We start from the raw sequence: 144179 nt of genomic DNA on the forward strand, positions 1-144179 counted from the left end.
ACAGAGGCTGAGCGTGCCCACTTCAAACACAGTGAAAAACATCATGAGAAACATCGTTCTCACCGTGGCAACAGTTCGTCTGTTTCTTGAATTCTCAGAAAGCATGAAAATGTGTTTTCTTCAAACAGAAACTACAGAAACTGAAAGGATCAAGTCTGTTTTGCTCAAGCAGCAACAAATGAAGCCAACGTGGTAGTGCAAAACCCTGCAGTTCGTCGATTGTCCACTTGAGGCCGGCTCCAAGAGTCACATATACACCCCATTAAAAAAACATTTTTTTACAGCATAAATAAACATGTTTACAGCCTGGTACAAAAAAGAAATAGGTCTGATGATTATTATTATTAGGTTATTGTCATCATGGGCACACACTGTACAGGGGGAGAGTTTTGTTTTAAATATCCGTTTTGATTTTTTGAACGATAGGCTACTTGTTATCCATAGTTAGGCGTGAAGCTGACATGATTGACAGGTGTGTGCGATTTAATGGTTTGTGAAGAGGCTTAAAACCCTCGTTAGCTCCAGCTCTCAGCCTGTCGTTAGGTTCACTGAAAGATAGGGTGAGGCAGGATTTCCAGGATGGCGGCAGCCGCAGATGAGCCTCCTGCAGTAACAGATCGGAGACTTCACTCAGGCTTTGTCCATTAATATTTACAGTCATGTTTGACTTCACAGCTGACTATACCGATCATTTCACCTGGATATGGTGAGGTGAGGTCTGTTGTGCTTGTGACTATTATTGAATTGTCCTGCCCTGCAACCTTTAATGGAGCCACAGCACACATTAATGAACTGCCAATGCACTGGGGAGTCCTTTCAGTTGTTGATTTTGAATGGGTCTGACTCAGAGGATTGTAGCGTTATCAAGGTATTTTCAGTAACACTGAGATCAATATGAGGAACAATCACTTGAAAATGTCAGGATTGTTGGGTCAGATCTTTTAGCTTCAAAGATAAGATGACTTTTAAAAAAAAATCCTGAATAGTCTTCAAAAACCAGGGGAGGAATTGATGACGTTGACGTTGGTTGAGTAAAGGTTTCATTGGTAATGAAACGTTTGTTTGAGTGCTCATTCCTTCACAAGAAGCGCTAATTAAAGCCCTTTGTATGTATCGTTTTAAAATGATTTAATTAGCTAAAATAATTACTGATTGAATAAACTTTCTGTGGACATTTTTTTAGATAACACCTTTTTAAAAATGATGATGTCTATGTTCATTTTAAGGCCTTTCACTCTTGATACCATGGGCGGTAGGTTCAAATCTTCCATGTGGGGACTTTTTGTTAGCATGAGTTAGCATTACATTATTCCACACCCCTGAATCGCCACCTACAGGTTGTTGTTTTTATTTTACCAGTTCATATCCTCTACCAACTAGAGCTCAGAATAGAAGTAATGAATCATTTTCTTTACACAGTGTTGAAATTCCACAGATAATCTTCTATACTTTCATGTAGATTTAAATGGTGATAGTGGGGCTGATTAGCTATGCTCATGAACAAAAGATGTAGTGATGTAATCTTAGAACACAATAAATTAACTGATTAAAATGCCATTCAATTTATTTTGGTAAAAGGAAAAAACGCTCTTATTATTTATAGATTTTTCAGAGCAAACGATCTTAAAAGGGACATATTATGAAAAATCAAATTGTTTTTTTCATTACATTTAAAGAGACACACACACCAAACAGAGCGTTCTGAGAGAGCTGGTTTATACAGGGTCACAAACCTCCTCTGGTGCTTGATTCATGTTATATTTTGACCAAAGCACAGCACAGAAGTTTCATTTAGACCACAGGGGACTGTCTGAAAAGGTGGAGAAGGGGATAATATGTCCTCTTTAAAAAAAAAAGACAGATTTTAACCAAGGATCTATGAGCTATCTGATTTGAAACTTGCTTCAAGCAAGCCTTTGTTCTTTAACACTTCATGTTCTCTATGTTGTTGAAAGGCATGTTAAACTGCTTTTAGAAGGAACGGGAAATTTCCCTTTAAGTCTTAGAAAAAAGGGTAAACTGGATGGCATGCAGCAGAGGTTATGGTAAGGACACTGTTATGTGACTTTTTGTGCTTTTCACTCGCAGATCTACTTCAAAGCCTTTCATGAATCATATCATTTATTTTTCTCTGGACTGTTCTCCAGATCCTCAAAGCAGCATGTGAATCATGAGTGTTTTTCTTTGGATCTGTATTTCTCTCTCCCAGCAGATGATGAAACACTCTGAGTAAAAGATCTCCTGCAGCAGCTATCTCCACAGTGAACCCCATCAGTGTTACCCCTGGAGTCACCTTTACCAGGTAACAGACACTCATCTACTGAGAAACAATGAATTGAGCTTCATTAAGTGCTAATTGTTTGTGTTTGGTCTCCATTTATAAAGACTGTCTACTTTCTTAACAAGGTCAATCACTCACAGGTCCATACATAACACGCCTGTCACTGCAAACACACTTCAAAATCTGGTTTCTATGTCCCAGTGCTCTGCTGTAACTTTTCACACCCACGCACCCTCTGCTCCCCAGATCCAGATAAAAACGCCATTGTTATCCAGCTGTGCTTTTCTCTCCCAAACTGGATTGCAGCTTTTAACATGGAAAAGAGGAGCTGGTTTGTAGGAGATGAGCAAACGCTGGCTGCAGAGAGAGCAGCAACTCACCAAAGATGGGTGGGTGGGGGGTGGGGGGTGGGGTGGGGGGTACTCTGAATGCTAATGTGAGGCTGGAGAAAGGGCAAACAGGCCTATTGGAATGCAGAGTTCACATGTTTTCTTAGGGTAATATTGGGGCAATGTTGAAAAAGCTCACATTATGAGAGTGAAAGGTCAATTTGATGTTGGTCAGCAGGAACAGTGGGAAGAGCTGACTATCAGGAATTGTTGCATTATCTGCCTGAGTGATTGACCACCTTAGTGTTTCAGCACTATTTCATGGTCACTCAGACATGTTTGGGGCTTGGGTATCATTGTGGAGTCATCAATCAGCACATAAGAATTAAAATAACAATATAATTCAGGTGCTCGAGTGAGTACGGTCTCCCCAGTCCAGTCCAATTTTAACCAAGCTGGATGTTGAAATTCCTCTGCCAGAGAGAAAAGCCTGAGACATGTCACATCGTTCAAAGCTCATTCACGTCTAATTACCATGGCACCGGACCATTTTCTTACCTTTTGTTGGCCTATTGAGTGGAGCGCCGGGCCCACGCTCTCCCATGCACACAGCTCCAGCATCCTCCTCCTGCTCCTCAGCAACCCCTGGCTTCCCCTGCAGCAGCCGCAGTCACACCGAATGAATGGAGCCGCCTGAGGAATGTGGACACAAAAGAAGGAATGTCATTCTGCTGAGTGCTACCCCCCAAACTAATGGACGTGTGCGCACACACACAACACACACACAGAAGCACCCCACATGTCCAGGCATGTTTAAACACAGGGGGTAAAAAGTCTTATTATGTCTTCTCTTTTAATGAAGGGATTTGTGTACAGGACTGGGTGCCGCATTTGATCAAATCATCTCTCCCACATTTTAAACTTTGTTTGACAAAATGTCTACATTTTTTATTGAGATGAATTCATATGATTATTGGGACAGAGAGGCAGCTGTGATGTGTTCACTTATGGTGATTTAACAGGCTGACAGTTGTGTCTTTTCACACATTATTGATGATTGTTTTATCAGTTACGTAATGAATAGCACTTTATACTGTTACAAGAAGAAAATATCTGCAAGAAGGGCAAAGGTCAGCGGCAGAAAGCTGCATGACAGCAGACATGACAAACTGCTGGTACACACAAATAAAACAATAATGGAAAAGTATGAGAGAAATAGAAGTGAACAGGAAATGAGTTATTCTTAGCAAGAGTAGAGAGAAAGGGCCAGCGCACATTTTTGAAGTATCTGTTGAGCAGATGACATTTTAAAAAGTTGAAATAACACACTCCCAAAACAGAGGAATAAAACAGATATTTCAGAACACATGCAGATGCACGTTTGACAGTTTCGGAGGTTTTTAAAATGCACACTATACAACAGCGAGATGCTGCAAGGATTGGTTTCAAAAACAAAAACATTTCAGGGTTTCCTCTTCAGTTCGTTATTTTTGACAATTTTATCAGGCGACATGCTCGTAGTGTTGTGTTCTTTATACAGCATATAAATAAGATGGGAGCCATATTGTTAAGAGTCTTTGTGTATCATATCTTGTGATTTTTTTTCATATGACTCAGCACCTAAATAAGTGATGAGCGGTGTTTGCTGACTTTTTGACACCACGACAACCTCAACAGTTTACTGTGGTTTACACTGCTGGTTGCACGGTGCGCTACATGGCAAGCAGCTGCATATTAGACATAAACTGCCTCGTTGCTAACAGCACACAGCCCCAGCCTGTGTTTGTGTAAGAACCAGGCCTGTAATTTGGACTCCATGGTTACTGTTACACTAGGCAGGTTTTTAATCTGAGGGTTTCAGACAAACTATGCAGGCTCAACAAAAATAACACATTCTAAAAAAATACATCTTCATGTGCTTTCGCTGTCTGTCATGTCATATAAACACACACAGACAGTCAAATAAATAAAGCCATGGCCTGAAATGTGGTCATTATTAAATCACATACATGGACAAGGGAAAATAACTTAAGTGGTTTACAAAGTAACAGTTTATGGTGTTAAGGATGTTTCAGAGCGGTCCAAAGCAAAGAAATAGAAAATGATTCATCTTACACCCAGGCTAATAATTTAACATTTATTTACGATAGGACACTGAGAGAAATATGAGGGCTCTGTTTAGTTCAAAGGATTATTATCTCTGCTGTTAACTCCACAGTGACAGTAAAACAACAGATAAGAAAGTTCTCTGAAGCCCAGGTCGACAAGGGGTCATCAATGAAGAAGAGATTTGTGATATAGGGGATTTCTGTCTTTTCCTTATGTCATGTGAACTCATATTTAGTCTTCATGTTATGTCACAGTTTAGCTCCACCTTTAGCTCCAGTCCTGATTTTCAAGACTGGTTACCACCAGTCTATAGACATTATATGGAAAGAGAGAGAGAGAGGTAGGGCAAAGAGAAGTCCCTGTTCCATGCTCCACCCCAGGTGTTCTTGTTTTCCACGTCTTTGTCCCCGGAACTTGCACTCACTCCTGGGTGTCCGCTAGGGCTTTTTTTTTTTTTTTTTTGCTCGCATCTGGATCCCAGTACGACTTAGCATACAGTTCGGTGTCCCGTCTTACAGAAACCACGGCCTCCTCAAGTTTGGACAGAAAGAAAAGAAAAGAAAGACAGAAGAAAGAACACTTTTTCCTCTCCACTCGTCCTGCTCTCTCCTCTCTCTCTGGTTTACAGTCAAACAGTCGTCGAAGTTGTGAAGCAGTGACTTTGTGTGATTCGGAAAATCTTTGCCCCGCAGTAAGAAAAGTTTTACGTGTTTTTAAAACTGTTTTTAAATACTTTCTTCGTGTTTTATACGATTGAGTCTGGCACTCGACTTTAACCTTTGGTAGCAAAGTTTTTGCTGTCGACGTTTTAGTAGTTTTTAAGGTTATTTTTTGGGCTATTTTCGGTGTTTTACCCCCCTCACTCAGAAGTGGACTCAGAGCTGCTGTGAATGAAGTATCTGTCTCCATGAGGAAACTCGGCGTGGGAGTCGCTGAAACTTTGTCCTAACTTACACACACCTGAGCGACTTTCGTATTGTTCATTTAATTTTTTTTGCTTCGTGTATTTTTTTTGTTGTTGTTGTCTTAAACTGAGACAAGATGAAGACGCTGTTGATGGTGTGTGTAGCCTGCACGCTGGTTGTTTTGTCCGTGTCGGGGACTGCGGAGCAAAAGTTGAAAAACTGCAACGAAGTCCGTGTCGCTTACAGCTCCAAAGGCTTCAACGTGAACGATGTCCCAAACAAAGGAGTCAATGGTGAGTTTATTTCCATTTTAAAATGTTGGCTTCAAGTCTTGTTTTAACCTTAGCAAACATATCATGAAGACTACTAGTTCCCAAAGTGGAAGCAGGGGCCGCCACACGGAGGTCTCTCTGGTTCTGAAGGGTTAGGTTAATGTAGACTAAGATAAGATTTACTACTCAGATGTTATCAAAGTGGGAAGCTCCTGCAATACAGCAGAGCTATCAATTATAAGTCAAGACTCACTTCAAAACGTTTTCCAAATGGTTTTCACGAAGTAAGAAACTTAATAAAATGTTTAAAGGAGCACTATGTAGATTTTGTAGTGAAAGTTGAAGAAGTGAAACAAGTCTATGCTTTATTTTCTGAACTAAATTACACATCATTTCATTCAAAGGAAAAAAATCTGTCCCTGGAGCTAAAAAGCTTCCAGCAGAGTTACATTTCACAGTTGCGGGTCCACCACCATAACTTCCCATGTAGCGTTTTATCTTCAAACAGTGTTACATGGACCACATCTTCCTCTGAGGTGGTGTTTTTATAGAGATATGAACATAACCCACAGAATCTGTACCTTTCTCCAACTTTCACATATCTCCACCAAAACTCCATAGTGCACCTTTAAGTTATTTATGTGAAAACGTAGCCTATAGAAAGGCCTACTTGCAGTGAAACTGTCAGTAAGGCCTACTAAATACAGTTTACGTGTGGTTACAAAGTCTACAGGACGACAGTCATCATTCAAACATGGTGCTTATTCAAGTGTTAAAAGTTACAGTACATTGTTAGGGGAAAGTAGATGTGAAACATGTGGGGATGGATTCTTCATTTGAATGTGCTGCTGGCAACACTCCACTTAGCAGCTCCGGGTAAATATAGCCTTCATAGGAAATACTTGTAGGTTATTCATAACAATAAAGAGGTATAATCAACACACACACTCTGCTCCCCACTGAAAGAAGCCAGGCCTGTGTTTATTTCCAGGCTTCCTTAACACAGTCTCCTGTGGCTGTGAACTGCAGGCTGCCCACAGTGGTTTAGTAAACACTCCTGTGCATTGGGAACAAGTCTCAGGGAGGTTTCTTTGTACTTTTGTGGGACAGTGGGATTTGCTTGAAGTATCACATGCTATGTTCGCACACGCCATTCTTCTACACCTCTGCAGGGCAGGATGCAACAAATGAAGACTGTCTAGTAGTAAATAGCCAACTTTATAGCAGTGCAGAGGTGAGAAGGCAAATCAATTTAGCTAATCATGTGTTTAAGGCCAAGTGATGGAAAGATACAGGGGGGGGTTTACAGTGGAGGCTTGTGGGGAACAGAGGAGAGGGGGGTTGGGGTTTGAAATTCCACTGTGCCTCGCATACTTTAAATCCCTCCCTTCTCTCATTTCCTTTTCATTTTTTACGGTGGTTAAAATGAATATGCACACATCCAGTCAGGTTTGGTGGCCAGTTTTTCTGTTTTTTTTATATCCCGTTATAGAAGTAGGCTATACAGCCATGTCTCTATCATGTTGGGGTTTTAAAAGTAATTTCCTTTATGCCAGTTCATCTCAGTGAAATTGTCTTTTTTTCTAACCTAAGGCTGAAAGCTCCAGACTAAATGACCATAATGTTCAACTTTGGCTAAGTGTTCAAGGCATTACTTGATCTGACCAGGGTGGTCAATTTGTCAGTGTCCTACTTATTTCTGATCTCCTTCATGAGTGTACTTTTCACTCTAAGAAGTAAAGACGGTCTATTTCTGTTGAAGCTACTCAGACTCATTTGATTTTGAATTGGTCTCCACTGTCAAAGAGGCAGAGAACACATTTTTTGTCCTGCATTTTGCATGAACCTTTAGGTCCTTTTGTTTTCTGTGTGTATGTCTTTGTGATGCTAAATGTCATTGAGAGTACCCCAACATGTCTGCAATGGTCAGATGTGATTGTGCTGCATGGCTGGGTTTTGAAAGAGGGTCTGAATGAAGGCAGTTTATTGTGCAGGTTTATGTGCTATACAAACACGTGCCTTTTCCTTACAATGGATTCCTCGTGTATGTCTGGGCTTTAAGGGCTGACATCAATGAGCAGCTCTTTGTCTTTTAAAGAGACTCAGATAATTGATCCATAGAAAGCAACACGGTCTACTGTCATTGAAGAGAGTTAGGGTCTCCAAAAAGCAAGAAACAGAGAAGCCCGGCTCTATTGAAATGTTTCATGATGCTCGGGAGAAATGGCTCCAGATGAGCAGTTACTGAGCGTCAGTCAGTTACACGTTGTTAAACATAAACTCTCCGCTAACAATAAAAGAGTTTGTGTAAGTGATGTGCATTTCATGAAAATTAATATTCCAAAGTCAACATATGTGAACCTCATGGACGTGAAGTTGATTTTCCCATGTCGTATGAGGTTCACAAGTGCCTGCAACTTTAACTTTACCTCTGTCTCAGTTTTTCTGTGCTCGTCGTCATGTGATGTAAACATGCCCTGATTTAAAAAAAGATGAAATTAGAAATGAAAGAGCCTGTGCTGTTATTCCCAGAGTTTCCACTTTCCCAATGCTTTCCTTAGCTCTTTCTTCCCTCCAGGCCTCCGTGTGACTGAAAGCTATGCATTCAGGTTTTATTCTAAAATATAGTTATATATTGTGATTTACATTAGGACACTAAATTATGGCATGAAATACACATGAATAAAGGGTTTGACACTTAACAAATTCAGATTAGTTTGAGTGAGAATAAAAGATAAAATGTGTTTAGTGCAGTTTTATTTAATAATCAATAAATTAACTGTCAGTCCTTTTGTTATAAACCTAAAATGTATTTTTTTTAAAGAAAAGCTAAAAAAAAAAGAAAAGAGAAATCAGAATGACCAGTCATTGCAATCGGGGCAATTGTACCAACTGCGCTGTGTTAAAATAAACCCTGACAGGTCACATCTCATGGTCGCATCATTTCCAGCATATTGAGATGTGGATCATGTATTGTAGTGGGCTGTGCACCAACAGTTTGTGTCCCTTACTCAGTCAGGGACTAGCATGTCAGACAGATAGATCAGCCTTATATCTCGTCCGTGAGTCATATTCAGTATGGTGTAAAGATAAATTCAAAAACTGTTTATTGATCAATGAACTGGGCCTCCTCCTTCACCGGTGTGGAGACCTTTTACTTCATCACAGCTCTGACAGTTTATATTTTAATGTCAGAGTGTGTAGACTAATGAAATATAATTTTCACCGGGCGAAGTTTGCACTCGTCCTCCTTTTCGATTGGATGTTCTTTGACAGCTGCATCTTTCTCCGGTTCTGAATCTCGCAGCGCCGGAGGTGGATGCTGGCATGAATGCTGTCTTCTTCTTTTGTTATTTAACGGCAGATAGAAAACAGCTATCAGATTCACTACAGCCCCTCTCTGGTGGGAGTACCGGGTTGTAACCAACAGTATACAAATATTTTCAGATGATATAATAAAACACTAGTTCATGGAAAATGAACTGAATATTCAAAGATCACGACCCATCCTAGTCTGTGCTTAAGTTGAACTGACTGTGAGGTTTTAAATGGGTTACACTATTTATCACCGGCATGTTTATGACAGTATGAGTTTAAAAAGTTACCATAAAAAAAATAGTAAACTAGAATAGTTACTTTTACACTTCCACATCTATACACCAGATGTATAGATGTGGAAATGCTTGATATGTAGAGTAAAACTTGCAATAAATAAATCTGTTCCCCTAAAGATTGTTGTTTTTGATCCATATATTTTTATTTAAATAGTAGGCCAATTATAACTGTGCACAATCATGTTGCAAAGAGGACATGCTTTGGAGATGTACCACACGTTTGCCAGCATGTTTATCTCCTTTGATATAGAAATCATAAACAGATTGGGGAAAATTGGAGAAGTAGGATTGGAAAACTAGATTTTCATAACCACAAACATCTTGTTGTTGTTGTCGTGTGGAGATAAGACACTCACAGAAAGACTCAGCTGACGCCCAACTTGAAAAAGAAATGCTGTTGATGTTTTAATGTAAAACTGAAATGGAATCCCTGATTGCTTTTGCATGGACGGAATAAAGTCCTGCAGAGGAAGAGCAGGCTCAGTTGGTAAATTCCTCGTTGATCCCATGGTATCAATCTTTTACCGCTCACATGGAAGCAGTTCAAGATCTCATTTCCAAGTTTCTTGTCTGCTTGAGGATGATTTGTTTAGGGCCTGTGGTTAGAACCATCACTTAAATGGGGAAATAAAAATCGCCCAAAGTCCTAATGTTGACAGCTGAATAATTTCAATAATCACATGGAATATACATGTTGGTTAAACTGTCTGAAACTCTCTGCTAATAGTGTTTATTTGTCCTAACAGTCACAGATACTGTGGTATCTCCTAAGTACTTTTGCAGAGTTGCATCATGGTCAGGCTTTATAAAAAGCAGAGTAGTCAATACTGTCAAGATTGGTATCAGCCATGTCAAAGGCTTCCTATTTCAGGGCTGGACAGACGCGGTCCGTCCCTTTTTACAACTCTTCAGCCCAAATCTGTTTTGGTTTACTCTGGCAGTCAGGCTTGATGTCATGCTACAGGTATGTGACAATAGCAGAGATCAAAGAGAAGAGGGTAGTTTTACCCCCTTCAGCACGAGGAGCATCCCCTGCTCATAATCAGTTCAATGCATTATGACTGAAACTCAAACATGCATGACCTCAACTCGTTGGCCTCTGGGTGAGCTTGAGACACTCTGCAGTCTCACTCTGTGAGAGCGCCTTTACCACTTAGCTGATGGCTGCATGCCCTGCATCATTATGGTTTGGGAAATAACAGGTTGTGTTATTGCAATGACATTCAGCAGATAAGATAAGACCAGGGAACTGGGGCACTCACAGTCTGCAGGAGTTGTTAAAGCTCAAAGTCCAAGACTCAAGTCGCCCTGCACAGTGGAACTGTGGCCTGGCATTTTAAACACCTGTAATAATTAACTAATAAACTGCCAGCCAAGTATCTTAATTTGCTTTTCAAGGTCAATCCCATAAAACTCAAACAGCCCTCTTTGTTTTATGTGAAACCCTGTGCAAGTCTAGCCTAAAGAATCACTGACGTGCTACACTTATTAAGACATTTAAACCCTTTGGTTTTTAGAAAAGTATAGAAAACAATCTCTGCATTATCAAAAGGCTACGGCAGCTGGCAGAAGTTATATAGGCAGTGCACTACTTTAATGCCTTTTAAAAAAAAATCTCTGTAGAAATGTATTACAGATTTCTCTAAGTTGTATGGATAAAGTACACAAGTTCTCAGGATTACGCCTTTGTAACAGAATATTTGATGCCTAGTTGAAACCTGCCTTCACATGTGTATGGACAGCTGCTATAAGCTCGTTGATTGATGAGTGTTGGTGTGAAACAGTCTGAGTTGTCATGATCTCAGGGAAACTCAACTTGATCACTAGGTGTGGTTGTAAATTGCAGATTCAGGCCATGAAGAATGAACAGTTAACCTACTAAGATAATGTTTTGATTGCAGCACCTGCAGCACGTGTTATGTTAGTAAGACAAAGCAACAAACAGTGAGCGTGCACCTCGGCTGAACGGATCACCTGTGAACCCCTGCGCCAACCGTTCCAGCTTTAGGTTAGCTAGGTTGGGTTTTGGCAACTGGAGCATTGAAACACATCTTTTTTCACCTTGTTTTACGTTGCATATATTGACTTACTGTCAGTCACCGTCGTCCCTCACTAAACTTCCCTCTGAGTGTGAAACGCAGATTACCCCGGCCCTCGTTAGGAACGCAAGCACAGCAGAGAAGAGACATTTGTCAGGACAGCGTAACACATAACAGATGCCCAGGCTCTTTGTAAATAAAGGAGTGCACGTAAATTACAGTGCATTTCATAAATTACTTTTTCCTTTCCTTAAGAGGGGAGGGAGGCCGCTGCCAGGTGTGGATTGATAAAACAGATTGAGGTGTGCCATTAAGGAAACAAAGTCCAATAAACCAACAGTAAAGTACAACATGAAGTCTGAGTCATTCTAGTGAAAAGGAGTACTCACGGTGCATAAAAACTACACTTTAGATTACATTAAGATGAGCAGGCACAATAATCATTGATCACATTCCTGTGAGATGGGATATTCTTCTGTGTGTCCTCATCTGAAACATATGAAACACTGTTTCTGTGTTTGGACATGCCAGTATAATAAGCTGTTTCTGAAATAGCAGAAGCAGGATCATCTCAGCCTTCACAGCTCCTGAAGCCTTTGTTTTCCCTTTTGTTCTTCAACAGGTGAGATGAGGATGGGGAGGTAGGGCCTCCTCGAAATGATGACCCTGAAGATCAAAAACTTTAGGGGCACTGTGTGTCATGATGTTTAATTTATCTATGTAGAACTGTGGCAGGTTACAGTCTCCAGTTAAAGTCCAACACTGATTCAAACAGGGAATCACAAGCATGTGAGCGATCTAACATCAGGCACTTTAGGCTACAAGCTGCACTAGAACAATGCTGGTTGTACATCTGGATCATTATTTGTGCGATAGTTTGCTTCACTGTATGTTAGGAGGAGAACGGCTGTCAGCTGGAGTATCTGTGGAGATCCGTTAAAGGCAGTGATAATGTGATGGTTCCTGTTGCTTTCTGTATAGGTATCATGAGGTGGAGGTCTCATAAACCCAGGGGGACTGGCCTTGTTGCTGTGACTTGCAGCTACACGAGCCTGTCAGCTCCTCCGTATCTCACCACTGTAATCAGCTCCCTGCAATCCCAGTGTAGCAGCAATGCGATCATGGGCTCTCTTGAGCCATTCAACATTATGCACTCCTGGTCTGGTTGTTCACACATGCACCTCACAGCGAGAGACATGGTAAAGGGGGTTTGGGGGAGTCTCCTGAGGCAAGACATGATGTAAATGTGGAAGTGGCGGAAGAAGAGAGATTACACTATACGCTATAATTAGATTATTTGTATTTAAATCAATGCTATGTGTAGATCAACAAATATACAATATCAACAAAAGAGAAGAACAAACATGGCGAACAGAAAACAAAATGGCGCAGTTTAATACCGTGCACAGAGATCGTAGCGGTCCCATGCAGACAGTCAGTTGTCGTGCACCCCATCCCACTCACTCAAAGTTAATTCTTCTGATACTATCCTGTTGTGTTCTCAAAGCAACTCTCTCAGACTTTTAGTGGAGAAATTACCCGGGGGCTGGCAGGATAAAGTCCCGGGTAAAAGTTTGTCTGTTTGCATTCACACATGCAACTCACACTGAAACCGTCAGGAGTTTAGTACAAGTGTGAACAAGGCTTTGAAGTCCTGTTCTGCTCTGCAGCAACATCTGCTGTGTCACATGAGGCTTATCACATAATGTAGGCTGCAAATGGAAAGACTTCAAGAATGGTTACATCACTGCTTTTTTTTGGGGTTTCTGGACATCATGCAGTAATTTCATCTTTCTGCATCCTTTTATTTGCTCCTCCCCTTCCTAAAAGTTGCTAAGTGAGCGGCAGATCAGTGGGGGGTGGATGCTCTGTGTGGGAACAATTGAGCACCCCCTTGGCCGGCCTGCCTGCCCCTCCTCATCACATTCCACGCCAGACCACCAAGACCCGCACAGGGAGCCCTGGAGCTGGGAACACATGGCAACAAAGAGCGCTGAAGGGACTGGCTGAGGCACACAGAAAGAGAGGGGGGATTTGACTGACAGGAAAGAGTTTTGTACCAGAGCTAGTCAAAGTGTGTGTGTGTGTGTGTGTGACACATGCTTAGAGAAACTGGGGAGGTAACTGCAAGCATACAAGCACTGTGACTCATCATTGCTCAGTCATGCAGGCATGTTCATACAGCCTGCTCCTTCCAGTAACCCTTATATGTATACATGTCTGTCGAACACAAGACAAGGTTTGAACACAGCGTTTGATATCTTGGGGTAGATTCTGTATGGGTCATTGTCTGATGCAAACTGTGAGAAATCCTGATCTGGCTTTGTGGTTTTCCATACTGTGATTTAAGAAAGACCCCCTGAAACTCCTTGTTAACACATGCTGTCTGAGGGTTGTTAAAATGTCTCTCTCGACTGACATGTCGGTTCATTTTGTTCCTGCTCCCAAGCAGCTCTTCTGCACGGCTGTGTTTCATTCCTAATCTTCACTTTCTTCATTTTCCCTTGGTGACCCCCTCTTTGCCTCTCTCAGTCAGTAGTGGTTTTGCTGATATAACTCTTCTATTTGCTAGTTTTCCGTTATGTGAAAAGCTGATTTGCTAATACATTTCCCATCTCCGTCCTCAACCGCTCTTCACCGTATGTCAGCTGAAGTCCATTTCTGCAGTCCGGGCTTTGTGTTGAATTGTTTTGTTCTTCAGATATTTGAGCCTCTGTGTGTCTCCTTTGTGTTAATCATGGTGGTGCTGGTGTCACTCCGCCAGCTGTGAGGAGTGTGGCAAAGCACCGCAGGCTCTGATCCCAAACTGCAGGGTGTAGGGTGAACCCCGTACTGAAGTCGTCTCATCATGTAGCTGCCAGTGTGGTTATGGCGAAGGTGTAACTCAACCAAGGTTAATTGATTTCCAATGAAGCGACAGTGAGCTTGATGTCTGCGATGATAGTCAAGATCATCGTTAGGATTTCTGCAACTCGCCAGAGGCCAATGTGGTTAAGGATAGCGGTGAGCGAGCCGAGCCAGGGACTTGCCTGGATGTTTGGGCTGAAACCCCAGTGCTGGGTGCTGGCCAGGTGAGCTGTAATCCCTGCTAATTACTCCCAAGGCCTACATCAAGTCTCCCACTGTTGAGGGAGTCACTCACACTTAGCTCACTTTTCCAAACTTCACTAAGATTTCCTAATATTTACTTAATCCCTCTGTGTGCTGTTCACTCTTGTATTTTTTTTCTCATATCAATTATATTGTTTAAGATCAAACCACTTGGTTTTTTTTCTTGGCTTTCTGTCAAACAAGAGAAAACCGACAAGTCTTTGGCTGCTTCACACAGCTCTGTGAATTTGACTGACAACTAGATGCCATGTGTTCAAAGAAGGTCATGAAGAGTAAAATTTATAACGTGAAGAAAACAATGCCAGATGTCCTGCTGGCTGATAAGCAAGGGAGGGAAAGAAAACACATGAAAGGATCAAATACTTGGTCAAAGGATGGCTTCAAAGCCACAAATCATTGGGGCAGTGTGTTTTCAGGGTGGTTTTTGCTGGCAGAGAGACGAGTTGTTATGTTGGAATGTGAGGTTTGAAATATTGCACATCATAAGAAACGGCAAGTAGCTTTGATTCATGAGCATATTTACTACATTTTATCATAACAGACTGAGCCATTCATGACGGAGGCTCTGTAAACCATATACCATGCCGTTAAGACTTAGGAGTCCCTTTGTCAGCCGGCAACGAGTGCTTCTCTTCCCACCGCCTCAGTCGGTGTCCAGTTTCGTAAGACCCGACAGGTATATCAGAATCTTTGTTGCCCTTTTGTAGCTTTGAGCTTCCAGAAACCTGATCATGTACCTGACCTCATTCTGCCTGGGGGGCTTTGCCGGGCCCCGTCCTGCCTCAACATCTGGTGGACTTGAGCTTTTTTTTAGGTGTCTGTTATAAACATTGTCAAAGTGCTCCCTGTCCTCGGGAGGGGGTTTGTGCTTGTATTGGCAGCAATGTAATTAATGATAAGTTAATTATTGTGAAGTCGGTGGAGAGGATGAGGTGATTTATGTGAAAAGGCAAACGTATGTGTATACACAGCCACAAAGACTGTTTAAGTAGAAAGCCTCTTTACATTTTGTAGCAGGAGGCCCTTGAGCAACATGTGTGAAGCACATCTTAAAGCAGGTCTATTTGTAAGCTATACAGTAGTCCATTTCTCCAACAGCACAACAGGGTTTGCACAGGGTCCCCTGGAAAAGCACTTGTCCTTAAGTAAAGAGTGTTTTTCATCTCCTCTTTTAAAGTCTGTGTTCATTTGTGTGCCACGAGTCAGTGGAAAGACACAGGGCTGAAGAAGAGGGACAAGTCGGGAAGGTCTCGAGTGCTTCCTTGTTTTCTCCTCCTCGCCGTCTCTTCCCTTGTGATAATCATGCTGTGCTGTAACTTGTTCTCTCTGTCTGAAAAAACCTCTGCCTGTCTCTGCGAATCTCAAACATAACAGTCTCGCGTTCTTTCACTAACTCGCATTTCCTTGCTCGCTCTCTCTCTCTCTCTCTCTCTCTCTCTGTGTCTCTCTCTCTCTCTCTCTCTCAATTCAATTGAATTAGTTTTATTGGCATGAATGTGTAGATATATTGCCTAAACATATAATAACAAAGAATACAATAATAATGAAAAGTGATAATTAACAATTAAATATTTAAATCTCATTGTTTTATAGTGTGTGCGTTTGTATGAGTTTAACACAAGTGTATGTGCATTTCCGTGTATGTGTGTGTCTCTCTTTCTCTCTCTCACACACTCACTCACACTTACACACACACACACACACAGGATGTATCCGTAGTATAAGCACTAGATCAAACACAGAAACTCTGCGGCACATCAAAAGGCACAACAACCTTTAAAAGAAGCTGTGGACAGTTTGAAAGATAAGACGAGTTGTTAATGTGACGTATGGCCCAGCCTCTCTATGATAGTCATTGTTGAGAAAGGACTTCAGCAGACAAAATCAACATTTTCTCATTACTGTGTTTTATGCTGTTTGTCTTTCATGCATTTGAGAAAGGCATTGATGTAAAAGTGACATGATGGGTTAATCTTTGGTCTTTGTAGATAATATAACGGTCTTTTACCTGCTCTTTTGTACAATGTCTTGAGGTAACGTTTGCCATTGGCTCTATAAAGATTGATTGATGTAGAGCACACAGTGAAAGATGTTCAGATTCACACTAGTCTCGTTTCTTTTTGAAGTTTGAATTGTGGACCATGTTATCATAAAAAATACATTCAGCGTCTGTTTTCACATAGCACGTTTCAACTTTATCATCTTCTTTCAGTGTCTGTTTGGGTTCTTCTTGATTTATTGAACACAAAATGAAAAAACGCTTAGCACACTGTGTTTTTACAAAAGTACAACATAACTGTAATATGAAAAGCTGCTTCATTGTAATAACTATATTTATATTTGTTACCAAACTAACAGTGAAGCCTGTTAAAGGACTACTGTTACTGAACATACATTTTTGATTGTTGTCACCCATAACCACCAGCTGAACCACGATCACGTGTGACCCGAGGCGTCAGGGTCTGATCTGAATGGAGCATCCTGAGCTGCTGTTTGCTCTCATGCGAGACAGAGGACATTTTTCTAGGTAGTTAAAGTGGCAGCCGCCTTGACTAAAGCGCCGCGGGAAACACGGGTGTTTGGTGTGAAAATATCCGCTATATGGCCTAAAAACATCTACTAAAAAATACAAATTCCAAAAAAAACATGTTATTTAATCAATAACATTCAAAAGCCAACTGATTTGATTAATGATGTCACCTGAATTTCTCTTTTGGGTTAAAATGCAACATGTAAACTGGTCTTCAAAAGTTCTGTTTGAGGGTACGGCACATGCACAGATGAGGCAGAGCAACTTCAGTAAAATACTTGTGGCTGGGTGGCACATACCTGGGGCCAACCAGACACTCTGTAGGAAGTAAACGAGGGGGAGGGTGTGAACAAGGGGCGCGTCAGAGTACGTCAAAGCGGAAATCTCGATTTTCCACAAACACGATTTATTGATCAAATAGTTACATCGCCCAGTCCTAACTTTTTTTTTTGAATGCAAGAGATCGCCCATGAAGTGCGTCCGCCATCTTTTGAAATCAGCCGCAGTAATGTGGCTTCTGACTTGTTGAATGTACTCGGGGAAGTGCAGGAGCAAGTTGAAACCCTGACAAAGCAGTGACCTGGGAAGTAGTGTAGGCAGGGAGCTTTTGTGTCGGGAGACAAAGCCGGAGATGCAGGGCAAGGACAGGAGAGGGAAACAGACAGAGCGAGAGGCCGGGCAATGTTGTGGAATCTCTCCAGGGGCTTCTGGGTAAATGTTCATGGATGACAGCGTTTTGGAATGTTCTCAAATGGAGAGTTTTAATTGGCCAGAGGCCCCGACTGGTTTAGTAATCAGTAATGGACTCTGGTGGCTGAAGGCTTAGATTTATAGATCCCTGTGTAAGCTGTGTGCTTTTTGAAAAATACGTCACATTACGCAGATAATGTATGAGATTTAGAGTAGTTAAAATGGAATCAGATGATTTACTTCTCTGACTGAGAAACCGTCTGAGAGTTTTTGTTTTGACAGTTTAGTGCAAAAAGCAGTTTAGAGAACTTGTTGTGTAGCAGTGGACAAGCCTTTCTTTCTCATTGTAGTCACGATGTGACAATAAACTGTTGGTATTTTTTTTACAGCTAAGCTTTGAAAGATATGTTAATTCCTTTCATTTGAGGAGAAATCAATTTATTGAGAGATTGTCGCGGGGCCTGTGGCTGACTTCTAGATAGCTGAAAATACTCAGTCCAGTCTGAGTCTGTACAAACCACCACTTCCTGCTTTATAAAAGGATGGAGAGCATTGTTCTTAGTGCAGTAAATCTCTCATGTCACAAGCACTGCTGGTGTTTCCCGAGCTCACCACCACTGAGAGGCTTCCTCCCAGTAGTAGATCCTTAAATTTATGGATGTAGCTGGTGCCCTATATGACCGTTGTGTTGTAATCCCAACACAGTTATATAAGAGCTGTCCTCAGTCCTGCCTTCTCATGTGAGAAATGGCTGCTATAAGTGGACAAAATGCTAAGTGTTTGGCCGCAGATCCACAAATGTGTCGAATATACTAAAGTGTAGCACCTGGCATCTATTATGGAGTTAGACAGTTAGCAGTCCAAACACTGGGGCTTTCTGAAAGTGAGCCGGCCTTAATACCTCAAAGATTTGGGAATGTGACTGGCGGTGCTCAAATGAATATTCTCAACACACCAAGCTTAAATCAGTCCTAAACTTTGCAACACCAGAGATGACTTATATTCCTCCATCTGAGTGAACTTTGTCATACTTTCATGTAATGAAGAATGGTATCGCTCCTTCAAATCAATCTCACACTTTTATGTTCTCTCTGTCTGCACACAGCCAACCTCCTCAGAACCTCGCTGATTTTCCAATAATTCAGTTGGTGGAAAAAGTCATTGAGGTTAAGTTTCATAAGAACAAAATTCAGCCGTTCTATCTTTCCTTCAAAATGCAAAATCAGTTATTGTTGGACTCACTACGCAGCACTTAAGTGAAACCCATTAGAGCTGAGAAATGAACACTGTTTGGCATCACTTTCCCAGCATTTTTACAATACTTAAGTCACATTTAGAGACCCCTGCCAGCATATCCAGGCTCTTTTAGATTTCCCTAATGAACTGAGAGCTGAAAAGCATTATTAGCATGGCCAAAGCTATTTATGAACATGGAGCTGAATCCCAAATCAAAGTATGTTGAAGGCCTCTGAATATGTGTTTGGTGTGTCAACTGTTTGTATCTTTGTGATTCAGGACATATTTCAGATTCTGTCTGACAATCAGACAATGAAGATCAACCAACCAATCAATCAATAAACTCTAATCACTCTTTCTGTCTAAAAGGATGCAGTGCAGAAACAGAGTAGCTTGATATCTCACCCTGCTCTGACATTACCTCCATATGAATACTTAATCATGGTTTCCATTACAGCATACGGTCTGTGAACATTTTCTCCTTTTGACGTACTTCTGCGCCAGCTCACAGTACATCCATTTATGTAGGACATTAGTGTGGAGGTACATTGATGTGGGCTGCATTAGGTTTTGAAATTCCTTTAAAATATTTCTAGGCTTTGAATGTTACGCATGCAGTTTGGCTGGAGAGTCTAATGCAGCTCTTAACTAACTTTTCCTCGTAGTGTAACTTAAACTTGTTTTGACTCGGCACAACTTTATCACATATTTTTACTAATGATCTGACTAGTTGAAATAACCAATATTTACACATTTGCAGTAAAGTTGTGACACGATTGTTTTGTACAGCCCTAATATGACAAAAATGTTTTTTTTGTTTTTTTTTGTTTTTTCTAGACTCATTTGATGTTTTCAAGTCTTTTGTTGTAGAGACAGGACAGTGGATAGTGTCAGGTAAAAAGAGAGAGTGGGAAAGGAACCCCAGGTCAGACTGATCCCAGGCCGCCCCCTTTTGAGGTCTACAGCCTCTGTAGTACATCACGTCGCCTAGAAAACAGACCAAAGCCAAGCGTTTATTAGCTTTACTATCAAGTGACAGATGTACCCATTTACTCATGGACGATCAATGTATCATAATTGTTTTCACATGAGTAACATGTGAAGGTGTTTTTTTTTTTTTTAATCCAGATATACAAACCACAACTGGGAGAGATCTCGTACAAATAAGCAGTGATTCAACAACATCTTGTTCCAATATAATGATTTAAGAAGGGAGCAGCTCAAAAAGCAATTGTGATCATTTTAGCAATCAAAAATATTCCGCTGTCTTGTAATCAAACCTTGCATTTGATCTTCACACCATGCTCCTTCTCTTCACATGTTTGAGACAGATAACATGTTTTCAGGCCTTTAACGTCTTGTATGTGAAACTTCACACTTCAAGAGGCAACATCATACACTTCTTTAAAGACAACATCTTCAGCTCATGTGATTGTGTACGGCAGGGTGGGATGCAGGACAGAAAGTTAACCAACAAATGGCACCAATCCTTTAACCCCCCTGCCCCTCCAGGCTAATTACACCCTAGACAGAAGTGAGGAGCGAGAGGAGAATGTTATGGCTGTAGGGCGTGCAAATTTACAACAGCCTGCCTGTGTGAGTAATGCTCACCAGACTGGCAGGACTTTCCTTTACATGTTACAGCAGGGAGCATAATATGCCAATTACCAGGCAACCTTTGTATTCACAAGTGGTGTTCTGCGTTTTTCACACTACGAAGTTTGGCCAGGGCTCGACTTTAAATGCTGGACTTCTGGAAGATCAATCACACCAACTTGGAGTATGTTCACACATTTTTCATGGTTTGAAATTAAACAGCCTCTGTGTTCATTGTCTCCAATGACCTGCATTCCAATGGGATTGAATTAGTATGCACACAGACTATAAGCAGCACACGGTCTATCATTTATTTATTTACCAATGTTGATGTTCTGAGTAAAAGCACAGAGTCTCAGGCCACCAGGCTCCAATTAGTGACAGACGTCTGTGATGTTAGTGACATGCAGTACCCCATGGTCTCCCTCATGCTTCCCTCACAAGTGTTAGTGATGTCTCCAGTTCAGAAATAATCCTGGAGAAACTTTTGTGGTTAAGATTGGCGTATACGAGTGTTTAAGTGTTCTATTTATGTTTTGCATGCGTCTGCGACTTCTATAGCCCTTAATTGCTTGTGTGTATTAGGGGGGAGTTTGAATGTGTGTTGGTGGATGTATTATTGGAGTGATTGGGGTATGGTGGTGGGAGGAGTGAGTTACTGTGTGTGGTGGTGGATGTGCTGGCTGGCGGACGAGGGGGTGGGGGGGGGCGGGGGGTCAGAGGACAGGACCTTTCTCAGAGGAGTGGCTGTTAACCCCTGACCTTGCTGGCTAAGCCTGCAGGGTGGTTGCAGTCGAGGCAGAGTTGGGGGCACCCTGAGGTCCGTCTGGTTCAGGGACACATGATGGCAAGAGGAGGGGGCGGTGAGGTGTCTAATCTGGTTTTTCTCTATCAGGCGTTTTCACCTCCCCCACCGTCCTTCCTCCGAGAACAGAGTTTGAGAGGCAGGACAATGTCAAAGGGAAGTGACTTATTTTATGAGCCATTTAAAGGAGATGGGGGTCTCTCCACAAAGGACAGGCAGAGAAGCAGGAGAGGACTGATGAATGCCACGGCACACAGTCACATGTTTATTTGCTCACTGCTCTCTTGTTATGACCACCATAAATGGTAGTTTTCTTATACTGAGGGACACTTGACCAGTGTTCTGTCTCTGTGTTGTCTTATTACTTCTTCAAGTACTTGAGAAGCTGGTGGAGGGAGAGGCCCCCCTAAAAGAGCTCCATAAGGCGACTTAGAGCCAGATCACCCTTCGTGAAAAGACTATTCATGCCAGGGATGGCAGAGAGATGACGGATGCATGGACTGACGGAGCTTATTGTGAAACATTGAGGCTGAAACATGTCACACAAACTCCGGCATGATGTTGATTTTTATAGGATCTAACTGTTCTTGTTAACTGTTCACTCTCTTGCATTCCAGCCCGACTCTTTTTCTGCCAGTGGTTTGAGATATTGGCTGCAAAAATGTTTTCACAAAGTATGCATTTGCAGAGAGTCTTGCGTTTTCAGAGACTTAATCCTTAGAGCTAACAATGTGACATTTGTACAGACATTCCTGTGAAATATTCACCATATCACTTTTATTTGTGTACTTTGGTAACTAGGGCTATTTTCCACGTGGACATAACCCTTTTGATTGTGTGCCTGTGCTGTGGGCAAGCAGGGGGCCCTGCTGGAGGAGAGACTGGCTCGCTGTTTCACCTAAAAGTTCAGTATGTGTGCGCGCACTGCTCCCTGTACCTTCAATCATGCTGGTACAAAGAGCCATGTGTTGAGTAGTGATGTGATGTGTGAATATGTTTAGGCAGTGGCTGCCATCTTTGCCTGGGTATGTGTGTGGAGTGTGTGCTCGCGTATGTACATAAGAGTTGAGGAGGGGATTGTGTGGAACTGGGTGAGGTCTAGAGGGGGAGAGATGAGTTTGGGGATAGCACTGTGAGAGAAGGTGTGACTTAGGGCTTGTTTGACTCTGATGCCAGACAAAGGGGTCTAGTTAATGGCACCAGGGTACATCCCTCCCTCGTGTGCCCTGTTTAGATGATTGTATTGCTATGAGTTATTTTTGACTTTATAGTTTTAGATGCTATTTCAGTCGTGCTGGGAACTTCTCCAAACATGCAAAACTGAGCTAGGCCGTGTTGTTTGCGGTGTGATTGTTCTACCGGCAATACTCTGGACTATGAAAACTCTAGAAACCTGATTTAGGAACTTTTTTCTATACAAGTGTATAAAAAAAATAATAAATAAATAAAAAAAAAATCAACAAGGTAAGTCCTAATAACGTAATAGAGGCCAATGGGTGTTTCAAGCATGCACACACAGACTGTACCTCAACATGTAACAGAGAGTAAACGATTATTGGCAGAGGTTATTATAATACAACGGTAAGGGCACATGAAAAATCCCCAATGTGTACGAATGATCAACAGTTACTGACAACATGAACGAAAACATAAAGCCATGTGGTTTAGATGAAGTGATCCAGAAATCCCTTGAGTCCCTTAGAACAAAAGCTGAAAAACTGATCTTAAGGTCCTATCTACACCTAGCATTTTTTCCGGGCACTAAAGCTCTGGCTGTGCACTCGGGAGCGCATGCATGAAGCGTTTGTGTGCACTGCACGGCCGTCCTGTCTCTATGACAACAGTCTGTTGACATTTGCCGCTGTATGACCGACACTACATACATACATTTGGAAATAAGCGGCATTGACATCAACAGCGCCGCACTGAAAAGTGGAAAGATTTTGAGCTAGAATTGCTCAGAGCGGCCGCACAAAAAAAATGCGGAGCAAAAGACGCTGCTGCGAACGTTCTCTCCTCATTGAAAATAATTGAAAAAAGACGCTGGCACTAAATAAAAGAAGCTAGGTAGACACAGGACCTAAGGCAGTGTGGGTGATAAAATAAACGACAACAGGGAATGATGATTAAAGATGATTAAAGATTCAATTTACACTGTTTGTGTTCAATTTCATGTTTGCAGTGGAACATTGAAACACATTTGACTTAATGTAAAGACATTTCAGGATCAACACTAAGGCCGGATTATTCCAGGAAGTTGAGTAAATCTTTGCGCAAATGTTGTAAAGCACTGCTGCTGAGGCTGAACGCTGCAGTAACCTGTGCATGGACTCAGGCTTTGAGTCAGTGAGCACAAGCTGCTGGGGAAAACTAAACAAGCTGCTGGTGCAGTGAAAGGATCCCTGTGTTCTCCCAGATTCCAACAGCCACATTTAAAACAAAACATTATTGCAGCTGCAACTTTGCATTCGTCCTCTCCTGACCCTCACCTTAATTGGCTGTTAAACTCACTCTTGACAGAGTTGACAGTTGCTGTTAAATCAAAGACAGTATTTAGCTTTAAATAATAGTTTTGATTAGAAAGCTAAGATCAGTTTGTGTTGAGAAGTTTTGGACTCATTTACCCGATGAAGCCGATCTGTTCATTCATTCGATTCAACTGCACTAAAGTGATGTCTCAAATAAAACACTTCACACCTCTTTTTTTAATTTGGCATGCAGCACTACTTGAGTATTCAGATCTTCACTGTTTGGAAGCAAAGCGTTTTCAACTTTGTTTACAGAGCGAGCATAAAAAAAACATCAACCATTTAAGATGGATCACGTGACAGTCAGATGCCTGATGTCACATGAGAATCATCTATATGCATTTTTAGAAGGTGCTGGATGGTACAACAGACAGAAGACTGTTGCTTCTCTGTATTTAAAAAAAGAAAAATCAGTTTTTTAAATGCTGCCTTTCATGAATGCAAAGTTGAATCTGCATCAGTGTGCACATAGGTGGACTCAAAGTGGGAGAGAAGCCAATCCTCTCCTCCTCTCCTCTTACAAGTCTGTTTTAAAAGGGCACAGCACTCGGAGCAAACCGAAACTCAGAGCTATCAATCAGGACAGGGAAGAGCCAGGATGAGAGCAGGGCTCTATAAAGTGTCTGGCTAAAGACTGCTCAGAGCTGAGGGTCGCAATTAATCCGCTTAAGTGCAGTTAAGTGTTTTTTTTACAGCCAAGGTGCAGTTGATTTGGTGAGGAGCGAAGTTGTTAACAGGGAAGCACAATGAATCGCTCAAAGCTCTTTTGTTATTAAAATATGAGAATATGCAAAAAAGAACTAAATTCATCACACTTTATAAGCAGAACTAATATCATGTAAACAAGCTGTGCTTTTTCACTTGGCATGTGTATTCTTCCTGTGGGTAGAGGGCCTGGGTATGATGGTCATGTTTTCACATCATGTTGGTGAAGTTGGTTACAGCTTCCCTCAGATAAAGTAACAACATACAAGAAGATTTATGGGTGAAAAAGTGCTTTTTGGAGATATTTGTATTCATGTTAGTGACATGAATCCAAATGTTGTTTAAACATAAAGAAGAGCAGACATATAAACTATGAGTAATCACTTAAATGCACATTTTCTTAGCTGCTGTGAGGAGATTTGAGCTGCTTATGAAACACTCTGAAATGAATACTGATGCATCGTAATGAACTACTTGAGCAAACAAGTTCATTTACATAAAGGATGTATCTACATGGTAATTTCTCATGCCTGTAACCGCGAGGTGTCTGACAAAATGAGGAACGACATGCTGCGGAAACAGCCGCTGTTTTCATTTTCTAATAGTCAGAGTGATTTCTTCTATTGAGTGTTTAAAGGCAGCAGGAAGAGATTTCACATGAACAGGACAAGATGAGCAAAGCATGTAGAGATACTGCTTCGTCCACGGGGGCACTAAAATTGACACAAACAGAAATCATCTCAGTGCAGCTTAAAAAATTGGTTTCTTTGTCTTAAACATTATCCCATTATTGAACATTTTAATGGCACAGTGAATATTTTTCTCCAATCATGCTGGTGTAATTCTTCATCAGTATTTTGAAAGGTTGTATCCCACACAAAATCAAGAGTGTAAATGTGTGTCTTAAACAAGTTCAAATCAGTTGAAAGTTAAATGTCCTCTAAAGTCGGCTAATGAATGATTTTAATGTCAGAGTGTTCAACGTTTGTGTTCTGTGTTTCTATTCCAGGGGCTCCGTTGAAAGTGTGTCCGCAGGGTTTCTCCTGCTGCACGGTGGAGATGGAGGAGAAGCTGAGCCAGCAAAGCCACACGGAGATCAAAGCTCCTGTCTCGAGGCTTAGCACCAACCTACGATCCACCTTCCGACAGAGGCACGACCACTTTGACAGTAAGCAAACACACTTACATCTGCAAACTCGCACGCAAATGCGAGTTACTTTTTCAGGCCGCATTGTGCTGCTTACCAGTGTCCTCATAGAAGAATGAGTGTTGCGCCATTTTTGATGGACGCTTCCACCTGCCATTGCCCTGCCTGGAGCGGAGACAGTCAGTCTGTGTCTGTTGGTCTGTCCACCTGTCTCTCAACGTCTCAACTCCCTGCCTCACTGACCCCCCCACCCCCCCCACCCTCCAACAGCCTGGTCCCCAACTACACGCTTTCCTTCTCTCCAGAGAGACATGCACGCTTCCTGACGGACCACACACATCTTCAGATTTAGTCTTAGTCTGTACTTCCTGTTCCTCTGTGTGTGAGCACATGTGTGTATGCCTGTAAATATTGGGATCAGGTTTCCCTGGAAGCGTATGGGAACATGCAGCAGTGCTGAGTCACCAAGGAAGTGGGGCAGCTTCACCTACCCAAAGCCTCCCAACTGTGCCTCTACTGGAAAAAACACTTTATATGACAAACAGCAGAGGACAAAATACTTTTCTAAAAGTTAGTCAACTTAAAAAGAATGAAAGTAATTCTTAATACATTTGGTATTTTTCTTTTAATGGGTGGTTATGTGCATGGTCAAAAGCAATTTTGGTGACACATCCCTGCCCATATGCGGGTCACAGGCCGCCAAATCTTATGTGTCTGTGAAAGGGAGTGAGGGATAGTCAGCAATGGAGAGCGTGTGTATTGCAGCCAGATGTGAACAGGAATGTGACGTGTCGGAATGTAGTGGCTGCTTGAGCCGGCCCGCCCCTCTTTTTCTCCTCTCTTTCTGCCCTTTGTCCCCATCTAATGCCTCACTCTCCAACATGTCTATCTTTCTCTGCTACATCTCGTCATTAATCAGATGTCAGTCCCTCCAGGAAGTTGCGATGTTGCGATCGCAACAATTAACGCAAATTCAACCAATCCCCGCAAATTCTGGACGACCTTGCAATTTTCTCTAACCACCGCAACTTTTCTGCAAACTTCACCGCAAAACACACCAGGAGAATGACTGAAACGCATTCATCATACAATTCATCACACTTTATAAGCAGAACTAATATCATGTAAACAAGCTGTGCTTTTTCACTTGGCATGTGTATTCTTCCTGTGGGTAGAGGGCCTGGGTATGATGGTCATGTTTTCACATCATGTTGGTGAAGTTGGTTACAGCTTCCCTCAGATAAATTAACAACATACAAGACAAATCACAGTGACAGAGGCTGTTGCATTCGGATCGATTGCAAGTGCTGAAAGAAGCAAGGCGAGTTAAATAAATAAGCATGGATAGAGCTTGTCTGATTGCAAAACACGGTGTGTGCGCGCTCGTGCGTGTGTGCGTTCGTGTATTCATGAAAGTAGTTAGGAATACAAAGTCATAAAATGTTTAAAGTGGTTTAAAAACTTAAGGCAACATAATAATTTGGATGTGTAATGAAATCAGATGAGGTGTGTGTGTGTGCGTGAAAGAGAGAGAGAGACATCACTGAGTGAGGCAGAGGAATATATAACTTCCCAAAGCTAATGGCTCTGCTCAGGTTTAAAATGTAGGCATCACTCAATCACATCGAAGTGTGTGTAAGAAAATAGTTTAGTGATTTAAAAAAAACTAGATTTTTTTACATTAAAAAAATCGCAACTAGTGTTGCAATTTTTGCTTGCTGCCGCAATTTGATTTAAAAAAAAAAAACATCTAAAAACATCACAACTTGCGTTGCAATTTTCTTGAAAAGCTGCCGTGAAATCAGTCATTTTAGGCCGCAACAGTCCCCAAAAAAGTCTGTGAAAATCCTGGAGGGACGAGATGTGTTGTGCTGTGTTCTGTCCTTCCTGCTCTTCACGTGTCTGTGCTGCTTTCTTAAACAGCTCAGCTGATGCTCACTGTCATGTTGGTGGTCTACAGCCGACATTTAGTCTCATCACTGATGAATCTGATGATAAAGTTCACAGTGAATACTTTTGATGTCAAGATGATGGAAAACTGAGATATTGGCCCTTCATGTCTTGGAGCGTGTGCTTTATGTTTTAATGCACATCATGTGACCCACAGTCCTGATCCCAAAGATGCAGAAACACACACACGCACACACGCGCGTTGTTCATCCTGGAGCATTGCAGGTCTTATTGCAGACACTATTAATTTTTTAATGAAATCAAGATTTCTTGTCACTGCTTAGGGCTTCAGGTTGTGAAGCATTTATCATTAATACAATATGAAACACTTTATTGTCCCCTGGTGGAAATGTGTTTTGGACTCAAATTGCTGCCAAACATTCAGCTGCTTTCACTAGAATCAATAAATATTAAAACAATAGAAAAACACACGCACATGTAAACAGAAAGTCACATACCGATGCAAAACAACACACAATATATAGCTCAAGATTTGCCAAACCACAGCACAATAACAGACAGTATAGAGATGAGTTTCTGTGCTATAATAAAATAATCTGACAAAGCGTGAGATTTAAAAGAGGAACTGATACATGAAGCACATTTTTCTCCAATTTTTTTAAAGACTAGAACGTGTAAGTTTGCCTTCAGCTGTAGGTTTCCTTTGCCTGATTATTCTGTGTTTACCACCAATATCAAACTTTAAAAGCTTTTATAACACAATTGTCATAACAGACTTATCACAAAAAGTCATACTGAAGCACAAAGCCTGATCATCTTAAGGTTTTTTTTCTGACCAGTAGGGGGCAGGCCTCCAGCTCACTGTCAAAGTCTGCCCTGCATTCCCTTTACCTTCCTCTTCTTTGTGCCCCCTCCTCATCACTGTAGACAAGTAGCTGCTGTCCCTGAACTGTTAGATGTGGGATCTTTTTTACAAAAGTCTGCTGTGCTCTTTTCCAGCTGGTCCATTAGACCATCCCTCTCACTGGATACAGTGACAGGCTCAGGTTGCTGTCCTATTATATCCTGTTGTCACACTGAGACAACAAGAAGAAGGCGATTCACGTCGCTGAAACTGCCATAGGAAGTCCTTAATATTGTATTTCCTGTTAAAAACCGTATCAACAGAGGGAGAAAGTCACGACCATGACATCTACTGCTTGCTAAAGTGGATGCATATTAACCCAGCTGCAGCTGGGCATAAAAACAGACGCAACAAATGAACTCACACACTACCAAACTCAGGAAGTGGTGTATGTGATTAGGCAGGCTCTCATCATGCGCCTGGAGCTAGGAGTCATGGCCAATTAAGACCTGGGCCAGAAATAGTTCTCCCCTCTCTCTGTGTTTGTCCTGGCCTCAGCCTGTCTGTCCTGATGCACTGACCCCAGCCAGCAGAGCAAGCCTATGTCTGGAATTTAAGCACTTGGATTAAGGCCCCTTGTCTCGAGTCACACACACACACATTCACAACAAGACACATCCCTCCGAAGCACTGAAGTACAACAGCAGGAGGGACGGAATCCTATCCCATAAGAAAAGGGAGAAGCACAGGGACTAATTGGCACAAATAGGATGCAATTACTGCCTGGGCTGGGATTGGGAGGAGCAGAGTTTATAGGGCCACAAGTTGGGGTGATGGGGAGAGGGGGAAGTTTCTTTGTGGAGGAAGTAGGAGGGAGCAGTGGGAGGAGATCGGTCAGCTCCTCTGTTCCTGTGATGGATTGGGCCTAAGATCAGCGTTCATAATTTAGGGCCTTCTATGCAACATGTGGAAACGATGACGAGAGAGGAAAAGACTGAGACTCAAAGAGGCAGGAGTTGTCCTCCTTCCTTATGTTTCGCTACAGCTTACACACTCTCCCGTGTAACCTTTCACCTAGATTCTGGTAGACCATTGGCTAGGCAACAGGCGCATTTTTTAATGGAGAAATCCTGAGGGAGTGCTCAGCTTCTCGGTCTGTTGGCAGACGGCTGTGTGTCATAAACTGTTTTTAATGACAATGCAAGATGCCTTTGTAATACTGCTCTTACTTCAGACCCTACACTAGGGCCAAAGAGCCCCCCCCCCCATCCACACCCTGCTTTCACTGCTCACACACCCTGATCAGGCCACTCTCTTTTAACCAGTAGGTTTGTTCAAACCCATTACAGGGTTAATCAGATAAGCGTATCGCCATCATCGCTCTAATAAACTGTAGAAAGGAAGTAGAGAAGTTTAGATTTGTTCTCCTGCTTCATGCCTCTCCCTCCTCCTCTACACCTCCTCCGTCTCTTTTCAATGACTTTAAACTTGTGGCAACTATGACATTCCAGTGCTGGGGGTGGACCTTTTGTTTTAATCTCTGTCAATGGAGCGTGGAACTTGGTTCCCCCTTCTCCCCTGGCTTTGTGTTTGTATATTTGTGTGTGCGTGTGTTGGAGGAAAAAGGGGGGGGGGGGGGGGGCAATGATGATGGGGAGGTAAATGGAGGGGCTGCAGTGTTTCCGGTATCCTTGGCGACACAGTGGGGATTTGGAGTTAAAAAAGCCCTCAACTTAACCCGCCTCGAGCCGCCCTCAGCCCTCCCCTACCTCATTTTTTCTTTTTAGTGTGTCAGTCTGAAGTGGAAGTGACAGCGCTACTAGGGGACTGTGTGTGTGTACTGGTGGCAGGGAGTGTTTAGTGACTCCCTCTGTGAGAGCATGGGAACTTTACATTTCAAAGCCAAGCAGAGGGCACCCAGAGAACCTGCAGTGGGACCATAGTGGGAGGGGGGTGGAGGGGGGGAGGTGTTGAAAAAAGATGAGTAAAACCAGGGTCTATGCTTCCATGCACACAAAACTCAAGGTGAAGCATTTTTCAGAGACTATGAGGAATTCTCATTTTGTTCAGATTAAGAAAGTCGGGGGACAAGGAAGGGTGTCTGTGGGAGAGGGGGCCTGGATTATTGGGGTGGGGGTAAGCGGTGAGGGGGGTGAAGGGCATTCCTTAGGATGAAGTAGGTCATTGTTCCCTGTCTCTAGTGAAGAGAGCTCTCTGAAGGAACTGATGAAGTGAAAGCAGTGGAGGGAGGGAGATGCCTGCCTGGATGGGGGGTACAGGTCCATATACTGGGAGGGAAAGGGGGGGGGGGGGTTGCATTATTCAGTAATCCTATTGAAAATGTCTCTGAAGGACAGTCCAAGAGAAGCTGGGAGAAAGGAGAGCGAATGGAATGTGACAACAGAAAAATGCCATTGATGGTGGTCAGTTTGAAGCGGCTTGATGTGGAGAGACGTCTCTGCTGAATGGCAAGTCTACAGAGGAGAGTTGCAAAGGCGCTCGTTCAGCCTGACAGAGATGCTCCGACTCCACCTTTCACCCCTCCTGCTTCTGTCCCCTCGTCTCCTTTCCAACCAGATCTTCCCATAGCCAATTCCATTCCCCTTTGATTCAAGATTTTATGCCTCGGCTGTTTCTGTTGAGATGCTCCAAATGTCAGAGCACGGACACAGGTGAAGTGGAAGGTCCGTCAACAGATTTCACATCGTAGCAGAAGGACAGAGTCAGAAGTCCAAAGTGAATGTGTGGACTGTGGAGGGCTCTACATGTTAAGATCTTTTGATGTAATATGACACACCCAAGTAGCAGTAATATTTCACTGCTCAGACTACAGCAGTTTTCAGTTATTTGTAAGCGGTGTTGTTTAAAGTCACCAAACTTCCCCAGTGCTCAAATCTGAGTCCTAGTCCAGTCCTCCCCATGATCTTAGTCCAAGTCCGATCACTCAAGGTTGAGTCTGAGCTGTGTTCCAGATGGGTTCAGTTTAGCACATTAAGTTACTTATTTATAATTTTAAGTGTTTCTGAGCGGAGCTGGAACTCTCTTATATCTGAGTGTTCATGTTTATACTCTGCCTCGGTCCTACAGGGTGAAATATTGTTTAAACACGGAGCCCAATTATGATTATTATTATATTATGTTGAGCAGTGCAGACCTTCCAGGTGAATCTTTTATTGTGTTGTTTTGATGTATGAATGTCTTCTTCAGCTAGTTAACTATTTACAACAATTTCTAAATATCGGAGAGAAGCTGTTAAATCAACTTTAAATGTTTCCATGTGTGCAGTGAGGTCACTGCTGAAAATATCACGGGACATTTAAGCAGCAAAGTTAAAACCACTGACAAAACCTCACGGGACAGAGGAAACTCTCCGGGCAGGACTGACAAACTTTTAGTATTTATAATGACACTTAGAAACCAGCAATGATGGAGCTCAGGATTTAAAAGGAGAACTGCAACTTCTCTCCAAACTGACTGTGTGTGACCTTTTGGATTTGTAGAAGACAGTTCATTTGTTAACATTAGATTCTGACCTGTCCTGTCGGCGTGTCTGGAGATTTCCATTGATCAAAAATGTTATGACGCCGCACATCACCACAACGTGTGAGAATGTGCAAGCAGATAAAAACTGAATCAATCATTAGGGCCTTAACTTACAAACCAATAACACTAATAATAATGAATACATCCATAAATAAACAATAAACATCAATTTTCCAAATCTGAAAGGGTCAATGCCAAAGTCACAGTTTAAGTCTGAGTCATCAGTACACAAGTCCAAGTCAGGAGGCAGGACTTGAGTGCCTTATGCATGTGATCATTGGTGGTGTAAGTCTAAACAAGACGACATCCTAAGAAGTTATTGACTTGAAGGTGAATAAACTGAACTCTCAGTCGGATGGAACAACGATATTCATCATAAGTTCAGTGTCTTTGTAACCTCTTTAAAACAGATCCCTGCTGTTGACTAACATGAGATGTGAATAATGTAAGATTGTGTGTTCAGGTTATTTGGCTGCTCTATGTTTAGACATCACACATCATTTTTATTTATTTATTTTTACAGATTTTTTCCGTGAGCTTCTGAAAAATGCAGAGGTCTCGCTGCACAACATGTTTGTGCGGACCTACGGGATGATGTACGTGCAGAACGCAGAACTGTTCAAGAACTTTTTCGAGGCCCTGACCCGGTATTATGTGTCCGGAAGTGCTGCTGTCAACCTGGACTCCATGCTGTCGGACTTCTGGGCCGACCTCCTGGAGAGGATGTTCCGGCTGGTCAACGTGCAGTACGAGTTCAGCGACGCCTACATGGAGTGCGTCAGCCGGCACACGGAGCAGCTGCAGCCCTTCGGCGATGTGCCCCGCAAGCTCCGCATCCAGCTGACGCGGTCCTTTGTGGCTGTTCGCACCTTCGTACGCGGCCTGATGCTCATACCGGACGTGGTTAATAAAGTTTCTACGGTAAGTGAGAGGTGTTCTTGTCTCTGAGCAGTTCCTCTAGTAGCAGACTCTGAAGAGTTGGTCCTGATAGCCCTCTGACTTCATATCTTTTCTGGACGAACTGAGGTTCCATTACAGTGTCTCTGATAACATAAACCACTTAAACTGTTATGGTATGGCATGTTTTTCCACTGCAGGGAGTGATTCATTGGTGATTAGATTATACTGCGTTGTAGGGCTGGCTTATAAAAAGAACGGCCCTGCTTTTTTTTCTTTTCTTTTTTTTACAGTGCAAGTCTTTGTCTGTGGTGGACTTGGAAAAGTGTTTGTGCTTTCTTGCAATAACAGACTGCTTACTGTCCCCTGCCTTCTCCAGGTCAGTGCATCTCCCAGCTGTGTTCGAGCCGCCACGAAGATGTTGTACTGTCCCTACTGCTCAGGCCAAGTGGCCCTGAAACCCTGCCAGAACTACTGTTTGAATGTGCTGCGTGGGTGTTTGGCCAATCAGGCTGACTTGGACATAGAGTGGAACAACTTCGTTGGTAAGCGACAATCATAAATAAAATAGGTCTGCAGGTATAATTAGACTGAGCTGACCATGATGTCACTGTTAGAAACATTAGGCTTGAAGTGTCTTCATTGGTGTGAGAGTTTTTTAATGAAGATCCCTGCTGTTGTTTAGTGTAAAAAGAAACCATTGCATTGCTCTCATTTCACTGAACAGTAACTAAGGTTTGATACAACCTACCCTAATCTACTATGTGGTCCAATGTGACATGATGGGATTCAGCGTACACGTTGATTTAAATACACACTAGTATGGTAGGACATGTTTTAAAAAACACTGTCATGCCCAAACACATCCCTCGTTCTTTAGTATTTTGTCCCAGTAAAAGCAGGGGAGGGGGGGGGCATGAGCATGTTGTGACCCACAGGATGAATGCAGCTCCTGTGTTTAGTAAACATGTTCTCAGGTTAGTTTCATTACATCCTGGGTGGTGCTTCAGTTCAGTCTACTCTGTTTGCATTACATTTTTTTTCCATACGGCACACTCGCGTGAAAAAGAAGTTTCCTATCTTCTTTATCACTATAACATGTGTCTGCCTGTCGGCTGAAACTGCTACAGTCTGTGGAGGCTTTCTGCTGCCTCCTCCATTGCAGCAGCTTTGATCTGCCATCATCTGAGCTCTCTGTTTAACTGGTTAACAATCTCCTGCTCGTGGGCGTCTGCTTCCCCCTAGTGGCAGCTACGTGTAATGCAACCTGAACTGAATATGATGTCCAATGACTGTTCTTCCGCTGTTTTTGATTAAATCTCCATTTCTTTGGTTTTTAGATGCCATGTTCAGTCTTGCTGAGAGGCTCGAAGGCCCCTTCAATTTTGAGTCTGTGATGGATCCCATCGACGTGAAGATCTCAGAAGCCATCATGAACATGCAGGAGAACAGCATGCAAGTGTCACAAAAGGTCAGTAACATTTCTCCATGTTTTTAAGAAATTAAATAAACGGAGGTAACCAGTTCAACTAACTCCTATGTGTTCTATCTTGGTTATTCCTCACAGGTTTTCCAAGGATGTGGGCAGCCGAAACCAAGCATGGCTTTCCGTTCCACTCGTTCGGTCAAAGAAACAGGCTTTACCGGCCGCTTCCGCCCTTACAGTCCTGATGCTAGACCCACTACTGCTGCTGGCACCAGTCTAGATCGACTGGTAAGAACTGTTTGCTCTTCTGTGAGCCCAACACAAGAGTACACTCAGGACACACCACATGTGATCCAGAAACCCTGGGTTTATCATGTGTCCTCTACGTGTCCAGCTACTTTAGTTCAGACTTTAATCACATCACTACTACTAGAAGGTCCCTCAATTATTCCCTCAACCTGTCACTCCTAAGGGCGATTTTTGTGTCGCATTTATAGATCGTCTAAGAAAACAAAAATGTGTGAAGAACTATATCTGTGCAGGCGTTTCTACTCTGACCACATACATTACTGCTCCTATTCACTATGCTGGCAGAAGATAATGTTGTTGGCAACGGATCAAGTGTAAACATTTACAGCGTAAATATCTGTGCTCTATAATGGCCCAGATCGCCTCAGGAAGTGGTGTAGTTAATGGAAAATGATGGCTCCTGGAGGTTGTTACACGTAGATTTTTGTATGGTCCACTGATAAACAGATTGCTCAAAAGGAAAAATACTTTCTTTGTTTATGTATATGTGACTGACTTTTATTTTCCTCTTGTTTTCCGTGCAGACAAGTGATGTGAAGAAAAAGCTGAAGCATGCAAAGAAGTTTTGGTCCACATTACCTGAGACCGTGTGTGCAAGCGAGAGGATCGCACCCGGGGACGAGTGCTGGAATGGAACAGCGAAAAGCAGGTGAGATGTGCACCACACATCCAGGATGTGAATGATACAGTCTGTAAAGTATGGTGCGATAGTCCTACAGCTCCACTCATTGACTCTTCCTGTCTTTAGGTACGAGTCAGTGGTCATTGGCAATGGGCTGGCCAATCAGGTTTCAAACCCTGACGTGGATGTGGACATTACAAAGCCAGACATTGTGATTCGCAGTCAGATCGCAGTACTGAAGGAAATGACGAGCTGGCTCAAAGCTGCACACAGTGGCAATGATATCTCCATGGAAAGCGGTGAGGACACTAAACCCCATCTATGTTAAGTTTTTTTTTTTTCAGTAGTTGTCGCACACATCTGAAACTGTCTCTTTTTTTTTTCCCCCTAGATGATGACGGCAGCGGAGGAGAGGAGGAGAGCGGCAGCGGTTGTGACTCTCCCTCCTGCGACACAGACGACATCTACTTCTCAACTCCACCAAACCCCGGCAATCCCCGGGTCAGACCGGTGGTGAACAATCCTTCAGCTGCATCCTTCTCACAGGGGAGCGTGGCGCTGGCGCTCTGCGGGCTGGCCCTGGCCCTGCTGGCTCCTCACTTAAGATAAAAACCAGCTCGGCAGGGAGAGAACGAGAAAGACCAGGAATGACCGAGCAAAGGGGAAAACTGTCAGAGACTTTAAAAAGACTGCCTTCAGGACCTTGGACTGTCCACCATTGGGGGGGAAGACTCTTCAAAATATTACATTAACTTCACCTTTAATTATTTGTTTGTATGTTTTAAAGACGTCAGTGTACATGGACTCTCTTCCTAAGACATTCACCTTTTCCCCGTTCCCCAGATAAACCTTTACTCCTTTTGGTTCTTTTGGTGCCAAACTATGGTTCTGCTTGCAGCGTGACAAAAATGATGATTGTCTCTTTTGGCAATTCAATGAATAATTCACAATTGTACCTTCCTCAATGATCGCCGTCTGGTGAATACATAGTACGCTGAGTGTTCGGTGAATCACTGAGTGCCTGTGATGGAACATACCTTCATATTTCTGAGGACCTTCATCATGTTTTTATGAATGTTAACAATTTATAACAACCATTGTTGCACATTATGAAAGTGCATACTGTGAATGTTTTTGTCGGTCCATTCATGCTTGTGACACATCAGCCATTCAGATATTATGAAGCTAGCTATCTCAACCAAGAAACTGTCGAAGCTTTTGTTCCCTCCGCTTCGGAGAGACATTTAAATTTTCCCGCTCATTCGAAGAAACGCAGTGTGAGACGTTACAGCACAGGTGTTTGTTTGACCTCGGGATGGAATCCTCCTCTAGAGGAGCTTTTCATGTGCTCCCAAAACATGCACATTGTATGTCTGCTTTGAGCATTAGTACAACCTATTTTTTCATTTCCTTGTTTTAACTTAATGTCCTCAGCTAAAACATTTCATAATCAAGGTCATACCTCATGCGTGCCGTCATTGCCGATGCAATCGAGTGGTGTTGAAAGTGTCTGATCGAGTGGAGAGATGTGGCTGGCATCCTGGTGAAAGGTAACTGTTGTGGAAGAGGAAGGACTCCCTTGGCATTACCCCTTAAAGAAGGCAAAGCGAACAAGTCCTGAACGCCCTTTTTGGTACTGTAAGCTCAGTTGAGCACAGAGGATCTGGCTCCACACAGTCTTACTTGATTTATGGAAAGGTGTGCGGAGCATTCGACATGAAACTAGAGAAGAGGAACAAAAGACGGGGCTTTGATCAAATGAAATCAAGAAAAGATGATTTAAATACAGGGTTTATGTTGAAGAGGTGTTGTCATGTTTAGCTATTTTTGGTATGAAGATATATATTAGGTACTACAGTGGATTTTACATTTAGTTTTAGGTGGTGGGTATTGTGGGCACTTTTGGTCAGAATTTTCCGAGGTTCATTTTTTGCCCACATCCCCCGTCACACTTGTACCTCGTGAATGGCCCGTGTCAGTATAAATGACTCATCCTGAACCATCTGATTCACCCATCCTCATCCTCGTGTTCGTATTGTCTCAACTGGAGGTCAAATGTTCATTTTCACAAGTGCAACCAAAATTCATGTGATGTATGGTGCCTGATCTTTGTGTAAAACCTTGGTACATTACTAGCTTTTTCATGAGGTCAAAAAAAACAGTGTACATGTTGGTTCGTATCTTTATCTGCCACAATTCTCGAAAGGGTGTGAGGAATTGTAACGAGCTGCAGAGCACAACAAATGATTTTTGTAATCTTCTCATTTGATAGTCGGAATTTACGTTACATTACCGGACGAGTTCTCGTCTGATAGGATGCTGCCTCATGTAGTGTTTGTACAGTAACTTATGCATATTTTAATTTCATTGCAAACTTGCTTTTGGAACTGAAATAGCTTATCAACAATACAGTATTCAATGAACTCTTTCGTTTCTTAAAGTAATGTGTCAAACTGATGAGCTGTGGAGGCTTTGAATATGCATTTTGTAAAGTACAGAAAAGTTGAAATGTTAAATATGAGCACCATCGGTTGGCCTCTTGTTTGGCCCTACATGTTGACAGGTCGATTGTAAGCTTACAAGAAAATGTCTTCTAAAAAAGAAAAAGTGTTGTTCCCTCTTAGCACACGTGGAACACATCAACAAAGGAATCAATCATAAGAATTTGATATTGAAGGATTTGATCGAACATCAAAGCAGCCCTTATAAAGTACTGAAGCCTTAACTTAAAAGAATGACGCTGTGTTTCAGCAGCTTGATTTGGCATCGTTTGTGCATTTCACAAGTTCATTTCCAATAATTTTTGTGTTCCACTAACATTTCTACAAGGGCTTGTGCATATGTTTTTGTCATGTGGAAGAGTTGTATCCCGTGTGAAGACACCCGACGTTCTGACCGCCGTAGCAAACGTTTCGGGTGGTGATGGTAAAAGTCTGTGCTTGCGGGCCAGGGCAGCAACACTTTCCGGCCGGCGGGAGTTTGTCCAGCTGCTGGATGTTGTTCATTTCATCCATTGTCTAACTGAAGTCAAGAGACTTGAGAGTTCAGATGGATTTTTTTGTTCAAACTTCCCTTAGCCTTTGGCCCAGAACAACAGAAAGGACTCATATTTTGATGAGAGTGACTGAAAAGATGAGAAAAAAAAGTGTGTAAATAAAGAGCAGCCGTTTTTAGATGTCTCTAAAAGAGGCCGTAACAGTAAAGCAGATTTTTACTTGTGAGAGTATCTCCTAAATGTTATGGGAAAACAAGATGAGATAGATGTTAAAATGTAAGAGAATATGTATATTAAACAACATTTCTTAGTCTTGTTGAAATAAAGACTGCCAATATTTAAATGTCTGTGTGGTCTCTTTGTGTTCTACACTTTCTCACAGGTCTGTCTCTGTGTTTGGAGGGTCAAGTGTCCACAGGTAAATGTAGTGACGCAACAATGGTGTGGGGAAAAAGTCAATGGATACTCAATTCTAAGTGTATTTGTGACAAAAAAGTTGAATAACTAGTTGAAGGTGTCACCAATTACACAAAATAACTTTGAGAGTTTTTAATCTCATCTGGTAGGCACTGATATGAAGAGGTAAGGAGGGTTTGACTTTGTAAAAGCAATAAAAAAAGACTTCTTCCTCTAGTGTAATTTAAACCAACTGCAACTGTACTGTACAAAATCTACAACCTCTCCTCATGGTCGTAAAGGAACACAGTCATTATGGTCCGTCTTGCGTAGGTTATGCACATTTACTTGGCACAGGTCTACTTTTTAATTTTGATCTAATCTTTGTTCAGGTAATACATAAATACGGGGGGGGGGGGGGTAGTGGGTGTTGCTGGATGTAACAGATGTCTCATGTCATGTGTGTCTTGTAAGCTGCTACTGGATGCTTTTTTTTAATTTCCGTCAGGATCAATAAAGTATTCTATTTATTGAACAAGGTTGATACCATTGACATTAAGAACCTCTTTTCCAAGGGAGAACCTGACAGAGACAAAAAAAGTGAGGCTGAGACAGGATTTCCAGCATGGCGGCGTCTTCTGATGACCCTCAGGAGCCCCCTGCAGGAACAGATGGGTGACTCAGGCTTCGTCTATTAATATGTACACACATTAACAAGTTATCAAATGCTGCCTGTGGTCAGAGGTGTGAGATTTGAAACTTTCGAACAGCAAAAGCAGTCGTACTTTTAAGTTTTGTTTAAACTTGACTTGATATTTGAGCCCACTCTATATCGTTTAAAGTCGTATGGAGATGTTTGTATCACAAATATACTGTTTATTCATTCTACATATAAAGTGATTCAGGTTATTACACCCTTTCTCCTGCAGCCAACTCATGACTCAAGCATGACATGACTATAAAAAACAATGATAGGGGAATACAATAAAATGAGTGAGAATGTATGTCTGGATGTCAGTGTGGAGAGTGAAGAAAGGAGAGGTCACATATTCAGATATGTTTGGACAGTTGCTGCGTTTGGTGTTGAGATACATTTGGAAACTCAATATTTCCTGAAATTCTGACAAAAGCCCTGCACGTCCTTTAACATCAGCTCAGAATTTGAAAAAGTTTGGCCCTCTGCATCAACAGTTTAAAAATAAACCTACACTTTACATTACTTTATTTTCTACCTGCATTGTGCCAGTTCCATAGACCAGTGGTTCCTGAAGAGGAGGTCATGAGACACTGAGAGGGGGGTTTCAGAGATGCCTTCGATGACCACATAAAAACATTAAATGAAAACGGGAAAATACATATAAAGAATAATTGCATTTAAATACAACTATAGTAATTAAGTAAGATGTATGCTGAAATAAAAGTGATATGTATCATTTAAATGTAAGCTTGCACATGTGCAACAATGAGTCTGTAGCCCCCTATGAATTAAAACACACTAACATGACCTGTGTGTCTGTTTATTAAATGAATTATGTCCACTCAGTCCTACATTCAATTCATGGAGATACTGCTTGTAGCCTTTCTTACAATACATTACTAAAATAGGGACAGTGGGGGGGTACCCAGTCTCTAGCATGGTTATTTTGGGGGTCCCCAGCTGAAATGTTTGGGAACCCCTAAGCCGTAGTGCCATAGACGAGTGAGACAACCACTGCTGTGTGTTACACTGAAATCTGTCCGGAGGAAGTTGTGCACACGGCCTTGTCACAAAAGAAATGGCGAGCGGAATCGGCAGTGAGTAATATTTTCTACGCTTTTACGAATTTCCTTTTGATTTATAACAAACATTGCTCTTCCTCAGCTACAATATTGCAATACGTTTAGCTAGTTTTTGCCTGTGAGGTTGTGAGATAAAGAAAAAGCGTTTCACGATGTAGTCGTGTGAGTGTGTCTCATGAATGTGTCCCCCCGTAATCAACACTGCTAAGCTAACGCTACTATTTATTTTATTAGATAACGCCATGTATTTATTACCTTTTCCAGAACTATATCTTCTGCCCGTTCCTTTACTTTTAAGAGTGGTTAAAATACTGTGCAAACCATTTCGCTTCCTCTAAAAGAAGTGCAAAGATTTACCATGAAAACATAACGCTAGCTAACAAGTTGGTCAACAATGTAGCTAACACAAGACAGCTGGTTAGTTTCAGTAATAATACTAAATGTAAGTCAGCTAACCAGACTGACTGCGGTTGTATTGTTTGTATTTTATTCTTATTTATATAATTTTGATTTACCATCATGTTAACATTTGAAACTCTAACCCTCATGAAGAATAAACAAAGTGCTCCACCAGTAAAAACACAACAACATCATCTGACCTGAGAGGATGGAGACATGTTTTTATATGTTGGCCTATTTGTATTCGTGTTTGTTGTTTGTTCCTTGTGCATGATCGAAATGTTTGATGACAGAATGATACCAAACAACTCATTTAAATACAACCACTCAAAATGATGTGACCTCTTGGTGCTATCTGTGTAATCTATCTGTCATTAAGCTGTGGGCTGACTAGACTACTTTGAGCTGTCACATTGTTATCATGTACGTTTTCTTTGTTTTACAGAACACAAGATACTGAATGTGGGGCCAACAGAGCCCTGGTCCGTCAGGGAGAAGCTGTGCCTGGCCTCCTCTGTTATGAGGAGTGGTGACCAAAACTGGTAAAGAAATAAACCCTACTCAATAATTTATGTAAATAACAAAAAAAGGGCAGTCAAAGCAATTAATCAGAAAATGTACAACTTAGTGACGGCTGGTAACTGTGTCTGGTACCTGGTCATCCATATGATGTGCAGAGCAACAATGTTAATGTGAAAATAAAATCACTATCACCAGACACTCAACCTTGTTCTTGATATTAGCAGGAGAATAGCACAGTGGCTACATCGTGTTATTAACGATTTCCTCCAAGTCTTACCTGAACATCCCCTCTCTGCCTTACTTGTTACAACACTTTAAGTATAAAGAAACCATTACTACTGCCCAACAGTATCATTCTTACCTAGCTAGAAGACGCTGTTAGCCATTATCGCACGCTGATTCCAATATCGATGACAAAAGTTTTAAAAAAGACATTGTAAGTACAAAAAGAAGGCCCCTTAAAGGAGGTTGTCAATATATATATGTTCAATCGTATGTATCTAAGGGGTTTTGTTTTTGAAGCAACCATGATCTGACTGCATTAAAAAAGTACCTTTACTCATAAATACAGTTTAAGAGACAGACTAAAAGTGTTTAATGAGCGTATTAGTTCACATACCTCATCAGGTTGTTTCTCTTCATGGGGACATGGAGCAAACATTCAGTTCTGTCTGCTCTCACATCTAATGTTCTCAACTAGAGGTCAGCCTGGCTCTAGTTATATGTTATACTGTGATATTGGTCAACGGTGGAACAGGAATTTGCCAACCAATAACCAGTTTATAAGAGATGACCTGGTTTGAATGTTTATAAAAAAATGCATCAACATCACAACCCCTTTAAAAACCAAGAGACCTAATGAATCATTGCTGCACTTTTTGATGGCTGTGGTTGAATTATGCAGCCAAACATTTTGCTTTACGATTAAATGTGGAAAGCTGTTGTTTTTTTTTCTTACAACCCTGACTTCTTTCTGTTGTCCTTTTCTGCCACATTGTCTAATTGTTCATTCTCTCCCTCTTTAAGGGTTTCTGTAAGTAGAGCCATCAAGCCTTTCTCAGAGCCTGGCCGTCCACCAGACTGGTTCTCACAAAAGGTGAGAGAGCTACCGACTCACAGTACTTCTGTCAGAGTGTGACTAACATTCGCCTCAGGATAACACGTTTTTCTCTCTGTCCCTCAGCACTGTGCGTCACAATACTCGGAGCTACTGGAGGCCACAGAAGCACCTAAGTATGTGTTATAATGCAGCCTTGGATATACTTTGATGAGCAGTTATGATCATGTTTTTTTTTTTAAAAGGGAGAAAGTCTTTGTTAGTTAAATTTAAGTGTTTGTGCTGTCCATTCTCCAGGCGTAAGCGTGGGGAGAAAGGGGAGGTGGTCGAAACCATCGAAGACGTCATTGTTAGAAGGCTAACCGCTGAGAGGATAGAGGAACTAAAGAAATTACTGAGAGACACACAGGAGCAGTACAGGTGCATAAACATACAAAGATCTCTTATAAGAAGTGTCAGGACTGTGGGACATGACCTTTTAATCCTCCTCTGTTTTTCTCTCCTGAAGGAAGTTGAAGAAGGAGGTGGATCTGATACAAACAGGTCACATGGACTCCCAGCTGAAGGAGCTGTGGACAGAGATCACAATGTAAGACAGTTCTTCTGCGCCATACCTGCTGACATGAACCTGTTTGCCATGTGTTTTCAAACTATTTAATTAGCCCCACGCACCACTAAACCAATAACGTTTTTCTATTAATGTTTTTTTCTTCATAAAAAGGAAGAATAAGAATACACTGAAGTAAACAAGTGTGTGATGTTTCTAATGATCACCTGGCTCTAAATTGGCACCTCTCCTGCAGTTCAAACCCAGAGCTACAAGCCTACTGCTGTTTTTCACACCATTAAACAATCCAGTATAATGTCTTCTTGTTGTTGATTGCTAATCAGCATTCTTTTCTAACCTCAGAAAGAAGAAGCAGGATGAGGAGGAAGCAGAACAGAAGAGGAAAGCCACAGAAACAGCGTACCAAGGTAGGTCGCATCTGCAAATTCTTTTCACAATGCCTCCTTTAAATACTGTATGTGACATGTGAGTTTAGGGGTCATTACTGATATCGATATTAGGAAGAGAAAACCAAACCGATATCATCTGACAATTACATCTTACATCTATCTTTGATGTGTAGAGATAGATAGATATAGACGTTTATTGTGTTGATCCCTCAAATGCAAACACTTGTGGAAAAGACAAGACGGTCACTCAACTGAAAAGTAACCGAGCATGTATGTACATCACTGCTTGACACTCTGGAGAGTAATAATGCTTGTTGTAATCCATACAGCGCCCTCTGCTGGTGAAAGAGAACTGCCAGTGTAATCAGAGAAAGTCAAATGAAATTCTATTGGCAGGTGAATAAGTTGAGTAACATGGGTGAATATCTGCGATAAAATTAGCCGATAGTCACTGAATATGGTCATATCTCCCGATATTAGCGGCTGGCTGATTAATCGGTCAGGCTCTATCATGTATTTAATAATTATCTCTTTGATAGATGTCAAATGTATGCATCATTCAGTATACCTCTATAAAGCTCTCTGGTCAACTCTGGTTCTTTCAGATGTGGTATATAAATGAAGTTGACTTGACATAGATATCCTAACATATTCACATAGGAAATGGTACATTAAGAAGCAGTCCACATGGGTAAAGAATCCAAACCAATAATGTGGATTAACTGTCAGAATGCAACAAAACTAACACAAGAGTTTTTCTGATTCCTTTAAGATGTCCACTTCAACAGATTGATTCTTTCTCTCTCTCTCTCTGTGACCTTTCACTTCCTCACAGTTCGACAGGCTATGAAAAACACCCCTAAGCGGCAGCCCAGTGTTACTGTACGTTCTCCCCTGGGTGCGAGTCCACCCACCGTGGACTCTCAGGGGGACGCTTCAGTCCAAACACCGCCTATGGATACTGGAGCTGTGACCTCTGAGGACACCACCACCAAAACCCACTCAGTGGTAAGAAAATATTCCTTTAAAACAGCATTCAGGTAATGTAGCAGTTATGAGACACCAGAGGAGTACAGACGAGACATGAGCAGTCTGTAGCATAGAAATCCTGATTATAGACGATGTTTCCTGTCTGGTCCTTTTAAAATGAATTTCTCAGAACAGATGAGTACTCAAGAATTCAGACTTCAATGTTATTGTCAAATACACAATGTGTCAACATGGGGACCTCTAGTCTTCAATGAGTCCATGTTTCAACATTTACAAAGCTATCTGTTTGGTTAATCTCAGCTCCATCTGTAAGGAATTAGTTCAGATGTTGCAGCTCACTGTGCCAACTGACTTTCTCTCACTGGACACCAGGCCCAGGGGGTAGGAGTGTTTCTTCCAGTGATGGATGCTCCAGGCCCGGGGCCGAAGGATGGAGGCCTGGCTGCTCTAGTAGACGATACACCGCAAAAAAGACTCATTGCCCAGAAGGCCACACCGCCACCATCACCTCTCCTGTCAGAACTGCTGAAAAAAGGCAACCTCATCTCCGCCAGCCCCCGTCTGGTAAGAGCTGGCCGCGCTTGAATCATTACATTTGACAACACATGATCACAGGAATTGAAAACTTTATTGGCATAGTAGGGAAAATGTACTTAACATGCAATGCTGTGAAACTGAGCTTTAGAAGAACCTTTCAAATGTGAGCGTGCTGTACAAAAGGAAATGATGCACTACCTATAAACTAACTTGTGTTGTTCTTGAATTTTGTGATGTCAGGTTGGGGAGGGAGACTGCACAGGGAGCCTTACTAATGGAGTGCAGACGGCCACCGTCACCACTGCTTTACCAGCCAGTCATGAGGTCATCACAGGTAAAATATCATCTGTATTACTGATAGTTGATGAACATGAATACACACTCTTACTGTTTCTGACTCCGTTTGCAGATTAAAGACAGAACTATGAAATGTTATGATAATTAAAAGAACTATTAGAGGTGGGGGGGATCGTTGCAGCACAGTATCGCAATATTTTGTGTTGCGATATCAATATTTTTATTATATTAATTGCTAATGTGCTTTTTACAATTTTAATTTCTGAAGGGGTTGCACAATTCATTTTGAACAAGTTGCATTGTTCAAAACTCATGTTCAAGTTCGATTAGACTAAAACACCTAGAGTTCAGATTGTGAGGCGCATGCAGCCTCTTACAGGGTTTTACTCTTATCACAGTGTTGGTCCGTCTGTGGGCTCGACTCCCGTTGTGAGTGAGATCAATAGACTGAGAATCTTGTCTTATTTGACAAAACAGTTCTCGATATAGTTTAATATTGTGGACATAATATGCAGCTAAAAAAGCTTAAACGCAATATATTGAATCGCAATTCTCAGCATATCACAAAATGTTTCAAATCGCAATAGTATGGTGTGATGATATCGTATCGTGGGGCCTCTGGTCATTCCCACCCCTAATAACTATACGGTACTGCAAAAACTGTGAAGTAATTTTAGAACTGTAAGTGAGCACATCAGGACAACAGGATGGCTCTGCATTGATTTGTCTCTGTTTGTGTCTGCAGTGGGTGAAGCTGAAGTCAAAGTAGAGCTGGGAGAGGAGACGGGATTAGTGGAAGAGGACCTTGTAGCTGTGTCCTACATGGGAGATGAATTGGACCTGGAGACAGTGGGAGACATTATTGCCATCATCGAGGAGAAGGTGTGTACTTCTACTTTTCATGCATACTGTTTATTTGTCATTTTGTAACACAAAATAATCGTTTTTTTGTCTCTGTCATTCTTTCTGCCCAGGTCGATGACTCTGTGGAGGCTTTGGATGCAGCAGCAGTGGAAGCCGCTCTCTCTCTCTGTGAAGAGGCCGTCTCAGAGGGACACACCCTTCCTGGCCCGTGGGAGACCCAGGAGCTGAAGGCTTCAGACCCAGCACCCCCAATTCCAGACTCTGATCCTACACAGGAGCCTCAGAATGTGACCCCAGTGTCCGCCTTAATCCCTTCAGGCATAGAGACCTCGAATCAACCAGAAACTAAAAGAGAAGAGCAGCTTCAGGGAAACTGCCAAGGACATGAAGTGACAGGAAGTGATGTCACTTCTTCTGTCAACTGTAATGACAGAGCTTCAGGGAACGAGGTTATGGAGGAGGGGTTGGCAGGTAGGGAAGTCACTGAAGCAACAGTGAAGAGTGAAGGAGAGGAATGGTGCCAGCCGGAGCCCAACCCTCCTTGTCTGGGTAGGTGCTGTTCTTATGTGAACAGAAGTCGAGCCTCTATATTCACACGTCTTGTATTCATGTTCTGATTTTCTCCCACAGACTCTGAGGACAGCTCAGTGTCTGGGAAAGAGTCCAAGGTAAGACCCGTACGGACACTCACACACACCCACACTTTGGTAAGCCCAGTCATTTGACTCGTTATCTGTCTGCTCCTGGATCCAGGAGGTGAAGGAGGAAGACGTAGGCAGCGAAGGTGACCCAGATGAAGGAATGGAGCTGAAGGAGGAATGTGGTGAGGGGGATGGTCCCTATCTGTCTGAGGTGGAGCGGGCAGCTAGCGAGAGTGAAGACGGATATGGACCTCCCTCCCAACGCTACACAGTAGATTCACTGGCCAGCAGCCCGGCCTCTTCCTCTCAGCTGTAAGTGTCCACAGAGAAAGGACTGTGATCACGGGGCTGTTATAATCCTTTCTTCTACTTTGTGAACTATGTAGAGGTGAAGTGAGTCTATGGTGATGTCCTAGAATAATCCCTTAAAATCCTCTTGTCGTTTGTTGTTTTCTCTTTCTTGTTATAGATCTACTTGCGGCGAGGACCAAGAGGCTGTCCAGGCTCAGAAGATCTGGAAGAAAGCCATTATGCTGGTGTGGAGAGCTGCAGCCAACCACAGGTGGAGCATCATCAATCAGAAATACTTCATTAATCCCAGGGGGAATTTGGTTGTTACCATTGCTCATAAAACACAAAACAGTAGTAAGAAATATAGAAATAATTTAAGATGTAAAGATTGCATGGTATATTGATAAGGCTCAATATGAACAAATGCTTCCAGTACAACAGTCAATCAGAGTCTTTCTTCGTCAAATTATATATCTATACCTCACTCAAACTCAAAATATTTATCACACTTCGGTTTCTTTAAGGCTTTCACACCAACCTGTTAGAAGAGGACGATCTATAATAAATGATACTGAGCAGATTTGCCCTGATGTACTTTTCCACAAAACTGTACAGGCTTATACATGTAATACTAAAAAATACTGACATCATGAGCACTAATTAACTAAAAGCCTGTCTCATAAGGCCCCTTCCTCCATTTAGAAATGCTGGTCCAACTTGTTACTTTACACTTTTAAAGTAACAAGTTAGTCAAATATGAAAACTATTCTCTCTCCTCCATTCAAGGAAGTATCGATGTTTTACATGTTTCTAATTTCATGTTTGTCTCAGGTATGCGAGTGTCTTCCTGCAGCCTGTGTCAGATGACATTGCACCTGGTTACCATAGCATCGTACACAGGTAAAACCATTGTACTACACTTTGATTAACAACAGTACATTATGTTATTTTATTTTTAAACACATCACCTGCTTCCCCTTAACATCCTGCCTTCCCCAGACCTATGGACCTGTCAGCCATTAAGAAGAACATCGAGTCTGGTGTGATCCGCACAACGGCTGAGTTCCAGCGTGACATCATGCTGATGTTTCAGAACGCCGTCATGTACAACTCTTCAGACCACGATGTGTACCACATGGCACTGGAGATGCAACGTGACGTCCTGGAGCATGTCCAGCAGTTCCTCGCCACCCAGCTCATCATGCAGACTTCGGAGAGCGCCATCTCCGCCAAGAGCCTCCGCGGGCGGGAGGGGAATCGTAAGCCAGGAGAGCCGGCTGAGAAGGTGGGTGGTGGGACTCGGTGAGGAGGATTTAGAAATATAATAATAATTATTAATAATGATGTATTATAATTCCCTTGAAGGGTGTGTCAAGTTTCAAACAAGTCCAATTTTTGTTAACAACAAATCTTCTTGGAATTCCGATAATTGAAGTGAATTAAAACCTGTTTTTACAGTTCAAAAGGTTTGTTAAAATCACAGAGTACAGGTCATACAGACATTTTTGAGAATTGTTGTTCAGCTCAGTGTTGTGAATGTGTGTTGTCCTGCTGCTGGGAGAAGTTGTTTTGCTTCTTTATGACCATTATGAAAATAGACTTCAATCACATCAGATCTTCATTAACAAATAATTCAACTTTGGAAATCTTTACTGATGTACATTGAATGAATTGTCGAGAACATAATTATGTGACAACTTTCAATGGTGTTGACAGAGTTGGTTTCTCCAAATTTAGTGGGGGAGAATCCCTAGACCCTCCTCTTACATTTGTGCATCACTAAATAAACTCTGTACGTTTCTGAAACTTAGTGGCATTGAATTGTACAAGAAGCCTCAAAATGTTGGCTTTTATGGACGACATTTTATTCTGGATGCATATCACATAACCCCCCAGCTGGCTACTTCATCCCACTGGCTCCCTACCCCATATGTCTGTGGAAAGCCCTGTAACAGGGGACTCTTATTGTGAAGGATTTCTCAGAAATAGAACATGTCTATCATCAAATTGTCCTAGCTTTAGTGGAGCTACAATTAGTGGAGATTTTCAAAAACACCTTAGGGAGTTACTGTGTTTAGAGCCTCTTATTTGACCACGAGTCACAGCCACAGCCCACTTCTTTTTATCATCTTGAATAAAGACCAGCGAGACATCAGTGGAAACACACCTTTAGCAGGTATGCTTCTTGTAAGGGAGTTAAATCTGTGCTGCACTTCGCTCAAGTGACTCAGAGTTAATTCATTCCAGCACATAGCCTTTGTCAAAGACCCAAAGAAACCAAAAGACATGCGCTACAAGTGAGCACACCCACTTAATGTTGCTGTTATTTGCTGAAATGTGGAGAGGGGAGAAAAAAAGTTTTTATTGCTGTGCCACAGTACACTTTTATTGTAAACACTTTTATTGCTTCTGCTCTGAGTATCTGGGCAAAACATGCAGAAGACTGGGGAACTCAATCTGAGCTGGTTTCTGTCACAGATGACTCTGCAGTGCTTCTTTTATTTACCTCCCACTGTGGCTGGGAGGTTGAGCAATCAGTGTAACCTTGTGTCTGCACTACAAGCAAATGTGTGTATTCAAACCGGTGATGATGATATGTCCTGGGGGATCTCCTCCCAGGCCTCGATCAGGGAATCAGTGAAATCCTGGACAGTCTGTGGCAGTGCATGGCCGCGTGGGATGCACCAATAATGAGGTCCCATTGCTTCATTGGATTGAGGTCAGAGCCAGTCATCATGGCATCAATGCTTTCGTCATCCAGAAGCTGCGTAAACACTCTGGCCACATGAGGCTGGGCATCGCACAGCATCAGCAGAGACCCAGTTCTTTGACGTTTAATTAGGTGCACGGAGATCGTAGCGGTCGCATGCATACCCTTTATGCACCGTGCAGCAGTCACAGTATTTTAACGTCACTCCCCGTTCCCATTGGCTCGAGGTGAATTCTCCGGAGAATATCCTGATGCATTCTCACATCAGCCCACTCCGACTTGCTTAGAAAAAAATAAAAGTCTGAGTGAAGAAATCGTCTGTTTACATTCACACATGGAGCTACTCGGGCAATTATCAGGAGTTTTTTAGGAGATTTTTGTAAGTGTGAAAGCCCTCAAAGACACTTACAGAATACTAAATGAGACTATGCTTCCCTAAATGGACAGATTGACATCCCTTAGGTTTCACTAACTTGGTGTAATACTGTGACAATTTGGTTCTCTTTAATTTGTTTGAGCAGTGTTGTATACATATTATGAAAATCATCTACCTGCCTTGTTACAACATTCTCATTACTAAGAAAAATGTGAAATAGTGTTTAGGTTTTATTTTGTTAGCAGGAGATAGTTTGTGACAAAGTCCCTGTCAAGACATAATCTTTGACATAGTTGTAGAGTTACCAAGTCTCAAGTCTCACCTGTCTTAAGGCCACATCTATTGATGGACCTTGACTGATACAGATCGTCTTCCTTTGTACAGTTTGATGGTTAAGATCACAAACGCATAACACATTCTGGGTCTCTGCATTGATTTGGCTTTGTTTTAACACCATGGCCTTCAGTTTCACTCTCAAATTTGAAAAATGAAGAGCGTCTAATGTCCTGACATCAATTTAAGAATATTCGCTAAATAATCAAATGCTTCAGATAACAGATGAAACATATTCACCCTCAGTTCTATAAGAGAGAAAAATCCACCAGTTTATTTTAATACTCAAAGAAACATAATCCAACTCTTTAAAACAAAACCATTAGTCTTTCTGATTTTGACAAATGGTATAACTTGGTTGTAACTGAATTATTCTGCATTTAACGGTCATGTGACTCCCGATGTGGTCTTTAAAAGGGCAAGGAAGGTCTCAATGCATTTTTTGGCGTTTGCAGTGTGCCAATCTCTCCAAAGTTTGACCCTGATTATTCATACCGTATCAAGCATCATTTATGTCAGACATGCACACCTTGTTTGAGTACACAACTTTCTCCTCCTTTCACTACAAGTGCTTCAGTGGAATATTCCCTGGTCCAGACATCCTCGCTGTTTCATGTCCTGCATGCTGGCTGTTTCTCTCCTCACTAACTTCTGTCTGTCTGCTTCCTGCATGTCACTCCCTCACTGTGTGGCTGCTTTTGTCTGTGATGAACTGTTGTGTGTGTGTGTGTGTGTGTGTGTGTGTGTGTGTGTGCGCGTGTGCGTGTGTGTAGGGTTTTTTTTTTTTTTGCCTAACTGTTTGATCATTGGAGTCTTAAGTGTGTGGCTTACAGACTTCCTGTTGGTCAGCGAATTTTTGAAGTATCATGGAATCTAGAAAAGTCGATATCAAAGGAAGTCAAGAAAAACGGATAAATGTTGTAAATGCTGTACTTGGAAGAAAACATAAGGGGAAAATGCTCCACATATTAAAGGAAGAATGAGCGACTTTTTTGATCCAGTAGATGTTGCCCTTGAGCACCAGCACTAAAACAAAACAAACTGCTGTTTGGTGACACCTCTGTTCTGAAGCCTCCGCTCTCCTCCAGAGACACACCTCCAACACCTCTCCACTCGCGTTGGCACGAAGGAGTTATCAATAAGAACGCATCATAATTAAGCACCATTAAGTGCAAGCGGAGGAGAAAATTGTCCTTTGCTCGAGCTTCAAATCACTGTGTCCGTCATTGTTGTGTTAGCATGCTAATGTTAGCACAGTTTGGTTAACTCATAGCTTCATATTGTTCATAAACTGACACAGAATGACCGTGATCTAAACACACTTAGGTGAGCAGAGAGTATGTTATATTATTATTCTTTTCTCTAGTCCTTGACTAAAACAGCTTAAACACAAAACCGTCCTGTCCATGTAAACACAGCTGACGGAACTCACGCTTCTCCCGTATTGTAGACAGTCATGACTCAGAGAGATATTTACAGAGGATAAACTTGTTTTCTGCTGTCTTTATGTGTGAAATGTTGCACATTCTTCCTTAAATTAAAACGTTGTATCCATGTTAATCTGTTACAGAAATGTTTTTAGGAACCGTTTAGCTCAACACTACTGAATGATTATAATCATGTTGTCATGACAACTGTGGTGCGATGTTGTGAACTGTGTTAAGGCATGTTTGTGTGTATGAGATTGCTGAACTGCTCGTGTGGGTCTGATTTTCTCTCGTGTAGAGTTTATCTACGCGTATGTATCTGTTATTATTCAGTCCTGTCTTCTTGAAGTTGTGTGTGTGTGTGTGTGTGTTTCTATGTTCCTTGCAGCAGTCCTATGGACGCTCGTTCCTCTGAGTTTCTCTGTGTTTAAAGCAGACTTGTAAGAAACTTGCTCTCTCACGCACATGTGTGTGTTTTCTCTCTCTTTCTCACTCCAATGTTTGTCCTCCTACAGGACAGTGTCCCAATGGCCTCTCCTGCTTTCCTTCTCTCTCTCTTTGTAAGTATTCAGGTTCTCCCTCAGATTTCACCAGATCCCGGCCATGTTCAGCACATGCTTCTGTCAGCCAAGAACACACAATCACACTCTGCACACATTCATTTATTTCTCTCATTTCTCTTCTTTTCTCTCTCTGTTCTGTTTCTGTAGCTGTTAAAGAAGCCTTAAAGTAAAAACAGAACCACTACATAAAAAGGATTAAAGTGGTTAAATTTCAAGAACAGCATAAAAACTGATCATGTTGTCCATGATAATAAAAAAAGTAACTTCAAATATCTATTACCAATCAGAGGTGTCTTTGGAGCCCTCTTACATATTTCCTTTGAGTGTAGGACATCATTTCAACATTTTGATGATGCCAGCGTAAAGGCCACTGAAACCAAACCAATAGATGATTCAAGATTATTCCCTAAATAAAAAAACAATAAAAAAGACCAATTTACAAGCTTGATGCCCAAATAATGAGATTATTTCCTTTGAAAAGGGATGAAGTAAATTTTAATAAGTAGAGCTTGACCCCCAAATATACCACAACCAGTCTAGTGCTTGCTCATGGAGGATTTCTGTTGGGATTCTGTGGATATAATGGAAAAGAGGGGTCCAGACCGGCTCTTTTTAAAAAGTGTCTTGAGATAACATTTGTTTGAATGATCACTTTTGTCATTGATTGATATTAACTCCAGGTTTACAGTTGACTAGTTCAGTCCTCTCATTATAATCAAAATGATACCAGAATCTGTATACTTGGTTAACAGTAGACTTGCTCAGAGGTCATATAGTATATATATGACTTTAATACTAAAAAGGGGATGTGTAGAATAATCAAGATGACATAAACCTTGTTCAACTTATATAACAAGTTTAAGACTGGACCCCAGTAAGATGGTGGTCTAATGGTTACACCCAGGAACGTCAAGTCAGCACGACACATCTCTTCTACTGTTTTATACCTTTGCTCTATTCTTCATCAGGACTTGGAGGGGATGGTTTGATCAAAGTTGATGGGCAGTTGCCTGTTAACAAAAGAAACGGCCTCACTGTCAAAACACTCAGATTTAGATTCATAAGATGCTAAATTCTAATTGTTGAACCCTAGTCACCTTAAAGGTAGGGTTGGTAATTTTAAACTTTTTAAGACTTTGGTTGAAATTGTCTTTAGGTCCTGACAGAAGCTAATAACCCATGTGATCTGAAAAAGGAAACAAAGAAAATCCGTCATCTGTATCAGTTTGTAAGTCTGTAAAAACTTCAACCAATATCTGCCACGAGGTACCAATCTGATGAACCAATCAGACGCCTCCCTGTCTCCCTGCTCGTTCTCTACCCTTTGCGTGCACTAGCCCACACTCAAAGTGTGACACCGATGACAAAGTTTATTCTGTGAGTTTACTTACCTCTGAATGAGACATGAGACGACGTAGTTTCTACACATGCGCTCGTGCATTTGAGTGAGGGGGCGTGGCTTATGAGGGAGCACAGAGGGGAGGGGGTGGGTACAGACAGGGCACTGAGGGAATGCTACTTTCAAAGTCATGCTAGTTTTTGAAAATGACCAACCCTGCCTCTAAGTGTGTGACATCACCTTTTCTTACAAAGTCACAACTCAATTTGGAAAGGAGAATATAACTATAACACGGCTTTTAAAAATATGGTCTTGGTGGTTTTTGCTTCAGATTTTGTCTAGAAAAACGTCTTTGAATTTTGACAGGTCACATTTTGAAATTAGACTGCGACTGAAAGACAGTGTGGCTCTAATCCTACTAAACTCTCTCATCAAATACTTTCAACACTTTCAGAAAAAAAGAAGACAAACAGCCTGCAGCCATTCTTAGCTGTATCGATGTCTGAGGATGAGAATATTGATAAAGTTCATCTTTGGTTCTCACTCTTCCTCTCTCTGATGGCTCTACACACCTCTGATCACACTGCTGTGTCACCCTCATAAACTTTTAAGTTCAATTTTTCACGCACTACTCTCACCCATACGCACGCACGCACGCACGCACACACACACACACACAGGCTCCAGTGACCTTTCATTACAGAACCCTCCGTCGACCTTCTGTTCATGACCCCATGCCGGTTTCCTGTGTTTTTCTGTTCACGTGCGATTGTTTGTCTCTGCATGTTCTAATTTATTTTCTCCTTCTTTTTCTGTTTGATTGTCTTTGTCTTGTTTATTGTTTTGTTTTATTTGATTATGCGTTTCTCATTTGGGGAGGAAGCCTTACTAGGTGGACTATGCTGTGATTTTTGCGCTCAGTCTTGTGAGGAGGCCCACCATAGGGTCTCCGTTCACTCTCTCCATCTGGCCTTTGACCTAGACACCGTTAATGCTAATTGTTGTTCCTGCTCTCCATTTTTCTTTTTTCTCTATCTCTCTATTACAGGACGGAGGCACCAGGGGTCGCCGTAGTGCCATGGAGGCTGACCTCAAAATGAAGAAATAGATTTTTCAGAACGAGCCACCACGAGAGAAAAAGCGCTGCTCTTTGGATCAGGGGACATGGAGCTTTATATGTTCTGGTCCCTTGGATTGTTTTCTAAGGAGGTGTGTGTGTATGTGTGAGTACAACGATCCGACTTAGGCATAGGTAAGGGTATATGTGGACGAGTATGTCTGTTGCTGCATCAAGCCTCCTCTTAATCACGTCATATGATTGGTTTATGTTCAGCTCACCACCTCCTCTTAGTATCATTTCACCAGCGAAGGTAGAACTTCATCATTTCACTTTACTGAGGAGCTGCAGCACAGAGAACAGAATCACCAGCAAAAGTTTGTTTGGGATGAGGTGATAGAGGCCAGAGGATTTGATCTTTTCTGAATCATGGATGTATAAAACTCATCCTGCACCCGAATGCAGCCAAGATACCCGGTCGACATCATTACATCACTTTTAGAATTTGAATGTGAGCTCCACATAAAAGCTATCGAGAAACCTTAATAACTGGATTTATTTCATTCTTTTTTTGTAAATGTGAGTAAGGATGAGTGTCTCCTTAGTTAGAAACGAATGAGGTCATTGATCTGGTGTTTGTTTAGTCATGGTGAGAAAGCGCCTGTGTGTTGTCCATGTGATTGCCCGTTAACTGCAAAGTTTGTAGATGAACTACTGACCTTCACAACTCCCCTACATTGAAGTCAGAACTCTTCTATATTACCTTCAGACATTAGCCTCATAACTAGCAGAGAGGTGAATCTATCAATTAAGAAACACCTTGCTATTAGTTAAAGTGACATCAACAGTTGGTGGTTGATTTGCGCCCCATGTGAGGACGCTCTTTCCTCCAGGCGGGGGGCCCGGGTTCGAATTGGACCTGTGGCTCCTTCCCGCCGCATGTTATTCCCCACTCTCTCCCTGATTTCTGACTCTTAGCGACTGTCCTGTCTCTCCAACAAAAAGGCATAAAAAGCCCCAAAATAAATCTGAACTGCATTCCAACACACAACGAAGTGTTTTGTCCAAATGCTGAATTAGCTTTCTGTTATTGAAGTGTTTAAATGCATATGGACTTGTGTGTTGACCCTGAGATTGCTCTCGAGTAGCAGAAATGAACATCCCTGATGTCCAGGGGTGCTGAATGCACCAAGGGAATTTAAGTAACAGAAAATCTTACTAAGGTGTTCTATGATGTAACCGTGATAAAACATTAAGAAAGAAGAAACATGTTCTCTTAACACAAACCTCCAATAAAAGTTGTTGTGAAATGAATGGATACAAATTAAAGGCCTGACACACCAAGGAGATCGCTCACTGTCGCTCCTAGTTGGACCGTTACTGAGTGTGAGCGATCGTTACTCTAGTTTTTGCAGTGTGTCTGGTTCCATCGCTACCCGTCTGCCTTTTTATGGCCGATTGGACATGTTTAATCGACGTTGGTCCACGCTTTCACCATATTTGTCGCCTCTTCTGTTCTTTTTCCACTAAAAGACCAAGGGCTGACAATGCCAGTGTCAGTTTCAACTTTTTATCAGACATTATTCTCAATCAGTATGCTAACTATTATACGAGTGGTGAGAGGTGTCAGAGGTGTGAAAATGGTCTTCTAGTATCATAACAACATACTACTTCTGCCTGCTGGCCTTCCTTGGATCTATCTCAGATCTTAAGAAATTGATTGAAATAGATATAAACAAATGTGTTGCCTTGACTGTTATCAAACTTTAAGAAAATGTTTTTCTCACAGTTGAACAAAAGCCTTTATTGACCAGAATCCTTGGAAAAATCCAAGCATATATCCTTGGAAAATGATATATGCTCATTTCAGTGGATATTATGGGGCTGTAAAACAAAATGCTTTTTAAGGTAGATACTCAGAAAATCCCTCTCAAAACTCAAACGAATCCCTGACAAAATAGTGTTGAGTAATGTTGAATACAGTTAAGTGTGTTAATGGGCTGAAATAGATGTGGATAGTTGTTGCTGGATTCTTATCCGTTCATCACTTAGGACGTAGCCAGTGTGCTGATCGTGTAAAGAACGTGTTTGTGCTGCGTTAGAAGGGAGTATAAAAACCATGTTTTGTACCTGTGAGATGGATCAGTTTTGTGTCTGGGTAGCCGATACATGCATCATGTTTTCTGTTGTACATTTGTTAAATAAATAAGTTTATTTGATCTAAACCTGAAACAGTCTTGTGTGTTTCAGTTATTTTGTTTTATATCTAGATCAACAGATTTCTCACCTCATGGACTGTTTGTTTTTTCAGAGTTCTGCTGTCAGATGCAGTCAGGGGGCTTAATGTCCAATCTGGATTCATTCATCTGACTCATTAACACCCCCAAACCCAGTTGGAGGTTAATGATTCATAGAATATCTCACCCCACACTTTCAACAGCAGATACACTAAAACTAAAAGCAGGAGACAAGTCACGTGTAGGAAAGTAGAACATTTATTTTACAAATGTATAAATAAACACACTTCAGGAGAGAGACCTGCCCGTTCCTGGAAGAAGTTACTGTCTAGTAGACTTCTAACATTCAACTTCTGACTGATGTACAAAATACTGTGGTCGTGTTTGTCAAACATTCATACAAGAGAAAGAACAATCCTCTGTAGAGCTAAATATATCAGGGGACTCCAGTACAGTCCAAATTAAAAAATAATGAAACAAAGAATCAAAGTGAGGGTTTTCTGAACTGGAGCCCTAGCTGAAATCATGAATAACAGGGCTGGCAGAGGAGTAGAGCTTCCTCTTCACCAGCCTGTACTCCGGTCTCAGCTTCAACACTTTGTTGGTATCAAAAATGCGCTTGAGTGACGGCCAGCCGTCTCTCTCGTCTGCCTTGAAGATCACAGACAGCTCAAACGTCGGGGTCACACTTGGGTCTGGGGAGATGCTCCCCACAGGCTTCAGGACATCTTTGCCCTGCACGTAGACCCTGATGGAGGCGCCCCGGAGCCCACAGGGCTCATCAGCAGAGGATCGCACCACATCCTGGCCCACCCTGGTGGTCATGTGGTGAGGCAGGAGCAGCACCTGGCAGTGGAGGGTGGATGCTTTGGCCTCTGTCAGACAGCGCTCGATCTGCTGGGTAATATCCTGCTTCTCTTCGTAGTCCAGACCGGCCTCCAAGTTTGCAACTGTAGAAAAAACAAAACAGTCACGTTAAAGTAAGTGACTTATTTCACAATCTACATTGATGTAAAGCAAAGTCACTGCCAGTACTGATAATAGGCTACATAAGCCTTTTTAAAGCACATCCAATGTCAGTATATCATAGGTAAGGCAAAGAGTTGACCCCTTTTTCTGATGTCACGGTCATGTGATAACTTACATGTTTGTAATACTGCATAAATTAGACTGAATTATTATTAAAAATCACAATTGAAGGCTTTCTGAGGAGAAACCTTGTAAACAGCTCAGCATCTAATCAGCTGATTCAAGACCAGGATCAGTTGCATCAGAAAGGTCCCCGTCCTGGAGATGGGGCTAATACATATCCCTGTGGCCTCAGACACTCCAACTATGTATCGACCAAGTCTCCCCTGGCTTTTACTGTGAATCATTAAGAAAACATAATCCAGTACTTACAAGGAGAGTTGTTGTAATCGGTCTCATCGCAGCTTTCGACACTGCCCCGTCGGCCCGGGCTCGTCTGTTGGCCCGGAGATGTGAGCTGTGAAAAGTATTTTCCGATCATGTCCATGACACTTTGGTCCTCTGATATGACGGGAACTCCGTGTCCGAAGAGAAGAGCCGTAGTATACACCATCCTGATTCCTGTTTTTGAAGCTCCGGTATCTCCTCCAAGCGTGTAGTCTGTATCTTCTCCATGTATTGAGTTAGTCGGGCTGAGCAGCTCGGAGAGGAGCGCGGAGCTTTTATACTGAAGCAGCTGATCGTTGCATCAGCTGAGCGCATCGTCACGTTGTGGGCGGGGCCAACCGGTTCAATCGAGAAGGTTCCTGATTTGTTGCTCTGTGCTGGTGCAACATGTCCGGACGTTGCACAGAGGTTTACATGGAAGCAGAGCTCACAATTATGATTAACAAGCGGGTTTAACATTTAAAAGGAATAAACTGGATTGACTGTGTATTTCTGATATCTGCAGTGCAATTCTTTCTTCTCAAAATGAGCATTTAGTGGGCTAGGCTATAACCACACTGACATTATTCTGATCCTCAATTGTTATCTCAGAACCTATCCACCACAACATCATTTTTTTCTGAGGAGAAAGTCACTTTTACCATTCATGTGTATTGGGCTTTCTGTTTTAGATATCTACAACCACAACGTCATTCTTCCTATTGGTCTACAGAATGGACATTAAAGATATCTGCAATTGAATTCTTCCAAGGAAGGCCTACAAGATATCTACTATCAGATAGAAATAGTTCAGATATCTAGCCTCTAGTTGTTACAAGTTGTAATTTTAATTGCAGCTATAACTAGGTCTATACTCAGATAAAGTGTGCGGAACATGTGCAATCATCTGACCTGATTTAGACGAGGAGGCTTGATGCAGCAATGGAAAAACCCGTCCACATGTGCCATTATCTGACAAGGACAGATAAGGTTGTTCTCACACACACACACACACACACACACACACACACACACACACACACACACACACACCTCCTTAGAAAAGAATCAAAGTGACCAGGATCTCAAATGGGAGTTTTCCATGGAAAGAACTGAACTTTTCATTTTGGATAGGAAGAGAGACATTGTGGATGTCTCAAATTGAAAGCCCTGTACCCATGAAAAGCAAAAAGTGAAATTCTGTGGTGGATATGTTATAACAGTTGTTGATATTAAGAATGTAACTGTGAATATCTTTAATTAACTCTTCATGAGAGTTAATTAATAACAGTTTGATGAGATGACATTTTATTATAGAGATCTAAAATAGGCTTTTATTAGCCATAGAATACAAAGATGCTGCTTTCACATTTGTTAGGTTCTCATTTTATTGACAAGATGACGATACTACAGAAGCTATGCTCTTATAGTCTTTAACTTTGTTGACCTTCAGTAGTAAAGTGTAGATTTGAATCGGCATATCTATCTTATTATGGCCAAGTATTACCAAACTGGACTGATCTCATTGATTAATAATTTACCGGCTCAGATTGTTTCCCAGGTTGGATTGTAGTAACGCTAGTCAAATTATTAAATCCAGCTCTTATTGTCCTCTAACATACTCACACAGGTTTCCTTAAGGATGTATCTGTGAGAGCACATCGGGTCTAGACATTGTGATGTGAGGCCTTCTTTACTCACAGGTGAGTAACAAAGTCTGACACATGGCTCACACACACCTGGTGGAGCGTCAAACACTCTTTATTTATCTGCCAGGGGAGGGAATACAGGAAAAAGTGAATGTATGTAGTTAGGTAATACAATACAATATCTCACTTGTTTAAGCTAGCTCAAGCAAAATCAGTTTCAGAATTTTTATTACGATTTTATTGTTATCTTAAATCAGCTTTCTTAGCGGGGTTCATGTGCCATTCTTGTATTTGATTTTTTTAACAATAGATTATAGATAGATATATTATGTAATAGATTATCAAACACAGTAAAAAGTATTTGCATCATTTGATGTATTTGATTTAAAACAGAGAAAAATAACAATTTGGAGTGCGGTCAATAAAAGTTTGGGTAGAGTGTGAAAAAAAAAGGAAATAAAAAATCCTTTAAACAGCATCTAAACAGTAAAAATAAACACACACAAATAAAGGCAGTGAAGTTTGCTTTTGAGTCAGCCCTACTGGGATAAGAGCAGACAGGAGGAAGGCTGTGTTTTTACAGGTTAACCACTCTCGCATGACTCACCTTCTTTGGAAAACTCCCTTCTGAGACGTCACTTATCTAATCGTGTTCACACTCAAGGCTGTCGTCAGAAGCCTTCCCACTAAGGAGGAAGTGTCCTTTGTTAGAACTGCAGTACTTATAATGTCTGTCTACACATCTCACATCTTCCTGATACTCTGAGTTCAGTCTTTAAAATGATGTGTGATATCTTTGTATCTTTGTGTGGTATTTTAAATTTGATGTTGTGAATGAAGCGGCTGCTGAGTTGTCAGACACATTTCATAGTTTGTGACAAAAAATATAAATCTTTATAAATAATATATCAAAGAGTTCAGCCTAGACCTGCTCTTTTTGTGAAGAGAGAATTTCTAAATTTATATGCTCACATTTCTGTCCAAATGGATTACAAAAAACATTTTTAAACACTTGAATTTAAAATATCCATCATGCTCTTGAAAAATCTTTGAAAATCAATAATAAAGAAACCCTTTTATTATTATTAAAGAGGACATATTATGAAAAATCCACTTTCTCAGTGTTTTTGAACATATATTTTGGTAACCTGAGTGTCTACCGACCCACAAAATTTTAAATAAACCCATCCAGTCCTTTGTTTGTGGTCTGCATAAGTCTTACAACACAGAGAAAAATGCTCTGTTTCAAATTTGCTCTGCTTGTGATGTCACAGTGGGATTCTGGTAACAAAAATCCCCTCCCCTCCCCAGATATCTCCATCCATGGACTCCACCTCTGCCATTTTTATTCTCGCTACAGAGGAGTGATGTCTACCAGGAAAACTCAGGGGGGTCATTACATTTAAAGAGACACACACACCAAAACGGAGCGTTCTGAGAGAGCTGGTTTATACAGGGTCACAAACCTCCTCTGGTGCTTGATTCATGTTATATTTTGACCAAAGCACAGCACAGATGTTTCATTTAGACCACAGGGGGCTGTTTGAAAAGGTGGAAAAGGGGGATAATATGTCCTCTTTAAATCCTGTCATAAGTGACTAAGCCTGTTGAATGAACCACGCTCTGCTCATAACTGAACTTCATGAATTAACTTGACAGAACATGTGCTGATCTTTAACAGAGGAAGGATTGACAGCTTGTTTAAACACCTCTTAGTGTTCGTGGCATTAAAATGAGAAACTGAGGTTTCCCAGCAAAGATTGATTTCAAAGGTTCCTAAAATGTAAAAGGAAGTTGATAGTAATGTTTCCATTAAGAGAGGGTCAAATCAAACATGGAGTCGACGCACGTTTTCACATGTTTATTCACAGTGTTGAGTAACAAGTTTCACAACCTCAACTATAACTGTATGACAGAATGTGGTATTCACTGAGGTGTGCGTGTGCATGTGTGTGTGTAAGTAACTTCTTTCCAGGAACAGGCAGGTGTCTCTCCTGAAGTGTGTTTTATTTTTATGATATTAACCTTATAATGATCAGCACTCTCAGGCATCTTCGGGGGCGGAGGTTTCTATAGGATGATTATGAGTGTGGGCTCCCTGCTCTTAGACGGAGCGTGTGACTTGGAACTTGCAGAACTTGCAAACAGGTGCATCGTCTGCACTGTTATTATCTCCTCCTACCTTCTTGTGCTCATCCTTGACTCTGTAGACACTGTGTTTGTAGACCCATCCGCCTTGTCAATCTCAGTGTTGGATGAGGTTGTAATAGAAAAAGATGTTGTTATCCTCGTCCTCCAGCTTGTGAGAAATGTTGGCATTGAGTGGTATAGGGATCAAAAGCTTATTGGAGCCATTACCCTAGAAGCTGCTGGCCTGATAGCTGGGATGAAATGCTGCAATGGAATTCATCAAATCTGAATAGATGCAAACACAAACTCACAATCATTCTCCACATTGATTCATATCTGTGATCCGGCTTTGTATTCGCAGCTAACGGTGGGCTCTTTGACATTAACATTAGCTAATGTCTGAGAGGCCTATAGTTGCTTTGAAGTTAACATCAGTTCCTTTCAATTCCTTTAATAGTGACGGGCAATAAAATATGCTTATCTAGTGCCAAGTAGCTGTTACTATGGCAAAACATTAGTTTACTATAGTAACACATGCTATAATACTGGGGATTTGAAAGCATACATTACAGCTACAGTTTCAAAATGTAACACATAAGCTTGTGTATAGACCCTGGTTTATTCTTGTTAGAGTTTAAATCATCCCTTTAATGCTTCCTGCCAAAATAAGAGCTTACCAAAAAAGGGTTTGAACCATAGGGTTTGAACATGAAACATAAAACTCAAAAATCTACTACCAATATTGACTAGCTTCTTACTGGTTTTCCATATTTAATTATCACACACACACAACTTAACACATGTAATGTACTGCTAGCATAATCTAGCAATGCTAGCAATAGTAGTTATAAATAGTTCAAACAAACGGAGACTCTTCCTGCCAAATGTAAAGCTTTTCCTTAATACTATTAATAGATAACCTGAATAAAAAACAGTTATGGTCTTGCCTACCTGATGTCTTCATTTGCCTCATCACGCTGACGTAGTGCCTCACGTGCGCGCAGCTGCAGCAGGAAAGAGGGCATTGCGCTGGACTTTGTCACATATTTCTCAACCTGGTTTTCTTATTTAACTAAATAGCCTGTTGGCTATTTGCTTGGCGGGCCAGACTGAGTAGCTACAAAAAAAAGGAAATTGTGTAATGTGTAAGACAATGTTATAGTGTTTGTAAATGAGGGAGGGAAAAGTCTAACACCTGACAATTGTTCTCACTCCTTACAAAGTAGATTAAAGGTATCCAAGACTCATAAATGTCAGCAAGGACTCACCTTGAATGCTATCTGTGATCCAAGTGAGAGAAACCTCCTCACTTCTCTGTCTGCTTTCAGATTCAGTTCAATGTGCTCTCTGCTTGTATTGTTGGAACGATTTCATAGATTTACGTTGAGAACTTCCTCTTCCATGATGAACTGACTCGCCCTTTCTTTACCTCGATGTTCTGGTAACTCTTGAATACAAGCAGCAGAGAGGTGTTTTGCAGGTGGTTGATGTGTTGTGTTTCAGTGCTCTAGGTTGAAAGTCAAATAAAGGATCGGTATCCATACCAAAGGTTCATGCATATTTTATTCAAGAGTAAAAAAGTGGATCGTCGCATGGGGGCATGCTTACAGTGTTAGTGACTGGGGAGTCAAAACAGAGAGAGAGAAAGAGAGAATGAGAAAAAAGAGAAAGAAAGTAAGAAACCGTGGCACAATGTCTATGGCACAGGGTCTCCCAGGGGGGTTCACCTCTCCCAAAGATGCACAACAAGATCAACCAAAGAGCAAAATAACATGAAGAGCAACCAGCAGAGAGAGAGAGAGAGAGAGAGAGAGAGAGAGCTTAAATATTAAGAATAATGTCCATAATAAATAGAATCATAATAACCATAGAATCATAAATATCATCAAAAGAACGAGAGGAATCATCAAGAATTATGATCAGAGAGAGAGTACACTTGTTTCCTTTAAATTGTGACGGCAACACACCAGCTCTTCTGTTAAAATGTGTCTCGCTGCTTTTTTTGCTTTGAACAGCGCAAATTCTAACCATGCAATCATGCTTTTGGCTGCCTGAACGCCTGTGCCTCTGTATATAGTATGGTCATTCATCAATGCTAGTTTCATTATTGTTTAGCATTGTTCATATTTATCGTTAAAAACAACTTCTGTACATCGACAAATAAGAGAGAGAGAGAGAGAGAGAGAGAGAGAGAGAGAGAGAGAGAGAGAAGAGCGAATGTGGACTGGGCACTCTGATTTGAAGAGTACTGTCATTCTGTACAGCAAGAAACAAAGGTTGTGAAAAAAAATATAAGACAAAATTAATTTAAAAAAAAAAGAAATAAATTAATGTTATGTACAAAATAAATAATTAATTATTCCTCAGTTAATTGATATAAGCCAGAAAAACAAAAAAAGAACAAAAATGTCCTACCATAGTGAAACACAGAGCACAAATATAATCTTCACATTATTATCAAAGAACTTAACTCTGCATGCACTGATGCGATAATATAAATGCTTTACAAAGACCTTCTCTTCCTCCTCGTCCCTGCTGCCATGACAGATGCCTTAACCAGAAGAGCTCGTTTCCTCTCTGATATCATTTCCTTCATTTTTAGGCCAGAGATCCTTGGCCGTCTCTGCTGTACGGTAGCGGCAGCCACACAGGAAGAAAGAAGGACGTAGAAAGAGATTGAATAGAGTATGACTTCACATTTCAACTCGCCCCAGCTCCCTCCCATACATTAAGCATCCTACTTTTCATATACTGCATCTTGCATCATGTGACCATAAGCCTCAGATGTGCAATAAAACCTCTCTATTTTACCTATGTACACACTCAGGCTGGGAGAAACACTTCAAATCAGATCTTGGCCCAGTTTCAAGCTTTTCCCCCCCGAAAGCTAACCGCCCTGGAGCCAGAGGTTTGTTGGGGGGAATCCTTCACCTGACCTCAAGTGGAGGATGGGTATACAGTGTAGTGCTACAAAAGCAAACAAGTATCTTCTGCTAAGAAGAAGGGGGCAGCGAGGGCTCAGATTAGACAGCAGCTGAGATTATCCCCACATCTCCCTTGGCAACAGATAAACCACCATGCCACAGCATACATCAAAAGTTCTCTTGCTGTTGCCCGGCCGATGGCGAGCTCCGCTTGTGTTTGCAAACAAAAACACATTTTCCAATATAACTGCATGGACATTTACATCTTGAAGCATGTGCACGCACACAGGCAGGTATATCCACAACCCTATAAAATCAACCAATCACAAATTTAGTTTCACTTCCTGTTTTGGGATGCAAACAGTAAAAAGAGGCATACATAATACTAAAGTCCAAATCATTATCACCAAATCCACCCCACCCACTTGCAAACACATGACCCCGTCCGGCACGACACACCACCAAAACAGCCACGTCATGCTGATACTGTCAACCCACTGGTGATTCCCAACACAGGTGGTGAACAGCACGAACATGGGAAGGGTTTTTGTTGCTTCCTTCCTGTTTGCTGTGCAGGAACATTGGAGTTGTGGTTCTTTAAATACGGCTTATCAGTTCAGTGAAGAGAGTCAGCCTTTGGTGGGAAAGTCCAGGTACGCTCATGCCTTTACAGAAAGCTGAGGGCAACGGGAGAGGGATAGTTAACTGTGTGTGTGTGTGTGTGTGTGTGTGTGTGTGTGTGTGTGTGTGTGTGTAATTGAATGTGTGTCTTTGTGATGCTGTCTCCAGCCTCAGTGTATGAAATACTGTTTGTGTGTGTGTTCATGTGTGATCCATTTTCATCGGGTATATATGCTTATGTACAGGAACCTATAAATATGGTACCATATCAGAGTTTTAACTGCAGGTATGTGTCTGGGCATCATGGGGGTGCATGTCCATCACTGTATATTGCTGTTGCTGTCGGTCCCATTTGGCTCTCCCATGTTCATGCGACCCATAGACAGGCCCACGCTGTTGACGGCGTCGCGTCGCGGAGGCATCCTCTCGTTGATCCGATCCAGACCTTTGGCCTCTTCGAAGCTGCTGATCCGATGCTGCGGGGAGAAGCCTCTGATGGCTGCAGAGACAGGCAGGCACATCCCACACACACACATGTGCACACACAGACATACACAAACATTCATACATACATGCCCACAGCGTTAATATTTAAGAAGACGTTAAGTAGACTCTTGTGCATACAGACCCCTGTGACACTTGAAGGAAATAATCAGGGTGCCATAGGTGAATGGATCTCTTAAACCTTTTTATTCATTTAAGAAATGAGGAAGGTTACGCGTTACCAAAGCAATTTGACAGGTTTAGTTTGACGCTCAAATGCTTCCATTTGGCTACACCAATGAGGATATTTCAATGCTTTTGACCCTGATTGTTCATCCCTTACAAGAAGGCTGTGCTGGGTTTGTATTTACAAGGTTCTCTCAAATTATGCACATATAATCTATCCAAACACATCAACTACTGTTCATCTGTTGTCTGCATACTGGTCTAGGATTATTTTGTCGCCTTGGCTCACATTAAAAGCTGCAGCCAGTGACATAGTCACTGATCCTAGATCAGTAATCTGAGACAACAGGTACATTAGACTAGGACATTATAGGACACAGAGTATGAAACAAAGCACAACTACACAGAAGCAAACGAACACAAGTTCTAAAAACGAGTTTTTGACAGTTTGTTTGTCACTATTGTTCCTGGAAGTTGCCAATTCCCCACAAAATGTTTTTACCTACAACCGATAGGATGAGGACAAAATTCAGTAGTCATTTTTTCCATTTCGCAGTTCACTTTTATGACTTAAAATGTCCAAGCTGGTCATGTTTTAAGTTAAACAAATGTTTCCTTTTTGTGATAATAAACTTGACTGAACTTTATCTTTGTCAGTGTACACAGTTATTTACATGCTGGAGCACAACACATGTCTCAAATACTCCAATGATATAAAACATGAAGGTTACTTCACTAGTCCCGGCTTGGTGATAAAAGAAGGGTTATCTGAGTTTGAGCTTTAAAATGTTTAAAAGAATAGTTCAGTATTTTGGAAGATAGGCATACATTTTTTGGAGTCATCCATTAACGGAAATAAATAATCCAGGATCTTTGGGAGCTTGATCCAGGCCAGGCATTAAAAACAGGATATGTCCAGTGTCATCAATGCAGTTACAGCCAGGTCCTTTAATAAATGGAAGAGGGTTGATACATGTGCATGGTGCCTCTTTGAAGGGAAAATACTGATAAAAAACAATGGATACCACCAAACGGTTGATTGTAGTTTTAATTAATTTGACTAAACTAAGGAACACCTTTCCAACATGAAGCTTTGAGACGGGCTGTGATGCAGCCTCTGCATGGACAGATGCTCCTGAGTCTGATGACGAGGTCTGTCTGCAGAGAAAGCTTTGACTTTTGAACAACAGCTACTGTCGTATTACTTGTACACACATAGCTACTCACAAATACGCCAATGCGCTACACAGTGGAGTCAAACCCAGTAACAGATAAACGAAACACACGATACCCATAATTTATTTGCTTAAACAAATTATGGACTGCAGTTCAGATAATCGGAGGAAAGCGCTTAAGGTACGAACACAAAAAAGACTACATCTTACAGAGTAATAACTAACCAGTGTACAGAGAATATGATATACTAAACATAAAACAACATGACCTCAATCTGTTCACAAGCACAGAAGAACCTGGAATCCTCGCCCTGGCTTTGGTCAGTCAATCAGACATGACTTGAAATATCAAATAATAAAAGAGCTTCAAATTAGAAAAGCATCCTAAACTTTAGTAACACATATTAGTGTGAAAATATTACAAACTCAAGGTAACCTTGCTTCTTATATATAATTATAAAATGTCATATCCAGGTCAAGAAAAGGCTCAAGAGTCATTAAAAGACTCGGAGTAAGCAGAGGACTGAGATCACATCCCCTGGCTGACGTTCAGAGGTGTCCTGGCCATTTAATGAAGAAGGCCTCATGCATTTTTAAGGCTGTAGGTAAATGTAGTTTTCCTGCATGAATTAGACTTTTTTTTTTTCAACACAGGTGACTCCTGTTCTGCTGTAGCTTGTGGAGGAACAGATTGATTACATGTTCATCTTCTTGAAAACTACAGCAAAGACTGTATGAAAAACGAAGAAAGACTGTAACTCACTGCAGACTAGAACAAGTCTGAGTGACCCTGCCAACCTTCACACCCACTCCCACCCACACCACAGCCCAGCTCTTCTTCTAATGTGTGTGTGTGTGTGTGTGTGTGTGTGTGTGTATGTGAGAGTGTGTGTTCATGTATGAAGGGATGGTGTTATATTTTTTTGTTTCCCCAAGAGAAAGAAACAGAAAGGTGTGTGCATGTTGTAATGTGGTGGTTGCAGCAGCGTGCATTAGTCTTAGGATTCGTTGTTATCATGGGTAAAAAAAATCTATGACTTTATGAGCATGGGTGGCTGAGAGTGCAGCCATGCCAAACACACACCAACGCACATACACTCACACACACACACACACACACACACACACACACACACACACACATTCAGTGAAATGATTGTGATTTTACCTTCAGCGTCCTTAACTGTCTCGATGGCTTCAATGGCCTCAATGGTAGCTGAAGGATGGGCAAAGAGAAGTGAAGAAGAGAGAGAACGCAGGACAGGAAGAGAGAGAAGAGGACGGACTCCAGAAGAGGAGTGAAGTACAAAGAGAGGAGGAGATTAAGAAGAAAGCAGTGAAGGCTGAAACATGCTCTTGTGCAGTTGCTTGTCTGGGCTTATGGGTGACCACACACAGAAAGGAGACTGGTCCCAGAAAAATAAAGCCAATATTTGGCCTGATACAAATCCCAACAAAAAAACAAAAACAATTTAGCCTCCAAGCAGATCAGAAATGAATGTGCAGTGAAAGTATCAAAAGGGTGATAATGGTAGCTCACAGGCTTTGATGCATGTAAACCTGAAACACCGAGATTCAAGTCCAGCTCCAGTTGAACCCGTCTTTGTCCCCCAACATTCTCTCTCAAGTTAACTCTTTGAAAATGTCCTTATTTTACATAATTTATAAAAGAAAATACATTAAAACATTAAGATTAACCTGTGAGTGGTAACGTGGGACGCTACACTTAGAGGCATGTTTCAGGCTTAAGTTATGTGATGGCCCTCAGAGCAGCACTGTGGGGCCATGGCAGGTTCGCAGGGCACCTAGCGGAAGCAGTAGCATTAGTTCACACACACTTTGTGTGTTCTCTTACAACGCCCTTTAGTTTCTTTGTCTCTCTTTACCTCTCGTTCACTCTCTCTCTCTCTCTCTCTCACATGCACACGCACGCACGCACGCACGCACGCACGCACGCACACACACACACACACACACACACACACGCACACACACATAAAACCAGCAGGCTGTTAGTATCCTCAGCACCTTTGAGGTGAGGTGGTTCAGTGAGGTAGAGGGATGACAAGAGAACAACAATAGAGGAGAGAAGGAAAGAGGGCAGAGAGGAACCAGAGGATGTTCCGCATGTACTTGTGTTTTTTTATTTCTGTATTTGAATGTGTGTCCAGGATTAGGTTTAAGAGTATATATCTGTGTGTGAGTGAAACACTCACCGCTCTGCAAGGTCTGTTTACCCCCAGACAGCACTCCACTTGGCAGCATTCCTGTTGGGGTCAGTCCCTTAAGGGTCAACACATTCTCACTCTCCTCCCTGAGGGACAAACAGAGCAGGTGATAAAACGAGAAATACACATGTTACCTGACTGTACACCTGTAAACACACACATGCTTGTTGTTTTAATAATGATGCTTAAATGCTGATAAAAATAAAAAATATTACATGCTTGCTTTATTATAGATTTATTTTGGGGCATTTTGTGCTTTCACTGTAGAGACAGGTCAGTGTCAGTGAATAGAGTCGAAAACCAGGGAAAGGAGCCACAGGTCAGACTCAAACCCAGGCTGCCCGCTTGGAGCACTATTCAGTCTGGCATTATTATTAGGTATTCTACAAACTAGTGTTGAAGTCATTAGGTGATTTAAAAGTAGTTGCAATTCTTAATGAATGTATGTTTCATAAAGAATTGCAACTTAAACTATCAGTTGCAAAAAAAGATATCTTTATTTATTTGCGTCCATTGAATTGAGGGTGCAGACATTTGAAATGAGGGTGCAATGCCACCTTTTGCACCCTTGTAGATCCGGGCCTGTGCAGAGATACAACAGCATAGACAGGAAGATGAGTAATGCTCCTGAAACGATAACATATCAAATATGCTGCTATATGTCAAAGTGGTGGACTGGCAGTCTGGTCTTGGTCTTGACTCTGTCTCAATCAGTCGAAGGTCTTGACTACGAAACTACTGCATACAAAGAAACTGTCTGTACAACCAGAACTCAACCCACCGTAACACAGAGAACATTTTAGCCATCTTTCCAATGGCTCGAATCTTGTTCTTGATCACCTCTTTCCTCGCTGCTGCTGCGCTGGCTGTAAACGAGCCAAACACAAACTATGAGAATTCTTCTGTTGTGATCTTTGAAAAAAATAGTTTCTGTTTATGTTCACAAAAAGTGACACACATTCAAATCAGATCAGTGTTTTTTATTTTTTTTTATTTACCGTCGTAGATCTCCTCTCCATCGTTCATGAGTTCATCGTCAGAGCAGATACTGAGGACGTTGACCAGCATCTCAGTCACTGCAGGAGAAAACACACACACACACACACACACACACACACACACACTTGAATTTGTTTTGTTTTGTTGTTTACCAGGAAGTCCCTATCTTTAACAAAAGACACCTGGCCAAGGTAAAACTTTACTAAATACAAATCCTGGTACAAAAACATGTTTTCACAGGGAGTGAAGATTGTTGCTGTGCAGAATTAAACACTTGTGCAGTGAATACATAGATTCAGTAATAAACATACTTGGCTGTGTCAGCAATTATTTCATTATATTGTTTAAATAAATATAAAGTTTAATTATGTAGTGTCAGAGAAACAGATTCAGCCGGTACAGACGTGATAGTAGATCTAGAGTTCAAGACTGTTACATTTGTCCCTCATCACTGGAAGTTGCAGTTCTACTTTATATTAGATGTGTACCTTATGTGAACTTATGTACAGCTAACTTTAAATCTTTTTTTGACTCATCTGCTACCTAACACAAAACCAGAGTTTATGACGAGCATTATCTCGAGTCCGAGAGCTAGTAAGAGAACTCCTTTAATTTTAAAAACTGAAGGTAAACTGTCCATATAATGTTGATTTTAACATACTGTCGGCAGAAATGTATTAAAAAAATAAAGGTGAGTGTATTTCGTACCCTTTTCTCCCACAAAAGGCAACGACCATGTGAAGACATCCATGAAGTTAGGCAGCCAATAGGGATGAGGAGAGCAGTTGAACTGGCGGATGTTCATCACATTGTTCTCATACTTAAGCACAGCCGCTGAACACACACACACACAAACACACACAAAAACACACACACACACACATTATTTATTCAACTTTTTTGACCATATATTTGATATAACTTGTGTGTTATGCTATTGATGCATTTTTGCAAACCTTTGTTGTTGTAGACATCCAGGTAGTTTGGAGCAGAGAAGATTGTGATGAGCGAGGGAAACCCTGTAGTCTGACTCTTCCTGTACATACGATACCTGAGGACAGACAAAACGCCCCGGTTACAGATTCTCAAAATAAGCAAAATAAATGAATAAAACATATCGTGAATAAGAAAATGAAGGTGTGCAACAGAGGTCTTGAACTCAGACATGCTTTTAAAAGCCAAATAAGGGATGAATGTGTGTGGGAAGAATCAAATGGAAATGCAAGGATGCCACTAAGCTAGGAAGTGAAAGCACTGTGTTGCAGTAAAGCATCCAGAAATGTTTTAATGATTTTAAAACCTGGATTTAGTGAGTGACTCAGTCACAATCATCAAATAATATAGATTCAAAGAACCACCTGAAATATGACTTCAATTAACAAAAGCAAAAGCATACATGTTGTATGTGTTGTCATGAACAAAGCACAACATCAGCCTTAACTAGCCCAGTGTATCTTCTTAAACATAACACCTCATCAGTGATAAAGAGTTTTGCTTTTTAATTAAAAAAACTCATGTAATGTACGTGTCTGCACTAATTTCGCATCGGCTCTCGTATATTTCAAGTACAATTGGTCTGAAAGTGCAAACAGACTCGATGGTCCATATAAAGATCTGAATAAACAGACCAAAACTGATTAGCATTGCCTCCATCTTGACATATATACATGGAGACTGACATTGTTGGGAATGTTTATTGATGTAATCGATTTATTGACTTAGAGCAATACAACAACTAATGCACTGAAGAGATGAAATTTTAATGTAGCAAAGAAAAAATGTGCATTAGAGGAAATAGCATAAGTCAAATTCCTTGTATGTGTAAATGTACTTTAAACAATTCTGATTCAGATTTTTCTAATGAAATGTGTAAGTACATTTGCACACAAGGGCATTTTTGTTCACTCCCATGGAATTTTTCTTACTTATTTGTCTTTCTTGCAATTTGTCCATGTCTGTTCATGGTTTGTACCCTGTTCCTGTACCACCAAGTTAACTGTTACAACAACCACAATTTGTTTTGTACCCTTTTTTTATTTTTAAGGTTTAATTTTTGGGCTTGTAATGCATTAAAAGATAGATGTGACAGTGGATAGAGTCAGAAATCAGGGAGAGAGAGAGAGTGGGGAATGACATGTGGGAAAGGATCATGCGCATTAACCACTATGAGCACCCTGTTTTATAACTTTTTATTCTCAGATGTAATCCGGCATCCCTTTCTCTTGTGCAACGCATTGTTGGACAACACATTTTCAATTCTTGTGACTTGATTATGTCATTGTTTCTTTTGTTATTGTCTGAACACAATACATCCTTCTTAACCTGCTCAGACCTTATTCACTGTTGTTGAATGTGCAATGTCCTAAAATGTTTTTACTTCTATCTGTTTATTCGGTTCAATTCACAAAAAATAAAAGCTACTAAAATAGTTATTTCTTTTGAGCAGCCCTTGTGCACTTGGGCTGCTCAACAAAGGTACATGGGTCATGACACAGACGACTCGTAGCTGTATGGTGGGCAAAACACTGAGATTGTTTTCACCCAGCTGATCAAACAGGAGCAGCAACAGGAGGGATGCCTTAATGACTGCATTATGTTAGGAGTATTTCACTATGGATAACAGATGCCAGCAATGGATTTGTGAGTCAGACAATTGTGGCTTGTTCCTACTATCAGATTTAGACTACTATTGTATGGCTCTTTGCCTTGGCAATCTGTTTTGGGAGATGAGGTAGTTAAGCTGAATTTTCTTCGAGCCTTCTGTTCTCTCCGTGAGTCTCATTCACTCATAAATGTGTAGACATGTTCTTATTCTGCGCCTAAAATAAGTGCATACGCAAAATTACACTCAGATTTCTGACATGTACGCACCGGCCAATTTTGCTCCCACCACCTTTTATCTGTTAGTGAATCAGGACCGCATCCTGCAATCAGTATACTACCACACCCCCATCTCTCATCAGGACATCCGATTGGTGTATCAGGATTAGAGCGGTGAGGTGGAGACAAGTAGAAGTTGCAATCATTTATGTAGCCTGTATGCCCTTAAATAGACGGTAATTAATCATTTGGTTTTGACAATATATGCTCGTTTTCATGGCACTATGGGTGGGAGGGGACGACGATTTAAGGTTCAAACTGTTACATTTTAATGTGTACATTGTCATATGTCGATTTTAAACTAAGTCTTAAATTTAAGATGAAACATTTTCAGTAAAATAAGGATGAAAAAGCGACAATTACATGGTTATTTAATACACTAGTAAATTAGTTGTAATTCCTTTTCTCCATTAAATGTTTTTTTTTTGCTGAAAGTAATTTTAAGATGTTGTGCATGAAGTTAAAAGGGTGTCTGTTTACATTTTCTGAGAAAGCTCAAATCATTTGTGCGTACTCTGAGGAAGTGCTAACTTTGTTCGCAGAGTAAGAACAAATTCAAGTAAGAACATATTGATAAATCCAGATTTGTGTGTTGTGTAACCCCTTTAATTTGCTAATTCCCTGACAAAGACAAATAAGAGCTCAGACCATGAAATGTCAAGGTAAAGCATTTCATTAAATGGTGCTCTCGTTTAGTTGAGAGACACACTGAGCAGTCAGCTTACCCAGCATCCTGTGCTTCGTGCGCTCTGATGACTGACAGCAGGTTGTTGGTCTGTAGGAACTCGCACACTGCTGGGTAACTGGAGAAGGAAAGCCAAGAAAGAGTGAGAGCTATTAGTATATCTTAGGCTTGTCAATGAAAAAAAACATCTAGGTAAGAGACATTAAAAAGAAACAGTAAACACCACTTTTAATAGAAAACTACATTACATCAAGACTTGCCAACCAAAAAACCAATGGAAGCAGTTAGTATGATGTCTAGCAGTGGGAGATGAGTGGGCCTCTAATGCCATGCCTGACTCCAACCAGCAGGGGGCATCAGTGAACACAACGCAGACATGAGCCAGACCTACTGGACTGTACGTCCTCCTCAGCACACAGTAGTCGGTCATTGATGCTGTGTCTGCTACAAAGAAAACCCCTCTGTTTGCCATAGACGACAGGCCATAACAACTCCTCTGTGTGAACAGCTCAGCCGAGCCTGTGCAGAAGCCCCCCTCTGCTTTGAAACACCAGCTACTTGTCCTAAAATTTCTCCAGTTTTACTACATTATTTCCATCTTTCATCTCCCACCACTCAATCAAAGCTATTGCCACCCTCCTCCCATGTTGCTCTCCCTCTTTCTCTCACTGTATCTTAATATCACTCCATATCTGGCAGGAGTAGCCAGTCGTCATGGCAACAGAACTGTGCAGTCTCCCTGGGGATTGTGGGATATCGTTTCATGCTGAAACAGAACTCTGTGTATGTGTTTGTGAATGTGCCTTGTTTATGTGTTTCCTAGTACACTGAATAAGTGTGGATGTGAATGTGTGTGTGCGTGTGCATGTGTGCGTGTGTGTGTGTGTGTGTGTGTACACTTCCCACTAGCTCTTGAACAAATCCCAATGATTGTAACTGGATCCTGAATGTAGTATAAAGAATCTCTTCTGCTTACTCCTCTCCCCCAGCATCCCAGTCCAATAGCCTGAAGTCCACCTAACATTCATTTCATTCTTGTATCTCTGTAACACCAGGTGATCAAAGGAGCCCAGATCAAATCACACAAGCCCACAACACAACACTGACAGGACTAGATAGAGGTCGGCCCTATTTATAACCTTATATTTGTCAACTGCCAATTTTGAAGAATATTGTTCCTACTGCATCATTGAACTCTGATAAATAACTTAATTGCTTTTTTGCACATCAGTTAAGGTCATATCTCTGAGCATCATAAGCAGAGTAATATACACATGTCACCATCTTCACTCACATACACCTTGATTTTCAAAATAAAATATCAGCTTATGTGATATTTATTTTTGCTCAGTCAGCAGCTCAAACCCGGCGAGTGGTAATCCCCCCCTCTACCTGTAGAAATAGGAGCAGCCTCTGACTGTGTTATGGCCAAAGTACTCCTGGGTCTTCTCATTGCCAAAGTCTTCCAGGGGGTCAGCCCACAGCAGGTCACACATGGGCCCAAACGCTGGGGGCTCCTTAAACCGGTCCAACTAGGACAGACAATGAAAAGAGACACACACACAAAAACACAACATAATATAAGATTACCCAAACAGTCTCATATAGTTATTTATACTAAGAACCCCAAAACATCCCAAAACATGAGACACACAACATTTTAAAAGTCATTATGCACCATACACAAAATAATATAATGTTTAGCACACACTGGATAAATAATACAAAAGCATAATGTAACACACACACACACACACACACACACACACACACACACACACACACACACACACACACACACACACACACACACACTCTGTCAGATCAGAGCATCTCCATGGCAACCCTTACCACACAGGAGGGAGAAGATGTCACACCAGCAGATTCACCATGGAAACAGTGCCATTAGATGAGGAAGTGTGTGTATCCTCATGTCTTGTGTTCATGAGTGTTCCTTTGTATTCTGTTTTATTGTGAACTGTATACATGGGTAATGTGTGTGGATCTCTATTACTGGTATTCTGCATTCACTGGTTTATTGTGGATTCTCTTTATTTCCAGAACATGAGGGTGTTAAACAATAATTATGTGTAAGGTGTTTGGTATTTTCAGTGCTGAGAAGAGGTGTGTTAACATGTTGGGTTAACCTTATATTTTTTACATTAAGAATATACCTGTGATAAATGTTGTATATATGTCATGAGTTTCTGGTTTAGTTTTGTCTGGTTGTTTATTTCAGTGTTTAGATTTCATTTCCTGTTTTATTTTGACATCCATCCTGGTATTCTTGTATTTTTTGTTCCCTTGTGTTGCTTTCATCCCTCTGTGTGTCTCACTGTTCATATTCCTAGGTTAAGCTGTTTTATTTTGTCACCTTTACACTTGTGTTTCTCTGTTTCCTGTTCATAAACCTGAGTTTAGTTTTCAGTGTTTCCACATCATGTTAAATCTAGCTAGTTATGTTGTTTCCTTAAGGTGAGCTGGGCCTTTTTGGCTGATGTGGCTGAATTCACTCCTGCACTATTTTGTTAAGTAAAATATCAAATAAATTCTGATTGGTTCCTTGAACTGGATAATCTTTATTTTACTGTTCAGTAAAGTAATTTGTTGTCACTTTGAAGCTAATGGAGGAAAAACAATCAAACTAGCACAGCTCTCTTTTTTAAGCTCTTTAATGAACAGTGCTCAAAAGGCGAGCAGGAGGCAATATATTGCCAGAAGGTGGTGACTGCATGAGATTCCTAAAAAGAACTGAATGTGACCTGATGGTTGTGGCTTTGCAAGACTTAAGAGCGCACACTTTGGCTAGCTCCATGACTGTCACTGCAAAGCTTTTCTCATCAACCACATATTTTCCAGGGAGCTCCTGAGTTCTTGTCTCGTAGGTTCCTTTGGATCAACATGTTTGTCCCTATCCTTCTTCCTGCATCTTTACTTTATCCCATTCTTCGAGCCTGACACAGTCTGCTTTTGCCCAAGATTTCTGTCTCTTAAAAGGAACTTTTTTCTTGCCACTGTAATATTTGCTAAATGTTGCTAATTACTCATGATGGTGTCAGTGAGTAAGGTCTTTTACCTGCTCTTTTGAAAAGTGTCTTTAGATAACATTTGTTATGAATTGGCGCTTTACAAATAAAGCTCAATTGATTGATTGCTTTTTTTCACTGTTTAACCAAAAACTAACTTTCGATAAGACATACTATGTATTTCTTGTGCGTGCGTGTGTGTGTGTGTGTGTGTGTGTGTGTGTGTGTGTGTGTGTGTGTGTGTGTGTGTGTGTGTGTGTGTGTGTGTGTGTGTGTGTGCGCGTGTGTGTGTGCCTCTTATTGTACCTTCTTTATGTCGTCCAGTGTGTGTATCTCCGGTGAGAGCCCCCCATGCACACACAGGAACTGCTGGTTCATCAGGGCTGCCAGGGGTAAGCAATCAAACGCCTCCATGCAGGAATCATACACCTGCTCTGAGTACTTAATCTTACCTGGAGATGGATGGTAGGAGGGAAGAGATATTTCAATTAGACAAACCCACTGTGACATGAGGGCAGGAAACAAACAAACATGATACTTTGACATTGATTTGAACTATTCAGTCACCTCAAGTGTTCTACAGTTCTTCTAATAACACATTTGTTTCACCTGGGTGTGAAGTAATATGTAGGCTTTTTACATGTTATTAATTTATGCATCCATCTCTGCAGCATTCCCATATGACCTGTTTCTTTCCTCTGATGTTTTTAAAATGCTAATTCCCAGAGAAGAACAGAACATTGGTAAACGAATGTCCTATATTACACGACAAAGCATCTTACTACAGTCAACATATGCAGAACAAAACCTGGCCCACATAAAACCAGGAAGCAGAATAGAGGCTGCACTGTAGCATTAATCAATATAATTAATTTACATCTTATGGATTGTCTTATCTGGACCTTGGGTCTGTAATAAAGTTTTGATTGATTGAATTACTAAAATTGCTGCTTTATAAAAAAACATGTTTGGCAGCAGTATCAATAAAAACATTCATAACACAGCATCTTTAAAGTACAGTTCACACATGGTGTTATAATACATCTGATACAAAACAATATCAGGGGATTAAAATAGCTGAGAACGGAGGAGAGAGATAGAGGAGTGAGAAGGATGAGAGAAGTACAGATTTTTATCGAGGGCAAGACAGAGGTAGGAGAGCAAAAGGAGAACTGGAGGTCTCATTTGAACAAATCTGACCCTTGACCCAAAATAATATTGACACCCCTGGTCTACACAGTTGGTTTGTAGGGGCTCATAGTGCCATGTGGTAAGGGGGCAGTATCGGCGTTGTTGCTACCTTGCTAGCTCGAATAAACTGAGCCTGGGTCTGTTCAACGTGGCAATGCTGCATGGGTTGCAGTGGCAATGAGACCAATGGTGGTTTTGTAACTTCTCAGTAAGGCATAATTGGGATGAGTGCTTATCCTTTTATCAGAGCAGAAGACGAATCATGTGTTTATTTTAAATAAATAGAAAAGAAGAGAGTTGGGTGGGAGTAGACAGGAGAAGAGATTAAGAGAGGAGGAAGAGGGAGGAGGAAGAGGGAGGAGGAAGACGGATGAAGAGAAAAGGTGAAGTGTCAGGATATAAGACACAGCCACTTTTTAAAACCAGTATTATGAGCTACCAGTCACTGAGCATTTCTGTGTGGGTGACAGAAAAAAGTGAGTTTGCCAGCCTCTCCATCTGACTGGTGGAGAGCAAGAGCTCATTATTGACGGACACTTACACATTTATGAGGACAGTCTTGCACACGCAGTCATAGTACATGCACACACTTGTGGTACACACACAAATACACATCTCACACACAGCAGATGGTAATTGAGGGCGACCACTATTCACCAAAAGCACCAGGGGAAATTAGCTTTCTTGTCCCTTGGCCAATCAGACACAGAGGAGTAAGTCCCTGAGCCAATCATTTGAACCAAATGAAACTGGTGCTAATCACCCACTCTCGGACAGGACACGAGGAGAGTCAGGGAGTCAGGGAGAGGGGGGGGAGGAAATATGAAGAGGAAGACAGAGAGAGATAAATATATGGAGGGAGAAAGAGTGCGGGAGGGATGGTGGGAGTCTGGGAAGAGAGTACGGTACAACCAGGGTTAAAAGTAACAAACTACATTTACTCACATTAATATAACTGAGTAACTTTTTTGTGTACTTGTACTTCTTTGAGGAGTTTTTAAAATCCATAATTTTACTCTTTAAGTATACTTTTAACATTGTACTTTTATACATTTTAAATAGTTTCAAAAACTGGGTAAAAAAAACTGCAAAAAAGGCAAAAAGGAGATTGATACTCAGCAGTTGATGTGTAACTGTGAATAATGCGTACTGTTCATAAAATCAAAATGGATGGGTTATAAAAAATCATCCCCCGTACACTGTGTGTCCATGATAACAATAACTAATCAGACCAATATCATTTTTGGTACCAGGCTGTTTACATGTTAATTTCTGCTGTAAAAACAGCTTTTCTGAATGGGGTGTGTATGTGACTTCAGGCGGACACTCTGCGAACTGCAGGATTTCGCACTTCCACATTAGCTTCATTTTTCAACACCAGAGGTTACCGCTTGGTTCCATCATGTTTTTTCTTAAAGGGATACTTCAATTCAATTCAATTCAATTTATTTTGTGTCGCGTCAACTCATAACAAGTGTTATCTCAAGACACTTTACAGAAAGCAGGTAAAATACCTTACTCTTTGTCTGTCGTTTCACCCGTTGAAACATGAATCTGTATTGACATATGTAGTAAAAATGTGAAATAAATTCTGAAGTTGGTGCCTTCTTGACCGAGAAATGGCAGAAAGTGTCTTTTTGGCTCATGTGGATGAAAGACACTAAATCCCAGAATGCACAGCACCACAGGCCACTCCCACTAAGGTCCTCTAGTTACAGATATTTACTTCAACACATAAGGCCGTTTCCTCAACTGATTCCGAGATTTCTTCCAGAAGGAATTGGCTTCTCTGAAATTCCTGTCAGAAAACAGACTCTATGTCTGTGTCCATAGTCAAACAGTGAGCGCACCAACACTACCAGTACGCCCCAGCTCAGCTGCCTCATAGCTATATTGCAGCTTGTAGAGATAGCCATGATCATCGATTTGAGCACAAGACCTTCAAAATCCCCTTCATCGACATCAATTTGAAGTTTAAAGGCTTTATATGTGATTTTTTGATCCAGCAGATGTCGCCCTTGAGCACCAGCATGAAACCAAAAGAACTCGCGCTGCATTGTTGTGTTAGCATGCTAATGCTAGCGATCTTTATTATGCTCGTATCTTCACACTGCATTTACCTGAGATGAGCGTGATCTAGAAACACAGTTAAGCAGTGAGTACAGTATGCTATTCTTCTTTTCTCTAGTCCCTCAATTAAACAACTTTTACACACGAGGGGAGGAGTCAGCCGGCCGTCCCGGCGATGTAAATAAACTGAAGATAGGACTCTAAAAACTCTGAAAACATCACAGACAGTGGGACTCGGGTGTTACACCCATTGTAGACAGTCATGACTCACAGAGTTATTTTCAGAGGATATACTTGATTTCTATTACATTTATATTACAAGTGTGAAAAATCACATATAAAGCCTTTAAACATAGTTTTATCATACTTTCGTTCTTCTCAACTGTCTCCACAGAGCCTGTTAGCATAGCTTCCTAGCAAGATGACGGACGTTGAGGTTCGTTTCTGGGCGTGAGGTCCCACCCACTGATCTGTGATAGGTCTGTAGCTTCATGGGCGGGTTGAAAACATGAGGAACTAGCGATGTAGTTTCAACCCCTCTCACCAAAGCAGCAAAATTATGATTTTTGCGACATTGGAGGCTTCCTTTCAGACAAGAAATACAGAGCTTTCCCATCTCAGGGGAAAATAATGGCGGGATGCACGACCATTCAAAAATACTACCAGGTTTCTTATGATACAAAGCTTGATGCAAATGGGTGAAGTATCCCTTTAAGCATCTAACAACATTTCCAATCTTTGTTGCCACTGCCCCAACTTTTTAAAAACATGTTTGTCATGATTCTGTTTTGATTTGATTGTAGGTGCTTTCTCATTTCTCCTTCTCCTCCTCTCCACTCTCTTTCTCACGCAGGTGTGTGTGGCAGGGGGTGTGACTGGCTTCTCCCACAGCAGCAGACGGGGCACACCTGGCTCCACTCAGCTCATCAACCTGACAATAAAAGCCTGCTCTTCACTCCTCTGCTCTGCCAGGTAATTCTGTCTTGTACAGTAGAGTGCTGCATAGTCTCCCTCAGTGGGTTTTTAAAGTTACTAACCTAGTAACTCGGCTGCCTACTTTTGTAGCTCCATTTTGTTCCTACCTGTGCTTCTTCATTTGTCCAGCTCCTCTGGTACTCACAGCCTCTCTCCGAATACCTGTTCTTGATCGTATCGAGACTATCTCTCCACCCTGATACATTACATGTACGAGGCCGGAGAGATAGTCTCTTCACTCCAAGGTTACAATGTAACCCTATGATTTTTTTTTTTTTTCTCTGAGTTCTCATCCCCAAAAACTCATCCTCTCTTCTCCGAGGAGAAGCCAGCCATCTCCCCGCCTCCGCTGCCTGCTCTTTTTGTTTATCAAACATTTTACAGTGTCCCGACTTTTAGGAAATTTGAAATCAGGTAACCTACAATTCAGAGAACAACTACAGCACTTGATTTTCAGATAAAAGAGCCCTGCCTCTGTTTCTGACTCAGACAACTAGGACATATTTAGGGCTGCATTGCACTGCTAGTTACCATGTGCCAGATAAGCCAGACAGATATCAATCAAAATGTGATCAGCTACACCAACGCAGTCCTGTGAACGTGTCCAAATCAGCCAAATTAGGCTTTTTTTTGTTTCGGTTAGCGGAAGCTGCCAGTTTAACTGCTGGTAACCATCAAGGCCTGCCAGAGCAGACACTGCAGTTTTTGTACAAATACAAGAAGCTACAGTGGGCAACTTGACAGTCTGTGAGATGCTTCAAGCCTTGCAGCTGTTACGTGGAGTATTCACAGACGGGGTGTTTGCTTATCTGTTACTAAACAGCAAAGAAAGTCTGTGCTCCTAGCAGACAGCTGTTAAAAAAGGCAGGAGCCAACCTGATCACGGGAACCTTAAGACACAGATATAGACGCCAAACCAGGAAGCTGCATGTAGACAAGTTGTTCAGGTTTTCCAGATAAAGAAGAGATATGGGTTGCAGATGGCTTAGCGGTTTGGTTGGGCCTGCAGAGGCTATATTCCTCCAAGTGGGCTACTGTATGTTGAAGACCGACTTGTGGCTTCTTTCCTTCATGTCTTCCTCACTCTCTCTCCTCAATTTTCTACCATTCACTGTCACATCAAATAAAGGCTAAAAGCTCACAACAATACATTTTTAAAGTAGTATAACTGGGAATCAAAAAAAAAAAAAAAAATCAGGTAGATTAAGTAAATTCCATTTTCAACCTCTTATACCAAAAATTAAGAATTGTACGTTTACATGGACTTGAGTATCCCGGTTCACATTCACAGTGAGAGGTTTCTTTGTTAGATAAAGCAGGAAAAGGTTTTTCATCAGAAAACTCTATTATTCATGTACAGGACAAGATCGGGAAAATTATAAGACCAGCTACTTTGTGCCCATAAACAAAATGTTACTTTTCAGAAATTTTAAGGTGTTTATGTGTTTATGAGTTTTGGGCTTGTGAAGTCACACTGTGCACAGGTTTCTCCTCCATCTGACATCATTGTGTGACGAGGTGTCGGCACCCGTCTGCCTTTTTTTGGCCAATTCGAGATGTTGAATCTGCATCGGTCGGCGTGAGAGGAATCTCTCTGATTGGCTGTTCGGAGGTTTTATTTATCTCCAGCTCTCGTCACAGGTTTGGGAAAGCCCCTTGAGCATGTCGCTGTAGTATCCATGCTTTCACCCATTAGAGCGATTTCTCCTTATTAGTCGCCTCCGCCTCTTCTTTTCTTTTTCCACTAGAAGACCAAGGGCTGACAACGCCAGTGACATTTTCAACTCAAAGACATTATACTCAATTAGAAGCACCTATAAAATGACAGCGATGTGAAAATGGCCTGCTGGCGGTATTCGGCTTCTTTTTGGTGTGTCAGGGCCTTTAGCGATCAACTTCCTTGTTTGAGGTTGCGTTCACATCTCCGACAGACTGTAATCGAGTTCACATGAATCGTGCCCCAGACCACCTCTTCCAGCGGACTTGGGCATGGTACCAAAGTACAGTACGTTTGTGTTCACACTGATCAAATGAACCGGACTTTGGGGTCCAGTGTACTCAGATCAGGGCCCAGATCTCTAATGTGAAACCATCATTGATCAATGAAACGCCATGCCATGTTTTACATGTTTGTAATCCATTCTGCTTTTTCAATAGGAAAATTATCATACCTTCGAAAAGTCACATCATGTTTTCACTGCTACCATGCCAATTCCAAGCAGTCAGATCTAAATTCACATTTAGCCATGTCTGCCGTGTCAGTCAGAGCAGAGCAGTAACACAGAGCACCAAGAACAGAGTTTGGTGGGTCTTATACTCTTACCACATGCTTGGTATGTATCTAAATGTTGGTAATTAGTTCCTCTGTTGCTTTCTTTTGTTCACTTACAAAGTCTCTGGCTGTGTCCATACATACCTTCATTCATACTGAATATGACGTCATATTGAGTCAGTAGTACATTCTGAAAGTAGCTACACACATTTGTATGTTGCTAAGCTAATGACATACTAACAGTCAGGTTAGTGGGCAGTATGCAGTAAAGACTTTGTTTTAATTAATAGAAATATGACAGAATATTCATTTTTAATATCCCAAGTCTTTTCAGTTGATGATCAATCAAGAAGCAATTAAATGATGGAAATATTTTGGATGCTTTCCCTTGTAGGATTTGCAAACATGGAACACGGCAGTAATATCGTTGGAGTCAGGACCACACTAACCCAGACCAAGACAAATCCGAGACCAGAGTGCTCCGAGACCGAGACAAAACAAACACATTTAGGGATCAAGACCGAGTCAAGACCAAGACCAAGGCAGGGCAAGACCGAGACAAGACCAAGGCCATAAATATAATTTTACAATAATCAACTTGTGTGCAGCGGGTGTGTCTCTCGACACCTTAACACATACGAGGTATTTTCCTTAATGACAGTAATGACTTTGAAAAATCGCCTTCCAAGCCAAGTCAAGTTTATTTATAGCACATTTCATACAACAGGCGTAGACTTAATGTGCTGTCAGTGGTGGTCTTGACTGTTCTTGATTTAAAATCCGGAGTCCACCCAGTCTGAGACCAAGACAAAATCAATTAAAAATGCTTTTGATTCCAAGACCTTCAAAAAGTCTGATTTCGAGTACTACAACACTAAGCAGTAATAACATTATAGCATTTGAGCTTTCTACCATGAGCATGATGTCAGACTAAAATGGCTGCCAATTCAACGTGGTTCATTTGGGGCCTCATGGGTCTCTGTTTAGAGCCAGCCACAAGTGGCCATTTGACACTTGAAGTTTGCAGCTTGGTTTTCAGCCAACTCATGGCAGCCAACATACAGCTCGTACAGCTAACATGGGGATCTCTTTTTTGTCAAAATGAACAGTCGTCCTCTACAGCAGATTTATTACAAGATATAACTTTAAACTACAGCCTACAAACTATTTGTCTGCTTGCTTCAGTTCTCACAGAAAGAGCTGATTTAGATGGGTAGGATGGTATGATGTTAAAGAGAGTATAGAACAAGATGGAGAAAAGTTACAGATGAAGGAGGAACTGACCAAAGGTAGAGTAAAAGAAGGATCAAAAATACATTTAGACAACAACACAAATTTACTCACATTCTTGTTTGAAGGTAAAATATTCCGTCAGATGTCTACATTCATGGTTTCCCCGTAGAAGAAAGAGTGTCTTTGGGTAGAGGATTTTCAGTGACCACAGGTACAACACACACTTCAGGTTCACAAGGGAAGAGAAAGAAAAACAGGAATAGAGGTGAGAAACTTTATAAGAAGAAGCATATGAAGAACATGAAGAATTTTGGTGACAATGTTATGCATTAGCAATCATTGCAGCTAATAGACATTTACTCTAGTGTACAGTACTGCTGTGGAAATACTGTATGTGTATTTTCTGATAGTGTTTGATTAGAGTAGTTTCACAATATACACAGGGAAGTCCAGGGATGCCACCATGGTAGGAGGATTTTTATTATTTTGGAGGGAACACATTCAGGCACAACTTGTCATGTAAGACTTTAGACTTTATTGTCCTCATGGGGAAATTCATTTTCACATCACCATTTCTGTCTAAAACAGACAGTTCCCACAAAAGAACATGCATACAAAAAACACAGAGTACAACACGGAGATATTTTGACATTTCCATTTCTGTATTTATTAAACAATGATAAATAATGTGCTGGTAATGATTTTTAATGGTGCTGGTGCTTACTAGTTTTCAGAGGCGTATCCAGAAGGGTGGTCAGGGGATGTGATTGGCCACCCCAGGTGCCACCCCTAAAAGCCTAAACTGTGATTGGCTATTTGCCCTGTCAAAGACTTGACTGAAACCAACTATTATTTTGCAAAGGATGCTAGAAGTTTTCTCTACATATCAATGAAGCATATTTTCTTATGTTTGTACTTTAAATTGAAAGTCAAAACGTGCACATTGATTTCATAAGACAGGTGTAAAGGAAAGTAATGCACTCTAGCTAACTTGCAATGAACTAACTGGCAATGTGTCGGGACAAAACATTGCAGGTTAGACTGTGCAGGAGTTAGCATGCTCTTTTTAAAGTAAAGTTGTGACGTTGACCATAAGTCTTCTTTTTGTGTCGTTAAAATATTAAGCTAATATTGTCATTATCTCTTGTTCTAAAGTAGAAATGATTGGTGAGGGTAAATAATTGATATTTATTTGTGTGAGTTTGTGTACACATCACACTTCAGGCCATCCCTGCATAAGTCAGTGCCCCAGTTGGTCCGCTGCAGTCCAAAAAGTCTGGACACGCCCCTGCTAGTTTTATATTTCGGGGTTAAGCTAGGCTAGTTGTACACCCTAGTATTTATACTGATCCTTCAAATTCCTGTCTCCAATGTTCCTAAGTGAGTTTTCCTCATCTTACTCTTGTCAAGAAAGGGAAAGAATGTATTTCCCAACACCCTATTATGCCATTTGCGATAGTGTTACAAATTAGGCAGTGTTGATAGTTTATAATCACGTGAGGCAGAGCTTCACTTGAAGTCATTTCACTTCCAATTAACCCAATTCAAACTGAAAAGTTGAAGACAGGAAGAATAACAATGGAGCCATTACTAGTGAATAGTGTTTGAATGAACCATCCACAGAGCTGAAAGAAAACTGGTCCTTCCCCAAGTCTAAAGATAGACACAATCCCGATTTTGATAAGATCCATCCCAGATGGAGCCTGCTGATTGAGTTGAACAGGAAAAATGAAATGAGAACAGATGTGGCTGTGTCCTACATCTTTCTGCATACGAAATCTCCGAACATGTTTTCATCTTATCATTTTGTTCTTCAGATTAATTGCTCAGAGGGTGTTCCCTCAACTTAACACAAAATGATCTATGTTAAGGCTGCTGCCAATGTTCCCTCTGTGTGCAAGAAAGGAGGCAGAAATACTGTTGAATTATTCATTTTTAGCTCATATCTGCAAGACAATGTAACCACAAAATCACTATTACACTCACATTTCTTAAACATGTAAAATGTCCAATTAACCCCTAGATGAACTATTTCCATATTTCCGTTCCGTTCCGCAGCACATCAAATCCTTTCATTGAATATTTGACTTTAATAATCCAATCATTTGAAATGTGCTTATCTTTGTTTCTGTATATTTGCAGAGGTATAGTGTGTTGTCTTAATAGTGATATAAAGTACTTCTGCATACTGATAATATGACAGTACAGTGCATCAACTGTGTCTCTCAGTAGTAAACTACAGCGTGCTCCTGGAGAGCGTGGAATAGATTTCATGTCTACACTAACATGGACAGTGATTTTGTTGTGAGCCAATCATATGTACAATAAAATACTTTTTCATACAAGGACATGTTGAGATACATTGGGCAAAGATTGTGCAGTTCAAACCCTCCATCTTTACCTCAATGCTAAAGTAGCCTCTGTCCACATAGTCCCCCAGGAAGAGGTAGCGTGTATTGGCAGGAGAACCTCCCACTTCAAACAACTTCATCAGGTCGAAGAACTGGCCGTGAATATCTCCACACACTGTGAAAAAAAACACAAACGAACTTAAAGACCTGAGTTTTCAGCTGCCACAGGTTAGGTGTCAGGTGTTGTGTCATCCTTGATTTTGTTGGACATACCCCTCACCTCCATGTCAGTACCCATTGGTCTGGCCAACAAACCTAACCAGCCCACCTTTGCATGCGGCCTATTGGCTGAAATACATATATGTGGATGTATTTGAACGGTTGTCTTTACCTTGTTGATTTTTTTTAAACCTTTTTCTTAAATTCGTACCTTAAATTCATACCCTTTTTAAATGATGTTTGTAATCTGTCTTTTGCTGACACAGATGAAGACCACAAACCGAAAAACGCGTCGGCCTAATTTGTTAATAAAGTTGATCTTTGTACGACAAGTGTTGCTGGAGCTTTTTGACCTCTTCTAGCTTCTAGGTCAGGTATCTACAATTTAGTAAAGAAGTCTCTTGCTTAGGTGGCTCCATATGGACATATTTGCATCTTTTTTAAACATTGCTCATCTTTCCAATAAATAGTAAAGTAAAAAAAAATTGTAATAAGAATAAATCTTATCATCAATTTCAGTTATCTATTTAAATACTTCAAATGGAAGGAGTGCATCAAGGATCTTGAAAAGGCCCACTGACAAATGCTAATGATATCATTACTATACAGCATTGACAGTTTACAGCTGATACATACAGACTGATTACTTACACACAATTCAAACATATGGTTATGACCTCATATGTTGTCTTACAGAAACATCTTTCACAATGTATTATTCATTTATAATAGCGTGCCTTACAGTAGCTTTGGTATTGTGCTAAAACTAGATCTAGTTCATCATTAGCTAGAACATATCAGCATCCTTCAGCACACCACTTAAAGTGATTTATTTGTTGAAGAAAGTGATAAATAAATGTTTTTATCTAGAGCAATCAGACTTTTTCATAAAGTTCATCACGGGTCTGATGCTATGTTACATTTTGAACGTTGTGTTTCAAACAATTTTCCACAGATTGGATCCAAAGACACATTTTTAAGTATTGATTAATATAAGGATAAAGTTCCTTTCTGCAACCATTTTCCTGTAGCCGTTTTACACGTACCTGGTTGTCTCTCCAAGTGCTTTTCATGTTAATGTGTAATTTTATGTCTGCTCCTAAGCATTCACTTTTATTGGAACTAGAAATTTGGAATGCAAAATGGCTTGAGAGACATTGAGCTGTACCTGCCTACTTCCTCAGACCAGCCTCACTGTTTCAGTAGTCTTTATAAAGCCTGTCAGTTGAGATATCAGTCATTCACCTGCCTGTCTGTTCACTTGTCAAACTTCAAGCATTTCAAGCAATAGTTCATCAAAGTACAAAACTGTTCCGAGTATGTCCCCGACATGATACCTTGCATAAAAGCTCTTTTTCAAAACAATTTTCGAAAGTTTTTGTCACTTAAATGTGTTGGCAAATCGTAGCCAGTTCTCAGGTGGGTGTTTCAGTGTCAGAATCTGTAGAAGTGAAAAAGTTTAAAACAGGCATCAATATGTTACTCATTGGAAATGAGCAGGTTTGAGAACCTCTGCACTAAGCTCCTCGTGATCCTCTGTCTCTCCATCTGCCTGTCTGTCTGTACTTGTCCCCGGGGAACATGTACCTGTGAAAGCCGAGCTGTGTTCCCACACTGCGTGGGCACAACAACCCACATAAAATTACCTCATGACTCGCATTTGCATAAATGGACACACACACACACACGCACGCACACACACACACACACACACACACACACACACACACAAACACACACACACACAAGCAGACATACACAGGTACATTATAGCAGTGTCAGAAGGTTGACAGTGCCTGCGTCTGCCTGGCTGCATGTCTGTTTTCTGTGTCCCCATCTGAAAGGTTGTTTTCTGTTTTGTTCTTCATCGATCTCCCCTCACCTCCTCCTCGCTCTGGTATTCTCCTCGGTTCATATAATTTTGCTGGCATGGGAATACATGGCGATATAACCAAAAGCTACAGCGCCTGCTATTGTAAGGCACATGGGTGCCAATCAGTTCTCTCAGTGAAGTGTGACTGAACAACAGTTCATATTAAAGGGTGGCAGATCCATGCGGCAGATTAATATTTCAATGAATGGAAAATGCTTAATTAATACATAATAACGGATAATTTTTTGCTTTTTCGAGCCACAGCCCCATTCCTCCGTCTCCATCGCTGTTTGACTGTTGCTATCTGTGCTCACTGCCCACTCTGCTTGAATTTGATCCATGAGAACAGATATTTAGCTTTTTGATGTTCAAGTAGCAACAATTCCTTATTCACATTCCTGTTGACAGTTAAATGAGAGGACCGGTACTACAATCCTGCTGCATGGTAAACACTCAGATTAAACCACAGGTGGTTAATTTAGTGAAACAGAGGGAAAAGATACAACCTGGCTCTGTCTTAAGATAATAGAATCGATATATAAGCACAAGTCAAGCTCATTTTTTGATACAATGTATCAGGGGTGTCTAAATTTAAAACTAGAGTGTAAAAATCACAGTCCAACATTTTAGCTGGGTTAAGAACCAGACTATCTTTGTTAAGAAACTCAGCAGTGACTCTCGGAAGTTCAGCTTCCTGCCTTAGTGAAGCACACATCCCTCTTTGATATGGCAAAGTGATCTGTTATTGATTTATGTTGAGGTTTATTTTTGGGCATCCTACGCCTTCAGTTGAGAGAAAAGAGTGGACAGAGTCATGAGTTCCTTCTTTTCTTTCATAACAAAATCAGGTTTTCACAGGGGGGTTGATGACATATACATCCTGCAACCTGTGCATGACCATTGACTGCACAGTGCACTCAGTACAATCTCTGCTCATGTAATGACACTGCTTCATTATGTTGTCTGTTTGCCAGTATTTTCTTCTCTGCTATTTTTTTTTTTTTTTTGATACTGTGAATATGCCAAACTACTCCATACGTAGCACGGATGTCTGCCATTTCCGCGTTGTGTAATTTCCTGCTTCCTAAGATTGCCCCCCCCCCCCCGTCCAACAGGGACAGCCTCCGACCATGACCGACATTCTAGCGGCACTATTAATGTACTCTGAATTCAAGACTAATACCCACATTATTTTTCATCCCCATGCCGTACCTGTGACTGGCGCCTCAATATCCAACATTGTGCGCTCTTGACGCAGGATGGCAGCGCCCTCATCGATGATGCGCAGTGCCACGGCCTCCTCTAGACGGCCCTCCTTTGTGAGGTGAGCTTTGAGCAGGTCCACCCGCGGCCGGCCCTCGGTGTCAAAGACCTCTTTCATGGTAAGCCGGTGGGCCAGGGGGAAGGGGACCGCTGGAGAGGGAGGTTGGGAGGACAGAGAGGAGAAGAAAGTGAGAATACGGTTTAAAAAGAGGAGAATCAAAGAGCGACGAATAAAGGAGGATATATTATTACAGATATGAAAAAGCGGAAGGGGAGTTTGAATATTTGTATTGATTGCGATGAGGGAGGTGAACCAGAAACAATGGAAGATATTGTTTATTAAATGCGGAGTATTCCTTGTTCTATATAAAATCTGGACAACAAACATGAGGATTTGATTGTGTGTGTGTGTGTGTGTGTGTGTGTGTTTGCATAACTGCATGGGTGATAGCGTGTTCACGTGCCTTCTGCATGCGTGTGAGTCTTATGGAGGCCTAGGTGGGTTGAAGCAGGGGCTGCAAGAGTTATCAGAGCTGCCTTCCTCTGTTCTGTAGTAATGTCTCTCTGCGTCTCTGCCTCTGTTCTGCAGTAATGTCTTTCTTACATAATGAAGGCCCCCAGGGTGCTGATGGAGCGGGGGGTTGACTGACAACGGGGGTGATACAGCAAGAGTGCACTGCTGCACGTGCAGGGTAACATAAACACATATGAAGACACGCTCGACAAAACAGACACACACTGATGAGCGGTCTTAACAAGCACAGACTCAGTGGCAAGAAACAAAAGGCAGAGGCTCAGGGACGCATGCGCACATCACATATGGCACAATGCTGTTAACATGCATGATTGGACGTGTGTGTGTGTGTGTGTGTGTGTGTGTGTGTGTGCCTACAGTGGAATGCACACATAGTCAAGCTCATAAAAGGTATTGTTATGCAGGATCCACAGAGCCAGTTGGAGCCCCACCAGTGCTAACACAGATAATGGCCTAGATCACAAACTAAAAACTAGGCCTCTCTCTCTCTCTCTCTCTCTCTCTCTCTCTCTCTCTCTCTCTCTTCTCACACACACACACACACACACACACACACACACTTTCATTCTGTCACTTTGTCGCTGTTTTGCACTCTCCTCTTTTGCCCCTTCCTTGTTTTGCTCCTGCTTACTTCCCTCTCTTTTGGTCCCCTTAACAGAACACAACAAGCCTTCAGTTAACTTGACTTTCATGGTTACATTTCAATGCGATGCTCACGTTGTTGTTTTTTTACAGTAAGGGTAGCTCAACAACCACATGAAACCACACCGCATAGTTTGATGTGATACTCACTAAAACAGTAGCATCATTAAGCCAGTATGACTCAGTTAACTTTTAAGAGTCCTTTTGGTTTGTGATGAATTTGGGACCCTCTGTGGTAACAAAGTGGTACCTCTGTTTTTCTTTTCTGATCTTCTCCTGAACATTTGGAAGTGGTGTTTTTTGATGAACTGTTGTCTTTAAAGAAAAACAGATTTCACTCAGGGCTTGGTAACATGATTGCCAAGTTGTGAACCTGCAGCAGCCAGCATCCAGAACTCATTCGATTCCTTTGCCTCAACAGTAGAACGGATGAAACCAGTGAGACCTTCTACTCCTCCTAATCCTTTCCCTTGCAGCTGGACTGAAGACAGCACCACTTTAACCACCCAAATGTGCAAATGTTTCATTGATGTTTGATCTTTGTATTCATACTTTTTGTCCACCTTTATTAACACTGAAGTAAATATTAGTTATATGCACAACGTGGTGCTCTGTGCAAGCCCTTCATCAGCCACTTACTGAAGCTCAGGCGTTGTTTTTGGGGCCGATAATTGTGATACTGTCATTGGCACCATTACACATTGCCCGTTTGTCAATCATTGCTTCCTGAAGACGTGCGCCACCCAGCAGCCTAACAAAGCATTAATAAGGGCGCACTCTAAACTAACTTCACATACCAGCACACACACACACACACACACACACACAGTGGAAATCTCAACACTAACAATGCATCTAAAGCAGTGGTATTCACGTGGAGTAGCAGCATACCGTCACAATAGAAAAGCCCGGGGACAAGCCAGCCGAGGTTCCAGAGAGTGCACAAGTTTGTTGTCCTGCAACTCAGGTGAGGCTCAATCATAGACTGTATACAAATGAACAGTAGGGACAGGCTTGATGAGCCGCAGTATAGACGTCATTCTGCTAATGAAAACACACATTTACCTTACTGATAAATGCCATAAATCCCTGAGGCATAAATCCCCACAAGAGAACAGATTATTGATTGAGATGGTTTGAAGTTACGGAAGGTAAATGACTCATGTTTTGGTCAATCATGGCATTTTATACCGTTTTATAGCATCACATAACAGGTTACACAAAGTCAAAAGATGACTTGAACAGTATATGCATGATAGTAGCTTTTATGACGAAACCGGGGCTTGAGAAAAAATTTTCTTATTTGCATTTTGATTTTATCGTTTGAGGGGTATATGACATGTTCTGCAGCCCGTCAGTAGGGGGAGCTCTAATCCTCTCATCTGTACTTGATTTTTAATGTTGAAAGGCAAATGTTAGTATGCTAACACACTAAACTAAGAAGATATTCTCTTAATCTAGCTTTTACATAAATCATCATCCATTTTTTATTTCTGTCAAAATCCTAAATGATATTTGGTTTTAGGGCTTTACAGACATAAGATTCATACACAAACATCAACCAGACATGCCAGATGGCCCATAAACATTAAACATCTAAGGATCACTTGTACAGCTGGGAGCTGTGATATATTCAATGTCAACACATTTTGTCTGCATTCATATTTTGCACCAGACACAAATTCTGATGCATAATGCATCCTTTATTTACCGATCATACACGAAGTAAAGAGAATGTGGGTAAAAGACACAATCTGTAGGCAGCAAAACTACAGGAACTATATCATACATTTGGAAAAGAGCAAAGGTAGGTCAAAGGCGGAGCTTTCGGAAAAGGACGCTGAGCACTTTGCTTGTTCTCTGGGCGGCCACCTGCTTCTCTGAACGCTTTCTCCTCATTGAAAATGGGGGCGCTCAGAAGAAAACGCTAGGTGGACACGGGGCCTAAAGCAATACTTCCTATAGGCCTATTTAGTTGAAATATCACCTAGAACAAAGAGTGTCAGCCAAGATACTGATGTTAACAAAAGCACAAACATGCTTTGATATCCTCGTGTTTTCTTTTCAAAACTGGTTGTTTAAAGTGAATTGTATTGATTTTATTGTTAAGTCAGTTATGGTAAAGTTTAGCATGAGAGAGGGGGGAGAGAACATTTGAATCTTTTTAGGTAAACAAAGGTTGAGCTGCTAAAAGTCAAAATTATATCAGAACAATTTAAACAATCGTTTCATTATTCAAATTTCAATTTCAATCATATTTTGTTCTTGTGTATGTGCAGAAGAAATGACACCCACTGCAATACAACATGCTGAGTGTCTTTGACTGCTCTGGATCAACCAGCCTATACGTGCAGTAGATAAGTGAGACCAGATAAGATCTATCAAACAAACATACATCTCAGTCATGTGTCCTACCTTGAATATCTATCTGTCACAGAATTTTAGGACTAGCTGGCTCTTTGCTTGACCTTTCAACTTTAAAACATCTAGTTAAATGTAATCCTGTTTCTCTCTAAAGCCCCTTTCACACATGCGCTGTACTCCAGAACATTTCCTAACGTCCAAGTGGACTACTTTTGTGACAATCTGTTAACAATCTTACTTTTTCCTTTCAGCTCCCAAGGACAATGTATGCAAGCTCAGGTGAGCCGATTTGTGAAAGAAGCAGGAAATAGTCTTGAACATTTACCACGTGTGAGTGGGCAGAGTGAGTGATTAAGTTGTTCAGCCTCATTTTTACTCTTTTCTTGTCCTTTGTTTGTCCTAATGACCTTATAGTGATATTAACCCAGAAACAGACGTCAGTTCAGAAGACTCCTCCTTCTCCTCCCCCTCACCAAACAAGTTGTAAGAGCTCATCCGACATCCAGTTTTCTCCTGCTATGAGGTGCATGTCCCTGATAATAATCAGTGCCTGAATGACCTAAAATTATCTAGAAAACGGAGGGCCAGGTTGTTCAAAAGTACACCATCAAGATAAAAGCTATGGGATAGGATCAAACTTTGAAATCGGGTTGTTTAACAGAAAAAAAGGACAACATATTGGACAAGATAAGGTAATCCAATCCGGGTTTTAAAACAGATAAATCCTCCCGTTTGTGTTGTTCAAAACTTTTGAGTAGGATTAATATTACTTTGATCCAAAGCAGCAGAGGGCTGGCTTCAGACTGGATTACAAAAAACAAAAAACTATTACACTGGTTAAACAACATGTTACAAAGTAGTGGATATTTGAAGATCATTTTTTAAATATATTTTCACAAGAATGCTGTTTTTCTTCAGTGACAGAGTGGATTAGGTAGACATAATGGTTGTAAAACATGAGGGATTTTATACCCATAATATATTTCTCCAGATGCAGAAGTGGAGTACGAAGCAACAGAGTCTGCTATACAACGCTATAATGAGAATATTTGCCTTTATACTAATGCTACATGTAGTTCTTCAGAATCACTATCAACAAAAGAGCAGAGAAAAGCAAGCAGGCAAACAGAACTCATGATGCAGCTGCTTAATTACGTGCACAGAGATCGTAGCGGTCGCATGCATTACAGTCTATGCACCGATTGCAGGGAATAAACTTCACCACCTCCTCCCACTTGCTGGAGGGGAATTCTTCTCACATCAGCTCACTCTGACTTCTGAGGAAAAAATACAAGCGGGCTAGCAGGAAAAACTGTGGATAAAGTCAGAGTGAAATAGTCGACTGTTCGTAATCGCACATGCAGCTGCTCCTAAAACTATAAGGAGTTTTTCAGGAGTTTTGTGCAAGTGTGAAAGCCCTTTGGTGTAGTGTAAAGTCCCCTCTTGAGCACTGGTTTATCTGAATTTGGCAATCCTTTAAAAGTCTGTCTGGATCAGGTTGATCCAGTTTTTCTTTGGAAAATTGTGATTAAAGTGAGCTTGATTACGTTACCTTTATTGAAAAAAGTGGACTACCAAATCCAGATATTTTTATCCATATTGAACCCTTTGAACAACCAAGGCCCAGGAGTTCATATGTGAAAAGGCTTTAGACAGATGTCTACACCCTTTAGTTAAGTCATTTTAGCAGAATATTACAGCAGAGTCTTGTTCCACTACCTTTAACCTCTGTTGGTACAAACTGTATAGATAGCATAAAAGAGGTATTTTCCATTTTAAAGCTCCTGTGTGGAGTTTTTTTTTTTGGGGGGGGGGGTCATGAAAAAGACTGAAATGAATGAGAATGACTCTCTATGAGCTTCTGACACAAACAAACAAAGTCCATAAATCAAATTATAACGTATTTTCATATTGTAATGACTCCCCAAAAAAGTTTTTCCATGGTAAAGAATCTCAATAAGTGATACATTGATTGTTGAATGTTAAATGACCCCACGGTGGTCGCCAAATTGACACAAACTAAAAGTTCCATACAGTAGTGGGCTGCCATAAGACCTGAGATTCATCCATATGACAGTCATTTTGTGGTAAGTGTAGTATATTGGGATATAGAGATACTGTATCATAACAGATTGCAGACACAATACATATTCAAGCAGTACGACCCCCTTCCCCCCCTCAAAGAGCCCTGCGATGCGATACTCAACTAATGTCTTTCCACCGAGACCCGGAGAAACAGAAAGAGTCGCGCTGCAAGTGAGGACACCCACCTATTGTAGCTGTTATTTGCTAAAATTTGGAGAGGGGAGAATACAAATTTATCTGATTGCTGCGCCACAATTCACTTTCCTTTTAAATTCTGACACCTGCTCCGACATGAGGAGAAGGCGCTGCTGCTTAATCAGTGAGTGTGAGAATCCCTGCTCTGAGTGTCAGCGAAACGTGCAGAACACCGGAGGACTCAATCTGAGCCGTTGTCAGTCACAAACAAGTATTTAACGCTCGCTTTATTTAACTGACAATGTGTCCTGAAACCGTTGATGACCGTCTGGAATAAAATCTATGTTGTGGCAGAATGTAATACCGATGTCGGTATTGATACCTGTTTACCTACCTGTCTACCCTTCCTCACAGTAGATTTAAGACTTTTTTTTTTTTAAAGGATTCAGTTATAAGCTCAACACATGCTGAGTTACTCAGATACTATCCCACCTGTCGGAGAATTCAGAGGGCAAATTTAATCAATGCTAGCTATAAGCACATGAAAGGATCAGCTCATGATGGGAGTAACATGAATTATCAAAAGAGCACAAAGTCTATAAATCCTAGCCTTCATCATGTAAAGTTACACATGTTACAGTTTTCTATTCCCTATTGTTGATATTTACAGTTACTTATACAGGTAGATAGTACAATGTTGCAAAATTGCAAGCTTGTCATGTGACAACCTCAAACCGTAAATGCTACCTCTCTGTGGAGTAACAAAATGTGATACGATAAGATTCAACTATAACTGTCATTTTTACAAAAGCAACCAATTGAATGAATGGATGGTGTGTGTGTGTGCGTGTGAGGTGAGCTTGACAGAGGGATGTCAGAGGAGTAAAGAGGTGAAAGCATCTTTAGCTTCTTCCTCGTGTACTTTGTACTGGTTTTGTCTGCTGGCCTCCTCTCCATGGCTGAGCTCCCTTGTGTTGAATCTATTAAGCATCAAAACTGCCAGCTCAGCAGCGCTGTGAGGGGGAGCCTGTGAGAAAATGTATGACACAGCTTTCAACCAAATCTCCTAAATTTGTTTGGGCTGGCCTAATAGCCTAACGGAGCAGAATCTGATCAGAATCATCTCATTATTGTGTGCGTCCTCACTAATGGCTAAAGTTAATTATGTTGATATTTCATCAGTTTTAATAACACATGGCCCACCGTTCACAACGAGGGAATGAAGGATGGAGGAAGTGACAGGTAACAGAGAGATTGCAGAAATGACTGTAGAAGTCACCAGTGATCCATCTGCCCTTAATTTGTCTGTCCCCCAAAATATGACAAAGTGGAAACAAAGCGTCACAAACATACTCCTCAATTAACGGGTTGTTAGATAATTGGAAGAAAGGGAAAAACTCTTTGACACTGAGAAATAAATGTATAGGATTAAATGACAAGAAGTTGAAAAAAAGCAACAGAAAAACTAACTTCAGAAGCACATACAGAACAAAGCCCTGTTTATGCAACATGCAGTGATGTGTACATTCATTTCAGTACAATATGGTTCCAGCTCACACTGTACCTGTGAGGTGTTCATCATCTGAGATTGACTAGAACTAATGGCATGCCTATAGTTGTGTTTTTGTCCTCATCCTCATCTAAATATCACACAAACACACACACACACACACACACACACACACACACACACACACACACACTTCAATAGCGGGACCTCTACTACGAAGCAAGATTAGTGCTTATTGAGGAAACATCAGGTTTAACTCTTTGTTTTCAGACCTAAAAAAAGGTTCTTCACGTCATACCAGGGTAGGTTGCCACGGTAACTTGTGCTGAACCTGCTCTGGAGCAGGTTATGTTCAGGGTAAGAGATCACTTTGTAGAAAGAAATGACCAATCAGATCCTGACCTAGGAGCTCTGTGAGCTGATTGTGAGAGAGGAGGCTGGAGAGAGATCGATGATTTTACTGACAAAGTTTTTATGAATGAAAGTTTATATTTGTGCTTTATTGAGATCATCAAACAACACAGACTGAAAAAACACCAGAGCCTTGTAGTTATTAACTATCACTTTTAAAATAGCTTTCATTTGTTACTGTCAGGGATGCAGCTAAAATATTAGGTCTTCAATTTTCAGACACATCTCAGTAGTATATCTGTGCAACAAATGAATTTATGGGAGAGTTAGTCAGATCTCACAGATCTTCGTTTGGCCGCTTAGCGAGATCTTAATTGTCCGGGTAAGTGAAGCCAGGTCACTGAAAGATAGTCTGGGTATGTTGAACTCGCTCTGTAATACAGGCCTCAGTTCATCCTCCTGCTTGTTTCTTCATGAATTAAATGAAGGAGAAAAATTGGAGCAGTGATTTAGAAAAGAGGGAGGAACAGCAGAGGTTGAGGTGCATTAGAGAGAAGTGATGCGGTGGTTCACACGTGTATGTGTGTGTCTGTGTGTTTACCATCTTTGACCCAGATCAGCTAACACAGTTCCATGGGTCTTTGAAGGTGGTGGTGGTATAGGGGGGGAGAGACAACCTAAGATGTGTTTGAAGTTCTTCAATTAACTCACACTTCACACATGATGGAGCATCTGTACACACACACGCACACATGCACACACACACACACACACACACACACGCATACACACTCTCATTCACACACACGCACACATGTACAGACTGAATCAACAGAAACAACGGCCCATCCCCTAACAGCATGTCCTCATTAGACAATCCCTCTCTCTCTCTCTCTTTTTCACTCTCTCTCTCTCTCTGGAGTACCTTCTCTATAAATAGCCCCTGCCCTGCCACCCTCCCCACAAGGCACACAGACTGGCCAAGGTGGGAACCCTTGCTCACAAGGATAACACAAAAATCCATTAAACCCCCAAAAACATGCACACACACACACACACACACACACACACACACACACACACACACACACACACACACACACACACACACACACACACACACACACACACACACACACACACACACACACACACACACACACACAGCTAACATAGTTTACACATCGCTCTGAGGAGAACTATGAGGGAATGGAACAGCATGTTACACTCAAATGAAATATGCCCAGTTTGCCCTTAGCATTGCCAGAGGTGATCTGTGCTTTGTCTGTATGTGTGTGTGTGTGTGTGTGTGTGTGTGTGTGTGTGTGTGTGTGTGTGTGTGTGTGTGTGTGTGTGTGTGTGTGTGTGTGTGTGTGTGTGTGTGTGTGCGCGCGTTTGTCTGGGCGTGCATGAGGGTTTGTGCATGCATGAATGGATATATGCATGAGTGCATTTTGGATATGCACTTAGCCTTAGTAAACACTCTTCACATATTCATTGATACCTTTAAAGGTCAGAACTCTCTGACGACAAATATTGCCTTTCAACCCTTGCAACTAAACGACTGAATAGGGACACATTTTCTCATGTGAGACTTTAAGGGAGCTTGACCTTGGTTGCAGAAATAATTCATTATTTTCAAACAATCAGTGTGTTTACATGCAGTTAGATAGAGTTGATTTATTGTGTTAGTTCGACCAAAACTGGACTTTTAAAATGTATGTGAACGTGTAAGTCCGACTGAAATCGTACTAAGTTGGACTAACACTATAGCTAATGTGGATGGAACTTGATTAACTCTTGCATGTACTCTTCTCAATAGGACCCAAGCTGGCCTAAAGGCGTTCTATACATGCTCCGAAGTTCTTGTGCGGGGCTTTGACCTGCTAGTTGAACACCCTAATAAACAGTATAAACGCATAGCTTAGCAGAAGCTGCGTTGCCTTCAGATATCACCATAAGCTAGAGGGACATCGTGTATCAGATTTGTACCAAAGGTAAGGGTAGAGTATGTATCAAATGTGGGTAAGCTGTAAAAATTTCAATGTTTACACCATTTGACAATAAATGGATTCTCCCCCGTAGACAGTAGTTCAATTAAACTGCGTTACAGAGCTAAAAAGTGTAGTTTGACTTAACTGTGCGTGTAAACGTAGGCTACTGAATGCTAGCCTTCCATCAACAGATAACAGCCGACTCGAACAGATATAAAAATATCAAACGGATATTGGCTATATCTGATATCTATTATCAATCAGAGTAGCACACTTCCACCCTATCCAATTTATGAAAGACATTTGGCAGTAAAATGATCTGTTTGTAGCCTCCCTGCATTAAGTTTGCACATACAGTATGCCAAGTAGTGTGGCAGGTAAAAGCCCAGGAGTGATAAGTGTAGCAACGGACAAAAATCAGCAACAGAAGTCTGCTTATGTGACCAAAAAATGTACTTAATGTGTACTAACGTACTTACGTTACGAAAAGGCAAACACTTGCAGTTAGGCCAACTTTAAACTCTGTTGTAGTTGGCACATGGGAAATGGAAAAAGCAGGACCTGACCAATATGTTTTTTGGGGCCGATATCCCCATTTAATAGGGGAGAAAAAGAAATCCATTCTGAAATATCGACCAATATCTTTGTTAGATCTATGTTCGATCCATATAAATAGATACAGGTATACACATTTTTTCATTTTGATCCCTCAGATCAAACACTTGTGTAAAAGGTATACAACGAAGACACTGGACTGGAAAGTAACTGTGCATGTACGTGCATCACTGCTTGACACTCTGGAGAGTGATTATGCTTTTTATAGTCCATATAGCGCCCTTCACTGGTCAAAGAGAACTGCTAGTGTAATACAATGAAACTCAAATGAAAATAAATCCAGTAATATCGGTGCATATCTGCAATAAAATTAGCGGATACTGATAGTCATTTGATATGCTAATATCGGAATATATTATCGGCTACCCGATTAATTGGTTGGGCTCTAATGGAAAATAATACATTCTAACTTTATGACATCTATAATCATCCATTTTTATTGGTTAGGTAACAGAAAGGTTGATTTATATTATATATAAATCAATTATTAGAATTTCTGGATTGTATTACAGTATTATATAAAATTAGTAAAAGCATTTCAAGTACCGATGTGACTAATAAAATATAGTATGTACTGTCACCATTTAGATCTAGTCTGCCCTACATATTATTTTATGGAAATGTAATATAGTGTATGTTTCAGAAATCTTCTCCAACCACATTAAGAAAACAGGGGAGTTTGTTAATGTTACCACAGACATGAATACAGCACAAAGGCACTGCGATTAAAAGGACAAGAAATTGAGAAAAATAAGCTAGTCCTAAAATATATCAAGCTGCTACCAAGCTTGATCCTTCTATGTGTTCAAGCTTGTTGTGGATTTACTGGTTGTACCACTCCAGGATAAGAATGGCAATCAATCTGTTTCACAGCAAAGAAAGCTCCAAGCTCTGCGAGTGTCCCAGTAACCCATGACTGTGAGCCAGCTAGCTTGCACGATTCATGGATGCTGAAAGTAGCTGATATGTGGAATGCAGCCATCTTCATTGTTACTTATAACATCTGTGCTTCTGCTGGGAGCAAGGTCTACAAGCCAGAGATTGTTATGAGTTATCGTAATGCTTGGGTATCTTTGGGTTTTCATGTGCGCCTTAAACTCTGAACCTCACTCACAAACCTCCCCAATATGTTCAGCGTGCTAAAGTGATAGTACTGACAGTGTTAGACTTTTCAAATGTCATTGCTCTGAAATACTGTCATGATGTATTTTTTTTTGACAGTTGTACTTTTGAGTTTATGCTTTTACCTTTTTCAAGGCGTCTATGTGTAAGGCCTACTGTGTCATACTTTTATCCTACCCTGAAGGCCTTTATGAGCTACCCTCCTCAGCTACTGTACTGTGCCTCTCTCACTACACAGTATGAATGCCTTCACACTGGACGTTGAAACCCCCTCCCGTTTGCCACCAAGAACTCTGGACTAATAACTCTGAAGCTATCAATTCAAAATGACACTCAGTTTACTGCACATTGCACAAGTTTACTTTTTCTTTAAATTTTATTCTATTTTATTTTATTTACCATTTTGTTTTGTACCTTTTGCACAATTTAGAATTTATTACTGTATATATTATTTATCTTATTTTACCTCATTTTATTTTATCTATTTGACCTTATTTTGGTTGTATTGCACCGTGGGACGGAGACAAACGCAATTTCGATTCCACTGTATGTCTGGCATATTTTGAAATTGACAATAAAGTTGACTTTGACTTTGTCATTTACTGGTAACACTGTCATGGTGGTAGGGTGGAATGTACACATCTAAGATTGCTTGGTGTTGACACAGTCACAGGTTTGGCTTTGACAACAGTGAATACTAGTGCATAAACTTGTAGTGATCATTCATCTGTTATCAACAATAAACAGATTCCATGTTGTCCAGTTGTGGAAACAGTCAAGGGCCTGGTTTGAGAAATCAGAGGCAGAACTTATAATATGTTTCAACAAAAAAAAATACACTTTTAAGTAAAAGTCACATTCTCAGATTGGTTATGAAGCTGCTGGTGTTTCACACACAAATGTGTCTCCATGATATGTGATTCACAAAAGTGTGAGAAGTCCACTGGTTAACTGAGAATATGCTGTCCAGCCACTAAGAAGTATGAAACATTACCTTGTCTTTCTTTTAATCACTCCCCCCCTCCTTTCCTTCCTTCTCTTTCCCTTCAGCCTCCTCCATGGCCTTGTCACATCCATTCCTTCCTCACCTCTCTCACTCACCTCGCCCCCACACTCTTTGCCTCTCTCTGTCCATTCCTCCTACTATGCTGTGTCCTTTGGCTCCATCTCTGTGCATTCATCTCTCTCACTAAAATCAATAATGTGGGGAACTACCAGGAACAGTCCATCCACAGAAAGTGATGCCTGATGCCCCTTCCTTCCCTCCCTTCACACTCCACACTAAATCAATCTCACCTAGCTGATGACTTGTCTTGTTTTGCTGCATGTTTATTTCAGATGTATGTATCCGTTCCTGTGGACCATCTGTGTTACAAGACACCTACAAACCAGAACATAATGTAACACACAGAAGAGAGCTGCATATTGATGGGGAAAGAAGGTTAACACTGGATGGATGAGGGGTCAGTGATGAGCAGGTTTGATCTGACTTTTTCAGATGCACTACTGCATCCATGTGGTTACACACGTACTGTACAAGTCCAGCCACGCTGAAGGCACATACAGTCTTGATGTCCTACGTGCAAAAACTGCAAAAACCCCCACGCCCCCAGCCCACTCCACCCCCTTTCAAGCACGAAGCGCGCACGGAATACCGGGGCATGCCCGTGCCACGCATCCTACTGTCAGCTCCGCTTCTTCCGGCAGAGAGACCTTGAGAGTATATTAAGGGGAACCAGTGGGAGAGACGGCAAACCCAGGCTTTGTTGCATGTGACAGGCTGCGTGTTTGGAAGCGATGCTGCCATGCCAGCCTTGCTGTGACCCGATAAGCACGAAAATCTGTGCAAGCTCCTTGGATCACAACCCGAGAGGAGCCCCTCCTCGACTCCCCTATAGCCGCCCACGCGTAAAGCAGGAACAGACACTCTCATAAACACATTAAATATTCCATAATCCAGTGATGCAATTACACCATTAGGGCTCAATGCAAAAATCCTCGTCGGGCAATGGGCTCTGATATTCAGTGCAGCATCCTGAAATAAAATTGTGTCCATTATTTGACAATATGTGGGTAAAAAGAGGGGGAAGCCAGGGAGACCTTTATGGAGACCTGAATGAATGATACTCACGAGAAGCACACTCTGTAACTGACATTCAGGCCTTCCTGAAAACGTCGACTTAAAACACTTCGTAAATCCATTATGTACACTAAGCGGCATTATAGGAAATACTAGTCTTATGTTCTTTTAATTGCCTTTACCATTACAACCAATCTCCCAGACATGAAGGTGCGCACTCGGCCTGGACAATGTCTTCAGCCTTCTAGCCATTTCAACCATTTGTTAACCTGACTTTCTTTCTGATTCTGTGAAAGAAAATAAACTACATCGAAAATGTAGGCCACCCTGTAGAGGTAGCGGCAGCACATCCAACACCGGGGCCAACGCTGAGATGTGCACAGCCATAGTACAGCCCATATGGGCACTATAAGGCAGAAAACTCCGAAATTGTAGGTCCCTTCAAGTAATAAGCCCCCAATAGCATTTTAACCTCCCTCTCTCTTTGCATCGTTGCTTTCATGCAACATCATTCCGCGACACCTTTAACATCTACAACAGAATCACAACACCAACGATCGCAAGATATTCGTAACATTTATTTACCTTTATGTCTGCCTTTCGCTGTCATCGTCACACTGCTGGTTGTTTCATTGGAACAAGATGCTCATCTTCCTCTCTCTCTCTCTCTCTCTCTCTCTCTCTCCCTGCCTTTTCCTCCCTCTACCACTCTCCCGGTTGTGTCTCTGTAGAGTATAATTCAGTAACACGAAACCACCGCTAGGAGTGGAGCGCGTAACTGGAGATCATGCAGCACAGGGTGTCGCACATTAGCATTTGCTATACATAGAGGAAGAGACATCCCCCCCGTTAGAAAATGGGGTAATGCCTCGGTGAGGGCGTGAATTCTAATAGTTTTATGAGGGAAGACCCTGATTGTGGCGTATAGTTCTGGATAACCTCCTCCTCCAACCATCTTTTCACTTTCCCTCCATCCCCACCTCCTTCCACTCAAAGGTTCAGAAACACATGCATGACTCGCAAGTCACATAGGCTTCTTTTATTATGAGGCGGGAGAATAGATTGATTAAAGGGATGAAGTCTGAACAAAAAAAAAACGTGCGTAGAAGAGACACTGGTGTATGACAAGAACGCAAAAAAAACAAAAAAAAAACCTACAGAAGATTAACAGCAGTAATATTGGCACAGAGATAGCTCTGAATGGCCATGCAGGATTTGGCATGCCTACATTTGATCAACCGATCGGCGGGACTTGCGATGCTGTCGGACATCCTGGAGTCAGGACGGGAGCGGAGCCGAGGGGGGGCGGGGAGGGGGCTCTCTCTTCTGTCAGGGGCCGAGACTGTGGTGTCGGGTCCTCCGGCAGGCGACGAGAGTATGTGCGGTAGCTTGGTGTATTTCTTGCTGCAGCAGTCAGTGGCATCACTCGGTGGAATCTCCGTACTCTCTCGGACGGGGGAAGCCTGCTGCTGCGCCTGCGGTGACTTTGGGGGAGGATAATCGGAAATCTAGCTGCTGTTGGTGCATGCTTGGATCCAAAATGTGCTGTTTGATGGGGAGTGTGGTGGTGTGTGTGTGTGTGTGTGTGTGTGTGTGTGTGTGTGTGTGTGTGTGTGGGGGGGGGGGTTCTAGTTTAGCCAAGATGATGTTGGTGGGTGGGGTGAAGGAGGGGGGTGGGGTATTCAGACTCTGGAGGTGAGAGGGCGAAGTGACGCCTTGGAGAAAGATACGAGCAGGCTCTACATCTTCAGCACGCCTCTGCAAACGTTCAGCTGGCAACACCCCGGAATGGCGAAAGAAGGAACTCCCACGCAGATTTCGCGCACACGCAAGAATGGGCGCACACGCACACAAACACACACATGGGCTATATATACGTTTACACAAACACAATCTGTACGAGTCACTTTATGTCACTACTGCCATCCTGTGGAAACATGAATTGGGTTTTCCCCCCTCATCATCCACTTTACCGATTGAATGCGCAGGTGCCGGAAGGTGTGACTGTATTAGCACAAATAGTATGAACGACGGCACATGCCATTCATGTAAGCATTTATTAACTGTCTCATCTTCCAGATTTTTGGGGGTTTTAGACAGTTTCTTTTTGCATTTGCCTTAGGTTAAAGACTGTGAAGCAGTTAATCAAATGTCACACAATGATCTTTGAATGGGTACAAAACACATGATGTTCTCAAGATGGGCCACATTTTATAGTGAAAAATACATGTATCATATAGCCTAATTATTGTTATTAATACAACAATAAATTATATTAATAGAAAATAAATATGTTTTCCCAAACAGACACAAAATGATAGCAAGTTTGTCCTCCTGGCCATCTAGGCACAAGCTCAGAAGCAAACATGAATAGTAAGTATTGAGAGACATAGTTTGGCCAGAAGGGGGCCCCAAAGAAGTGTCCATTTTACATCCCAGGGTCTCTGGAAAAGGGCCAGTAAATACATCTCAAATACAACATCTAGATATGGGCATCCGGTGCACATAGGCAAAGATACACTTTGAGCCTTTGCATATCAAGACTTTTTCAAATATTATTTTGAAAAAGAACAGAGAAGAGCACAATAAGACTACATTCATTAGTCTTTACAAAATGTCTCATCACATTGCTGCTGACGCTGTTCCCAAGTGCTTGACTTGACTTTGTGCTTTCCTCTTGGGGGATAATGGTAAATGGACTTGAGTTTATGTAGCGCTTTTCTAGTCTTCCGACTACTCAGAGCACTTTTACACCACAGGTCACACCTACACATTCACACTCTGATGGTAGTGATGATCGCTATGTAGTATCATCCATCAGAAGTAACTAATCCCATTCATACACCACCACTGAAGCAGTGGGAGCAATTCAGGGTTAAGTGTCTTGCCCAAGGACACATCAGACATAGATAGATCGATAGATAGATAGATGGACTGAATCTAAATGCTTAAAATCTAAATCTAATTGGTAAATCCAAATGTGTGTGTTATTTCTAAATGTAAAACTAAATTAAAATAATACATCTAAATGCTCACCTAAATTTTAATGATTAAAGTTTAATGTTAAATGTAAACCTCTTGAAGAGTAGACCAGACACCTGCCAAAACAGCCCTTTATATCTCTCCTCCTGACAGCCATGCTTGGGTCCTCAACACTTACTTTTCCTACTCCTCTTTTCACCTGATCCATGGTCATTGGTGTGGGTGTGGCTGCTTGCAAATGGTGTGTTCCATTTGATCTAGGAAATTTAGAGTTTCCAGTCTAAAACATCATCAGGAACGCCCCCAACTTGAAACCTTCAGTAGCCAAAGCTATAATGCAACATATCCGCTTTGTGCATCAAAAGTAACGATAAAGCATAGCGATAAAGCTGTATTGTGTTTATTATACAGTTTAGCTTTCTCTTTTTGAATTAAATCCATCACACTGATATTATCGTGCAGATTCTGTCTGTTGACATGTTGTCAGGTTATTTTCACACATTGTTTTGTTATCACCTGGTATAAGCTAACAAAACAAGGGTCCTCATGTTGCTTGTCTGACTTGTTGCCAACTCACAACTCCACGCGCTTAGCACTGGTGTGACGTCATTCCCAGCTCTGACATCCCAGTTTTGAGGCTAATGGAGTGTAACCTCAGGCATGGTATAATATGATTTGCATAATCTGTAAATAATTATCTTAACAAAAAATTTAGACTTAACATTTGGATTTAATATTTCACATTTCACATATATAGCATATAGATTTAACATTAATATTTAACCCTACATAAAAAATTAAGTGTTTTACAACCCATAACATTTCTGAGTCAAATAGACATAATGTTTCTGATTCTTAATTTTCTGTTATATCTCTCTGCAGTTTGCAAACCCAGAGTAAAATGTATCTGTAGCCTAGAACAAAATGCGCTTAAATATTGCAACCATATGCGTTTTATTGTCCTGAAATAGGCCTAAGTAAATTACATTGTAACTGATGAAGCAAAACGTCTAAGCACTGGTCCCAGACTAGATAAATATGTGCTGGTCAGACATTATGGACCTGTCCAGACACTATGAACCCAGTCTTGCGGCCCCATGCTCTGAGCCACAGCGATGCCAGTTCCAGTACTTCATGCCTAGTGTACACTGCGAGCTCTTTACGTGCGCATGTCGGTGTAGGACTCTCTATCGCAGTGAGGGATGCGTTTTAACAACAAGACTTCCGGCTTTGGGGGCTGCCCTTCAGAATAAAATAATGATCTTTACCTGTTCTATGCGGTTAATGATATTGATCGCACTATGATTCTTTTAAAATGGTTGCGTTGAGTGTTTTTTTATTTATTTATAAACTATATAAATCTTATTAAACAAAGTTTATTGGATCTAAAAAACAGATGGTTATAACCCAATATTGGTTCTCATTTGTCAAGACTTTACATAAAAGTCTCTTAGAGTTGCATTTACAGTATTAAGTTCTTCATGTTAGTTGCTTACCATGTGGGCCAGTCAGTGATTTATCATGTCTTGCGGTTGATTTTTATGGAGGACGAGATCTGACAGAAGTATAAATAAATAAGTAAATGTATAAATAAATACTGGAATAAATAAATAAAAGAATGAATAAATAAATAATTAAATGCGTGAATAAATAAATAAAAACTGGTAAATAAATGGGACATAAATAATTAAATCTCTTAAATCTATTTCTACATTTATTTATTTCCATATTTATTTATTTATACATGTATTTATTTCCACATGTATTTATTTCTACATTTATTTATTTCTAAATGTATTTATTTCTACATGTATTTTTTTCTACATTTATTTATTTCTACATTTATTTATTTATAAATGTATTTATTTCTACATGTATTTATTTCTACATTTATTTATTTCTACATGTATTTATTTCTACATGTATTTATTTCTACATTTATTTATTTATAAATGTATTTATTTCCAAATGTATTTATTTCTACATTTATTTATTTCTACATTTATTTATTTCCACATTTATTTATTTCTACATGTATTTATTTCTACATTTATTTATTTCCATATTTATTCATTTATACATGTATTTATTTCCATATTTATTTATTTTGACGTGTATTTAGTTCCATATTTATTTATTTCTACATTTATTTATTTCCACATATATTTATTTCTACATTTATTTCTTTCTACATTTATTTATTTCCACATTTATTTATTTCTACATGTATTTATTTCTACATTTATTTATTTCCATATTTATTTATTTATACATGTATTTATTTCCATATTTATTTATTTCCATATTTATTTATTTATACATTTATTTATTTCCACATGTATTTATTTACAGATTTTGTCGCTCAATTGTGCTGTAATTTAAATGACTACCGACAACAGCGCCTTTATTGTGAAGAGCCAGGGCCGGAAGTCTCTTGGTTGTTGCTGCTGGCAGGACGCAGGCCGCAGTGATTTGGTAGCCGCTGCAGTAGGAGGAAGGACCGCGGTTCTACCATTTCTATCCTTCAGTTTCATCTCGAGATTTTGTTGGTGGTTTCGTTTGGTAGCTGATCGGGTGAAGTGAATGTAACGGCGAAGGTTGTTCTATGATATCAGAGTCGTAGTATTACCCACGGAGAGTGACATCAATCGCCATTTTAATTGCACGTTTCCCTGACAGAACCGCTAGCACAACAATGGCTCTGAAAAGAATTCACAAGGTAAGAAAGTCAGCGACGAGGCCCCGGGGTTCGCACTTTCCTCCCACGATGGGTGCAAAGGTTGCCAATCTGCTTAGTTGTTGCCAAATTAATTAGATCGGGTGAAAAAGTGAAATATTGCCTCATTACCTGTGAGTTAGTTTGAGCTAACGGAATCTGAATAGCGGGTGACGACAGTAAGAGAAGCTAACTGCGGCTCAAGCTAGCTAACAGTGTCACGGTTACATTCAATAAACGTGTCTTATCGTGTGTAAAAGGTAGAAAATGATTTCATTCTGGAAACCACGATGCACGACAGATAATGTAGCGTACATTATTGACCGCTGTTATAAATATTACAGCTAGTTGTACTCGCCTCTTGATTTGACAGATAAGCTATCGAGCTAGCAGCGACGCTAACGTTAGCTTATGTGAAACACTCCCGTGAATTATCATTTACACACAGTTTCCCTGCAGATAACAGCCTTATGCAGCACATTATCATTTAAATAGCCCACACTTACTGATTGCTTTAACATTATCTTAATATAGCGTATATCCCTGCTCTGTTACAATTACATTTTCTTTTATCTGTGATGCAAACTATTAGATAGTCGTGAAAAACATGTGCGCTATTGTTGTTTTGTTGACCTTATTGTTGATACTTGACAGTAAAAATGTAACTGAGTAAAGGCTTTGTTAGCACTAACATTATGTCTGTGTGGTGTTTAAATAAAAAGCAGGCCCCACGCGTCGCCCTGCCATGATGGTGACAGCAGCTTGCAGCAGACCATCATTAACATATCTTTACACTTTGTTTTATTAGATAACATGTTGTTTGGCGTTGTCTTGTTGCAGATCATTTCCCTCAGGAATGTTTAGCATATGATATAATAATCATGTTTCTACAAAGTGTTTCACTCGCATAGCCATGTGGCTGATTACCAAAGCGACTAGCATGTTCGCTAAGTTCACATTATCATAACATTCAACAAGCTTTCAGCTAATTCATCAAACTGTGTGAGTTATAGATAAACCTCTGTTGACGTGTGATCTCAGTCTCCATTGGGTTGTTTCAAGTACCACACCTTGCTGTACCTGCAGAACTACCTTTACGTAAAAGCTTACTGTGTTACTGTAGTGTTTAAGTTTGTAAGTATTTTAATAAGACTTGTCATCTCTCTACCTGTTTACAGACAGTTATCTATATAAATGTGTCTTACTGGTCCTCTTAAGAGATATTCAAACATTACGATTGTTTCTGGATATTATTATCAGATCAGATTATTAAAAAGGTTCACCTTGTGGTTGTCTTTGTAGTTTGGATGTAGTTGACTTTTTCCTCTTATGTAGGTAACTGTTTTTGGAAATAGTTTAATTTTCCGCCCCATTCTGCAGAAACTGATCATCTGACTTTTGTTTGTCTCAGGAGTTGAACGACTTGGCAAGGGACCCACCGGCCCAGTGTTCTGCAGGACCAGTAGGAGATGACAGTGAGTTCATCACACCAACTCTGGGTCTTTATCTTTGACTGGATAACTTGATTTCCAGCAAGAGTATAACTTATAATAATGTTTTATTTATATCCATGCACTACCCAGAGTGTAAAAAGCTTCTAGGACTATTTAGTGTAATCAAGATATGTCAGAACGGCTCACTGCCTTAAATGTTACTATTAATTTATGTTTCAACGTGGAACAAAATGTAACCAAATAGTTATACAACGACCCTCATCTGAAATTCATTTGAAGGCTTATAACTAAAAAAAGACTATACATTTATATCTAAAGGTTCTGACTTTAGTCGTGCAAGATTTAGTGTGTTGATATAAATGTCTGAGTAACAAGATCAAGCTGATAATGGTAAATGGACTTGATCTTATAAAATGCTTTTCTAGTCTTCTGACTACTCAGAGCACTTTTACACCACATGTCACACCTACACATTCACACTCTGATGGTAGTGATCGCTATGGAGTATCATCCATCAGAAGTAACTAATCCATTCATACACCACCACTGAAGCAGTGGGAGCAATTCAGGGTTAAGTGTCTTGTCCAAGGACACATCGGACATGTTGCCCAGCTCCGGTTGAGAGGCGACGACTCTACCAACTGAGCCACAGCCGCCCTTTTTTATTCTTTTGAAATACTGCTTTATTTTTTAAATAATGTTTCAACTCTGGATTTGTGTCAATTTCACTTAAGCTTTCAATACACATCTTAAATGACTAGTGTTTAAGCTGTTGTAATGAGGAAGTAAATATGGACTAAAATATCATAGGCGGTCGTGGCTCAGTGGTAGATTTGGTCGTCTCTCACCTGCTATCACATGTTGAAGCTCCAGCTGTTTAGCCAGGTGTGTGAATGGAATAACTCTGAGGGCAGTTGGGCGCTTTAAGCAGGAGCCTCTGACATCAGTGATTAAATGTAGTGTTAAAGAACGTTAAGTGGTCAGAAGTCTATAAAAGCACCACACATGTCCAATCCATTTACTATTCTCAGAGTCATTTTCTTCTTTAATGCCAATTCATAACAAATGTTGTCTCAGGAAACTCTACAAAACAGCAGGTCTGGACCTTACTCTTATTACATTATGCATATATCTTATATATCTTAGAGATTTATCACACAGGCATTCATGAATGTTTTATTAAAAATATATTTAAATGCGTAGGGTTTAAAAAAAAAATCCTGCTCCCTGTAGATGTCCTTGTAAACATTTATTATGAATTTAAATAAATAAATAATTACTAGTGTCTATTTTCTCTTATAGACAAGGGTGACATCAGACATAAATAACAACATTTTGTTGTTCCTTCTTGCCCTTTGCCAATCACCTCCCTGATACATAATAGTGGGCTGTGCATAGAAATAAGACAGACAGACAGAGCTGCGTTATGTCTCATCTTCACCTCTGTGAATCATCTGAATACACTACGCTGTGATATAATAAACTCTCAAACACTGTTCTAACTTAATGTATGACTATTCGAATAACTGCAAATCATGACACATCCCTAACATGTACTAACAGGGGGATTCGAATGTGTTCCAACATTACCATGACATATTCACTAGTGAACACACAGCAGGAGCCTCAACCCACATTCTGACAAACACAGACAAACACAAAGCACAGCTTCATCTTGTCAACTCTGGACTTAGTGGGTCAGCTGTGCCTCAGTGATAGTCGGTCGTCTCTCAACAGAGAGGTCAGGTGTTCAATCCCCAGCTCCCACAGCCACATGTCGACGTGTCCTTAGCCCAAGTTGCCCCCGCTGCTTTGTGTGTGGTGTGTGAATGTGTATGAACAGGATTAGCTCCTACTGACAGTCACTTTACAAAGCAGCCTCTACCATCAGTGTGTGAATGTGTAGGTGTGACCTGTGGTGTACAGTAAAAGTGCTTTGAGTAGTCAGAAGTCCATTTACCATTTATATTTATACATGGCCGCTGTCCCCCCCTGTTCATCTACCTTCCTACCTCTGATGCCAACTCAGGAGCAGCACGACTTCACCCCACCATTCCACCGACGTGTTTGACATTGCATGCAAGACATCACTAAGGGCTCCCGTCTTGAACTGGCAATACATACGCTGCATCTGCTCATCAAGGGGGCAAAACGTTTCCGACTGTAGTTCATGCTGAACTAAACTGCGGTGTTGAACCTAAACAAAGTATTTTTACAAACAGTCTTTATGAACGCCACCTTGATTAGATTTCTATGATATACTTGAAAGATTCTTTGAAGGAAACTTGTTGTGGTGGGTCAACTACTTTTGCAGGGGCGAGCCTAAGCATTAAAAATGACTTGATCCTTACACAGGAAAACACCATAGAAAAAATACGTATATAACTTAAGTATGAAATACATACCACTGCCTTATTGCACAATCCTAATCAACAGGCCTTCTGAAAACCATATAAACCCAGATACCTCATGTGGAGGAGAATTCTGTATGACATAGGCCGCCAATGCTAGGCTTTCGCACACAGAAATAAATCAGGCACCTGCCATATGCAGGGCAAGCATTGGCTGAGGCCAACGCCTTCAAGGCTGTTCAGCTTTTCTTACACAGTAATAGTTCAGATTGGTCAGGGCTTGAGGTTAGGTCTATGCAGTGGCACTAGGGTAAAGATGCATAACTCCAAACTCTTCAGTAAACATAATAGCAGTGGTGTTAACACGTCTTACCACTCATTTAAATGTGGCACACTGCTTTCATGTTGACCAGCCTCAGAGCCTGAATTACATCTTTCATATTGAGGGATTGATCCCACCACCAAAATTCATCTCAAAGGGGGGATTTATAAACTTAGCTTAATGGTACTGTCAGGAGTTTTTGATCTGGTTATGAAACACTGAAATGAATGCTGATACATCGAAATGACCTACAAAAGACTTTCATGGAGAATACAGCTTATTTCTGTAAAGTTATTTTAATGTTTGCCACCACTGCGTTTGGGTCAAATTTTTTTTTGACAATTTCCATAAATAAGTTTTACAACATTGAGGATAAATCTGACATGTAACAGACAGCAGGGCCTTTTCATTTGAGAACACTACTTTCGGTTTATAGCCCAACATCAACAAAAAGATAAGATGTGGATTGCCGAAATCAAAATTCTCCCTTTAGCTTTACCTTTTAGTCTACTGAGTCACAGTACTGTAATGTAACAGTCATTTTCCAACCAGTCAGCATTTTGTTGTTTTCACTGTTTGACATTAGCATTAAGAATTTTATTAGCATTTTATTGTACTATATACCAATATTATGTATTGTTTTTAATATAGGCCATTCTGCATGCAAACTACATCTGTAATAGTCATTCTACAAACTAGGCAGAATAAATCTAATAAATACATTTCCCTATGTATGATAGGTTGGGTTATGTATTTTTTTTAATTGTGCTTTATTGTCCAACTTATTCAAGAGTTTATTCAAAAACAACTTTACGGCCAGTAACAGTAAACGTTGAACTTGTCAACCCTCTTAACTAGAAGTAGTTTGTTCCAGTTACATCACCCAATTGAAAGTAGCATGACAATAACACATCTCTTGTCATTGATTGGGGAAAGAGTAATGCTTCTTACGGGTGAGTGGATGCTCACCATTTTCTTGTGTTTGAGTTTCAGGACATGATTTGCATATAGATAGGACCACATGCATGTTTATGGATCATCAGGGCATCTCAAGTTGAATAAAAGAGACAAATTCAAAGTTTGTGTAAGAAAAGATCATCTAAGCAATGTTTACTTCAAACAGAGGCTATTCCTGAGGGGTGTACCTCGAAGAGAGCTTGACGCTTCCCCACTAAAATGATCACCGGCTGTCTGCTTCTGTCAGAAATAATTAGAAGCAGTGATCATACACAAAAGATATAGTGGTGAAACACCACTGTTGCTATTGTGTTTTTCAAACACTGTTTCCCTAGCCCCCCTAAAACCCCCTGTTATGAGAAAAGTCCATCCTTTAGTCTTTTGCCTCCTCTACTTCTCAGGTCATGTGTGCTTTAACATGCTGTTTGGTGATTTTCCCAGTAACCCCTCCCCCAGGTGGGTGACACTCCCACAGCTAGACAGGGTTTTCTGCCCTCGTTGGGCCTGTAGCAATGTGAGTGCAGGTCTGCATGGGACTGGGGAGACGGGTCAATCGGGCTTCCGCACAGTACGGGGCAACTGGTCCTAGTGTGGGTGACTCCTAAATGTTCTTGCTATTTGTTAATTATGGAAACAGTGCTAGGATTTCTAAAAAAAAAAAAAAAAAAAAAAGGAGGCCCTGTACACTATAGAAGTGCGTGTCTTTTGGGTTTGTTAAATCGTCAAAAAGACATCTAATTCACAAAACACACAACGGCTTTACTACACCTTCCACACAGGGAGCCTCAGCCATTATGAAGACATTTGGGGGAAAATTACCCCCTTTACATTCAAGTCGGCCTCATTACAAAAAGCATGGGATTCACAAACAATGGCACTAACAGCCACACAGTGAAAAGAAGAGTCTGCTGAGAGCAGGTGGTGACTGCATTGCAGCATTTATTAAGGGATGTCACATACATTTTTCCACTGATCAGTGAAACAATCCCACCTCTGTATGACTTCAAAATAAATGACCTGTAATGAAGCCTGTCAGTATGACTTTGACATTACTATTGTTCATCTAACCAGGGGTTAAATCAGTGGCTCTGGAGCAGTTAGGCATGATGACAGCTGTCCTTGTTTGCTCCATTCAGGGAGGAAGTTTTAAATAGTGGAACTCTTATTTGTCCTGTGTGGTGCTTTAACTTTGGTGAACACATTGATATAACTGAACACAGTTGTGTATTCTCAACGTTAAATGTGTTTAGTCAGAATTTGTGCGGTTGTGTCTGGGATTGGACACACATGTTGCAGATGCTGGCGGGAGTGGATGACACACACTGCAGGAGTGGGCGATAATGGTCAGAAATCCAGAGGAGGCGGGACAAAGAAAACAGTCCCGCGCAGGGCTCTGAGGCACGGCTTGTAGAAACACGGGGAGCTTCACGTACACACACACTGAGACATGCACACACACCAGGCACTGATCCCTGCTGCTGGCTCCGACATTAAGAACACATCACAAACACCCCCCCACCACCCCCCCCACCCCCCCCCGTTAAGCAGTCTGTAATTTTTCCTCATATCCACAGGAGGTTCCAAGTAGACATATTGCTCCTCGATAAAATCTTGATTTATTTTGTCGTTGTGTCAAGGTCAAGAGTTTAATTGATTTAGTGGTTTTGATATTGTTCACAATGAGGGTTTCTAAATCTAAAAGGAAGTCTCCTCCTTTTTGCAAATCACAAAAATCTGTTTCCTCAAATATTTCTGCAGGGTTGCACTTTATATAAGAGGCTGTTACTCAACTGGACAAATAAGCATTCTCTATTCATGTGGCATTATTTATTCTAACACTTCTCAGCCACACGTTGTGAACACAGTCTTTCATAACCACTTCTCTTTTGTTGTTTTTTTTTTGTTTTTTTCAGTGTTTCACTGGCAAGCCACAATAATGGGACCTGTAAGTATGACCTCAGTAACAGCCATTATCCTCATTCTTAAGTTTCTCCTTGGTAGAAGCATTCACACAATGATGACAGAGTACACATGTAATATTGTTAAGAAATATTGACTTTGTATAACTTCACTTGACTTCCATAGAATCCCAAAAGGGGCTGAAAAAAAAAGTGAAACAGACTTCTTACTTTAAAAAATGTCAAAAAGAAGATCAACTAAGTCAGCCACTTTTTTCATTCAAGTAACTAATGACATTTGTCCCCGTCCTTCATTAGAACGACAGTCCTTACCAGAGCGGGGTTTTCTTCTTGACCATACACTTCCCCACAGACTACCCCTTCAAACCGCCAAAGGTAACCAAGATATCAGTGCACACTTCCAAAAGAAGCTACATGCCAGAGCTTTTGACATCAGTTTATTGTTGCGTCTCTCACCTGCTCGTCTGTCTCATCCCCTCCCCCATATTTGTTTTTTTTTTCCTGTTTGTTATCAGGTTGCATTTACCACACGAATCTACCACCCAAATATCAACAGCAACGGCAGCATTTGTCTTGACATTCTGCGATCACAGTGGTCTCCAGCTCTCACCATCTCCAAAGGTAAGCTGCTCCTTCCTGGCCTTTAGACTCAGTTCCTCATATTTCCGACCACTGAAGCTACAGACCAATCACAGATCAGTGGGTGGGAACTCACTCCCAGAATCAGTCTCAGATCCATCTGAAGAAAAGTGAAAGGAAATCTTCAAATGTCTGTATTGATTAACGCTTTACCTGCTCTATTCCAGTCCTCCTGTCCATCTGCTCTCTGCTGTGCGACCCAAACCCGGATGACCCCTTAGTACCTGAGATCGCCCGCATCTACAAGACGGACAGGGAAAAGTAAGCTCTTTTGTTTTGTGCATCATTTAAGTGTTAGTCTTTATAAGATAATCTACAACTCACAGGGACAACAATGTAAATTCCAGACGTCTGTGTAGAGCTCGTTCTGATCCGTCAGTGTCTCAGGCTAGCTGCTGACAGATGCTCCATCTTCATTTTGATAGTTTGTTTTTTATTGGTTTATAATATAATACTCAACAATCATCAAGGATGTCTTTTTGAATGATTCATCACTGGGCCTGGAACAGTATTTGTATTCATTGCAGTCACGGTTTGGACGTCACGGCTTGGTGCATGCAGTTATAATGACAAATACGTCTGAGTGGAGAAAAGAAACATTCCACATACACACAGTGCAGTGTACATGTTCGCTAACTGCTACTAAACAACAGAAGCTTCCAGAAGAAGCAGACAAAAAAAGAACACACAATGAAAAAGAGTAATGACCTGCTTCTTTAAAATGTGTTGTGTGGACAGACTTCGGGTTCACCGAGGAGTATTTGGAAACACGTCAAACATGTTAATGACCGTTTGGATGACATCACCCAGATGTGCTAATCACTGGAGCTAAGCAAAACAACTGATCCCTTAGTCTCTGGGTGTGAAAGCAGAATGAGTCAAAGACATTACAGAAGCCAATACATTTTGAAGTCTTTGCGTGCATTATCCAGCAGTAGAGGACCCCTGCTTCAAGTTTGTTTTAAAGGTGCTCCAGCCTGTGTTCACTGTCTCATCCCGTGCACACGTAAGCCAGTCCGTGGTGAACCCTTCACTAACATGCGCGTACGGTGATTGAGCATGAATAACCGCTGCACGCGCTGTTCACTCACAACGATGTGACTGCACACTTCATAAATATGATGCGTTGCTCCTAAAGGCACACGTTTTATCACCATATATTTTACATTGTATTTATTTACATTTTTAAATCAGGATATTATTATTTCTGTCGCTTCTTATTTTGCCTCACTTTGTTTTCCTCTTTATTTTATGTTTAATATTGAATGCCCTACAGGCTGTACCTACGATCACAGGCACTTCTAAATAACACTCGGTAGAACAAACTGTCACTAGCACTACTGTCACTAATAAATAAATGAGAGGAACCTTGAAATATGAATCCAGGACTTCATGATTCTATTTTCTTGTTGAACCAAACTTTTACGGAACCATGCTCCCAAAACCTAAGTACAGACCGAGCCGTGACCTCTTACAATGCACATGTGCACACACTTAGAAAGCAAACATCTCCGTCTCATTTTGAGTGCTGACTGCTCACACAAATTGAAATAGTGTGTGCACACTGGTCATGAGAAGCTAAAAATCCCCTAGCACACCATTGATTGTCTCTTCTGCTGGGCTGCTAACAGCACTGGACACACTGGACAGGACGGAGGATGTATTAGCATGTGGTTCAAATAGAGTCTAACGTCAGCTCTGCGAACATTCAGTACTGAAGCTGAGATTGTTGAAGCAGCAATCCAAAGTCTGTCCCACACTGCCCTCTGTTTTCATCACACTCTCTTTTTGTTTTTGCTAAATGAAGTGACAGCTCACTATCATCTTTACTCAGTGTACAACAATAAAAGTTACAACAGGAGTTCTTCTTTAGTCAGAGTTACTTTTTACCTTTTTGATTTATGATTTCACAAATAAAACCTGCCCTTTTTTCAGACGTTAACTATTTAGTTTTAAAGAAGTTTGATTGTCCCCTATCACTAAAGGCATGAACGAGCTTGATAAATATAAGAAGTAAGGTGAAAATGATTTAAGATTCTCTCAGTCACTGTTTGGCTAACAGAATAGCTGCTGATTTTTCATTGAAAATGAAGCTGTTGAGTGCTGAACTGTGATGTCCTTGTGTTTGATGGTTTTTATTGGGATTAAAGACTAACGCATGTCTCTGTCTCTGCTTCTTCACAGGTACAACAAAATAGCTCGGGAATGGACACAAAAGTATGCAATGTAGTGTTGGGGTAGAATCATGGCCAACCACCTCTACATAATAAGGTTAGGGGAGCTTCAGATGTAAAGAGAAAACAAACAAAAAACCATTCAAACAAATGAAGTTTAAAACAAGATCTTGTTGGTTTCCAGTGGAGTGCTTTTTTTGAGCCACGCCTCCCCTTCACCAGAGTACCTGTAAAAACTCCCTCCGCCCCACCTCCCTACATTTTCGCTCTCTCACTCTCTCTGTTGGACGCCTCCTTCTCCCTCATCCCTTCCTGCCTCTCAGCTCACCTGACTACCCTACAGTGTACAAAAAGTCAACTTCCAATAGTTGTTCACATCTTTCCCAGCCCCCCTTTTTTCATCTCCTCCCTACCATGTGACCTCTGAACCCATCTCCTGACCTCTGTGTTCCATTACATTTTGTCACAGCTGGGCTGTCACTGCCCATAAAACTTCCCTTTTCCTTTTTTCAAATCTTGAGGGGCTTTTCTCTTTATTTCCCATTTTTGTAGGAGGGTTGGGGACATACGTGATGGAGGGATTTTTACACTCTGTGCCCTTTCTTGTTTTACTGTTCTTGTAATTCCCATCTTTAGAGGTGACAATTGAGGAAAGCGACTCTTGCTAGCGAGTCGAAGGGCACTCTGTATTTTATACAATACATTAAAGAAATCATCGCAAGATATATAAAATGGAGGAAAAAAAAAAAATCACATGGCCTATTTTGGTCTTCTGTTGGATTCTATGAAAGGACTTGAATTTATCCCCCCACCTCCTGCTCCTGACTCCTCCCACCACACCTCACCCAAAATGACCCCTTTGTACACACAAGTCGATACACATTCACGCACAAATGTAAACACACGTCATCCCCCACCCCACCACTTCCACCGATTTTTCTTTATTCACAAAGTGAAGGTTCTGGACCAGGTATTTAAGCTTTTCATTTTTATTAGTTTAACCTTTTTTTTGTTTTCTTTTTTTTTCTTTTTTTTTACCTCTCCCCATCCCCCCCATAACTCTTTAGGATGCATTGTTTTTCTTTTCTTTTTCTGTTTTTTTTTTTTTTTGCTATTGGTAAATTAGAGGCTAACATCTTAAATGGCTATGGGACTGGCTTGGGCTCTGGGTGCGAGGAGAACCCACTCTTCTTGCACAAAACCTCTGTATATTGAATTACCTGAGAGGCTCGTTGAGCTTTGTGTGTTGATTAAACTGTGTAATAAAACCCAATGACTCCTACCGTGTCTCATTCTAACACACTTGTGGGACATGACAGAGGCAGAAAGGAGACATGGGAAGATGTTCACTTTCATGACTCAGTTTACAGAATAATCATCTCCCATAGAAGCTCAGGGATATCTAACAAGTAAAAGTTAGCTGAACTTTGATTTAAATCATTAAGGATAAATAATGGAGTGACTTAAAATTTGTTTTCTTCTTGTGCTTTGTCTATCAATGGAAAACCAAACTACAAATATAGATTAAAAAAAAGATGAAGAAATGTTCATTTCATTAGATGTCATTCCTAAGAACCTAACCTCGACATTTTTCAGCATTATCACATATTTGGGGTGATGTACTGAATATCTACACTGCTGTGATTGGGTCGTCGTCACAAGGCCACAGGCTAAATACTGAAACAGAACTCATCTGAAGAGATTCTGCTGTGAATGCTAGATGCTGAAAAAGCTAGCTCTTCACTGCTAATTCTAAATCTGAAAGGTGAATAATACAAGTAATTCATGAAAGATGTTGAATAAACTGGAAAAGCTGGTGCTTTACTTCTAATGCTGCAAGCTGAAATAGAATATGAAAACTGATAAGATGTGGAAAAACTGGAGCTAAACTGCTAATCCTGCCTGCTTAGGAGAGAAATACACTAATGTATGAGAAATGAATGTGTTGTGAGCAACTGGTGCTTGACTGCTAATACATCTAAAATGTTGAATGCTGTGATAGATGAAAGATGTGGAGTATAATATGGAAAGCTCTGTTTTTAGGTTGAAACACATTACTCATGGATAAAAATTGTGGAATAGGTTCATGTATGTTACACAGCTGGTGTGAAACTGCTCAAATGTAAGAATGTCCTTCAACACTCAGCAATCACAGCCTCCTGATATCCAGCACAGCCTCAAGTGTAATATTGCTTTTTATAAAACAGTTCAAGAGTTTTTGCTCCAATGACTCAACAAGCCAGGGTTTTAAATGTATAACAGCATTAAGAACTTTAAGATTTAAAGTGCCTTATAAATAAATAAAAATATTTGTATAATTTAAAAAGAAGTGCTGATATTCAGTTCAAAATGTAGACCTTTATTTTGAAATGTTTTCTATACAGCAGTCAACACCAGATTAATTCACTCAGCTAGTTCCACAACAAAACTGAAACTGGACTGTTGCCAGGCAACCCAAACCCTCTCTTGCTACTTTATGTTCCTGGTTTCCAAATACTGTGTCAGCTACTTTGTTTTAGGCCTGTGTACATTTATCTGTATGTTTTAATGAATCGTGCATCCAGTGAAAGAGGAGTATGCTGTTTGGTTCAGAGGCAGCAGATCGATTATCTAGGTTAGTCCAACACCTTTTGCTGTAAAGTTATTTAATTGCCTCTTAGCCAATCAGATGCTTTTCTGTTGTTAAATGTTCTTCAATAGTTTATGCCATCTCCATTATAAGTCGTTGTGTCCCCCTCTGGCGGTCAGAAATACTTTAAGTGCATTACATTTCGTCATGTGGTGATTGTGTATTCATAAAGCACGGAAGCCACTTTGTATCACGTTGATCGATAAAATAAACAGTATCTGATCTTTGTTTTTATATTTCAGAGTGGCAGCAATACACTTCCCTAATAAAGCATAGTAGCAGCTAAAGTTATATTTAAACTAAGATTATCAAAGGGTTTTGTTGACCCTTTTGCATTTACTTAGTAAAAGGGCTAAAAAACTTTAAAGGCAGCTGGTAGTCTCCAGAGCTCACACAGTCAAGATGATTCACCCACAGCGGACCAAAGTGCGTCCAATGGTCAGGAATTAATTTGCACTAAACGATGTGTGTTTTCGATTCCTCTTGCCCAAAATGTCTCTCGTAGGATCAATTGACGTCCTTGATACTAGGACAAATAGATACAAATAACTTAAATGTAAAAGTTCAACATTTCATTGTCAGCGCAGCTAAAGCGAAGCCGGAAGTGCGCCACAGGCTCGGGGCTCCCTCTCGCTCCGTCAGAATATCACAATCCCTCCTCAGCTGTCATTGGATACTGCAGCAGGTGACGTAAGAGCCAGAGCACTAATACTGGGGCGGAGAGACTCACGATAAGCCTCTGGTTGACCTTGCTTTCCCTAGCTGACAGACCCATACACCGTTCACAAAAAAACATGACAACCTCTTTACCTGCGATGCCTGCATTACCCAGCTCGGGATTCCGCTTTTCTAAAGGTAAAGTATCTAAACTAGCTAATGGCATGCTAGCATTTTATGAGCCTTATCGTTTCCTGCTAAACGTAAACTTACCATGTCCTGACGTTACCCCAAGTAACAACTACTACCACGTGATATTTGTTACTCAACATTGCGATTTTATGAAGACAACCTCGAGTGCATGTATTCCAACAAATTGCAAATACAATATTTTCATTATTATTTCATTATTCCCACTAGCATTCTTAAGCTTGTTTACAGCATTTAGCAGGCTAGCTGTGCAGCCAGCCGGGCTCCTGTTGACTGTAGCTTCGTGTTTCCAACTTTAGACGGTCACTCAGAAAGCTTTGGCTCATCACCTGAAACCCTCCAGTTTCTTGGAGGTGATCCCAGCCTTTCCAGCAGGAGTTTCTGTGTTTATGATGGCCTCGGCTAACCTGTTAGTGAGGCAGCTAACCACTGAACATGTTGATTCAGCTTGACAGGAGGGCCCCTGTTCCTCCTGCATCATGTGATGCTCAGTAGACCTGGATAATCCTCTAAAGGGCAATTTCACAACCTCTGTCCAAAACCCAAGAACCCCAGTTACTTTGTAGCTTATAGAAACTTTTATTTTGAAGGTCTATCACTCAAAAAACTGTTGGACATGCCTGTTTTGTTTTGTTTTTTAAAGTGAGGCAATACAACCCTTAATCCTAATAGTTAAAGCCTAACCAGTGAAAAACCACATTCAGTGGTTTAAAATGTCATCTCTGGTCATTCTTGGGGTGTTACAGTTGCCCCCACACATTTTGTATTTCAGAAGGAAATAAATTCTAGAGCTTTTATAGAAAGCAATACAGAGGCAGGTGTGATTGTCTTTTTTGTTATCCTAATGTGTCCATCACATCTCGCTCTCTTTCCAGACCAGTTGGTGGTTGCAGTGCCTGTTGCAGTGATTGCAGCTTTGGGAGGTTTCCTGGCCAACCATTACTTGAGCGGGCGGAGCTGTAAAAAAGGCCAGGTGAACTCATCAGTCAGTAAAGACAGTCCCAAAGTGGTCCACAGCTTCGACATGGAGGACATTGGCACCAAAGCTGTGTACTGCCGCTGCTGGAAGTCAAAGAAGGTCAGGCTTCAAGCAGCTGCTTCAGCGGCCTACTGAGTAGCTGTTATTACATATTCTATTTTTATTGACTTTAAAAACGTAAAGTTGATACTGAAAGAATCCCTTAAACCTATTTTCAAATTATGAGTTTGAAAATGAACAAAAGTACATGAAAAAAAACCTACACAGAAAACATCCAAAGTTGTAGTAAATAGTATTTATTTATAAAGGTGTGTGGGGGGGGACAGGACTTCACTCAGAATGTTTACGGAGGGTCTGGCAGGAAACATTACAGGAAAAATCGGTGAAAAAAAAGAAGGATGTTTGCGTTCACACCTGCATCTGAACCCTAAATCTTAGAACATTTTCAGGAGTTTTATGCAAAAGAAACAATTTTTATATGACCACACACACACACACACACACACACTTACATTGGCCCAAAACGTCACAGTCGGATGTATAAATGTTAATATGTGCTAAACTGAGTGTTCTGTTTCAATTAAAGGAGGAGGTGAGATGTTCAGCAACATCTACTTCTTTTTAAAAGGATAGCGCAGTTCTATAACTAACAATATATTTTAATGATGTAGCTTTAATTTCCCATCAACTAGAGTCCATCTCATGGTAAATGGACTTGAGCTTGTATAATTATTTTCTAGTCTTCTGACCACTCAAAGCACTTTTACACCACAGGTCACACCTACACATTCACACACTGATGGTAGAGGCTGCTATGTAAAGAGTCCATCAGTATTAACTCATCCATTCATACACATTCACACACCGCCAAGGTAGCAGCAGGAGCAGCTTGGGGTTATGTGTCTTGCCCGAGGACACATCGACATCTGACTGATGAGCTGGGGATCGAACCAGCTCCTGCAGTCTCTCCATAATGTTATTGGCCCAATCTCGATGTCCACCCTCACACACTCACTGACTTTGGTGCACGTTCCCGTCTGTGAGGGCTTAGTGCTGTCCCACTGTCAAATCATCAAGTGTTTCTATATCTATATATGGGATCTCTCGCTGACTTTACGAGCCCTTTATGCACCCTGTCCGTCAGTGGGCATATCTGCAGACTGAACGTGAGGGAATTACCCATAGTTCATAGCATTGTGACGTGAAACATACGATTTCCCGGGGAAGCCCACAACAATTGAAAGGTAAACAAACGCCATAAAACTGAAAAAAAGGTAGAGACGGTAAAAAAACAGAAAGGTGAAGCCACGCTCTATTTACCGTCAACAAGAAATGTTTATTTGGAAACTACAGCTACTTCAGAACTCCTTTGTAAGTCTATAAACGAAAACAAGAGAGACAGAGAGCCTGTTAGTCTCGTTATATTTATATAAGATAAACCTTTATTTATTCCACAACAAAGACATTTTTATATATAGGTCTATATTGATTAGAACTTTTTATAAGTGCCATGGCTGTGAGTGAGTAAAGTAAAAAAATGTAAAATAAGCTTTTGCCACATGAAATCATGTAGTCATGGTTACAGAGAAGTAGCAAAGTGCTGTCCCATTTGTATTTAACCATTGGAGCCCTCGCAGCCTCATGCACTCAATCACTTTCCAGTTGACGTCAATAAAGTCAGTAAGGACTCAGGGTTCAGGGTTTAGGGAGGACATCGAGGTTCAGCCATTGAGTATTCTAAGGGTGGTTTCACATTAGGGACCCGGATTGGAGTCTGCTTCACTCTAAAGTCCTGTTGATTCCATGAGTGTGACCGCAATCATACCATACTAGTACAGTACTCTGAGTCCGCTCTATGAGGTGGTCTCAGACCTGATTAGGGATGCAACGATTATAGACGTTGACATCCCGATTATAGTCTGAGAAATAATCCTGGTTTCACGATTAACCCGATTATTTAGCATTGATTTTACAACATCTCTAATGTATAAAATCACATGAACAGAAAGTTCCAAGTTATTTATTGCTGTCTTTAAAAAAAAAAATCCAGAACTAAATAATAAAGGTAAATAAAGAAGTCCATCTCTCCCTTTTGAAATGGAAGCATTAATAAAACGAAAGCGAAAATAAAACTAGTTTGGCTTTTTTACTGAAACTGTTGCTGCCTTTAGAGGCATAAATAATAATTAACAGTGATAATAAATCATAATGAAAATATTACACAAAGTCTGTGGCTCTTTGATATTCAATGTCAGCCAAAGCTTCATTTTTATACCAGGTGTATTAACTGATAATGTCAAGTGTTTACTCCACACACGGACAGGAGGGAGAAATGTTGAATGGTCCCTGATAGACGACATGCTGCATTACTGCCGTTTGTTTACATTACACTAAAGCCGAACTGACACTATTTTTTAAAGGCGGTGTAGAAGTGGCTGACAAAGACACCGCGATATGATGCCATAATGACAATATTTGCCTTTATATCAATGTCATATAAAGTCAGAGTGAGACATTCGGACCCCCCTAGCTGGCTACTTTTTCCCACTGACTACTCCACATGTCTGTGGAAAGCCCGGCCAAAGTTGTACTTAGATATCCTCAAGTGGATGACAATTCCTTCCATAAGAAAAGTTCCTTGAGTAGACTTTTGGAAATACAAGTTAGACAGATAGTTACATTTCTAACAAATAGTTTATACCATCATTATGTTTCAGATGAAATGCTGAGGTAGTATTACATGTCTGCTCCAATGTGTCATGATGCTCTGTGTCATGATTCAGTCCGTTGCATCCTTTAAATCATAATTGAACATTGTCTTTAACTCGTACCATTGAATTCTGAAGGTGTAAACCTGATCAGTGTCTTCTGTTGATATTGTGTGCAGTTCCCTTACTGTGATGGAGCCCATGCCAAACACAACGAGGAAACCGGGGACAACGTTGGACCACTCATCATCAAAAAGAGGGATGCTTAATCCAATAGCTCAACCCCATGCCCCCTAACCCCCCACCCATGTACCGGCCAGAGTTTGTTCAATCATTATCGTTACAGCATCACAATGACAGTTAGAGTGTGATTCTTCAAAGTTAAATAAATCCTTCACAGTAATACTCAGTGTTTAAACTTCTAAAACATTCAGATTGTATTGATTCCAAACGAATCCAGTATGAACGGTAAGACTTAACAATCAAAGGTCATCGAGAAGAGATAAGGGGACAATCAGAAAAGCTCAGACATAGAAGAACCTAAACGGAAAAACGACATTTTGAGCGTCTAAATGTGTAGAGGTTGATCAAGAAATACTCTCTGGGCCTTACGTCATTGAAATATTTCACCATGCAGGCGACCTTCTGGTCTCCGTTAGTTTTTGAGTAGGTTGTTGAACGCCATAAACAGCAGCTCTTTGCCTCACCTTGCTCAGCATATCCTCTTCCATTCAGCAAAGGCCTTATTTTGAAACTTCAGCACTTATCTTGCCATGGTAGTTGGTCTTCCCAATGTAACAGTGTTCTGGCTTAAGATGACATAACTTGCCCATCCTTTTCTAAAAACAAGGCAATCAAAAGCTCGTATGAAGTAAAAGTCTCCTCATCACTGCATTCACATCGATTCAGGCAAACAGCAGATCAACTCCATCTTCTGTACCTGACGCAGGAGAGAAACATTTAGTCCACCTGAGCAGCAGGATGGCCGGGTTTAGCTCATCGTTGTCATCACAGGTTTTAATTGTAGATTTGGTTGTGGAGGATGTAACGTTGTCTACAATGATTGTTGCCAGTATTCTTTTGGCCCTTTAACTCACACACTGCACTCCTCAACATGTGCAGCCATTACCTGGATGTATGTCTTAAATCAGCCGATAAGACATCGAGCCCCTAAGAATAAAGTAGTGTCTGGATGATGTGTAATAGAGCAGATACTTAACAAGTACATTCAAATCATGCCAGTGGGCGTGTTAACGGTGTCTTTGGCATCGCAGGTAGTAAGTTGTTTTAAACTGGTTTCTGCTTGTTTGCATATTTCTTTGTACTCTTTCATTGATCCTGCAGTTCAGTCTAAATACTTATCTTAGTGAAATCAATGGAAAACGGTCAATGGTCACACAAGTTCCTGCATGCTCTATCCAGGCCCCCCCCCCCTTACCAAAATGTAGAAGTTCCAGTTGTTGTCTATTTGTTTGAAACAGACAATCTCCTGCTGTCGTCGACTACATCTCTGATTCTCAGGAGGCTGTCAGAGGTTCATATACACATCCTGCTTTTTTCTAGCTTGACACATTTCTGATGTCCTGCCCTCTTCCACTACGATGATATCTTGATTGCTTTCAACTACGGCTTGAATTCATGTGAATGCAGTGTAAACTCTACGTCATGAATTATGAAGATGAATCTTTAAAACCAGTGTTGTCACAGGTTAAATGATCGGTGTAAAATGTTCTCACCGTGGCTTCCCTACCTCGAGCTCAGAGCGTATACATCCTTATAAAACCCATGTGAATGTTACACATTTTGATTTTTGCACAAAGAGCTGCTTGGTCGGATTAAAGAACAGTCATATTTGTCTTAAATTGAATACAATAATCTGTCCAAACAGTCAGCTGTGTGTAACCACTTACAGTTTGCCTTGTGGAAACTTGTATTTAATCTGTCAACTGATCAAAGGCTCTGCTGATAATGGATATATTTTTGCTTGCTCATTGGATTTATTTTCGAATGGCTTTGGTGTGTCTGACATGATTAATTTTTCTGTATAATGTAAATAAACGTATTGTAGCGTTATCTGACTCGTGTCTTCATTGTTACTTTAAGGTCACGTTCCTTACTGCGGTGCGAGGGGCCAAACTCCTTCATATGTTTGTGTTCCTAAGCGAAGGATCAAATGCATTTCACCTCTGTAAGCAGTGGGCCAGGCAGAGCTGCGTGTCTCTGGATGAACATTAAAGGGGGATAATGAGTAGACAGGCCTGTGTGGTGACTGCAGAGGGATGTCTCTGTGCTCAGGTTGAGGTGGGCTGCCTTGCTGCAGTGTCCACCAGCACTAGTGGCCATTTAAAAAGTGGCAGTGTGTGTGGTTACCACTAGAAGACGCTGTGTTTACACGGATAGTCCGGGCCAGACAGTGTACTCGAGTACGGTGGGCCCCTGCTCCCATAGTGACACACGCACGCGCACACACACACACACACTCCCACAAACGCGCACGAGGTATCTGGCTGCGTGCCAGATGCAACGGTGGACTCTCACAAAAGGTGGAGTGGAATTGATCGTTCCTATGAGGAGTCACCTTTAGCTGACAGCTAAACCCCGCTCACAGTGAGGGGGGGGGGGGGGGGGGGCTACATGTCTGCTGTAAGGATCATATTAACATACGTCATTAAGTGCTGGAGGATCGTTAGCATTTAGGCTAACACGTTGCTAAAAGGGTTGACCTTTAATGAACCTGTACTACAGTCATGTAAATCACTTTATATTTTCACTTTTTTTAATCACTAATTTGCCTTTATTTGTTGTATTCCTTTATCCTGACACCGTATTTTACTTAATAATATAAGCAGTTGTAGTTTTTTTTTTTTTTATCATTATGTGAGTGAAGCAAAAGTGTGTTTATAAGATTCCGGTTTTGATGAAGCACACCGAAGACTAAAGAAAACCCCATGTATTTTTTAATCCACTATATTCTTCTCCTAATTGTTTTAATAATAAAAATGTGACGCATCTTTACAGTGTTATTTTTAACATCATATCATACCATAAACACTTCAGTAAGAGCAAAATAATAACATTTATCATTTTAAGCAACTCAGTGGCATCACAATTACTAAAGCCACTATGAACTGACCTGTGTGTACTGCTGGTTTGAATAGACTGACTACAGATTACTGCGAATTAATTATGTTTTTTCTCTAAAATGTTTGGACCTTGGTTCCTTTTTAATGGTTGAACTAAACAGAATACTTTAACTGAGTAAATATGAAGGACATGGGATTATTGACATAGAGCTGTATTATCATTTTTGATGACCTTATCCACATGTATTTCATGACGTGGGCATATATTCCTGTTTTAGAGCCCATAGTCTTCCCATTACTTGTGAAGTTAACGGGGGGGGGGGGGGGCGTCCTAAACGCAGATTTCAGCTTGACACCGACGGTACATGATGCACAGAATGTATCATAGTTAAATAAGTCATCCTGTGGTGATCACACTGACGGCTGTCCGTGTATGTTGGGCTGCTCTGTGATGATTATGGGGTCGCTCTGGCCACGGTCTCGATTGCAGAGTCCACTTCGCATTTTGAGCGACGCCCCCAAATTCCGTGCAGAGTGTTTGCAGACCCTCCGGGACGGAGAGGTGGAGGAGGAATCGGCAGCTTCGCCGTCCATATACACCACAATCACCACGCCATTAGTTCATGACTTCATCATATTTTTTGGTAGAAGAGTTTGGACCACATTCAGAAGGTAAGGGCAGACGTTTTATCGACACTTCCTGTAATTTTCGCTGATTGTGTTTTGTCGCCTTTTCCTGCGCGCTGCGCTGTGTCGCAGCGACCACTCGGACTGTGGTCAGCTAGCCGTGGCGTTGGTCGAGCACCGTCTTCTTAGGTAACCTTAATCACGGTGAAATGATCGATCAGGTTTCCCGATCGACATGCCAGAGGCTTTAAATGTTTGTCATCCAACATCAAATGTGTTCAGTGTTTGATCCCGGGAGTAGTTTTCCTCTTTTAATGTGAACATGGAATATAGCCTGGTCTTTTTTTATCCACAGTAACCGCATCGTTGCGCACCTCGCTTCTCGTCGTCGATACCAGACAAAAGACAGCCTGTTTTTTTACGGTCCACCACAGAGTCTGTGTGTGTACAGCTTAATCTTTGGCTGGTACACATAACAGCAGTAGTCAAAATGTATTTGAAAAGCGCGCTCCACATTTGACCTGCGCATATGCGCATATCTTTGCATATTGTTGTCGCTCTGTTATTGATTGCATTGATATACCGTGAAATTCTTAAAGGGATACTGCCTCCTGTATGCGGAAATCATTGGAAAGGCATGCACTGTGTCTCATACCTGGCTCTGTTCATCTCCTCAAGCAGCCTTATTACTAAATCTTTATTCATATTTATTTAAAAACAGATTCTCCACACCCTCGATCCCTGACAGGGTTTAGTGGGCCTGTCAAAAAAAATATTCACGTCTCATCTCCGCTGTTTACTCTCTTTCTGTTTTTGTCCCTCCAACATTTCTATTCTTAACCTTCCTCTCTTCATCCCCTATTCATTTCTAGCTCTCCAGGACTCTAAGGCTGCTGCAGAGAATGGGAATAGGGACACAGGCCAAGGCTTGCCATTTTGGCTGAAGTAACAGCAGGACAGTTGTCAACCCCGCGTCGGCTTCAATCCCCTTCTCCCTCACCTCGACAAACACATACACGCATACACAAAGACAGACACCCCCACCCAGAGCCACTGCTATGTCCACCGCGGTAGACATCGCTGGCCCTTCCTCCCCAGATCAGGCCCGCAGCAGTGCTAAAATCCCCAATGAGCCACTGAGACCCAGCCTTAAGCGCTCCCACCACCCCTACAGCCTCTCCCATTACATTTCCACCCCTTCCCCACCGGTGGACGTCAAAGGCCTGATCCAACCTTCCCCGGCCCAGCAGCCCACCACACAGCCTGCACACACTAAGCCTCGCCGAACCCCCTCCTGGCCTGACATGTGGGAGTCCCCCAGTGGGCTCCACCTGGCCCACGCAGCAGAGCTGCTGATGCGCGCCGGGCTGCTGGCTCTCACCCCAGCCACCACAGAGCAGGATGGCCTGGGTGCACAGAGCAACCAGCCGGCTAAGAGGGACGCTGCAGAGGCAAAGGGGGAGAGGGGGGATGGAGAGGGAGGTGGGTCCGGACCAGAGGAGGAGGAAGAGGACTCTTCTGGATGTGGAACCGACTTCCAACCCTTTTTGGGTGCCTGGTTCCCCTTCAGCCCGGCTCTCTTCCCCTTGGCTGGCTTTCAGATGGGGGGTGGCCACTGGAGAAGTGCAACCATGGGAGCTGAGGGTATGGAGGGGCTAGTGGCCGAGGGCTACTCTCCTGGCTCTTTGGGCGGGGGCAGTGGAGGGAGAAGGAAGAGGAAAAGGTGTGGGGAGTGTGTACCTTGTCGGCGTCAGACGAACTGCGAACAGTGCAGCAGCTGCCGCAATCGCAAGAGGGGACACCAGATCTGTAAATACAGAAAGTGTGAGGAGCTGAAGAGGAAGCCTGGAGGTCCTGGGTTTGACAGCAGAGTGTCCGGGTTTGATCTAAGGGGCTCCGACTTTACTTTGGGTCTGGCACAGGAGAGAAGCAACAGCGCCTTGGATGGATAGTAACGTATGAGGTGACAGCATTTGTCAGCGGTTCCTGGTTGGATGATTGTTGAGAAACTGCAGTAAACAAAACACACAGGACACCAAGAGCTCAGACTTTGATTCAAAGACCTTCAGATCATGTGTTTAGTGAAGAGCTGCAGCTCTGTATAAGAATGTCCACACTTGTTCCCATCCTTTCTTTTGACAATCAGCATGGAGAGGAGAGAAAGAAGGATACCAGTGTGTGTCAATATTTAGACGACAACAAAAATGCTGTAAATAGACTGTAAATATCTGGAAACATTATGTCTTTTTTACATCCCTGTCCAGTTTGGATTTATTCTGTTTCAACGTAAAAAAAAAGGAGCCAAATGTTTTGTTTCTTACGGGGAGTTTTGTTTCTCTTGTTCTGACGTAACTGCATCAGTAAGAAATGAATCTGATCGGCCAAGGCTAAATTATTTCATGTGCAACTTGTACTGTATAGCTCTGGATGCCCTTTTGAAATAAAAGAAATTGGCTGTGTACATTTGTCTACAGGCTGGGTTCATACTACACCTGTGTTATTGTGTGTGCGTTAGTGTGTGTCCGTATTATTATTATTATTATTAATTGGGTGTATGTGTCTGTTAGCCTGCATATTTGTGGTTGTACACATGTACACATGTATGTGTGAGAGTGTGAGGTTGTGTGGATTATGAGTCACCTAATGGTGTGGCTGAGAGCCTTATCTCAACCCCACAGACACACACACACAAACACACCTTGGCAAGTCCACTCAAACACACCTCACCTGACATGCACACACAATCACAAACACCCTCTTTTCTATTCACACAATTTCCCTTTTATTCACAAGTATAGATCATAAACACACACACACACACACACACACACAACCACTCCTAATAAACAAAATACACAGCCAGCTGGACTGAGGCTACAGGGTGGGTTTTAGCTTGTTGCCGTAACGATGGCTGATGTGATAAGACCTTCTTCCACGGCGCCACACTCCAGGGGACCGCAGGGAAGACGTAACCATGGCAACGGCCGGCCCGAGGTGTCACGCTATAATTGGGCCACGGCTGCACTTCCTGTGTGCCTTCAGTCAGGGGGATCGCAGAGGGACTGTGTGTGTGTGCGTGTGTGCGTGTGTGTGTGTGTGTGCGCACGCGCGTGCATGTGTGTGCGTGCATGCATCTGTGGGGGAGTGGGGGTTGTGTATGTGTGTGTGCGTGTTTGTAAGGCAGATAGAGAGAGAGAGAGAAAACGCAGCACGCCAGCCAACGCAGGACACTGCCAACTCATGGAGAAAGGCAGTGAGCTCCAACACCATGCAAGTCCAACACTCCCACTGAATGGAAAACACGCAGTCTTTTAGTTTCAGTCCACAGTCTAATGTTTCTTCATCTCCCAGACAAAGGGGGAATTTCAAATTCTTGGATCTGCAGCTTTTTTTCCCCTTCTCTCCCCCTCTCTTCGGTGCCTTTCTAGTGATTTGGAGCTTAATCCCCCCTCCCTGTTCTTGTCACGCATGCACACACACACACACACACACACACACACTTACACACTCACACACACACACACACACACACCGGAAATCTGTGTCACCCGCTGCCCAGCAGGTCCAGTGACTCCCTGAACGCCTGCAGTCTGGCTCCACTGGCCTGCAAGATGGCAGGAGAGAAATGGAGGAGGAGGAGGAGGGGGCAGGAGGAGGGATGAACAGAGGACAGAGAAGAGGAGGAGGGGGGAGGGTTTGAGAGAGGGAGAGAGTTGGGGGGAGTGGGGTTGGTGGAGGAGGAGGTGGAAAGCTGATCTAGGGAGAGGGTGAATGGGGGAGAAGGGAGGAGAGAGTGGGATGTAAGGGGGGGTAAAACAGAGTGGGTGAAACGGAGAGAGATGAAAAGCAGGCCACAGGGGGAGAGAAAAGAGAAGGAGAGAGATATGCAGGGAGGAGGACGGGAGATGGACAGCAGGGGATGAAGATAACGTGGTCCAAACAAAGAGGGAAGGAGAGATGAGTGTGAAATCCAAGAGCAAGCAGACTGATGGAGGCTGAATGAAGAGCTATCAGATGCAGGGCTATAAGGGTTAATGATGGATGCATTGTCCAGATAGCGGGTGTGTGCCGTCACAGACCCCTGTGGAGCTTACATATGTTAGAACCAGCGGCCCTGTTCTCTCTGGAGGAAAAACTCCTCTCGCTCACTCTCCGATGGAACAACCTGCCAGCCCAAGGCAACCTGTGCTGGAACTGGGCGGACCCTCTCTCACGAGCCAGACCTTTGAAAATTTGGCCACTGTGTCTGCTTGGAGACACTACGTCTCATTGTGAATTTTTGCTCACCCATTGGCTGTATCCCCAGTGTTAGAAAATGTGTTACAGCTTTGCAGAAACAGCATCTTTCTGAGATTACTCCTCATTATGCCTGTGTTTTCCATTTGTGTTCATTTTTTTTTACTACACATGGATAGCATGTATCCCCAGAACAGAATCACAATGGTTGTCTTACATCCCTGAAAAGCCCAGGCTCATCGGCCCTCAGGTTATATTTTTGTTGCACGGGGGTCAAAAGGTGACTTGACCTTTCACCCCAAAGCTGTTGGTGTCGGAATAGACCGTCTTCTTATAAACAGTATCCTCCTTTTCTGTTGGGGTCCAATGCAACCTACAAAAAAAGCACAAAGACTATAAGATAACATCAAAAGAACATTTGTAACTTAGATGATTATGTCAGTCCTTGCAAATTACAACTGGGTTGCAACTGTCAAAACACAAACACATCAAGATACTCTGACATTTTGACGCATCCGTCTGGTTCTACATGTTAGTTTTTAAGGTAATGTGTACACAAAATCTGTTAATCTTCAAACTGTGGCAGATTAAAAAAGTGTCCTGGTGGTCCAAGAAGTAAAGCAATGCGTGGTGATAAAGTATTTTAACCAGGGCAGCGCTTCAGGAAAACAGCTGTAATGTAAGAATAAAAAGGCATGGGATTCAAAATATTCATGTAAAGTAAAAGTACATTACATTCTTAGTACGTAAATCAATGTATGCTGTTACTACTCTACACTGCCAGAGATTAGTATTCATCCTGAGGGGACCTCATTCCAAATCCATCAAACTATTAGTTAATGATGTTAAAGTCATCTAACTTCAACGTCTCAGTCCTCAATATCAGTCAACCTCATTTCATTATCATTATAGTTGCTAAGGCTCATTAGAATGATCATACATGGGGCGCTGGTGGGGCAGTGGTTAGAGCGTGCGCCCCATGTACGGCGGCTGTAGTCCTCCAAGCGGGCGGCCCAGGTTCAAATCCGACCTGTGGCTCCTTTCCCACATGTCATTCCCCACTCTCTCTCTCCCTGATTTCCAACTCTACTGTCATATCTCTAAAAATAAAAGCACAAAAAGCACAAAAATTTATGAAAAAAAAAAGAATGATCATACATGATTGTTCCTGCGATTATCACACATAATGTTACCATTGTAGCTACATTATTCACTGATGTACATCGCTTTGGATAAAAGCGTCTGCTAAGTGAATTTTAGAATTGTATTCACTGTTGTTGTTGTTGTTGTTGTTACTCTGTTTGTCTCTTTCTCTCTACGTCTCCCTCTCAGCTTCAACACAGTCTGGGTAGATGTTCAACATGAGTCTGGTTCTGCTCGAGGTTTCTGCCTGCTTAAAGGAAGTTTCCCTTTTCTTAATGTTTCTAAGTTTCTAAGCTCATGGTGTATTAATGCTGGATCTTTACATAATCAAAGTGTACGGTCGAGACCTGCTCTTTTTGTATTGAGATAACATTTGTTGATAACTTGTACTAAACGTATAAAGACTGATTGATTGGTTGAGAGATTTCAGTCTGGACCAAAGAGGTTGGACAAACAGACTCAGAAACAGACATTACAATCAACAACTCAACATCACTAGCATGGCTTGAATGTTAAAACATCATTGTAGTCTATAGATTCTGCATGATTGTCTCAAACAACACATTATGGTGCATTGTCTCTTTACTGTGGCTACTAAAATGTAGTTTCATCTTATGAGGCCTAAAACAAATACTACAGCTGTTGGTTTGTAAGTTTCTGTGTTTAAATGGCTCCTCTGATAATATGAGCAGCATCACTCTTCAGACCTTCAGTCGATGAAAACATAACAAGTCTGTAACATACACTTTCTTATGTGACAAAGATGACCGGACTTCTACAATGCTTTGCTTGGAAACCCAACACTGTTGTTCTATATATAGTGGGGCTTTTCACACTGTGCATGATTGCTCGTGTCAAGTCACATGATTCAAGATATATGGGCAGGCTGACACACACACACACACACGCATGCCCTTCAGAAGCACACACACACACACACACACACAGACACACACACACACACACACACACACACACACACACACACACACACACACACACACACACACACACACACACACACACACACACACACACACACACACACAAGATAAGGGGGCAGGAACAGTGAGAGAATGTGAAGAACTTTATTGAGTTGACTCTGACGTGTTGCTTCCCGTGACCTGACTCCCATTTTTTCTGTCTCCTCGAGCGTCTTGCTATCCGTCCCAAAGTGAACCACATGCTCACCCAGCTCTCTGTGCTCTCTGTTTGATCTCTGATGAGCTGCTTTCTGACGCATTTGGCTGAATAGATCATCATTGTGTGTAATTGACCACCATCAACAACTTCTCTGTCTTCCACTATCAGATGCCTCGATACTGAGTAAACACTAACACAGTTGTGCTGAGAACATTCAGCAAGATGAGATCAATCTTTTAGGTGCGTTACTTTGTTTCAATAGAGCCAAAGACATGTACACTAACTATGAAAATACACAATAAAAAATTGTGAAACTGTTAAGCAGGGGCCAGGTTTTTATAGGGAATTAGTGACCAAGTAAAGGGAATATTTAACCCATGAGTTAAGTAGTAACTGCAGCTTGAACACTCATTACCTTCAAAATAAATGATGATTACACCTCAAATTCAACACTTTTTTATAAGTTTAATTTTCTACAGTACTTCTAAAACCTCGGTGCAGTCTTTACATATTGGAGCAGGAACACCTTTAATTTTCTCTCTCTCTCTGGCCACCATGGACAATAACCATGAGATTAAAGGGATCAAAGCTGTAGGAGTGTGCCATGCTGTTCAAATGCATGTTGGCTGAACATCATAGGAGCTCCTGTCCATTAAAAAGGCACATCAGTCATTGTTAACAGCAGGTTGTAAGGGCAAAAAAAGTGTAATTCTCTCCTTGCCAAGTCTGTCACCTGATCCATGCCCCGTCAACTGACCTCAGTCCAACTGATCATGTGTTAAACAGACTTTAGACTGCGCCAGAGGCTAGAAGGCCCCAAAACAAGTAAAGACGTGAAGGAGTTAACAATGGAGGGGTTTGTTGACGTGCATGTGTTGTCAATCCCAAACTGTAACTCAATTCATTGGATTTGCAACAAAATAGTCAATAAGACGTTTAACAAAACATTTTCATCACAAGATCCACTCGTTTTGTTTTCCACAGCTTTCAACGACGTGTTGTGGTTTCAGCTGTGTCAGTTGTCATGGTGATAATTAAAGTTGTTAGTAATGGATCCAGTCACTTTATGTCAGTTGTGAAGTAGAAAAAAAAAAAGTAGAATAAATGGATCTTGTGATAAGATCTCTTGACAAATTGTTTTTTAATTACAAACTTTATCCAACAGAGTTAAGGATTTTGTTTAGTTAAATAGTTTGTGTTAATCTCTTATTTACTTACAATCTATTATATAAATTATATAAATCACAGCGCTTTAATTCACTATAGACTTTGAGCTAAAAGCTAACATCAGTCACCATCATCAAACGCACAGGACTGTTCATCATTTGAAGAGCTTATTTGAAAGCAGATAACTCCGTTTTAAACATTTTAAATAAACATTTTATGTAGGCTATTTATTTACTTATTTATTTCATGTAATATTACTCAGATTGACGTTGTGTGACTTTGACCAAGTTCCCCGTACACTGTGTTGGGTTTCCGCTCAAGAACAGATTTTACACCTCTGTAAAGTCAGAGGCATCATGCCCATTGAATCTCAGGGGGGGCTGGAGCCCCTTCAGATTTTTAAGAATCTGACAGGATTTTTCTCACATCTTGGTATTAAAACAATAACTTATTTAGGCGGCTTTGGCTCAGTGGTGAAGATGGTTGTCTCTTAACCGTGAGGGCAGGGTTCAATCCCCAGCTCCTGCAGCAAAATGTCTGCTGTGTCCTTGAGTAATACACTGAACCTCAAGTTGCTCCCGCTGCTTTGTCAGCGGTGTATGAATGGGAGTTATTTCTTATGGTCACTCTACACAGCAGCTTCTACCATCAGTGTGTGAATGTGTAGGTGTGACCTGTGGAGTAAAAGCACTTTGAGTAGAAGACTATAAAATAACTATACAAGCTCAAGTCCATTTACCATTCATATTTATATAATACGTAGTAATAAATTATATTTCAAGTATGGAAGATATCTGTTAAAAAAGCTACAAAAAATTAGCTATATGATGGGAGTAATTTCTCTTGATTTCACTGAGGTTTCCTCGGACTGCCACACTGAAGGAGAAATAATAACCATTTTGCCTTCAGATTATAAATATCTCAAAATACAGAATTTTGGCTTGCATGACGCCCCTGTTTAAAGAGCTCATCAAAACTCTCAGGGCACTGTGTTTTTACAGGATTGCCTTCATATATTTTTACAAAGTAACTCTTTATTTTGTTTTTACCAATAACTACGTTAACAGAGTACAGCGACAAGAAACAATAACTACAAGAAACAATGTACATTTTTTTAACTGTACAGTTGGATATGAATATGGTCCTCATCAGACTTGTGCTTCTAGTTTCAGTAACATTTATTTTACAATAAATGTTGTGTGTCCTCAGTTAGAGTCAGTAGTCAGTGCAAGTCTCTCTGGACAGCTCTTTGCATCTGGCTGTCAATCACAGAAACTATGGGAGCGTAACTCAGCATCATCAAAAGCTGCTTCTTTTTTATCCTCCAAGTTGACTTGACATAAGCTTTCAAGTCTTTCTCCGGCCCACTCCTTAGGCCTGTACGTAGGTTGATCCTTCAAGGTTCAAAGTTCAAGGATCCCTTTCCTCCAGTGTATGTGTCCTCAGTCTGGACTGTCTTGTAGCAGGGTGGACACCTCGGTCCTAGCTGTGCAAAGCTGTGCCTTTCTTCTGTAGGTGAGCAGGTTTGGCAGGTATGGGAGGTTTGGTGTTGGTAGGTGAAGAGCTACGACGATCATCAGCGAATGTCTTCTTGAGCTGTGCCACGCGACTTTGATATTCAGACTTGTTCTCTTCACTACAAACCATCTCTGAGAGGAAGAGAAAGAAACACAAATTAATACACAGAATCTGAATCATATTCACGTCACCACCTTAACATTCAAACATCTTATATGCACAACATTTCTGGTTAAACATTCATCAACTGCTGCATCATAACATTAAACAACATGTGTTGACTACAATGAACTATCAGAAGTGTGTCACCAACATCAGCACCAGCTGGATGTTTAGGACACTTTACAGGTTCAAGACGCTGATCTCAACTTTCAGAAGCTTGTAGCAAATATCTCCCAGACAGCCTACTACCATCTCAGAAACCTATCCAGAGTTTGATGTTTCATGTCACAGTCGGACTCTAAAAGCTGGTTCATGCTTTCACCTCCAGTAGACTTGACTACTGCAATGCACTTTTTACTGGAGTTACAGGTGCTACATAAACTGCAGCTCATTCAGAATGATGCTGCCAGAGTTTGAACTCAAACCAAAAAGTCTTCTTATTGTTTTTAACAAGTACTGACTGAGTACACATCAGACAGGTCCCTCAGATCTTCAAATAAAGGTCTCCTTACGGTACCCCAAATAATACCAGTCCATTCATGGTGCTTTTAACCATTATGGTCCTACTCTCTGGAATTCTTTACCACATGAGCTAAGGTAAGGCAACTGTGTCTTCTTTCAAAAAGCAGACTTTAAACATATCTCTTTGCACAAGCGTTTGGCTAAATCATAAATAAATGGAGTATATCTTGCAATGTATCTAGGAAATGTGTCTACTTTTAATTTGAAGGGGTGATGGATAGCCAAGTGGTTATGTCGCACGCCCCATGTACTGAAGCAATAGTCCTCTTTGCAGCGGCCATAGGTTGGAATCCAACCTTGACTCTTTGCTGCATGTCATCCTTCACTCTCTCCTCCCAACATTTGCTGTCTCTCTTCAGCTGTCCTGTCTAATAAAAAAAAGGCAAAAGGCCCCAAATATAAACCATAAAGAAATACTTTTAAGCACATTGAGTCATGCTCATATAAATTGTGATATATAAATAAATGTCACAGGACTTGAGGTCTAATGTTCTCTCAAATAAGCATCGTGCTAATGACTGTCAGACTCATCCTGGACAGTTAAAATAATAAGATCAAATAAATCTTTTTCACCATTCATTCTTCACAGTACAAATTACAGATTACTCTGTATCAAGAATAGGCTACAGTAGCTATTGTTTTTAGTTTAAGAGGCCTATCTATTGCTATTTATTTAAGTTTGCATACCTTATTTTGTATGCAGTATCATTCTAAGGTTTTATTGTCCCCCATCTTTTATTTTATTTTATTGTGTGAAATATAAAAAATGTTCATGAATGTGTTTGTGTTTCTATTTTGACCTGATTAGAATACAAATATTGAATATCATAGCCTTTGACATTCATCCTAAACACACATAAATCACATTTGTCTTTTCTTTTGTCACCTCTGTCCTTTTGGCCGACCATCTCTGTGCCTGACAGCTGGGCTTTGAGCGACGGCTGGTTGCCATGGCTACTAAAATGTGGCTTGTAGAGAAGGGTCCACTCGTTGTGGTTGTCCGAGCTGCCACCTGACTCACTATCGCTGTCCTCAGCTTGGTCTTTCAGGTCATCATCGGCGCTGCAGGAGTCCAAGTCTTCTTCACATGGCTGACTGTTTGGCGAGGCGGGGTCCTCCTGTGTGCGAGACACCATTTAATAATATGACACGTTGTTTTACATTTTCTGTGCTCCTTGTTACATGAGCCACATGCAAACCACAGACTGTAAAATATAATGGACGCAGCCTGAGTGACGTCACCCATCTGGGGAGTTCAAGGGGGCTCCAGAGGCTCACCAGCGTCTGCCGCCATGCTGGAAATGTTGTCTCAGCCTAACTATGAATAACACACATCGTTCATAAAATCAGAACGGATGTGTTATAAAAACATTCTCGCTACATACAGTGTGTGCCCATGAGGACAAAAACTAATGACACCTCTTTCTTTATTTTGTACTAGGCTGTAAACATGTACTTTTCTACTTTAAAAATGAGCGTTTTTGGTGTGTATGTGACTTCCTGGTCTCCCGGAGCCAGCCTCAAGTGGACCCTTGACAAACTGCAGGAATTTGCACTTCCGCATCGGCTTCATTTTTTCAACTACAAAGGTTGCCGCTTGACGCATAACACAATAACTCACGCTCACATCAGAAAGCTGCTGGCCGTCTCTCCCCGGCTGCAAGTCGGCTGTCTGGATGCCGATCACATCATCACTGCGGACCCTGAATGACAAAGACGTCCATTTTTAGTCCGACAGACAGACACACAGCCCCGACTGCTGAAGCAAGTCATACGGCAAATAACTTTTAGAATCCAATTGGAACAAGAAGACGGCATGCTGACGGAAATCCTTTAGTTCATTGTTCATCTTATCAAAGTGAATCAGAGTTATGTAATCAGCTGAAAGGAATGGTGGCTTGATGAACCTCTGTAGACGTTTTCACATGTGTGTTAAGCAACATGTTGTTCTGGCTGACAGAGCTGTCTTTATATCATTCAAAGAAACAAAGTCCTTATGCAAAACGTAGACAATGAAACCTCCTCAACATTTTGTGCACAACACTAAAAGCTCACAATGTGTTACTGATGTGTGGTGAGGCCTGCCTCAGATACATTTTACATGTGAGGCATTCGGGACATTTTTGTTTCAGTCTCTAGTTCTTTTGAAAAGATAGATTTAACCTCATGATGAACAATGTGTGATGGGTATCTGTAAATTAGTTCAGACTATTACTTCTATAGGGTGTGACATCATACTTGTCCCTGTACAAATTAACATGGAGTAAATCTTTTTTTTTTTCATTTTAAATTCAACATTAACATCACTCCTTTCTAATCAGCCTACTGCTGCATTACTAAGTGGCTCTGTGTCCAATAGAATATGTTTGTCGCCTCAAAGACATCTTGAATACTTCTTACTAGATTTGATGATATTGCCATGAGACAAACTTTGTGTGTTCGGTTTCTACCTGTTGTTTGAGAGGCTCTGGAGGAGTTTGGAGGACCTGAACTCGTCCACCTCTCCGATCACACTGATGCTCACGTCTCCATCCCGACCAAGCAGCCAGCTCACATGTTTATTGTACGCTGTTGGGGGAGGGGAGGGGAGGGGAGGGGGGATAAGATTGAGAGAAAGAACAGGATTGTTAAGCATGCAGCAGATTGTTTCCCCTCTCACACAGATTCAGAGAAAAACAGTCATCTTAAAATGTTGTTCTGACTTTTCTCCAGTAGGTGGTGCTGTCCTATAATTATAGAGCTCCAGGAACCTCGTCCAACACTCACTGCTCTCTCTACTGCTGATCATTTCCTCTGTCTGTCTGATGACTAATCAATTCATTGTGTCTCACTGAAAAACAAAACTCAATGAAGAATACTTCTATCACTACAAAAAGAAATGAATACAACTGATCGTAGTATATCGATAACGGTATGGTTATGGTTTGATTTCTTACGAACTAAATTAGTTTCATTCTCTTATAATGCTGTGTTTTAATTTTACTAATAATACCACTTCATAGATTCATAGATTATAGATTTATAGCCAGTCACTTAGGAGAGCACAGCACAAACCTTACCTTAAGTAAGGTCATCTATATTATTTATAGGTTTTATCTTATTCTATTCTTCTTCATTTATCATTTTTACTATCTAACTCCTCTTCTTCTCTCAACAGTTTGATCTTTTCTTCGTCTTCTTATTTCATTTGATATAAACTAATTTGTTGGGTTCTCCATTCTGTTGTAGCTTTTTAAATATTGTAGAGGAAGCAGAGAAAACCTTGATGAAGGGAAAACTCATGAACTTATGGAATACAGATCCAAACTATTTCGGTGTGAATTCAACAAATTAAAAAAATGTGTAACACAGGTAGTCTCTGTACTGTAGTTGTTGTTATTACTCCTGTTGTGTTATTTCCTTTA

General features: G+C 41.2%; 8 protein-coding genes across 12 annotated transcripts in view; 5 read left to right on the plus strand and 3 right to left on the minus strand.

Annotated features, from left to right (window-relative positions):
- Positions 1-5081: 5081 nt before the first annotated feature.
- On the plus strand, positions 5082-38787 carry gpc4 (glypican 4). The gene is made up of 9 exons (XM_029276593.2): positions 5082-5917; positions 25760-25918; positions 32719-33116; positions 33472-33637; positions 34433-34563; positions 34660-34806; positions 35352-35476; positions 35576-35748; positions 35841-38787. Exons 1-9 carry the CDS (start codon positions 5761-5763, stop codon positions 36056-36058), a joined length of 1674 nt encoding a protein of 557 aa, XP_029132426.2. The 5' UTR covers positions 5082-5760; the 3' UTR covers positions 36059-38787.
- Positions 38788-40546: 1759 nt separating this feature from the next.
- On the plus strand, positions 40547-57211 carry brd8b (bromodomain containing 8b). Of its 2 annotated transcripts, XM_065958981.1 has the most exons (19): positions 40547-40634; positions 41464-41560; positions 42567-42636; positions 42724-42773; positions 42895-43017; positions 43106-43186; positions 43508-43572; positions 44390-44562; positions 44917-45108; positions 45322-45415; positions 46124-46260; positions 46353-46791; positions 46873-46910; positions 46996-47195; positions 47353-47445; positions 48006-48074; positions 48174-48459; positions 52536-52580; positions 54971-57211. In XM_065958981.1, the coding sequence occupies exons 1-19, from the start codon at positions 40616-40618 to the stop codon at positions 55028-55030; spliced, it is 2331 nt and encodes a 776-aa protein (XP_065815053.1). In that variant the 5' UTR covers positions 40547-40615; the 3' UTR covers positions 55031-57211. The 2 variants fall into 2 exon arrangements, with proteins under 2 accessions (XP_065815053.1, XP_020485357.1); XM_020629701.3 differs by lacking the exon at positions 52536-52580.
- Positions 57212-57458: 247 nt separating this feature from the next.
- Positions 57459-58895, minus strand: si:ch211-39i2.2 (DNA damage-inducible transcript 4-like protein-like). Its single transcript, XM_020629728.3, has 2 exons — positions 58618-58895; positions 57459-58166 (listed from the first exon to the last, which is right to left on the minus strand). The coding sequence occupies exons 1-2, from the start codon at positions 58796-58798 to the stop codon at positions 57730-57732; spliced, it is 618 nt and encodes a 205-aa protein (XP_020485384.2). The 5' UTR covers positions 58799-58895; the 3' UTR covers positions 57459-57729.
- Positions 58896-63935: 5040 nt separating this feature from the next.
- ppp3cb (protein phosphatase 3, catalytic subunit, beta isozyme) lies at positions 63936-106024 on the minus strand. Of its 3 annotated transcripts, none has more exons than XM_020629679.3 (14): positions 105706-106021; positions 90994-91194; positions 87740-87864; positions 85450-85561; positions 77904-78049; positions 75964-76103; positions 74612-74689; positions 71963-72057; positions 71715-71840; positions 71006-71083; positions 70789-70873; positions 69996-70093; positions 68948-68995; positions 63936-66434 (listed from the first exon to the last, which is right to left on the minus strand). In XM_020629679.3, exons 1-14 carry the CDS (start codon positions 105746-105748, stop codon positions 66256-66258), a joined length of 1554 nt encoding a protein of 517 aa, XP_020485335.1. In that variant the 5' UTR covers positions 105749-106021; the 3' UTR covers positions 63936-66255. The 3 variants fall into 3 exon arrangements, with proteins under 3 accessions (XP_020485335.1, XP_020485336.1, XP_020485337.1); XM_020629680.2 differs by lacking the exon at positions 105706-106021 and adding an exon at positions 105063-105224; XM_020629681.2 differs by lacking the exon at positions 68948-68995 and having other exon boundaries at positions 105706-106024.
- Positions 106025-109894: 3870 nt separating this feature from the next.
- ube2d2 (ubiquitin-conjugating enzyme E2D 2 (UBC4/5 homolog, yeast)) lies at positions 109895-121273 on the plus strand. The gene is made up of 7 exons (XM_020629696.3): positions 109895-110178; positions 111587-111650; positions 117173-117204; positions 117476-117553; positions 117694-117799; positions 117985-118078; positions 120002-121273. Exons 1-7 carry the CDS (start codon positions 110155-110157, stop codon positions 120045-120047), a joined length of 444 nt encoding a protein of 147 aa, XP_020485352.1. The 5' UTR covers positions 109895-110154; the 3' UTR covers positions 120048-121273.
- Positions 121274-123315: 2042 nt separating this feature from the next.
- On the plus strand, positions 123316-129247 carry zgc:110843 (uncharacterized protein LOC541492 homolog). Its single transcript, XM_020653390.3, has 3 exons — positions 123316-123475; positions 124363-124565; positions 127354-129247. The coding sequence occupies exons 1-3, from the start codon at positions 123415-123417 to the stop codon at positions 127441-127443; spliced, it is 354 nt and encodes a 117-aa protein (XP_020509046.2). The 5' UTR covers positions 123316-123414; the 3' UTR covers positions 127444-129247.
- A 1414-nt stretch (positions 129248-130661) lies between these two features.
- Positions 130662-133345, plus strand: LOC109998505 (CXXC-type zinc finger protein 5). The gene is made up of 2 exons (XM_020653381.3): positions 130662-130929; positions 131757-133345. The coding sequence occupies exon 2, from the start codon at positions 131943-131945 to the stop codon at positions 132834-132836; it is 894 nt and encodes a 297-aa protein (XP_020509037.1). The 5' UTR covers positions 130662-130929; positions 131757-131942; the 3' UTR covers positions 132837-133345.
- Positions 133346-139303: 5958 nt separating this feature from the next.
- zgc:92242 (uncharacterized protein LOC436899 homolog) overlaps positions 139304-144179 on the minus strand; it is an 11202-nt gene continuing 6326 nt past the window's right edge. Inside the window, exons 3-6 of one of the 2 annotated variants that reach the window (XM_020653370.3) lie at positions 143226-143343; positions 142397-142478; positions 141662-141893; positions 139304-140222 (exon numbers count right to left, since the gene is read on the minus strand). In XM_020653370.3, coding sequence (XP_020509026.1) covers positions 140056-140222; positions 141662-141893; positions 142397-142478; positions 143226-143343 — 599 coding nt within the window. In that variant the 3' untranslated portion in view covers positions 139304-140055. The remainder of the gene's footprint in view (positions 140223-141661; positions 141894-142396; positions 142479-143225; positions 143344-144179) is intronic. The other variant, XM_020653371.3, reaches the window with a different exon arrangement.

The sequence above is a fragment of the Labrus bergylta genome, chromosome 9, assembly GCF_963930695.1.
Source record: "Labrus bergylta chromosome 9, fLabBer1.1, whole genome shotgun sequence".
NCBI classification, from domain to species: domain Eukaryota; kingdom Metazoa; phylum Chordata; class Actinopteri; order Labriformes; family Labridae; genus Labrus; species Labrus bergylta.

Bases quoted from the DNA above. Each gene is read 5' to 3' on its own strand.
- LOC109998505 (XM_020653381.3), top strand. From the start codon at position 131,943: ATGTCCACCGCGGTAGACATCGCTGGCCCTTCCTCCCCAGATCAGGCC.
- gpc4 (XM_029276593.2), top strand. From the start codon at position 5,761: ATGAAGACGCTGTTGATGGTGTGTGTAGCCTGCACGCTGGTTGTTTTG. The intron at 25,919-32,718 runs GTAAGCAAACAC...TTATTTTTACAG, and splicing joins GAGGCACGACCACTTTGACA to ATTTTTTCCGTGAGCTTCTG. The intron at 33,117-33,471 runs GTAAGTGAGAGG...TGCCTTCTCCAG, and splicing joins TGGTTAATAAAGTTTCTACG to GTCAGTGCATCTCCCAGCTG.
- ube2d2 (XM_020629696.3), top strand. From the start codon at position 110,155: ATGGCTCTGAAAAGAATTCACAAG. The intron at 117,205-117,475 runs GTAAGTATGACC...GTCCTTCATTAG, and splicing joins AAGCCACAATAATGGGACCT to AACGACAGTCCTTACCAGAG. The intron at 117,800-117,984 runs GTAAGCTGCTCC...GCTCTATTCCAG, and splicing joins AGCTCTCACCATCTCCAAAG to TCCTCCTGTCCATCTGCTCT.
- ppp3cb (XM_020629679.3), bottom strand. From the start codon at position 105,748: ATGTCCGACAGCATCGCAAGTCCCGCCGATCGGTTGATCAAAT. The intron at 70,874-71,005 runs GTAAATAAAAAA...GCTCGTTTACAG, and splicing joins TGGAGAGGAGATCTACGACG to CCAGCGCAGCAGCAGCGAGG. The intron at 68,996-69,995 runs GTGAGTGTTTCA...CCCATCCTTCAG, and splicing joins TAAACAGACCTTGCAGAGCG to CTACCATTGAGGCCATTGAA.
- brd8b (XM_065958981.1), top strand. The intron at 46,261-46,352 runs GTGTGTACTTCT...CTTTCTGCCCAG, and splicing joins TTGCCATCATCGAGGAGAAG to GTCGATGACTCTGTGGAGGC. The intron at 46,792-46,872 runs GTAGGTGCTGTT...TTTCTCCCACAG, and splicing joins GCCCAACCCTCCTTGTCTGG to ACTCTGAGGACAGCTCAGTG.
- si:ch211-39i2.2 (XM_020629728.3), bottom strand. From the start codon at position 58,798: ATGGTGTATACTACGGCTCTTCTCTTCGGACACGGAGTTCCCGTCATA. The intron at 58,167-58,617 runs GTAAGTACTGGA...TTTTTTCTACAG, and splicing joins CGATTACAACAACTCTCCTT to TTGCAAACTTGGAGGCCGGT.
- zgc:110843 (XM_020653390.3), top strand. From the start codon at position 123,415: ATGACAACCTCTTTACCTGCGATGCCTGCATTACCCAGCTCGGGATTC. The intron at 123,476-124,362 runs GTAAAGTATCTA...CTCTCTTTCCAG, and splicing joins GGGATTCCGCTTTTCTAAAG to ACCAGTTGGTGGTTGCAGTG. The intron at 124,566-127,353 runs GTCAGGCTTCAA...TATTGTGTGCAG, and splicing joins GCTGCTGGAAGTCAAAGAAG to TTCCCTTACTGTGATGGAGC.